Source organism: Colossoma macropomum, unplaced genomic scaffold, assembly GCF_904425465.1.
Source record: "Colossoma macropomum unplaced genomic scaffold, Colossoma_macropomum, whole genome shotgun sequence".
NCBI classification, from domain to species: domain Eukaryota; kingdom Metazoa; phylum Chordata; class Actinopteri; order Characiformes; family Serrasalmidae; genus Colossoma; species Colossoma macropomum.
The window spans coordinates 11,702,162-11,846,340 of record NW_023494803.1 but is presented as its reverse complement, the minus strand read 5'-3'; the positions used below and the strand labels follow the sequence as shown (position 1 = coordinate 11,846,340).

Here is a 144,179-nt window from a genome sequence, read left to right as displayed (position 1 = left end):
ATGTCTTCTGAGTTTTATATGGAATGATGATGAAGGGAAAATAGTGGAAAATCTGAAATAATACATTTTCTTTTGGGACTATTTTGCCTCACAGCACCATGCATATTGTGTATCCCTCCACCATGCATGGAGTATATATCCAAAATCTTCTCAAAACTATCATAAAATAACATCTCAGATATCAGGTAGTGAATTCATAACTATTTCATGTAGTAACTTTCTGTGAGGGAGCTTTTAGAGGTGGACGTCTGGTTCCTATCACCACCACTGTGAACAGTTCTGACTCTGTCAGTTTCTCTAGAACAGAGCATTTCACACCAAACCACTCTGAACCACTCTGCTTACATCTTAACCACTTAATTATGCAGAAACTTTGAAAAATCAACAAAACTCCACTTTAAATGAAACTGTTTTGAGTGTAATTCTTTGCAGTGTTGATGTCTGAGACTTGTTTGCATTGTTCTTGGTGTTTGCGGTGTGATCGGATCGTTGTTTTGCATTTGCGTTGTTCGCTGCGTGTGTGTGCTGTGCACGTGTTTTTGTTGTTCTGTGAGGACTCTCTGCAGTGTAACGTTCACTCTCCGCACCTTTTACCCCTTTTTTTAAGCAATGGCATCAAAGTGCAGCGTCCTGCCCAATATCAGCACAATGAGGTGTTGTTTTGATGTGTGGTTAGACAGGATTGAGTGAAAAAATCTCACAAAAACACACAGAGTTTTGCAGCGGGCTGCATGGTGCAGTGTGCAGAGGTGCGTGGGCGAACCTCTCCGAAACTGCACTGCGTGGGACGTGAGTAAGTCTGTTTGTGGGACGGGGTTTGGGTAAGGGGTGCACAGACTGCACCTTTCCAAAACATCACCGCACCCTGTGAGGAGTGTTCAGGGGGCCTGCTGTGAAGACACACTCATTCTACACTTGTGTCACAAACTACCATTTTATTATCACTTTTTTTATTATTAACCTCTGGTGTTGCACAGATGTTGATACTGGTGCTTAAATGCAGTATCAGCATCCGCAATGGAGGATATCGATACCATAAAGCTATTTCGGACGCTACTGAGTGACATTATAAAGGAGGAGGAGCCTGTCGCTGGTTGAAATATGAATGGGGAAGCTCATAACACTCAACATGGTGTCTGTTTGTGGAGAAGGTCCCACCCTTCAATAAAAAGAGCCGATCAGTTTGCTAGTTACGCCATGAGCAGAGAAAGGCCCCCGACCCCCCCGCACATGATCTACGCAAGCACAGTAGCCAGAATAGCCTGAAAAATCAGGTTTTTGTGCACTTCCCTGTGTTTACATCGACAACAATGCAACAAAACGCAACAAGTGTGCCCGGAGGTCATTGATTTTCAAGGAAAACTGGCAATTTTCGGTGTCAGAAGGCAGAGCGAGCACTGGCGACGCGAAGTCAGCAGAGTCAAGGGCATGATAAAGTTAAGCAAAATTTAACTTTATGCAAATAAGGAGCGCAGCGATGTGACGATTACCAATAGGAAATGAGCATTGAGCAGCGTAGTATGTGCTTTATCTCCGAAGGTCAGTTGGAGTTCAGAGACGCCCACAGACGATGAACGATCAGCAATTTGGGCACAAGAGGAGAAAAGTCGCAGCTGGTGTAAATGCAGGGTTACTGAGTCAAGCGCTACGAAGTATTTATGAGATTTTTGTCAGATTTCATCAGCAATTAACCTTCAGTTTCGAGTGTTTTGGTCTCTCAAAATTCAGAGAGAGAGAAAACTGGTCTTGTATGGCCGGAAATGATTGCCCAGTAGCATTAGAGATGCCCGCCAAGTGAACAGACTCTCCTATAAGGACATTGGTGATGTGTACATGAATGGCAGTAGATGCAGCTTAACTGAAGCCATTGGCGGTGTGGGGTTATTTCACCTTGGTTCAAATTTATCCTAATCCTCAAATAAACGGATAATGCAGCATACAAACAATACAAAACACTGTAACGCTAACCCCACTAGGTGAACGTGTGAGTCAGGGGTCTTTCAGTGATCACTCATCTCCCTCTGTTACAGTCTGAGTTAATGTTAGAGCAGGTTGTTATTGAGGGAGCGAACATTAGAGAGACATAGGGAAGGAACTGCCGGTTCACTTGAGGTAACAGTAGCCTTTAGCCTGGGGTTAGCTGTTAGCATAGCATCCCACTAGCTGCACTTCTGATCCATTAACGCCACATGCATTGGTCAACGGCCTTAGAAATGCCCCCATTTCAATGGCCGTATGCCACCGTCGATGGCGTGGCACGGAACAACGTTTCCTTCAATGCCAGCATGTAAGGATTTTGAATTGCAGCTCATTGTAGTTCTCTGTATGAACTCTATACTAACTCTAGAACTATTATTCCAGTGAAATAGACTCAGATGTCTGCAGTGCATATTGTGTAGCTTAGAATTGCACTAGTGATTTCGGTTTCATAGGTTGATTCAAGTTTGTTTGGGATGTGAGTTTTAAAACAAAGCCTTAGGATGTCATTACCAAAATGAACAGCAGGCAGCCATGAAGCTGACAGTGTGATGGACTGTAATATTTACAAATTTAAGAGGCCAATTTATCTATATACTGCTCAGTTGTGTTTTGCTTGTTCTTTCTTGTAATAAATGTGAAAAATAAGGCACTGTTTTCTTAGGCATGTAAATTGGTTTTGTTGTATGTATGTGTATACACACACACACACATATATATGTGTGTGTGTGCGTGTGTGTGTGTGTGTCTAGATATAGATATATCGCTGCTCTCGGAACAAAACCTTGTATCTTCACTTTTACATACTTTACTTTTAATGTAAATCATTGGAACCAGATTTTTTTCCAAGTAATTTTATGCCGTTTCTTTTGGTCCATTCATCATGAAATTTTAATACAATATAAAGGACTACAGGCATTTTCAAATTATGTAAAAACCTGAAAAACAGCAAAAATGGAGATACAAGGTTTTGTTCCGACAGCAGCGATATATAAAAACAACTTCTACCACTTTGTTTCTACACTCACTGTCCATTTTATCAGCTCCACTGACCATCTCTGCATACTCTGTTACCCTGTTCTTCAGGGGTCAGAACCCCCACAGAGCAGGTATTATTTGGGTGGTGGGTCATTCTCAGCACTGCAGTAACACTGATGATGTGGTGGTGTGTTAGTGTTACGCTAGTAGCGAGTAGATCAGACTGCTGGAGATCTAAGTTCAGACACCCTTGTCAAATTACATCTTTTCTTTATTTTCTAAGTGAAAGTATATTGAGTGTTTTAGTTTACATTTTCTGTTTATTTGCTGAGTTCAACATATTGGAAAAAGTATACTGCATAAATGTGCTGTAAGATTTGCACAGGCCACCTTTTATGTATTCTTTTTTTCCAATATGTTAAACTCAGTAAATAAATAGTAAATGAATTTGAGCAGGGGTGCCCAAACGTTTGCATTCTGCCAGTCGCACTATACAACGCTGTGCCTGGGCATTACTGTATACTGAGCCACTAACAGGACAGGCTCACTGGGCACCAGCTGGACATTACAGCTCTCCACTCATATTACTATGCTCTGCCATTATAATTATACATTTATACATATTTCATATTGCACTGTCACTCATATTGCACAACTGTTAACATAGGTTATCGTTTACAGTACACAGTCACTAGTTCATACATAGGAGGAGACATGCACCACTGCATTGTCAACTGCATAGCGTTTATGCAATGTACTTCTTATTTTTGTTCTGCACATTATTTTTATTGTTTTTAGTATATTTTATTGTATTTTATTTTATTATTTATCTTTACTTTCTATTTATGTATCTGTAAATAGCGCATGTCAATACTTTGCTCCTGTTCATTTTGCTCTTGTTTTGCTCTTTACTGTGCTTTGTATTGCTGCAATAGAAGAATTTTCCCTCTGGGATTAATAAAGTGATCTATCTATCTGTCTGTCTGTCTGTTTGTTTGTCTGTCTGTCTGTCATTTGTGACACAGAACACTGCTTTCACCAAAATAAAGCATTTAAGAAGGGTAATTATATAAAGATCATGATCTATAGGCACCTATCAGGTGTTTAGGTTAGAGTTAATGTTGGTATCGGACTGTATGCGCAGATAACTCAGGTATCAGTATCAGAAGTGAAAAAGTGGTTTCGGTGCGTCTCTGTTAAACACCAAAGTTACTTGTTTTTACAGGCGCTTTCACTGACTTTATTCTACGGTTTGAGCCTCTCTCTGCTGACTGCAGCATGATTAGAGCATGATTAGAGATGGAGATACGTATGTGTGTGTGTTTGTGTGTGTGCGTGTGTGCGCGTGTGTGTGTGTGTGTGCGTGTGTGTGTGCGCGTGTGCGTGTGTGTGTGTGTGTGTGCGTGTGTGTGTGTGTGTGTGTGTGTGTGTGTGTGTTGATCAGGAGGAAACCGTGTTCGAGGTCTCTCCAGCACAGCTGCTCCCAAACACCCACTCTCTTCCTGCTGGAGTGTGAGTGAGTATATGAATATGAGTATATATGAACATGTGAGCATCTTCCTGTTTGTTTATACTCTAACCTGTATTTGCATTTACTTTTACAGCATTTGGCTTTCATCCAGAGTGCCAGTTTATTAGAAACACCAAAGTGCAGAGCAGATTTGGGACTTTAGACTACAATCCTTTAGCTTTGAGTGACCCTATACCTTAATTATGTTTATTTTATTAAAACTAATGACTGAACATTCCATTTTATCCCTACCAAAACAATCATAACTCTACCCAAACTTTACCACATGTTTCAGCAGTTTCGGTAGTGACCGTTTTAGCTCATTTTGAGCTCAAAAATGCAGCCAGTACATGACCAGCAAACGCAGCTTTGAACAGCTGTTCACACATAAAATCACCATATTTTTCATTAAAACACTAAAAAGTTCTTAAGTGCAGAAAATATGATGATTCTTAATGTTCCATACTGATTTTCACACTTTGGGATACATTTACTTCAAAACAATGGGATCTAACTGCTCACCATGTGGCCGTGAGGGACAGGGATGCAGCCTCACGTCCTGCTCTAAAATGCAGAAAGGCTCCGCCCACAGAATAAAAGTGTTTCGGTAGTGACGTGAAAACATGGGACAGCATTTTTTATTTAAAAATTAAACTAATGATAAATCTGAATCTTTCAACTTAATAAATAAATAAATACCTTAAAAAAAACAATTTTTATTACTATTTCTATTAATGTTTTGGGTTTAAATAGATCAGAACATAATTATTCAATAATAATAATTATAAATATCTAAGGCCTGAATACCTAACAAATTTTTTTTCATTTATTTTTTTATTGTGTTTTGTTTGTTTGAACTTGGTATTCGGTATGTATGTAAATGCATTGGTTTTTGTGACATCACAAAAACAGTGAGTGCAAAACGGTCTGTTTTTGCAGTTAATTTGTCGTGAACTGTACATTTCAAACTTTAATGATGTTTACACATCTTTAATTTTACAACAAAAAGTCCTACAATTTGTTTTTCCATGATACGGGCGCTTTAAGGAGAATGAATGAAGGACTGTTCGAGTGGACAGAATTGCCCTTCATTCATTTATTCATTCATTCATCATGTGTTCATATGAGTAAGTGGTGGTGAATGAAAAAGTGCCGCAGCTGAAACCGCATTGCTAACTACCAATAAGCCTAAAAACTCCCGACGACTGGCTTTCTGTCTCTCTCTCTCTGATCTACAGATCTGCTTTCTCTGAACTGACTCCTGCAGAACCCCAGCACAGCAGTGCCCTCACACGAAGAGAGAGAGAGAGAGAAAGAGAGAGAGAGGCAGATAGAGAATCTTCAATCTATTTTTTCCCCCGACCTCAAAAAACATCCGGTGAGATGTGCTGGCCTGACAAGTTGCGAATGGAAAAGTTCGAGGTGAGTGTGTGACCGCACGCGGTGAGGTTTGAACAGCGCATCACACACACACACACACACACACCTAGGCGTCCTCTGTTGTGGTCGGCTTTGCTTAAGTTTCCATTACGACAAAACGGCATTCGGCCAAGAGAGTTCTCTTTCCGCTCCAGCCGGGCACACGCTATACGACTTTATCACGCTTTTCTGACCGATTTCGAGATGCAAATTTGACTGATAACCTGCTGCCGATTATCGATAATCGTTAAAATCGAGGGTGCACCCAGTGAAAATATCAGTAGAGTTCTCCAGTACAGTTCCAGTTCTGGAATCTGATTGGTTGAGCTGTTGTTGAACATGTACACTACATGGACAAAAGTATTGGGACACTTACACATTACACCTACAGGAGCTTTTACGACATCTCATTCTAAATCCATAGGCATAAATATGGAATTGGTCCACGCTTTGCAGCTATAACAGCTTCCACTCTTCTGAGAAGCTTTCTACAATATGTTGGGAATTTCTGCCTGTTCATGCAGAAGAGCATTTGTGAGGTCAGACTCTGATGTTGGACGAGAGGGTCTGGCTCACAATCTCCATTCTAGTTCATCCCAAAGGTGTTTGATGGGGTTGAGGTCAGGGCTCTGTGAGGGCCAGTCAAGTTCTTCCACACCAAACTCACCCAGCCATGTCTTTATGGACCTTGCTTTGTGCACTGGGGCTCAGTCATGCTGGTTCTTCCCCAAACTGTTCCCACAAAGTTGGAAGCATAGAATTGTCCAAAATGTCTTGGTCTGGTTAGGGTTTCCCTTCACTGGAACTAAGGGTTCTAGGCCGACCCCTGAGAAACAGCCCCATAGCATTATCCCTCCTCCACCAAAAGCCAGGCAGGTACCGTTCTCCTGGCATTCGCCAAACCCAGACCCATCCATCAGACTGTCGGATTGAGACGCATGATTCGTTACTCCGCATAATGCATTCCCACTGCTCCAGAGCCAGTGGCGGCTTTACAACACTCCATCCGATGCTTGGCATTGTGCATTTTGATCTTAGGCTTGTGTGTAGCTGCTTGGCCTTGGAAACCCATTTCGTGAAGCTCCTAATGGGCAGTTCTTGTGCTGATGTTGCTTCCAGAGGCAAATGGAACTCTTTAGTGAGTGGTTGAACCGAGGATAGACACTGTGCGCTTCAGCACTTGGCGGCCCAACTCTGTAAGTTTGCATGGTCTGCCACTTTGTGGCTGAGCTGTTGTTGCTCCTAGATGCTTCCAATTCACAATAACAGCACTTACAGTTGGCTGGGGCAGCTCTAGCAGGACGGAAATTTCACAAGCCGACTTGTGGCAGAGGTGGCATCCAATGACAGTGCCATGTTTAAAGGCTGAGCTCTTCAGTGTGACCCATTCTACTGCTAGTGTTTGTCTATTGAGACTGCAAGGCTATGTGCTTAATTTGATCCACCTGTTAGCAAAGGGTGTGGTTGAAACACCTGAACTCAATAATTAGGAAGGGTGTCTCAATACTTTTGTCCATAAAGTATATTATAAAAAAACACATTTTTATTGCTCTAATAAGGATGATATTAATCATATATTAGCCATAATACATCATTGATTTTTATTATATGTAATAATCCTACCAAAAACGCCACGAAAAATAAGAAAATTCTTAAAGATGGTCTACGCTGTGTCTCACACACTGATGAGCGCACACACCAACTGTCTCAGATATTATAAAGTATCCTGTGTGTGTTGTTGAACACCTCTGGGCAATTAGTTACACACTTTAACTGGTCAGCTCTTATAGCTCATACATTTCAAAGCTGTTGAAACAATTTTCAGATTTTGACATAATGTGAAAATGGCTGTTGCCCTTTATATTGTATGTGAATTCCATGAAGAATGGACCAAAAGAAACGGCCCAACATCACTCTGAAAAAAAGTCTGGTTTCATTGACTTACATTAAAAGTAATATATGTTTTTTCCTTCTCCTGTAAAGTTAACATTTTGGAGTTACGAGGTTTTATTCCAACAGCAGAGATATATTATATGAATATATTATTCATTTATACACTTACTCAACTTATTTAATCATTTTTATCTGTACTGCTCAATGAGTGCGTTTGCATGCACTTAATCCGATCATAATCGGATTTCTGCAGTTTTCTGAGTATTCATGGTCATGTAAACAGCACACTCTGATTTCTCAGATCGGAATAAGAAGCAGAAATCAGATTAAGAAATCAGATAAAAAGGCTGGATTTTAGCTCAGTAATCCGATTTCTTAGTGCATGTGAACTCTTACTCTGATTTCTTTCGGATTTCTCAGTCTGAGCATGTGTGAAATAAGCAAGCAGTGTTGCCACGAGACGCAGCAAAACACTCTTGGAGTGACGCTGAAACCAAATACATTTCTGACGAAATGAAGGATTTATTTTTCATCTTCTAGATGATATATATTCATATTTTCAGGTAAAGTGACGCGATGTTTACAAAAAAGCCACAGCATGAAGTTTGAGTTTTACGCTACGTTTACATCACGTCTTCATCTGCGAGTTTATTGGCTGGTTGTAAAGCAGAAATCTGATTACTTTGTCTGACATATGTAGATGTGGAGTTTCCCCATGATCTGATTACTCAAGTGCATGTAAAAACATTTGTTTGGATTACTGACAAAATCTGATCTGCTGCAGTTATCAGATTATTAAGTGCATGTAAACGCACTCAATGTCTACTACGTACTTATTCAATATTTGTCTAATACCACTTAATTACTACCTGCATGATGTCTACTACATATTTTTTGATTCATATTTATGTAATATTTACTACATATTTTATCATTTGTGTAAAATCTACTGCACACGTACTTTGTTTGTGTATATTTATTATACATTATATAATAATTGTACATTATTAAATGAATAAGTATAATTATGTAAGTATGTAAGTCTGGTTCTTACATACTAATAAAGTCTGGTTCACTTTATGCAATTACATTGTACACTTTATACAACTACACTCTTGAAGCAGACGGTTATTCAGTAAAGGGAATGGTTCTATTTAGAACGTTGAGTTCTATACAGAACCAACTGCGGACTCAAATGTTAACTTTACGGGAGAAGGAAAAAACCTTTCAGACTCTACTGCTGTGTATCTGCTGATGGTTTTGTGCCCTTTTACTCCTCATCTCGTGACGGTGAACACCTACAGGCTGAGGGGACTGAAGAGCCGGTTTGCAGGGTATTTCTGAGTGAGTGTGTGTCTGTGTGTGTGTGTGTGTGTGCGTGTGCGTGTGCGTGTGTGTGTGTGTGTGTGTGTGTCTGTGTGTGTGTGTGTGTGCGTGTGTGTGTGTGTGTGTGTGTGTCCTCTCTGTGAGAAATGAGCGAGTGTGTGATGCTGTGGTAAGCCACGGACAGAAATAACTGATGTACATTTTTACACCCCCCCCACCCCCTGGCCCAGCTCTGCTGTGGTGTGAGGGTCTTCTAGAGAGACGAGTGGGTGGTGATTCGGTCGTGTTCGCAGTAAATGCTAAAAGTGAGAACTTTCCTTCCATGATGAATGGACGTTCCACATTCTGCTCAGCTGTAGTGACCGATAACCCATTAACCCCGTTACCCAATTAACACTAATGGTGTTTATTCCATAAAATAACCACTTTTGGTTCTTTAAAGAACCTTTCACATGATGGTTCTTTAGAGAACATTTTTGTAAATGAGTGGTGTGACTGTAAGGAACCTTTTTTAAAGTTTAAAGAACCTCAGTTTAAAATCTGTGTTCCAGGAAGAACCCATAAATATAAAAGAACGTTTACATTACCCTCTTAAAAAAGATGGTTCTTCAGGGGTTCTTTAATAAAGACAGTGGTTCTATATAGAACCAATTATGGTGTTTTTATTGCATAAAGAACCACTTTTGGTTCCTTAAAGAACTTTGAAGCATTTTTGTGAATCAGTGGTGTGAGTATAAGGAACCTCTTTGAAGTTTAAAAAACCTCAGTTTAAAATTTGTATTCCAGAAAGAACCCATAAATTAGTAAAGAACGTTTAAATTGCACTCTTAAAAAAGGTGGTTCTTCAGGGGTTCTTTAGCAAAGACAATGGTTCCACATAGAACCAATAACTATGTTTTTATTGCATAAAAGAACCACTTTTGGTTCCTTAAATACCCTTCCACACGATGGTTCTTTAGAGAACATTTTTCTAAATGAGATGTGGGAGTGTAAGGAACCTTTTTAAAGTTTAAGGAACCTCAGTTCAACTTCTGTGTTCCAGGAAGAACCCATAAATTGGTAAAGAACATTTACATTACACTCTTAAAAAAGATGGTTCTTCAAGAATTCTTTAATAAAGACAGTGGTTCTATATAGAGCCAATGTCTGTTTTATTGCATAAAAGAACATTTCACATGATGGTTCTTTAGAGAACATTTTTGTAAATGAGTTGTGGGAGTGTAAGGAACCTTTTTAAAGTTTAAAGAACCTCAGTTTAACTTCTGTGTTCCAAGAAGGACCTGTAAATATGAAAGAACGTTTACATTACACTCTTAAAAAAGATGTTTTTTTTCAGGGGTTCTTCAGTAAAGACAATGGTTCCTATATAGACCCAATAACAGTGTCTTATTGCCTAAAAGAACCACCTTTGGTTCCTTAAAACCCTTTCACACAATGGTTCTTTAGAGAACATTTTTCTAAATGAGTTGTGTGAGTGTAAGGAACCTTTTTAAAATTTAGAGAACTTTGGTTTAAAATCTATATTCCAGGAAGAACCCGTAAATTAGTAAAGAACATTTAGATTACACTATAAAAAAAGATGGTCCTTCAGGGTTTTTTTAATAAAGACAATGGTTCTACATAGAACCAATAATAGTGTATTATTGCATAAAGAACTACTTTTGGTTCCTTGAAGAACCTTTCACACAATGATTCTTTAGAGAACATTTTTCTAAATGAGATGTGAGAGTGTAAGGAACCTCTTTGAAGTTTAAAGAACCTCAGTTTAAAATCTGCATTCCAGAAAGAACCCATAGATTGCCAAAGAACGTTTACATTACACTCTTAAAAAGATGGTTCTTCAAGCATTCTTTAGTAAAGACAGTGGTTCTATATAGAAACAATAACAGTGTTTTTATTGCATAAAAGAACCACTTTAGGTTCCTTAAAGAACCTTTCTCCTGATGGTTCTTCAGACAGCATTTTTGTAAATGAGGTGTGGGAGTGTAAGGAACCTTTTTAAAGTTTAAAAGCCTAAGCAACCTAAACCTAAGCTCATGTTTCTATGTAGAACCCTTGTTATTACTAAAGAGCCCTTGAAGAACCATCTTTTTAAGAGTGTGTATGAATACCTTTAAGCCTTAAATAGGTTCTTCACATGCTTCGTTTTCAAAGGTGGTTCTTTCGAGGAACCAGAAGTGCTTCTTCTGTGGCATCACTCGAAGAGCCCTTTGCGGAACCTTTGTTTATATTTAAGAGTGTAGCTGGTGAGCACAGATGTCCATGTTGGTCAGTCAAATGGATCAGCGCAGTGTTTCCTGCCGTGTTTCCTATCACTGCGTAAAAGAAGCTGCTGCCTTTATTGTTGTTTCACTGTGAAACGCTTATTATTGACCTGTTTCATCAGAGGAACAATGGACGACTGCGGAATTGGGAGGTTTGTTCATGTTCATCTGCCTTTGTGATCAAAAAGGTCTAAAGAACTTCCGAAACTCTCAACATTCACCAGAATCTAACAGCTGGAAAGCCAGGAGCAACGGAAATGGGACGACTAACTTCATGGAGTAAACATTATTAGTATCGGAATATCATTATGCTTATTTGATCTACTACATACATATTTTATTACCTATCTCATACCTATGCAAAGACGTATGCAAAAGTTTAGGCGCCCCTGGTCAAAGTCCATTATATTGTTGATGTTCTAAGTCTAGGTAAGTTACACGTCTTCTACAGAGAACACACTGCTTCACATTTTAATACACAGTTACTGTCTATTTACTGAATTTAACATATTGGGGGTAAAATAAAACAGCGTGGTCTGTGCAAACATTTGACACATTTTATATTTTATGTTCTTCTGTTAAAATCTTGACATTGTTTTCATTTTTTTCGTACAATAAAAATTTAGCATTTGAAAAAAAGCCATATTGTTTCCTGTAAAGGATGTTTTAATTTATTTTCTCATAGAAAATCATGCAAACGGTCCTGAGTGTTCATGGTTCTATATAGAACCACTGTCTTTAATAAAGAATCCTTGAAGAAGCATCTTTTTAAAGAGTGTATATGGTTCTCTATAGCACCAAAAGGGGTTCTTCTATTGTTAAATATCTGTTTTTAGTCTTTATTGACTAAAATGAAAGCAATTATTAATATTAATTAGTAATTATTAATATACCAAGTGATTCCAAACCTTTGAATGGCAACACGCTTAGTTTATACTTGGCTAACTCTGCATACACTTACTTAAACAAGATGTACTACATTTCCACTCTTAAAAAAGATGGTTCTTCCAGGGTTCTTTAGTAAAGACAGTGGTTCTGTATAGAATCATGAACACTCAAAGAACCGTCTGCATGCTTAAGTAGTTTCTGCATGGTGATATGGTTCTTCAGTTTGATGGAGAATTAGCTGTAGATGGTTCTTTCCTCTTTTGAAAAGGGTTCTACATAGCACCAAAAAGTGTTCTTCTATTGTTACGATATCAAGCTTGCTACAATAGAAGAACCCTTTTTGGTGCTACATATAACTCTTTTCAAAAAGGTTCCATATAGAACAAGCTTCTCCATCAGTCTGAAGAACCATTTCATGATGCAAAGTGTTTTTTGAATGTTCATGGTTCTATATAGAACCATTTTCTTTATTAAAGAACCCTCGAAGAACCTTATTTTTTAACAGTGGATGTGGTTTTATGTAGCACCAAAAAGTGTTCTTTAATTTTTAAAAGCCTGACATTGTAACAATTGCAGAACCCTTCTTGGTGGTACATAGAACCAAGAACCACTTAACCATGAACAGAATCATTTAATCATGCAAATGGTTCCTTGAGTGTTGGTTCTATATAGAACCACTGTCTTTAATAAAGAACCCTTGAACAACCATCTTTTTTAAGAGTGTATAATATTGTTATAATCTTGACAGCGTAACACTTGCAGAACCCTTTTTGGTGCTATATAGAACCATATACAGCACATTTTCCATCATTCTGTAGAACCATTTCACCAGGCCGAGAACCATTTAAGCATGCAAATTGAAAGTGTTCATGGTTCTATATAGAACCACTGTCTTTAATAAAGAACCCTTGAAGAACCATCTTTTTCAAGACGGTAGGGGTGGCCAAAATATTATATGATGATGCTGCAAGACATTTTTAGGACACATAATATGCATCACAATGTTGAAACAGACAACATAAAACCTGTAGTGTGCAAAATAATAATAATAATAATAATACAAACTGGACTAAATTGAATTAAACAGCCGTAATTATGCTCACTTTGTAATGAAAAATGTAATTGCATAATGTCCACTACATACTTGTAATATGTATTATTGTATTATTGTTAAAATATTCATAAATATAGTGATTTTCTTGCTTTGGTTCGTGTCTTTGTGGGTTTTTTGTACTTTAAGCTGTGAGTGCAGTGTATGAAGTAGTCCTTTCTGTAGTTTCAGTCTCCAGGCGTTGGTCCCCAGTCTCCGTAGCGACAGTCTCCAGGCGCTGGTCTCCGTAGTGACTGTCTCCAGGCGCTGGTCCCCACCAGGGACGGGCACCCTGACACGCTGGCACAGTGGCATCATTCTAAAATGGGTATTAGGCATTTCCTGCTGGGGCCGTTGGTGGGTGGAAGTGTGTGTATGAGAGTGTGTATGAGAATGTGTGTGTGTGTGTGTGTGTGTGTGTGTGTGTGTGTGTGTGTGTGTGTGGTGTGTGTCAGGGTGGAACGCACCTGGCTAGCGCAGCTGTGGGTCTCCTAGCGGGGGGGAAAGGGAGGAGGTGAATGAGGCTCGGCACTGTTACACCCGGAGTGTGTGTGTGTGTGTGTGTGTGTGTGTGTGTGTGTGTGTGTGTGTCTACATCCCTTTCTATGTCTGCTCTTTTTTCCTCTTGCGTTCAAGCTCTAACTAGGCTGCGCTCATCCTCATGTGCTGCGTTATAAATCGCTGACAGATGCGTGTCAGCCCGAGAGCACTTCCGAGAAAATGAAACCCATCAGCCAGCTGAGTTCCTTTAAAGCGACAGTTTGGTGAAAAATCAGATTAACCTATTTTATCCGCCATCACCCCAAATGTAGCCCCTCAGAAGATCTTCAGTGTGTGAAGTTTGCTTCTTTCGTTTTAGCATTATGAGCTACAAGGCTAATGTAATGCTAATAATGGAAGCCTATGGACACCAGTTAGCATGGTGCAGGCCTGTATCTCACACTGGCCTCAAACCATGTGGCTTCCGACACTGTATGACTCACTGTTGTCTATAAACATGGACTAAATTCAGGCTTTAGCACGGCTACAGGTGCACAGGTGTGAAGCTGAAGCCCGCTGGACCCTTACCCACAACCGGACCCGACCAGGCCAGGCGAAATTTGAAACCTGAACCCAACCCAGTGTTATCATGCCAGCACTCTTTATGCTGCTGCAGTTGCAGATGTCCTAAAGTGTGGGTGGACATGATCTGATGCTCTTGTGAAGAACTGGATCATCAGGTTCTGCAGCAGGTTAAAGTTCTTTGGCAGCCTCAGGAAGAACGTTCTCTGTCTGTCATAGAACTTAATGTTTTTGGTTAATTTACTCATTTGTTAAACTAAAGCAAATCTAGTAAAACATGCTGTTTCATCTGTAATGAATTAATTACTTGGACAAATTCTACAGACTGAAAGGCCTTTGGCCCAGAAGCTTCCCAGCATCCTTAGGATTTTGTTGGTTTCTGTTGATATGTTGTTCACAGTCATGTGGTTCCGATGATGTGCAGACAGAGAGCAGGAAGTGTAAAGCAGGATTGACGAGATGGAGCCTGTACTGCGCTAGTTTAAACGATATTATGAGAGAAAAGTATGAACAGAAAATCACAGCGTATGTTAGATGTTATGAAGAGTGATTTTTAGCTGAACTGAAAGACTCGACTGCTGTCGAGGCAGCAGATATGAGCAGCTGCCTCGTCCTCCAGACGTCCTTCTACTCAAGATCACTAATAAAAGGCACAACTTTGCGAATTTGCTGTTTGAATGTTCCCGTTCCACCTTAAATGGTGCAGCAGTTATTATTTTAACTCCTGACATCCGACTGTAACTGCTGCACCATTTGAGGTGGAATGGTGGAGGGAGCTGCATGGCAGGGTGAGTTATTTAGTCTATAGTGTAGCTGTTAAACTGATTTAAGTGTCAAGCTGCTTTTCCACTGTATGATACCAGCTCGATTTGGCTCGACTCACTTTTGTTACCAGCTGCTTCGTTTTCCAATGCAGATACAGCACTTCGAACTTTGACAGAGGTGATTTGACCAGTGGAAAACCAAAAAGGCGAGCAGAGTCGAGGCGAGTTGGTACCATGCAGTGGAAAAGCAGCTTTAGTGGAGCTGCCTGTAGTTACTGTTTTAAATCTATCAGCAGTTCACACACAGATCTGAACTGAGCCAAATACACACTCCGCTGCTCCTGACCGTAGACGAAGCTTCGAACCATTTTTGCTGCCGTTTTTCAGTCAATTTCTTGCATTTATCTCCCTCATGAACATCAGCTTTTTGGTACTTGATAAAAGCTCCTTGTGGTTTCTTGGTTAGATCGATTTGAGCAGCCGTAACAAACCATTTTAAGAGGCTGTGACAGCTTCCTGTGAAGAACATCACTTCCTGCCCTCCGTCAGCAGTTCACACCACAGCAACACAGTAACATGACGTCATATGCAAACAGGCTATTAACTCATTCTTCATTCGTTCTCTTCGCATAACAGCATTAATTTTGTGATAACATTCTCTCATGTTGAAATGTTACATTTGGATGCATTTTACATGTTTTGTTATTCTCACCATGATTTTCTTCTGTGTTCAGTTTAAGGCAAAGGGTTTAACATTATTTGGGGTAATTAAATGAGAGTATTTAATCACCAAATTTATCAAATATATTTTTTCAATGTATGAAAATGGCCAAAAACGTATTTGTTGAATATATTTTTAAAAATGCATTTATTAGTATTAGTTATTATATGTTTTGAGTTGTGTGTAGCTGTAATAAAGGTTACTGATGCAAGTAAACAGTTCTGACTTCTGTGATCTGCATTGTACTTTATAGTAACCATGTATGCAGTAAGACACTCACACACAGTGTATTTCAAATAAACAAGTTATCAAATCATAACTGCATTTTCACAGAGTATCAATACCCACAACACTCGCTTTTGTCATGTTAAAGGATCATTTGATCATATTTAAAATGAAGATACTGGAATACAAATTCATTTCTAAAGGTATCAGACAGTAAAGTGCATTAGACAGGATTTTGGATATTTTCATACATTTTCATATATATATATATATATATATATATGGGCTGCTTGAGTTGATCTTACTCACAGATAGTGTGGATCACTGGAAATTAGAAATTCTATATAGATATATATATAATTCTATATAGAACCATGAACCCTCAAAGAACCATTTGCATGCTTAAAGCGTTTCTCTGCATGGTCAAATTGTTCTTCAGATTGATAGAGAATGTGCTGTAGATGGTTCTTCAATTGTTACAAGCTTGACACAGTAGCAGAACCCTTAACTAACCTTAGCATGCTAATAAGCACACATAAGCTCCCATTACTTGCTAGCTACATTAGCTTCATAGCTCCAGCTAAAGCAGCAAACTTTGGACACCAAACGTCTTGGTTTATCAACTACATTTGTAAATAGAGTCAACTTTTCCTTTTTGGGCAAACCATTGTTTTAATAGCCTAGCGTTCTTGCTAATGTGGTTTGTATAGCATATGCTAATCATGTGTGTTCAGAAAGACATGCAGCGTTCCTGGAAAAATAAATCCGATTCTGATTTTGATTCTAGATTTAAACTATTATACTATAAACGTTGTGCATGTGCTGTGGAAGCCAGTCCTGGAAAATTTTCACTGCTGTGAAGGCCGGGCTGCACTGCTGTATACAGTGGTGTCGTTTCCCTCCGGCTGTCTTTATCACAGCAGATGTTCTTATCTTAATGTTCAGCCTACACTTTCGCACTCATCAGCTCGCACTTTCACTCATCAGCCCACAGCCTCAGAGTCAAAGGCCCGGCTGGAGCTTCAAAAACACCTCCCGAATAATACCCACACGGCTCCTATTCACAACGGATTATTTTATTCAAATGTATTCAGCTGCAGAGCGCACGTGTGCATGCTGCTAAAAGAGTAATCGCTTATCTGCAGTTACTGTGCATAATTACGCAATCTTTTGTTGCACTGTGCGCATGTACAGTTTTGAAATATACTCCTTGGACACTTTATCGGAAACGCCTGTGCCTTGCTAGCGTACAGTTAGACTGTATGGTTGGTGATGCTCAGCTATTCTCTCTAGCGCAGTGCTTCACACTCAGACATATAGGAGGACTAAACATGTACTCATAAAGGCACAATCAGGTGTTTATTCATTATTTTTTTTAAAAATTAACCAATTTTCAGCTTGTAATTTATTGATACTACAAGGAAAGTGTATTCTTTGGCTGCCTAACTGAGCCCAGTGCTTTGCCAAAGGACACAACCAGGCACAGGGTTTAGGATTTGAACCCACAACCTTCTAGTTGCTGGCTCACGGCTTGCTGTTGATGCTGGCCAATGTGGCGGTTAGCATTCTCCTCCAAGCATGTCAAGCTGTCCAATGATGTTGTGTTAACTTGCATTGCGTTATGAGGAGACCTGGTTAATAGGGGGATCCAACATGGTTAAATTGGGGGAAGCTCAGGAAAAATAATTGTAATAATAATAATAATAATAATAATAATAATAATAAATCCGTCTGAATTTGCATACTAGCTAAGTTAGTTGTAGCTGCATTACAATCATGCTGCTTCAGGTTTTTTATTTGCATGCAGCACATTTTAATTTCTAACAACATAAGCTGGATGTCCAGCCACGATGTCTGATGAAATTTAGCTGTCAAAAGTAAATATTCAGCTGCAGATAAAAAAAAAAGATTGTGCATGATGGACCAGATTTAGGGATAAACATGGGACTGTATGACTCTGACGAGGACCTAAACAAGCTAGCATTAGCTCGGAAACTTAGCCTAGTTAGCCGTAGCAGCCTTAAACAATAGCTGATGTGCTAAATAAAAGGAACATGTCCAGTCATAGCCAGTCAGTCTTTGGGATTTGAACTCGCAGCCTTCCAGTTTTTGGCTCACAGTTCACTGTTAATGCTGGCCAACATGGTGGTTAGCATTTTCCTCCAAGCACCTTGAGCTGTCCAATGATGTTGCATTTGCTTGGTAGAATCGTGTCATCAGGAAATCTAGTTAGTGGGTGGAATTCAACATAATTAAAAGGGGGGAAATGGGATAAAAAAAAGAATAAATAAACAAATAAAGGAGAATGATTTGCCATGACAGGCTAACATGCTGCTTTCTATACAATAGTGGTCTCAAACTCTGTCTTCTCCAATTGGGGAAGGGGAGCTGGTTGAAAAAATACAGGGAAAAAATACCCCATATTTTTTCCAAGTATGAATTTTAACTATATATTAATTTAAGTGCATCTTAGTCAATGTTAACTGGCAATTCTTCTGTTAACACGAACATTATTTTTATTATTATTCTGACATGCTGTATCTGCTGCTGTGTAATGATCAAATGAGGCAGAATTTTACCAACTAAATCGGTTTAAATTAGCATACCAGCTAAAGTAGTTGTAGTTACAAGTTACAACCATGCCACATCAGGTTTGTATTTGCATACATTTTTGTTTCAAACTAGTAGGCTGGACCGTGATGTGGTGAAATGTAGCTGTCAAATGTAAACATTTAGCCAAGATAAAATATTAAAAAAAAAAAAAAACGGTTGTGTTTGATGGGCCAAATTTTAGGGATAAACATGGGACTATATGACGCTATCAGTACTGTGAGGCTCAGGCTGAGGACCTTGACGCATTATCATTAGCTCGGAAACTAAATTAGATTAAACTAACAGTTAGTCATTGAAGACAATAAAGCTGATAAAACGCCCTTTAACCATCAGATGAGGCCTAGTCACAAATATTGTGTGGACCACTAGACTGGCCCTTTAACAGTGGTCCGTTTCGGACCCCAGAGCCAATTTTGGCTATCAGGTGTAAAAACCCCAGCAACACCGCTGTGCCTGATAGCAGGTTTGTGTGGGATTGTGGCTGCAGTTCTGTGGTTGTCCTGTAGGATCTGTTTGGATCTTGAAAGTTTGGAGTCTGGAAAAGCTCTTTATACCTCTTTATAGCTCTTTGTGTTTTCCTGACTCGACGATCCGTTCCTCACCTCTTCTTTCCTCCTCCAGGCCCAGCGCTCGTTTCACACACGGCTGAGCACTCAACAGAACGTCCTCGGGGGCCAACGTCGCATGACCGCGCCAGAGGTCAAAGGTCAAACCTGACAGTCTGAGTTCTCACATGTCCCTGCTAGCTTTATTTGCATGTCAGTTCCATACAGAATGCAGTATAGGGGTTAAACAAGAAATACAACTTCTATTGTGGTGTTTCCAGAGCACGTGTCCTACATTTGACCTGTATTTCTCTTGTGTAGGTCCACTTAGGATGTTTAGGTACCAAAACAGTCCAACCTCTCTTTATCACTTAGAATTAACCCTCTGGGGTCTAAAAGCATTCTGCATAACTTAAAAATTAAATTCACCTATAAGTGCACTTGCATATAACATGATACTCATATGTTTCATATCAAAATGCTCCGTTATCTTCATCACTACTTTCCAAAACCGCTGCAGCAACTTCAGCAGCTGTAAACTCTCTGCACGCCATTTCACACGTGTCTCTGATGTGGCCTGAATGAAGAATGAAGGGTTTCCGGCGTGATGAGTCAGTCCTTAGTGATTTCCTGAGTGTCCATTGGTCAGTTTCACACAGACTGTAGACGGACACCCGAATCCACCAGTCCCACACAGTGAGAGGCAGATGATGTGTGTCTCTTCATAGGCTCATAACTCCGGATGTGAGTCACGTATGATCTTGTGATAAGATGGAATGGAAAGGGCGACTCTACAGATTCAGGAAGTGTGTAAAACGTATTTCTGTGCTGGATCATCACACAGATACAGACACAGATATAGAAACATCGGATTTCATGTGTGGGTGAGTTCCTGGACCCCAGAGGGTTAAACAGCCTGTTTTTATGACTGATATATGTAAATGAGCTCTGTTTTGATTGGCTGCCTCTTTCAAAATACATTCCGGGCTTATAACCTCAGCGTGAGTGGGCGGGGCTAAAGTCTGGTAGGCTGAGTAGGTGGACATATGTACGTGTTGGTGTTCATGACATCACAAAAGCATTGAATACAAAACAGGATGTTGTGGAAGGCTTGGTCTCAATCCCATTTCTGATTTATACCTCTACCCCTTGTTTTCCAGTGTCATCTTGCCACTTGGATCTGAGATACAAGGGGTAGTGGTTGAAATCTTCCTCTATGAAATGGGACCCTCAAGTAAAGAACATTACTTCATTAACAGGCTATTAGTGCTGCTCTGTAGGCGACCCTGCTAGTCTGCAGTGATAGCAGAGGAGGGTAAAGTTCAGCAACCTCACTGCTGGGCTTTAGTTACATTAAGAGCATCACATGCCTTCAAAGAGGGGCAATTATTTATTATCGCCCACCCCTAATTCTTCAGTGATATGAAGATGAAGTCAGCTATATGGCAGCTTTTCGAATTTCCCGTTCCACCTTAGACGGAGCAGCAGTTACATTCTGGCACCTCAAGTGTCGGAACTGCTGGAAAATTTAGCTAGCTAGCTACCGAGACGTCGGCACTACTAGCGATTTTTTATGCTTGTTATGAAGAAAAGGACCATAATACCCTGAATCAACATTAAACTAAGATAATACAGTGGTTATGGTATTTTTGGTATTAACAGAGATTGGTATTAATTTATGGTATTAACAGAGATTCTCACATTTGTGGGTTTCTTTGGTCTCTTGTTCAGACATCTTGCTGTGTTTTCTTTTTTTCTCATAACACTGTTTGGAGTATGACTATGAAAAACCTCTGTCTGGAGGGCCATGTAGTCCCTAACATGTCGCCCTACCCCTCTATCTCAACAAAAACTGGGACACCCTACCCCTAGACGGGAACACAAAAAATGAAGGGGGAGGGCTAAGTGGTAGGGACGAGGGGTGAAATGGGATTTGGCCCTAGTTTCTGTATATGGACTACATGCCATGTACATTTTGATGGAACTTTTTAGATTGATGTATGTAAATGAGCTGTGTTCGGACTGGCTGCCCTGTCTTGTGTATCTCTTTCAAAAAGGGGTCCAGGCTGAAACACTCCTTATAACTTAAGAGTGAGTGGACGGAGCTAAACTGCTTTCAGCTGAATAGATTTGAATTGTTTTGGCAGCTTAGCTTCCATACATGGACAGGAATGGTACATTTTAGAATTTAAGCAATGTTTAACAATGTTTACGTATGACATCAAACTCTTTTACTTAAAAACAGAAAGGTGTGAAATTCAGTTTTCCATATTATGGGCCCTTTAAGTGAAGTGCAGCGGTGATGTGGCAATACTTCAGCATCAGAACACTGGAGGTGGTTAACATCATGATTTGGTTGCAGTAGATCCTTACAGATGTGGTTTTATTCTCTGTAATGAGACACTTTTACTTTTATTGCTTTTATACTCAAAGAAAAAATAAAGCAAACATCCATCCATCATCTAAACCGCTTATCCTTCTGGGTCACGGTGGGGTGCTGGAGCCTATCCCAGCTGTCATCGGGCGAAAGGCAGGATACACCCTGGACAGGTCGCGAGTCCATTGCAGGGCAGACAAACAGACATATACATCCACACACACACTCACACCTGGGGGCAATTTAGCATGTCCAATTGGCCTGACTGCATGTTTTTTTGGACTGTGGGAGGAAACCGGAGTACCCGGAGGAAACCCACGCAGACTCGGGGAGAACATGCAAACTCCACACAGAAACGACCCTGGTCACCCGGCCGGGAATCGAACCCAGGCCCTTCTTGCTGTGAGGCGACAGCGCTACCCACTGCGCCACCGTGCTGCCCCTATAAAGCAAACATTGTTTCAAAAATAATTTCTTCCACCAAAAAACTAGTCCCAGTGGAATGATACAGGTGCAGATATAGCAGCATGACTGGAACACTTTTCAACCAATCAGACTGTGTGGGTGGAGCTTGCAGTCCTTTAATATCCACCTGCAGAGCGACAACGCTGTGATGTCATCACAGTTTTAGCGCAACGGTTTGTGCTGCCTCGCCTTTTGATGGCTTCGGTTCTCACACCAGTACTTTGCTTTTCGATTGTTCTCTAGGGTTAGCATTAGCATTAGCTTCTCACTGCCATCTCTGCACATCACTGTCTTCTTCCCTGAGACTGATGGCTGAGCTCAGCTGGCCTAAACCAAAGATGTCCCGGCTGTGACTTTATCTGAGTGGGAGCGAGTGCTTCGTTAAGAGTAATTGCATTACGAGGTGCCCTTTGGCCTGGAGCTCGTTTACTCTGCTCGTTCATTTGTCGTCTAAAAAAGGAAGCATGGCGTGTCAAAACAAACAAGCCAAGCTTTTCCCTGACCTCGAGGGAAGAGCTTTTCACTGAGATATGCTCCTAACAGCAGTCACTGGTTTTCACTGTAACAGCAGCTGATTTTCATAGATCTGTTTTTCACTGTTACTCTGATGGGCCTCTAACAGGCATCGCTTATCATTGGTTAGTCTAAACACTTCTGTCCAATCACAGGCTGGTTTGGGTTCCCATTTTCAGACTTGGGGCCGTATTACAGAAACTTTGAAATCTGATCTGTTTAATCTCCATGACAACTTCAGTACGGACTGAATTGAGGACAGTAGCTATTACAGAATAACTACTAACTTCATAATCTTATCATAAACTCCAGATGAGAAAACAGTATTATACAAACATCCTAACTAGACTAAATCTCCTAAACACTGTCCTAACTTTAGGATAAACCCCAACAGGGTCCTAACTTCTGTTTAAGCGTCCGTTTCTATCGTTTTTAGGCAGCTGTGTCAGACAGCATAGTTCACTACCAGCATAATGACGCTACATTTATTTATACTGTAAAACGCTGCTTTCACTGTGAGATGTTTTTCTTTTCTAACTCTGCGTTTTAAAAATCTCAGACACTGCAGACTCGATCTCCACCGTCCCTCTTATTACCTTCGTGTGTTAATGTTGATGATAAAATATTACAGTGATGGTGGTGAATAATGAGGAGACGGAGCTGAACGCGTGTCTGTTTATTAGGAAGAATAACGTAAGCGTGCTCAGCTAAAGTGTGTGGGAAATGGAGACTGAAACTGGGGAGCGGCAACGCTCTGATAAACAGCAGGGGGCGCTCTCACAGTATTCACAACTTAGTTTATCACACTTTTGTTTTGTTTGACCTTTTTTATCAGTAACAGTGGCTGTCTGGCCAACTAACTTGATTATTTTGATTACGTGTTTACATTTCAGCTGTGCGCGGATTGACACGACAGCTGATTATCGACTTCGATCGGGTAGGTTAAGATTTCCTAACGTAAGATAAGATGCTGTAAGACAAGATAAAGATAAGATTAAGATCAGATTTGCTTCTGTAACACGAATTTGTAAAAAATCTTTTCTTGACCTGTCAGATCTTAAGTTGAGACTAAAAGACAGGACGTTTCTCTAATACGGCTCCTGGTTCCTCTCCAGGTTTCTTCCTCATGTTCTTAGAGAGTTTTTCTTGATGCTGTTGCTCTTGGCAATGCCCGTTTGGGGGCTGTCTCCAGATTTTGTGTAAAGCTGCTTTGTGACAAGGCCCACTGTACAAAGGGCTATATAAATAAACTTTAACTTGACTTGACCTGAGACAGAGAGAGAGAGACAGAGAGAGAGAGACAGAGAGAGAGAGAGATTTTCAAACAGTGATGGTACAGAATCAGATTCAGACTTATAATATTTGAAGGATTTCATTCACATTGCAGAGCACTTTCAAGAATTTTCATTTTTTCATGATGTGCTCTGCTGGAAATGTGCTTTACACATGCTAGAAATATCAATTATTCTTTACAGAAACTTGTTATATCCAAAATTCTTACAGATATACAGTTTTCGCAATATAACTCTTCATTTCGTAATTGAAACCAGATTGGAAAATGGACATGCTGGGACCTTCCACTGTATTTTTGGAGTGTGTCTTTGGGAATTTGTGCCCATTCAGTCTAAAGAGCTTTGCAGCAGTGTGATACAACAGAGGATCGGCGATTTTTATGTGCTAAATGCTACGTCACTCCGTAAGTTTGCATGGTTGATGACTTTGTGGTTGAGTAGTTGTTGTTTTTAGATGCTCCCATTTCAACTAAAAGCACTTACAGTTGTCTAGGTCAGATCTAGCATGTCAGAAATTTCACAAACTGACTTGGTATGCTATGAGAGTGCCATGTTTAAAGTCACTGAGCGTATCAATATGACCCATTATAATGCCAGTGTTTGTCTACCGACACTGCAAGGCTATGGGCTTGATTTTATACACCTGTTAGCAATGGGTGTGGCTGAAACACCTGCACTACACACAGTTTCTCATCACATTGAATGAATAACTGACTCTAAATGTAAGTATTGTGATATAAACTGAGACTGTTCTACAGTTTCTCATTAGGTTGAATGAATAACTGACTCTAAATGTAGGTATTGTGATATAAACTGAGTCTGTTCTACAGTTTCTCATTGGGTTGAATGAATAACTGACTCTAAATGTAGGTATTGTGATATAAACTGAGTCTGTTCTACAGTTTCTCATTAAGCTGAATGAGTAACTGACTTTAAATGTAAGTATTGTGATATAAACTGAGTTGAGTGGGCAGAGCCTGAAGAGGACAGTCGGTCAGTGAGGTCAGTGAAACCATGTAAAGTTGGCCTGCATGATTCACTGAGATGTTCTCAGTCTTTCTCTAAACTACACTTTTGTCTCTTATCAGAAGATCCACTCTGACGCCCCCCGTCGCGCACAGAGAGTGGAGATCGTATCCAGCCGTTCATGCATGCACGCCGTTTCACAGCAGAGCGAGCACAGACCCCCAACCTCCCTCACCCTCACTCCTCTGAGGGACACAGAGGGGGAGAACCTGCTGCCTGACTCTGAGATAAAGTACTGAACTGCTTTAATTGGGGAAAGAAACTGCACTGTAATCTAGTGCAGGTATATTTTTGTTGTATTGACTCCAAACAGTCTGTCTGACTTACTGTTCTGTTTGAAAACATTAGGCGCAAATATGTACCTTTCACCTGGGAACAGCTTATTTAAGTGCACAGTTCCACCTGATAACCTCTGCTGTACCTCAGAGTGAGACTCTGAGAGTTACAACTCTGAGTGTTTGTTTTTGTTGTTTCAATGGCAGTAATGTAGCTAAATATGATGATTTAATAAAGCTCACTGAAATAAACTGATCTGAGAGAGAGAGAGAGAGAGAGAGAGAGAGAGAGAGAGAAAGAAGAGAGAGAGAAAGAAGAGAGGGAGAAAGGAGTAAAAGAGAGAGGGAAGTGAGAGAGAAAGAGAGAAGGAAGAGAGAGAAAGAAGAGGGAGACAGAAAAAGGAAGAGAGAATAAAAGAAAGAGAGAGAGGGAAGATAGAAAGAACAAAGAGAAGGAAGAGAAAGAAAGAAGGGAGAGAAGGAAAAGAGAAAAAGAAGAGGGAGAGAGAAAGAAAGAGAGAAGGGAGAGAGAAAGAAGAGAAAAAGAAGGAAGAGAGAAAGAAAGAAAGAAGGAAGAAAGAAAAAAGGAAGAGAGAGAAAGAAAGAAGGGAGAGAGAGAGTAGGATTACAGTGATGGATGGGCGTTTAGATGGACAAATAGATAATACAAATCACTCTGTGACCTTTGACCTTGAGTAAAGTGAAGGGCAGCCAATGAAGAGAAAGAGAGAGAGAGAGAAAGAAAAGAAGAGAGAAGTGGAGGAGAAAGAAAGAAAGAAGTGAGAAACAGAGACAGAGAAAAGAATGTAAGAAAGAGAGAGGGAAGGAAAGAAAAGAGAAATGGAGAGAAAAAGAAAGGAAAAAGGAGAGAAAAGAAAGAAAAAAGAAAGCTGAGATGAAGAAAGACTCAGAAAGGCATGGAGAAAAGAAAGAAAGAAAGAAAGAAAGAAGACAGGAAAATTGAGAAAGAGAGAAATAGAAATAGAGAAATAGAGAGAAATAGAGAGGGAGGGAGAGAAAAAAGATGCTAACGCTAACAGCTACTATACATGTGCAGCAAGAGCACATCAGCATGCATTGTCTGAGGCTGTGTCCGAAACTGAGGGCAGCTGTCTCGATGCCTTGTTGTCTCATAAGTCAGTGCCTCAGAGGGCAGCGTTGTGATAAATGTACCAGCAACCGCGCCGCGTTTAAGATGCGTTTCGAAGGCAGCGATACATCATGCTGTTGCCAAGATACAACTCCTCACTGCTAGCTGTTAGCGGTTAGCATTACCTTTTGTTATTTTAAAGAAATACTTTCCCCCATTTTCTTCCTTTTGCCTCAGATTAACTTAGCTTCTTTAGTTTTAGCGCCGGTGCTCCGAGGCTAATATAGCTAACAAGTAACAGAAGCTTAAACCCCACCAGTCGGCATCATTCAAACGAATGACCTTCTTTTCCAAAAAAGATGGTTCTTCAATGGTTGTTTAGTAATGATAATGTTTCTATACAGAACCATGAACACTCAAAGAACCATTTGCATGATTAAATGGTTCTTTACATCATGAAATAATTCTTCAGATTGATGGAGATTGTGCTATAGGTTTTATATAGAACCTTTTTGAAAAGGGTTCTGCTCTTGTTACAAGCTTGACATTGTAACTGTAGAAGAACCATTTTGGGTGCTATATAGAACCATTTTCTTAACTAAATAACTCTTGAAGAACAATGTTTTTTAAAAGTGTAAATGCCTCAAACTGGGTGGAGTTCAGTAATCTCTACTAGACTTACAGTTTGAATGACATGCTTTGTTTATGTTCTAGAGTCGTTTTCACGCTTGTCCCAAACGTCCACACCCAGAACCGATTCTGGGCTCGTTTGGGGGAGGGGCTTATTATCATCATCATTGTCTTAAATTAGGAAAAAGAAAAAGAGGACAGTTAGCCTGATGCTAATATAATATGGAAAGGTGCTGGAAGAAATTAGCATAAGCAGCTGCTACTTCAAAGAGACAGACGAGTACAAAAGAAAAAGAAAAGGACAGTAACCCGGAGAACCAATAAACACAGAATAATCAGAATAAAGAGTGAGAGAGTAGATATAAAACATGGAAAGAGATGAAAACAGGAATCTGCAGTTATAAATTACTATTTAAATGTACATTTGTACATAAATATACACACTTAAACAAGATGGCCCTTCAGATAGATGGAGAATGTGTTGTATATGGTTCTATCTAGCAGCAAAAGGGTTCTTCTGTTATTTTTATGAGGTCAAGTTGTAACTGTAGCAGAACCCTTTTTGGTGCTAAATAGAACTCTGTTCAAAAAGGTTCTAAATAGAACTATATACAACACATTCTCCATCAATCCTTCATCTGTCTAGAAATATTTGATTGCTTAAATGGTTCTTTGCTTGGTATAATGGTTCTTCAGATTGAAGGATGATGAATGTGTTGTAAATTATTCTATATAGCATCAAAAACAGTTCTTGTATTGTTCTATTGTTCCAAGGTTGACATCATAACAGTAACAGAACCCTTTTCACAGAACTATTCTTAAAAAGATTCTAAATAGGACCATATGCAACACAGTGTTCATGGTTCTACACTCTTATAAAAGATGGTTCTTCAAGGGTTCTTTAGTAAAGCCAATGGTTCTATACAGAATCTTGAAACACTTAAAGAACGCTTTGCATGATTAAAGGGTTCCTTGCTAGTGAAAGTGTTCTTCAGATTAATGGATGGTTGGTTCTATATGGAACCTTTTTGAAAAGGGGTTCAAAAGGGTTTCAAAAAGGTTCTTCTATTGTTACAAGCTTGACATTGTAACAATAGAAGAATTCTTTTGGGTTCTATTTAGAACCCTTTTTTTTAAAAGGTTCTATATGAAAACCATCTGCAGCACATTTTGAAGAACGCTTTCATAATGCAAAGAACCCTTTAATCATGTGAATGGCTCTTTGAGTGTTTCGAGATTCTGTATAGAGCCATTGGCTTTACTAAAGAACCCTTGAAGAACCATCCTTTTTTAGGTGTGTACAGTGGTTTCTGCATGAAACATCGCTTCATAGTGATACGTGGAGCTGCTGCATGTTAATATTTGTTAATATCAGAGCATGTTTCCCTAAGCTAATCTGCTAACGCAGTGCAGTGTCGCAAAAAGATATGGGGTGCAGATTGTTGTGCGTGCAAGAAATTGTCAAACACTAAAACATCACAAAGATGAATTTTCTCGTTCCACCTTAAATGGGTGCAGCAGTTATATTCTGCGCCTCAGGCACCATTTAAGGTGGAACAGGAAAATTAGAACAAGAAGCTGGCGAATGAGAAACGACTTCAGCCTCGTAAAAAATTGAACGTTGCAAGACATTTTACAAGAAACTGTTCTACTTTTGCAAAAAAGTTTGCTGCTGGAGATGCGAGAAAAGTGGCTATAGCTGAGCTAAAGCTTAACGCAGAGCAAAGCAAATCCGCGTTTTTGTGTGTATTTTATTTTTTAGTCTATACTAGCACATATACACATACTAGAACATATTTACAGCCAAGATGGTAAAATGGACATAAAAAGTTGTGGCTCCCAAGGTGGTTTGATTTTTGCTGAAAGGACAAAATGGCTCTTCTTAACATTTAAGTTGTGACCCCTGATCTAATAGTACTTATGGTTTGGGTAAGTCTCCAGGAAATTAGTAATGTCCCCAGAACTCACAGAATCAAATGTGTGTATGTTTGTGTGAGTAGAATACCTACAAAAAATCTTTGCAGTGTGTTAAAGCACCTTTGCATAAGAAACATCTGCCGTATCCCATCTATAAACAGTTCCTCGACAGTGTTGTGTGTTTATGTGAAGGTGCTGCTGCAGTCAGAAACACTGAGGCTTCGCTGTGAGGATGGAAAAAGTCAGAAAGACCAAAAAGATCTGCAGCTGAGCTGAGTGCATGTGTGCGTGTGTGTGTGCGTGTTATTAATACTCTGAGTAGATGCTGTGGTTGTTGCTCTCACAGCGGCAGGAAGCAACGCAACCTCTATCTTTGCAAACGCTAATGGAAAATTCAAACAGAAAAAAAAAATGTGTGTGTGAGAGAGAGAGAGAGCGAGAGAGAGAGAGAGGCTTTACCCATTATACACTGAAGTGTTTATTGCTGACGTGCTCAGATTCATGTCATTCTCTTGCTATATAGATATATATATTTATATATATATATATATGCTTTAAAAGCTTTCAGTCTGAGTAGTAAGTGTTTATTTGTTCAGAAAAACATAATAAATACAATTAATATTAATGCAGTGAGTAGCAGCAATTAGCAGACCAGTATTCACTATAGTTATAATCCAACACCTGCTTTATCTAATCAATATTCCATTAGGTTTAATCCAGTGCTGCTGATGGAATTTAATAAATCCTTATGATGTCTGGAGGAGAAATCTGGAACCAAACTGTGTTCTTCTAAAACTAGCTCACAGTGTATCAACTGTTTTTTGAAAACAAGTTACTTTTATTACTTTTAACTGTATTTCTGTTATTTGTATTTATTCTAGTGAAATAAGATGCTTTTATAAGCAACAACACACTTATTGCCAAGATAAATGGTTTTAAAGAACAGTACTGTGTATAAAAATGTATATAATACTTTAACACCGGATTAGACCCAACACTGACCTTAAGCTTAGCCTTAACCCCAATTTAGACCTAACACTGACCTAAAGCTTAGCCTTAACCCCAATTTAGACCTAACACTGACCTTAACATTGACCTTAACCCCAAATTAAGACCTAACACTGACCTTAACATTAGACTCAACCCCAATGTAGACCTAATACTGACCTTAACATTAGCCTTAACCCCAATTTAGACCTAACGCTGACCTTAACATTAGCCTTCACCCCAATTTAGACCTAACAGTGACCTTAGCCTTAGCCTTAACCCCAATTTAGACCTAACATTGACCTTAATATTAGCCTTAACCATAATTTAGACCTAACCTAATCTTAACATTAGCCTTAACCCCCAATTTGGGCCTAATGCTGACCTTAACATTAGCCTTAACCCCCAATTTGGGCCTAACACTGACCTTAACATTAGCCTTAACCCCAATTTAGACCTAATGCTGATCTTACCTTAGCCTTCACCCCAGTTTAGACCTAATGCTGACCTTAACATTAGCCTTAACCCCCAATTTGGACCTAACACTGACGTTAACATTAACCTTCAGCCCAATTTAGGCCCAACACTGACCTTAACATTAGCCTTCACCCCAATTTAGGCCTAACAATGACCTTAACATTAGCCTTTACCTCAATTTAGACCTAATGCTGGCCCTAACCTTAGCCTTCACCCCAATTTATACCTAATACTGACCTTAACATTAGCCTTAACCTTAATTTAGACCTAACACTGACCTTAACCTTAGCCTTCACCCCAGTTTAGACCTAATGCTGATCTTAACATTAGTCTTAGTTCCCAATTTAGACCGATACATAAAATAGTCTTGAAGAAAATTACAGACAACAACAAACAAGAACAGAGTTTGTTAGGGGTCTAAATCTCAAGAGACCTCAGAGTGATTTGATTTGATTAGGAAATGATTCATTGAATCATTAAAATGTAAACTTCATCACTGACCAATTCAGTTCAGTTATTTTGCTGTGATTCTGAACAATGTTAAAATAACACAAGTTAAGGAATTGTTTACTGTAGCAGAATATAGATAAACAATACCTTTTTTTAATGGCCCCAGTAATGGTGATGCAAATAAAGCCATTTTATTTACTCTTCAAAACCACCAGTGAACTTATATGTGTCGGCTGAGTTTTATATGGAATGTAGATGATGGGAAAATAGTGGAAACTTTTCTTCTGGGACTAATTTTGCCTCATAGTGCCCTGCATATTATGTATCCCTCCACCATGAATGTGTTTTAGGCCAAAATCTTCTCGAAACTATCATAAAACAGTGTCTCAGTCATCAGGCAGTGAATTCATAACCATTTCATGTAATAACTTTCTGTGAGGGAGCTTTTAGAGGTGGACGTCTGGTTCCTATCACCACCACTGTGAACAATTCTGACTCTGTAAGTTTCTCTAGAACAGAGCATTTCACACCAAACCACTCTGAATGACTCTGTTTACATTTTAACCAGTAAATAATGAAGAAAATTTGAAAAATGGGTGGCGTTCCACTTTAATACTGTATTGTGTTAAGTTGGGTGAGATTGTAGATGTTTTATTTGAACTATTATGTAGGATTTTAAATGATTTATTAATAAATTTGTCTTCACTTCGCACACACTCATCACTTACCACAGCGCTGCAGACGTCTGTAGGCTGATAATTAACTCAACACGTTGACACAGGTGAGCACTGAGGACTGATTACAAGACGAGCTTGAGTTTGTTTGCTGAAGTTGTTCTTCTCTGTCAGTCTTATCTTAACTGCTACATTGTCTCTCTCCACTCTCTCTGTCAGTCTCAGGCATTTCTTCTAGATCTCAGTAACATCACAGTTTTATTACATTATTTTTTTGTTATTTTAAAGAAATACTTTCCCCCATTTTCTCCCTCTTACCTCAAATCAAGTTTGCTTCTTTAGTTTTAGCACAGGAGCTGTGAGGCTAATGTAACAAACAAGTAATAGAAGCTTAAACCTCACGAGTGAGCATCGTTCAAACTGTCTGGCTGAATCAGGGGCTGCAACCCAAATGTTAAGAAAAGCCATTTTGACCTTTCAACGAAAATCAAACGATCTTGGAAGCCACAACATTTTATTTCAACTTATCGAAGTAACATTTTACCATCTTGGCTGTAAACATGTATTAGTGTGTGCTAACATACTAATATAGGTTAAAAAATCTAAATGAAAACACAGACTTACTTTGCTCTGCTTTAAGCTTTAGCTCAGCTGTAGCTGCTTTCCTTGCATCTCTGGCAGGAAACCTTTCCACAAAAGTAGAACAGTTTCTCAAAAAATGTCTCTCAATGTTCGACTTTTTACAAGACTGAAGTCGCTTCTCATTCACCAGCTTCTTGTTCGAATTTTCCCGTTCCACCTTAAATGATGCCTGAGGCATCAGAATGTAACTGCTGCACCATTTAAGGTGGAACAGGAAAATTCGAACAAGAAGCTGGTGAATGAAAAACTGACTTCAGCCTCGTGACTTTTTAGTGTTTTACAAATTTCTCACTGCAGATTAATCATATCAGGAAACCAGCTGGAGTGATTATGAACGCAAATGAGTCCATTCGTCTCCATATTTTCGATGTTCGTCTTAAATCTTTCTCTTTGCTGTTTCATTAGCTACTAGCTAGGCAAGATTGTTGTCTGTGTTGTTATGGTGACCAGCAGTCTGCGCTGATCTTCAGGGTTAAAGGGTGAATTAGCAGTTCTACATTATTCAGCATTTAAGACCATTTACTGTTTATACTGTGTTGAACGATCAGCAGAGCTTTATTTTACTGCAAAGGACGATTATTTTATTTTTACCTTGGCAGGCAGGGCAGTAAAAGAGCTGCAGGTTGCCGACCCCTGGCTTAAATCCTTTAAACTGTGTGGCATGCTTTGTTGATGTTCTTAGGGTTTTTACACACACATTCCAAACACTTCATCCAGGACCGAATCTTATTATCGCTGGTTTGCTTTCACACACAAGCATTCAGTCCGAAATGTGGACCGACTGTGCAATTCCATACATCACTTTTCTGCGTGCAGGTTTGCAAAATGGTCGGCACTGGCTGCATCCATTCACTGCTTTTTAGAATTTTCCTCAGATACAAACACTCAAGTGGTGAAGAGCAGCGCTTTCTGTCCACCGCAGTCCTCTCCGCCATCACGACACTTTAAAAGAGAAGTGATGCGATAAACCGAAGCGGTCACATTCCAAAATGAACCAAACACGCAGCCCCACATGCGACGCTGGGAGCTTCCACATGCGCAACAGACCTCTGGAATAGAACCCCCAAACCACCGATTTCAGGAGGACCAGAGATCCGTTCTCTGGGCCCCTCCAGGGCTCGAAAACAGCTTTCACACTCGACACTCACAGAACAAGCGGCCCTGAATCTGAAAAAAAAACTGTAGTCTGAACACACTGTAAGTAAAAATGGTATTTCTCTGCAATTTCTGCTGATTTGCTTTTTAGATGCATTTAACGTATTGGAAAACATACCATATCAAATGTGCCATAACTTTCGCACATGCCACATTTGAATTGTTTCCCCCAAATGTGTTAAACTCATCAGGTATACAGTAACTGTATACAGTAGCATTAAAACGTGCAGAAGTGTCTTCTCTGATCAGGACCTTATTTTCAAATCCAAAACAACAAACTTCAAAACTTCTGCAGAAGACTGTGGCAGCAGGGCTAACAACAGCAGCGGCCTGAATTTAGTCCATGTGAGTCATACAGAGTCAGAAACCACAGAATTAAAGCTATTAGAGATACTAAACGGCTCCATACGGTTGTAATGCTAATTGGTGGAGAGTAAGTTGTCCATTATTTGTTAGCTTCATTAGTATCAAAGGTTCAGTGCTAAAACTAAAGAAACACCAAACATGACTTGGCTGGACGACTACGTTTGGGGTAAGAAGGGGGAAAATTGGGGAATTTTTGGCTTTTCGCTTTAATATCTTTCAGTCCACTGGGATGCTGTACAGATCTGGAGCTGATCATTCTTGCATTTGTCTTTGTCTCTTTGTTCAAAACACTCTGTTGGTTCACTCCTGAAACAAGCTGACAGTTGCAGCAGTGTGTGTGTGTGTGTGTGTGTGTGTGTGTGTGTGTGTGTATGGCCTAAGGCCTCTCCTCAGTCTCACAGAAACCCCTCACATGCTGCTGTCTCTGAGAGCATCCACTAATGAACTCCCACCTGATTATTTAATCTGTCTGTGTGGTGTGTGTGTGTGTGTGTGTGTGTGGTTGCACACTTGTGTGTGCGTTCACACGTTTGTCCTTTCACACGTGCATATATTTGTGTTATATGTATGTTTATCAGTGGCGATCATGACTTTCAGAGCTTGGACTTCAGTTCAAGCCATAAATATAATGAAAAGATCAAAACGGCAAAAAACGCCTCTACAATGATGCTAGTTTCTGTTAGCGCTCCTATAGGTTTCTGGTAGTATGTTAGCACTAAGCTAACAGCGAACATTATTTGGCCGTTCTGTGGTTGAAGACAGACATTTGAAGATGTGTTCCAGTCCTAACAACTAACCAGAACCTGCTTAGACTAGGATTCATATTCACAGTCAGTAATGTATCTAGAACTTCCAGAAGGACCCTTTCGGAGTGACCACGTAACCTGCTTTACTTTTAATGTAAGTCAATGGAACCAGACTTTTTTCCAAGTCATTTTAGGCCACTTCTTTTGGTCTATTCTTCATAAAACTTACACACAATGTAAAGGACAACACATATTTTCAAATTACGTCAAAAACGTTTTCTTCCAACAGCAACAATATATATATATGTATATATGTATATATACATATATATATATATATATATATATATATATATATATATATATATAGACACCATACAGATTTTCTCATGTTTCAAGAGTGGAGATCAAATCTCGAGGCAGATAACTTGAGGAAAATAAAATAAATAAACAATTTTAGTCTGTTCTGTGTAATTTTATTCCCTTCTTGTTCACAGATTTTCAGTGAACAGACTCTAATATTCAAATCCACTTTATATACTACTATATATTATTGTAAAAACTGTTCATATCCAAACGCTTCAACAGTAATGCATAACATGTTGTTGCTGTCATATTGAAACCCTGTGAGAATAAAAATTAAATGAAAACTCCAGCTGTCATGATGAATGGACCAATGGACGTGGTCTAAAATTCCTTGGAATAAAATATTATTATTAACGCACGTTCAACATTTTTCCCTTCTTTCCTTCCCTCACTACAGTCAGTCATGTTTTAGGGATAATGATAGGGTTGATAGGGATAAAATATTATCTTTATATAGAGGCTTTTTCCAGCTCCAACACATAACAACAAGAAATAAAGAAAACTAAAACAAGAGGAATAAAACAAGACAAAAATGAAAATATCTACTGCCACGCATGCTGAAGGCTGGTGTGCTGGGACAGTAGGCAAATGGTGATAATTTAAATAAGGTTGGGGGGTGTGTGTGTGTGATTAGCCATCAGTCTGTCCGTGGAGTGGTACGTAATCAGGTCAATTGGTGTCTCCGTCTGTGTGTGTCTGGCTATCTCATCTTGAGGTGCGAATGTAAGGGGCAGTGACCTAGATAAGGGGGAGGGGGGCAGTTAGTGTATAGAAATCAGCTGTTGGCTTCTCAATGGCAATTTCACCTCGTTAATGGATTAAGACGACAGAGACTGGAGACAGAAAGAGAAAAGAAACAGGATCTGTGAGTGAAATCAGGCTGGCTTGGTGACTGGGGGGCTCCAGTGACCCTGGAAAGGAACATAAGCGTACCTATATGTGTTCTTACGTTACTGTAGTGTTTAAGACCCTCAGTACTGAAGGGAACGATAGAGGCCACCTCCTTGTTTCTACACTTACTGTGCATTTTATCAGCTCCACTGACCACACAGGAGCACTTTGTAGTTTTACAGTTACAGACTGTAGTCATCTGTTTCTCTGCATACTTTGTTACCCTGTTCTTCAAAGGTCAGGACCCCCACAGAGCAGGTATTATTTGGGTGGTGGGTTCATTCTCAGCACTGCAGTAACACTGATGTGGTGGTAGCGTGTTAGTGTGTGTTGCGCTGGTGCGAGTGGATCAGACACAGCAGTGCTGCTGGATTTTTTAAACACTACCTTGTTGGTCCACGTTGTAGCTGTAGAGACAGAGACGATAGCTCATCTGCTGCTGCACAGTTTGTGTTGGTCATCCTCTAGTCCTTCATCAGTGGTCACAGGTAGCTGCCCACAGGACGCTGTTGGCTGGATGTTTTTGGTTCAGCACACACACCAACACACCGCCACCCTTTCAGCTTTTTTGGCAGACATGTCGTATGAACAGGCGTCTGGGCATGTAGTGTATGTTTGATGTACCATTGCATGAGTGTTAGTTTAGTTCAGTTTAGCCGTATTCATTGCGTTCAATACAACTAATATGTATTATTATTAAAATATGCACATTTTAAAAAAATGCTATTTCATGTTAACTGTGGACGTGGCCTGCCGGTTCTCTGTTGGTTTCACAGACACGCTCTTGAGGTTTCCTTCAGCTTCACATGGCCCGTGATAAGGCCATGTAAATAGAGAGGCTTTGTCCATGAGGAGGGAAAAACGCCTTGAAAGCTTTTCTTTTGGAGGGAAGAGGAGGAGGAGGAGGAGGAGGAGGAGGAGAGCTTTGCTAATTATGCATGCCGATTGTTGACGGCTTGATTGTCGGCGTCCAGCTGCACGGAGGCTCGTGGGGGCGGGATCGGGGCAGACACACTGACGCCTGAGAGGGTCACTGTAGGACGGGTCAGTACGGAGGCCCACAGGGGTCAAACGGCATGAAAGAAACTCATTACACAAACGTGAAGATGAGAGTTCAACAACATTACAGGACCAGTCCAGTGAATTTCCTCTGTTTTCAGAGGTTGGTTAACCTTTAGAGTAATTATTGTCATTTTGCTGTGCTACGTAAATGTAATTACATTAATATTTACATAATTAGTTGCATAATTAATTATATTTACATTCAATTTACCTCCTCTACAACAGTTGTCAGACTTTTTCTGTTTGTTTTGATGTTAAAACGATGACAAACATGGCAAAAATGTAAGGGATGTTTTTCTTTTGTGCAAAACAATCACTTTTCATCAAATTAAAATCATAATAAAATACTTTCTCTTTTAGTTTTAAACACTGATGTGGTGGAGACTGAAAATTCAGAATCTACTATACTTGTGTGAATATCAGAAATTATTCATTAAAAAATTACAAACTATTTTCACTTCTGATAACTGTAACTTCTAATAGTTAAAACCATTTTAGCTTTTATTTTTTTATAATAAGGCTCCCATAGGCTTCCACAGGACACACGTAAACAATTAAACATCAAATCCTCAGGGTATAGCAGAAATGACAAAATTTTAAAAATGGCCTAAAATTACGAGCCTGTGATCTGAATAGCCTGTATTTTTAGCATAAAATCTTTATTAACCTATTAGCTTCACAGCTAGTGTTCTTGCCGTACTAACTCTATATTTCTAGCATTAAACTGTTATTTACCTACTAGTCCGACAGACCATATATTAGCAAAAAAAATCATATTTAACCATTTTGCTTATATTTTGACTGTACTAGCTCCAGTTAAACATCTTGTGTTCTGCCACCTGAGAGGGAGAAAACTAGTCAATTAGGAAGATTTATTGCTCAGCGTTAAATGTAGTTAAGGTAACATTTAGACACTATAGTGATTTACTAGCTGTTATAAAGATGCTTAACTTGTATTTTAAGTAAGTATTTTAGCTTGCTATCATAAACCACTTTAACCTAGATAGCTAGAGTACACTGCCCATAGTGGCCTGGAGCACTTCCACTGTGAACACTGTCAAAAACCGTGTTTTTATAAAAGATTCAAAACAGCGTATTGCTGTTTTTGTCGATTAGCATCAGAGTTTAAGCTTTCAGTGTTGTGCTTGCAGCTTTTTCACTTCTGACAATATCATTTGATTTTCACTTAATGTATTAAAAGGAGCAATTTGTAGAATTTTTTGTTTAAAAAAAATTTTGTTTAAATTAATTAAAATTATCAACAGAATGTGAAGAAATAACAGTTTTGACATTATGACAGAGACGTCCATGTACTGAGCTGCAGAGATATCTACTGAAGTTACTCATAATGCTACGGAGCCCTGCTGGTGACATCACGTATAAAAAAATGCGTGGCCAGTTTGTATTAACGCGTGGGTCCTAATACGTGGCCGCAACTTAGTAAGGCATGAGAATGATATCATACCTTATTAAACTGTGGTCAAGACTTAATTATCTTGTTCCCACACCTTACTAAATCATGGCCATGCGTTAGGATCTCGTTCCCACAGCTTACTAAGCCTTGGCCATGACTTAATTATCTTGTTCCCACGTCTTATTAAGTCGTGGCCACAACTTAATTGTCTGGTTCCCATGCCTTACTAAGTTGTGGCCTTGTCTTAATTATCTCATTCCCATGCCTTACTAAGTGATGGCCATGACTTAATTATCTTGTTCCCCTACTTTACTAATTCATGGCCATGACTTAATTATCTTGTTCCCCTGCCTAAGTCATGGCCATGACTCAATTATCTTGTTCCCACACCTTACTAAAGTCATGGCCATGACTTAATTATCTTGTTCCCATGCCTTACTAAGTCGTGGCCATGACTTAATTGTCTTGTTCCCACACCTTACTAAGTTGTGGCCTTGTCTTAATTATCTCATTCCCATGCCTTACTAAGTGATGGCCATGACTTAATTATCTTGTTCCCCCACGTTACTAATTCATGGCCACGACTTAATTATCTTGTTCCCCTGCCTAAGTCATGGCCATGACTTAATTATCTTGTTCCCACACCTTACTAAGTCATGGCCACGGCTGAATTATCTTGTTCCCACACCTTACTAAAGTCATGGCCATGACTTAATTATCTTGTTCCCATGCCTTACTAAGTCATGGCCACGCATTATCTTTATTCATACAGGACGTCACCAGCAGGGCTCCGTATCATACCACTTTGTACCTAGGAGGCGATAGTGAGTCACTGTAGCATCAAGTCTGCCATCAGTCCAACATGAGAGTATGAAGTAGTCACTCCTGGCAAGAAACCAGATAGAAAAGGAGTGACTTAAACAGGGAGGATGTTTGATTCTGAACTCGCAGCATTTCTTCTGGACTGGTAAGTAAACAGGGGGGAGGAGTAAAGAGGGAGGAGGGACTGTGTGGAGTATGAATTCGACAGGTCGTGTCATCTTACATATCGCTCCTTTAAGGTTCCCTTCAGTTTGCTTTGCTCTTGCTCTTGCTCTTGTCTTATGACTCTGCAGGCCACTGTAGTCCACAACTGAGTGCAAGGGGCACCTGATCCTCACACACTGATATCACACAAGCTTAAGAGTCCTGGACTCCAAGAATAAATAACAACAACAACAAAACCTTGTGCGAGAAACATGTCCTTATCTGATCCCTTCTGCTCGCCTGAGCTCAGATGATTCAGTTTAATGTCTGAGGGTTTTAATTAAGCAAGCAGATTTATCAGGCCCGGGTGAACGGAGGTTAAATGATTCACTAGCAGTGATTTTTTAGGACATTTTATCTTATTGACATATGTAGATAATTAATGTTTCATTTACTGAACTTTTGCTATGACTAGTCAGATACAAGTCTATATTTTATCCTGCAGCCAAATTAGTGAACAGATTTTCCTTCAAGACCATCTTTACTTAAAGTGTGCCTCATTCATTACTGAGGAAAACAGCTCTTCTGTCCTCAGGCCTGGCCTTTGGTCATCTGTGAGCTGTTTCAGGCGCGTGCAGCCAAAAGCCAACCAAGAGACATAAACAGCTCAAAAATGGTGCGAATTTTCAAATATTTTAAGGAGAATCATTTTTGGGTACCAATGAACCAAGAAATGAGGAGAGCGAGTCATCTAATAATAGGAAGAGTGCTTCACATGAGATTGAACACAAAAACAGAAATAGCAAATAAGACAGAAAATAAACATATAAATAAAAATGAGATAAAATAAAGATGAAAATAGAATATATAAAATACATAGAATGCATAAGATCACTGACTCCCAGCCTGTAGAACTCCATCCATCCTTTAAATGAGCAGCATTCGACTCGTGAATGACTCCTTTGAAACGGTTCTCTTTTCAGCAGCCGCGCCCAACTGATTCACACGTTCACTGAATCGATTGGGAATCCAGGTGCTGATGAACAGAGCATGGGCGGGGCCTCGTCTCTTGAGTGACGTTTATGTTAGCCAACGAGGGTGCGGGGGGGGTGCGGTTGGTCGGGGGTGGGGGCGTGAACGGATGACGTCGCGCGCCTGGCGCCACTGTGTCTGGGTCTCGCGCGTTAGATCAACACAGCTGGGCCGCGAGCGCATTCCATCAGAAACACACAGAAACAGCAGTGTGAGAAAAGAGAGAGGGAGAGAGAACAGATAGAGAGATAGAAAGTCAGAGAACAGATACAGAGAGAAAAAGAAAGAGGGAGAGACAACAGACAGAAAGAAAGAGAGAGAGAGAACAGACAGAAAGAAAGAGAGAGAGAACAGAGACAGAACGAAAGGGGGGAGAGAGAGAGAGAGAGAGAGAGAGAGAGAGACAGTCTGAAATAAACCATAAATAAAGAAAGAAAGGAAAAAGAGAGGGATAAAGGGGAGAAAAGGAGGACTCCGGTGACAACTCTCACATTTCTTGCTCTATTTTCACACAAACACAAGTTTAGTTCTGAGCTATTAATAGAACGCACGTAACGGTTCTAGAACGTACCGCCAATTATGAATATTAATGACTGTTTATGAATATTTATGAAGTTTCTGCCACCTCGCATTGATTTTCAGAGTAAAAAAAAAGAGTAAAACTTATTTTCACTTAACCAGATGGTTCTTGTGACCTCACCTTTATCCGATTGAATTATCTGTGTGTGTGTGTGTGTGTGTGTGTGTGTGTGTGTGTGTGTGTGTGTGTGGTGTTCCTGACGCCAGTGTGTCTGCTGGTCATGGGAGTAACAGATTTACGTGTTTAAAGCATGAATCCTCTTTACAATGACACCCAATTAACCCCGCGCTGTGTTTTTATTATAGCTTTTTCTAGTCATATCAGTGAACTCTTAAAGGGCAAGTCCACCGACGTTTCAAAATCTCTGCATAATTACATTGTTACTATGTAAACAGAGTCATTCAGAGTGGTTTGGTGTGAAACGCTCCGTTCTAGAGAAACGTACCAGTTTGAATTGTTCACAGTGGTGGTGATAGGAACCAGACGTCCACCTCTAAAAGCTCCCTCACAGAAAGTTATTACTTGAAATGGTTGCTACTATTTTTAGCCTGTCAAGGTCACATAAAAAACTGACACATGTGGAGGTTTTTGATGGACCCCTGGTCCACCGCCACTCTGAAGAAAGCTGAGTCTGTACACTCTTAAAAAAATGGTTGTTTAAGGGGTTCTTCAGTGAGGGCAATCTATCTTGAACAATTTTTAAAAAACACATTCTCAATCAATCTAAAGAACCTTTCCCTGATGCAGAGAACCCATTATGTGTGTTCATTGCCTTTACTAAAGAACCCTTAAAGAACCATCTTTTTTAATGGTGTACTGACTCAGCTTTCTTCACACTGGTAGTGGAACCAGGGGGCCATCCAATATGCAACCTTGACCGGGTTTCAAAAGGGGTTCTGTTATTGTTCCGATGTCAACCTTGGAACAATAGCGGAACCCTTGTTGGTGCTATACTGAATCATTTACAACACATTCATCATCCATCAATTTGAAGAATCATTTCACCATGCAAAGAATCATTTAAGCATACAAATGGTTCCATATAGAACTCATGGTTGTAAATAGAACCCCAGCCTTTACCAAAGTACCCCTGAAGGACCATCTTTTTTAAGTGTGTGTTTCTATACGATGCATCTGTTCCCACCATACCACTATAAATAACTTGGTTTACATCTCAAAATGTTGAATTATGCAGAATTTTTGAAAAATCGGTGGGATTCTCCTTTGAGTAAACTTGCTAGCCAATTGTTAATGATATTGGCCACTTAAGAACTAAAGAAACCGATCAATCCAGCTTTCCAGCCGTGTTTTTTTCCCCCTAGCTTAATGCTCTTATTGACCCACAGCCGTTTGGGTTCACTGATCTCCAGTGTCCACGGATGTGATATTCGCCCATATACATTTCAGCACAGCTTACTCTCCCCATTCTAACCAGCGGGCGTCTGACTGGCACAGCTGCGCGCCCAATAGCGAGTTAGAACGCCTCTCTAATTAGCATAACTCCCCTCTCGTTGGCTCAACGTTTGTTTGTTTTTGCAGAGGAGGCGGGGCTTCGACAGCCCGAGTATATAAGCAGCCCTCCCGCCTCACTGACAGTTCAAAAGGAGTGAGAAGAGTTGGGTTTACGTGCTACTGGAAAGCGAGCTGGAAGAGTTGTTCTCTGGATATCTGCGGATAAAAAAAAATCAATAAAATGAAGGCTATCAGTCCCGTCCGCTCCGTAAGAAGCTGCTACGAGGCGGTTTGCTGCGTTTCCGAGCAGAGTCTGTCCATCAGCCGCAGCCGGAGCCCCTGCGAGCTGTCGGACATGAACGACTGCTACTCGAAACTGAAGGAGCTGGTGCCCAGCATCCCGCAGGACAAGTCGGTTAGCCAAGTGGAGATCCTCCAGCATGTGATCGACTACATCTTCGACCTCCAGATCGCGCTGGAAAACGAGGAGGATACGGTGAAAAACTCGGCGGACGTGCTGAGGGCTCTGCAGGTGAGCTGCCAGCACCACGGAGCTGGAGTCCGCTTCTTATTCGAGTTTCCCATGACACCTTAAATGGTGCAGCAGTTAGTATAACTCCTCAGGCGCCAATTTAAGAGGGAATAAGATATAGTAGGACACGTGATCGATAACATGCCAGCTGCCTTTTTGTTCGAATTTTCTCGTTCCACCTTAAATGGTGCAGCAGTTACATTCTGACTGCACCATTTAAGGTGGAACGAAAAATTCGAACAAGCTGGCGAAGGGAAAACCAACTTCAGTGGGATCGCTGCGGCTAAATGCGATCACATCTGATGGTCATTAACTTTTATTGTAGAAAATAATCAACATTTAAGGCTAATTTTGTTTTTTCTCTGTTTCTTCCCTGACAGAGCTCCGAGATAACGTTCCCCAAAGAAGACGGAACTCTCTGTCACTAAGGCAACCGAACAGCGCGCTCGCGCCTTCCAACGGTCAGTTTTTATGTTGACTGTTAGCACTTTGTGCTAACGATTCCTCACAGGAAAGTTTTTTTCGCTTATTAAACGGTGAAATTGGATGGATTATTAGTCAAACGACGATTATTCGAGACTTAAAAGAGTCTTTTTGGAGAAAAAAAGTTAAATGTTCACAATGTTCGTAATGTTTTGGACGTGTCGACATAATTAAATCATGCTGTTTTGACGACTTTAAGCATTTAAAACTCACCTTATTCTTAACAGATTTAAAAAAAAAGGAAGTAGTGTTAATAATGTGGTATTTCTTACAGATAAAATACTAGTTAGTCAGCAGTCAGATCGCTTAATCGTGAGGTAAACTCGTCTTCCAGTGAATCGGTTTGTGTTGCGTCACAAAACTCATTCATTCCTGTTAGCATGTTCGATATCACGAAAAGAAACGCATCTCCACATTATTGTCAGATTAGCAAAGTTTTTTTTTTTTTATTTATGAAAGCAAATCTCACCACTGGCATGATATGTAATTGTTTTAAGGCATAATTCCACCAATTTCTCAATTTCTGGCTAATTCAGCCACTCAGATGTCAACAAAGTCTTTCAGAGTGGTTCAGTTTAAAATGGTTCAGAGGTCTTTACAGCGGTGGTGATAGGAACCAGGGGTCTCCATGACTACAACACAAATATAGACATTTTATTTACTATCCAAAACCACCAGTGAACCTACACAAGTCTTCTGAGTTTTATGTAGAATGTTGATGATGGGAAAATAGTGGAAAATCTGAAAAAAAAATTCTTTGGGGACTATTTTGCCTCACATGTATCCCTCCACCATGAGTCTAAATCAGGCAGTGTATTCATAACATATATCATGTATTAACTTTCTGTGAGGGAGCCTTTGGAGGTGGATGTTTGGTTCCTATCACCACCACTGTGAACAATTATGAGTATTACACCAAACCACTCTGAATGACTGTTTACATCTTAACCGCTTAATGACACAGACATTTTGAAAGATGGGTCGAATTCCCCTTGAAAGCTGAATGTAAGCCAAGCCAAAGTCCTGAAGTTTCGCTCCCATCAGCTTTTAATGAAGAGTTTTCCAGCTGGTGCCAGACTGTCTGCAGCCTGAATGGACTGTGTATGTATGTGTGAGATTGAGGGGGCGCTGACTTCACTTCTTCTCTTTCCCATCTATGTTGCAGGTGCAGGATGGCAACTTCTCCACTCATGGACGAGAGAGAGAGACAGAAAGAGATGGAGGAGGGAGGTAGGAAGGGAGTGAAGGGGGTTGGACACGTACGAGGAGTGTCTCCATTCAGACTGTGGGAAAAGAACCTGCACCCCGCTGAAACCATCCAGTCTTTGGTCACTGGACACTTCAACACACCAAAGCTGAAGACTTCTGGAGTTTGGAGGGGAAACGCTCTTCCACAGACTCTCTTTTCTTTTTCTTTTTAAATCATTCCCCTTTTTTGTGATGCTACAATCAAGCATTGTGCATTCCTGGTTACATTCCAAACCATTCAGACTCACTTCGCTCTTTCTTCAGTCCCTACCTACTCATTCAGGCTGTCAGTTTTTTTCTCTTTCTCTTTCTCCCACACACTTTCTCACTGCAGCTCCTATTCCAGACATTGACTCTTGTGTGTGTTTAATGTGTACATATTCGTTTTTCTTCATTTTTGTGGGTGCGTTGGGGAGGGAAAGTTGTACGGATTGTAGAGACTATTACGTGAACTCTATAAATATAGAGTTAATTGTAAATGTTTGTGGAGATTCTACATTTCTGCAGACTGTATGTGTATCTGCTGAGTTTTATAAACTCTTTCTTCTTCTTTTGAATATGTTCACTTTTTCGCATATTGAAATAAACCACTTAAAGGAAAACCGTCTTGTTAAAACACAAATATGCTGCAAAGGAGTTTCGTTTGGGGTACATATCTGTGCATAACATTCAAAAAGCTCTTAATTTTGGCACAGAGGACAACAAGTAGCCTTTAAAATGCTTATTTGGGGTTAATGTGAGTGTGGTCTTCACAAGCTCTTGATTTGTGTAGAACTTCTACAAAGGCTTCAAAAAGCTCCTCACTCGAGGTAAAAACATTCAAAAGCTCTGAATTTGGTGCGAATATATCCATGTAGGCCTAAAAGCTCTTGACATGAAGGTAAATGTCTATAGAGCTCTTAATTCAGGCTAATGGCCTTTTATGGGGTAAATATCTGCAAAATGGCCCTCAAAGGCTGCTCATTCAGGCTAAATGTACATAATTAGCATTTTAAAAAGCCATTTATTTATAATGAATATCTGCAAATGGCCTACAAAAGCTTTTCATGTGAAGTAAATATTGATAAACTATTAAGCAGCTCTAAAGTTGTTGTAAATGTCTATAATTGACTTTAAATAGCTCCTCATTTTGGATACAGATCTATAAAAACATTACCTGATCGTGTGTATATGTTTATATGTATGATGACTAAGATGGAGGTTAACAAGTGAACCCACACACTGAAGTACTTACTCTCAAACTCACTACTAGTGCTCTCCATATTAAGTTTGTTTACTCCTCCATTGAAAACTGCAGGTTAGAGTGACATGGGTTTTTATAATCTGGCGACACCAAGTGGACAAACTATGATAGTGCAATTATTTTAGTGCTGTCTGTCTTTGCAGTGCGGCTATTCTGATAAACACTGTTGCTCTTTTCTTACCGATCTGTTTTCATCATTAAAATCCTTTGCAATGTAAATAAATAAATAAATCGATACTGAGGCAGAAGAAGTGAACTCATGCGCCATCTGGTGGCAGCACATTAGAAAATACATGACAGGTTTGGTTTTCAAATGTTTTTTTTTTTTACTTATTTACACTCTTAAAAAGATGGTTCTTCAAGGGTTCTTTAGTAAAGATATTGGTTCTATATAGAGTATGTGTTGTACAGGGTTGTATATAGCCCCAAAAGGGTTCTTCTACAGTTATGATGTCAAGCTTGTTACAGCAGAAGGACACTTTGTGGTGCTATATAGAATTTTTGAAAATGTTCTATATAGAACTATATACAACACATTATCCATCATTCTGAAGAACTGTTTCAGCATGCAAAGAACTCATGGTTCTAAAGAGAACCATTGCCTTTACTAAAGAACCCTTGAAAAAAAACCATATTTGTTTAAGCGAGTACATATCTTGACCAGATTTAGGATAATCACACTCACCACGATAATATTTTTTTGCAGTGAAATAGAACGACAATACAGAACAAGAAAGAAAATAAAAGATAATCCTTCAGATTTGGAAGTAATATTTTGAGATTGTCAAAAAAAACAAAAAAACAATTGTTTTGATAAAATGTGTGTCAGCAGCGGAAAGTTTGACTGTTTTCCTCCAGCTGTCGTGTCGAATGCAGGTTTACAAAGTAAGTTATCTCTAAAAAAAAATCCCCAAATGACCACAAATGTCTGTTTACTCCTCCTGGAATCGCCCCGAACGAAACTGAGCATCACTTCCTTCGCACAGCTGAACCCTCTGGTCAGCTGCAGTGCCAGGATTCATCATGAGTCACCAACTGACTGATTCACATGACGTAGAGTCAGTGTTGCTTTCTGGTTAACAGGAAACTTCACCATCATTAGGAGTGTTAAAACTCATCATAATGCATTGATGTTTTGGAGGCAATTCAACCTCATTGATTTTAGGAACATCATAATCACAGTACACACTCGTATGTTCCTGTTCTAAATATTCCACTAGTGTTATAATAGTATATTTAAATCATAATTATGAAATAATCACATCAAATCAAGGTGAAATGTGAGATTTCATGTCTTTTCCTAGAGAATCAGGATTAGAGTTGCACTCCTAATTATTTATATACTTTATTGTCAAAATGATTTTTAAACTTTTAGACACAAAAAGTAAATATCCAGGGCAAAGGGTCAAAATGTTGTACCCCATTCCATCATAAAGCACCTTCATTATAATATTTATGCTCTCTATCTTTGATTATTTGGGTCATTCTACAGAAACATCCACTTTTCTGTCTATCCATAGGAGTCATTGGTGTTCCTCATTGGTGTTACACATAAGAAAGGTAACACCAGAGACATTTTTAATATAAAAAAGGTTTTTTACAAAATGGCTGCTACAGAGCATCAAACCACATGTTGTCAATCATGGAATCTCCACTAAAATATGTAACTTAATCCATTTGTATTTTATTTCTTCACGATTACCTATGAATAAAGTCGGTCACGCCAGTGACGTCAACTAAAAGCTTCATATGAAATCATGAGCTAAGTGAGAAAATCTCTGCTAACTGAAAAGACACAGTTGACTCACCATGTGCTTTTTTTCATAGTTCCTCAGAAAATAGATAAAAGGAAGTCAAGTGATGTCATCAGTGTGATTTTTATTTCAAAATAAGAGATTTTTTGTTATGCAGTAACACCAGTGACACAACTTCTGGGGACCACAAATTTCATCTATATTTTATAATATTTATTCTGCATTTGTTTTCTTTATGTCATTTAAATCATACATTTGATGGTCTTTTATAGATTATTGCAGTTAAAATTGCAGAAAAAATGTGTTTTTTACTCCAAAATATGGCCTCAGCCTTTACACATGACTGTAAGGATGAGCACTTCTGTAGAGCTTGGAATTCTATATAATTGATTTAAAAAAACAATATTGCTAAATTAGTGTTTCAAGAAGGTGTAATTGTCAAAATCACTTATTGTTGTATTTTATAATATAAAGAAATTGTAACCCTGACATGTTTTTCAAGTATAATATATCTGTAAACGCTAGGGACACAAAAATGGACGTTTCTGTAGAATGACCCATTTGTATAAACTGTTATAAATCGCTGAGGCATGTAAGTACTGCATGTGTCCAGCAGAGGGGGCAGTGGCGCTGTGTGGCTCAGCCAGTCAGTAATATTCACCCACACTGGATAACTGGTATTTGCTTAGACAGAGAGCCTCCCTGCATACACTTAATTATCTTTATATTAATTAGTTTACATTTAATTACCAAATATTCACTTCCACATCCAACCTCAGCTTACAGCAGACGAGGCTGACGGATGGTTATGCTTTTTTCTGCAGTCTGTTTGCAAACTAATGCCAATTCAGTGACCGTTTACGTTCAACCCAGGCCAGACTGCTGTGAAGAACCACTGGGAGGAACCAGAAGCAAGCAGGAGTAACTCCCTAAGAGCACGAGGAAGAACCACAGAAAGGACCCAAGACTCCAAAGGAGAACCTCTTTGAGAGCATGAGGAAGAACCACAGGAGGAGCCAAGACTCGAAAGGAGATCATGGGGAACTTACTAAGAGAAGAACCAAAGAAGAACCACTGAGAGGAACCAATGCTCAAAAGGAGAACACGAGGAACTCCCAACAAAGGACAAGGAACCAAGACTGAAAAGGCGAAAACTCACTAAGAGCATGGGGAAGAACCACAGAGATGAACCAAGGCACATAGGGAGAGCTTCTCTAAGAACACAAAGAAGAACCACTCAGAGAACCCAAGACTCATAAGGAGAACCTATCTAAGAGCATGAGAAAGAACCTCTGAGAAGTACCAAGACTCAAAAGAAGAACCTCTCTAAGAGCATGAGGAAGAACCACTGAGAGGACTCAAGACTCAAAACGGGAACCTGTCTAAGAGCATGAGGAAGAACCACAGAGAGGAACCGAGACGCAAAAGGGGAACCTGTCTAAGAGCATGAGGAAGAACCACAGAGAGGAAAGCATGACTCAAAAGGAGAACCTGTCTAAGAGCATGAGGAAGGACCACAGAGAGGAGCCAAGACTCAAAAGGAGAACCTATCTAAGAGCATGAGGAAGAACCTCTGGGAGGAACCAAGACTCAAAACAAGAACCTCTCTAAGATCATGAGGAAGAACCGATGAGAAGTACCAAGACTCAAAAGGAGAAACTCTCTAAGAGCTTTAGGAAGAACCACTGAGAGGACCCAAGACTTACAAGGAGAACCTCTCTAAGAGCACGAGGAAGAACCACAGAGAGGAACCGAGACTCTGAATGCCTAATGTACTGATTCATGTAGGTTTCCTCTGTTTAGGGAACTAAACAGTTTCTGTAGAGCAGAACCAGCGAGGGAGCAGGAACCACGTCCTAAGTTCAGGAGAGGATCAGCTCTGCAGTGAGCAGTGCAGGCAGCGCTGACTGACGGCAGGGTGTGAACCGCAGTACTTATCAGGAGGCTTTACGCTCTTTGTGTGTGTGAGTGATAAGATGCTCTGGCTGAATCTTCTCCTCCTTTTCAGAGAACACACACACACACACACGTCTGAGACTGCAGAGTTCAAACTCCATCAGCCAGCTTTAGAGATACAGAGGAAGTTCAGTTAATGTCCACTGAACACTATGTTTCAGTCCAGACCAGACTTAATCTTAGTCTGGATAAACCGTTTAGCAAAGCTTTATGATGCTGAATCCAGTTCAGTTTAATTCAGTTCAGCGCAATGCAGCTCAATTCATTTCTGATCGATTCAGTTCAGTTCAATTCAGTTCAATTTAGTTCTGTTATATTCAATTCAATCTAGTTCAGCTCAATTCAATTCAGTTCTGGATGCCAGAAAGTTACCCAAACCCCACACCTTCACCCAATGAGAGAATTCAGCTCAGTTTAGTGCAATTCATTCAGTTTGATTTGATTCAGCTCATTTTAATTCATTTTGGATCAGTTCAGTTTAGTTCAATTCAGTTTGATTCAGTTCAGTTTAGTTCACACACCCACTACCTAATTTGTTCACTTCAGTTCAAATCAGATGAGTTTTTATTGATTCAGTTCAATTTAGTTCTGTTCTGTTCTGTTCTGTTCTATTCAATTCAGTTTAATTTAGGTAAGTTTAATTCAATTCTGTCAAATTCAGTTAAATTTAATTCAGCTCAATTCAGTTCAGTTAGTTCAATTCTGTGCAGTTCAGTTGAATTTGGCTCTGATCAGTTCAATTCAGTTCAATTCTGGATGCCAGAAAGTTACCCAAACCCCACACTCTCAGCCAATGAGAGAATTCAGTTCTGTTTAGTACAATTCATTCAGTTTGATTTGATTCAGTTCGTTTCATTTTAATTCAGTTTGACTGAGTTCAGTTCAATTTAGTTTCAGTTTAGTTTAGTTCACACACAGACACATTATCTAAATTGTTCAGTTCAATTTAATTCAGTTCAGTTTGATTCAGTTCAGTTCATTTAGTTCAATTTTGTGCAGTTGGCTTAAGGCAGTTCAATTTGGCCCAATTAGTTCAATTCAGTTCAATTCAGCACACCACAACGTTACCCTTTTCAAAAACTATAATATCCTTAAAGCTAATGAAAATGAAATAAAATTACTGACAAAAATCTTTGTATGAATAACACTTTGTAAGTGTGTTTGTGTGTTTGGTCTTTATGGAAAGCTAGAGCTGAGCTCAGTCTGCTGCTGGGTTAGTTTTATTCCTCGCTTATCAAATACCTGCTATGACAGCCTTCATCATATTAATAAAACTAACAGTAAATAAAAACTAAACTAACACCAGTGTGTGAAACACCCCCTGGTATTCATGGGTCCCCTGTTGGCTGCTAACTCAGTCACTCGCCACATCGCTGCTGATGCTTCAATGGCAGTAAAATCTTCCTCATCTCCTCTTCTGTCTTCAGTGTGAGAAATGACGAATGGTGACTCTTTACACCAAACTCTTGGGAAACCGGGTGAGTTTTCAGCTTTACTGCAGCTCATTGTAAAGTTTTTCAGAGGAATCTGGGCAGAGTTACAGTTTCTAGACTGTGAAGGACCAACTGGGTGAACCAGTCTGCTACAGCGCCACCTTGAGGCAGAGCACCACTGCAGCTCTAGTTAGTTAAGAACACCATAGACATAAGCTGACTGTGGGTGAAGCAGATAAACAATGAGCTTCACTGAATTTGTACTTGAGCTTTTATTTTTGAGAATTCAGGGGGGTCCACGAGGTTAATTAGGAGGTCCCGGAGCCCCCAGGACCCCCCATTTCTTGCACCTTAACTAACACTATTATGTTTTCAGAACATAAAAACAAAAATAAAACTATTAACACCCCCTCAAGACTAACTGACACTAAACTGAAATCAAAAAACAGTGAAAAAAATAAACACTAATGAAAATGTCAAAACTATAATATCCCTGATGGGTAGCTTGTGGTTTATTACTCTATTTATCCCATTTTACAGCAAATAGAGTGAACATACAAAGTGAAATGACTGAATTACTGGAGGCCAGAGTGTACGTGTGTGTGTGTGTGTGTGTGTGTATGCGTGTGTGTGTGTGTGTGTGTGTGTGTGTGTGTGTGTGTGTGTATGCGTGTGTGTGTGTGTGTGTGTGTGTGTGTGTGTGTCTGCTGTCTGCAGCCCAACGAGGCTCTTTAAAAGTTTCAGATCCCCGATAGTGAAACCACTTCAAAGCAGCACAAGCTCATCTAAATAAACATTCAGAATTCTGGACTAAACGTGTCTCTGGGCAAATATAAACAAGTAAACAAATAACAGTTCCGCTGGAGAATATTTTACAGTTGCATGTTATTTCAACAACATTACTCAGGTGTGTTGCTTCCCAGTGATATTTACACAGTTATTCCACGTATTTTTCTAATTATTTGCGTATTTCAGTGTTTCAGATGTAAACAGAGTGATTCAGAGTGGTTTGGTGTGAAATGGTTCAGATGTCTTTACAGTGGTGGTGATAGGAACCAGGGGTCGCCATGACTACAACACAAATATAGACATTTTATTTACTATCCAAAACAACCAGTGAACCTACACGTGTCTTCTGAATTTTATATGGAAAGTTGATGATGGAAAATAGTGGAAAATCTGAAATAATGTTTTCTTTGGGGACTATTTTGTCTCACAACACCCTGCATGTATCCTTCCATCATGAACGGAGTTTAAGGTCTCATAACTGCCATAAAACAGTGTCTCAGACATCAGGCAGTGAATTCATAACCATTTCATGTAATAACTTTCTGTGAGGGAGCTTTTAGAGGCGCCACCACCACTGTGAATAATTCTGACTTGCCAGGTTTCTCTAAAACGGTGACTCGGTTTACATCTTAACGATCTAATTATGCAGGAATTTTGAAGGAAAATTGGATATCCCTCTGAATCATATCAGCCATAACGGCAGTTGCAGTTTTAAAAGGAGCCTGAGTCTTGAATGAGACAGAAAACCTCTTAGCGAACAAATAGTAGTCAAGTACAAACATAGAAATGATAATTATGTTGTACTTATGACGCATTTGTTACTATTAAATGAGAAATTGATTACTAATAACAACACTAGTTCATATTTTTCAGTTTATTTATTGTGGTTCCACCTTAGTTTAGTAATAAATCCAAGAATAACAGTGGAAATTGCTTCTCTTGTAGCTTTACTGTGTTTTTACCTTGAACTATTAAAAATTTCAAAATTTCAAATTTGGTCAGGGCTTCCCGGAGTCTGGCCTTCGGACTTAAGCCAAAACTGACCCAAGAGGATGTTTGATTTGGCCTGTTAGAAACTCCACCAACATGTTTTTATACCGTATACTCTTAAAAAGATGGTTCTTCAAGGGTTCTTTAGTGATTTACAGAACCATGAACACTCAAAGAACCATTTGCAGGCTTAAATGGTTCTTTGCATGGTGAAATGGTTCTTCAGATTGATGCAGAATGTGTTGTATATGGTTCTATATAGCACCAAAAGGGGTTCTGATATTTTACTTGACATCTTGAGGATAGCAGAACCCTTTTTGGCACTATATAGAGCCATTCACAACTATTTAAGCATGAAATGCTTCTATATTTAACTGTTGGTTGTAAATAGAACCCTTTACTACAACCCTTGAAGAACCATCTTTTTAAAGAATGTATACTCACTAAGTTATTTTTGTCCTTTAAATTTTTATTTTTGAGTTACTTCAATGACAAAATATTGTCTAATGTTATAAAATGCTTATGTTGTTTTTATTCTTTCGTCGATCTTTATGTTTATTCATGTTTAAACCTTCTTTAAACGCGTTTGTGTTTTATTAAAACCCATATGAAACACTGTTTAAAGAAGCTGCTCTTTGTTCCCGAAGCAGCAACAGCCACAAAAGGCGCGCTGGCCCTTTAAGAAGGCGGGGCAACGGTTCTATGTAAATGTATGCAGGCGAACGGACCAATCAGCGCGCGGCATCGGCGCGGGAGAATCTGAATTTCGCGGGACGTACATTTGGCGCTAAAGCTCCCGGAGACAGCAGGAGGAACGGCGCGAGAGCGAGAAAACGAACTAAAACGAGGAGAAAAAAGAAACGAGCAGGTCAGAAACAAGAAGGAGAGAAAGAAAGAGTAAGGCAAGAAGGAAAGAAAGCCGGTGGCTGGAGCTTTAGACGCGCGCGCAGGAGCAGAGCTGTGATTAAAGAAGCCTGTTTTGGGGCTCGAGCCTGATTTGCGCCCTCTGCCGCAGAACCCAGACAAAGGACTGCGAGCTCGAGACCGGTTTGTTCCGCAGGCACGGGCTTTAACGCTCGCGGGCGGAAATATCGATCTGTATTGCTGGCCTGTAGGCTCGTTCGCGGCGCGCGCCTGCTGCTGGTTTGTGTTTTTCGTTTTTGTTTTTGGACCTCGTCGGCTCGAGCTCGGGCTCGTGCGCTTCTCGCTTTCTGTCCAGGGCACTGGGTCTGGTTCGGGATGCTCGCGGTCGCGTGCGGCGGCAGAACGGACGGAGGGCGCGCGGGGAGCTGCAGCCCATACACGCGACTCCCGGTAAGAGAGAACGAGAGGATATGTTTACTGACTGTGCAGTGAGTGAGTGACCGGACTGAAGCTTCCTATTCGCCAGCTTCTTGTTCGAATTATCCCGTTCCACCTTAAATGGTGCAGCGGGCATTATAACGCCTCAGGCGCGAGAATGGAAGTGCTGCACCATTTAAAGTGGAACGGGATAATTCGAGCAAGAAGCTGGCGAATAGGAGGCTAAATTCAGTCTCGTGAGTGTGTTGTTTATGTATACATTAATGAGCAGATACGGTGTGGGCTTTATGTTTATTCTGTACTGGTCAGTTTTACTGACCCATATGGCACTGTGTGTGTGTGTGTGTATGTGTGTGTGTGTATGTGTGTGTTTACACTCTAAATTCAGTTAAATGTGTATGTATTTAGGTGTGTATGCATGTATGGGTAGATACACACATACATACATTTATACATAAATACATAGACAGTCATATAGATACATAGATAAAAGGGTGTAATGATCATATGGCGGTGTTTTGATATGATAAAATTTTGTTACCCTATAAATCTATAAATAAATGTCCAAATGTGCCTTGTGCTGATATATTAATATTAATTTGTTAACGTGTATATCATGTGCACTTCTTACATGCATGCACACCAGGGGTGTAATAACACACATTCACATTTTCAGTATCAATATTCAGTTCCGGAGTCGAGATTCAATTTGGTTTTCAATGTTTTGTGCTTGATTCCGGAGTTCTAGATATATAGTTATACACTACACACATTAACTAACAGGGCTTTTTCAATGCCCGATGCACAGCACTGTATCAAAACAACCCTCAAAATCACACCCCCTACAACACACACACATATATGTGTATGCATACATGTTGTAGGGGTTATGATTTTTGAGGATTGCTTATATAAAGATTGCCTGTATCACATTTGCTTAAACAATTTCATGTTTAAATGTTTGTGAATGGTTCTGTATAGCACCAAAAATCTTGTAAAAATATCAGAACCCCCTTTGATCCATTTACCACACATTCTCCATCGATTGGAATAGCCATTTCACCATGCAAAGAACCATTTAAGTATGCACATGGTTGCTCGTATCTCCATTTTTGTCATTTTTTTAGTTTTTGAGATAATGTGAAAATGCCTGTTGCTCTTTACCTTGTGTGTAATTTTCATGATGAACGGGCCAAAAGAACCGGCCCAAAACTACTTGGAAAAAAGGTCTGGTTCCATTAACTTAGGAGTTTAGTATGTTTTTATATATAAGGGGTGAGCAATATGGCAAAAAATATTGTGTACCACATATCAATATATAATAATAGTTATTTTTATTCAACGTTTTTCAAACCACGCTAAATCTAATAAAACATTCTGTTCACTTCGTAATGAAACATGCAGTTAGTCAGTGTTCTGTAAGCACTGATATCCAGCGTATGCTCAGAAAAGTGTATTGTGACATCATTTGTCGCGATAATGATCGTCGTTGTTGGGACAGAACCTCGTATTTTCATTTTTATCTCCGTATTTCATTTTTTGATATCACCAGCTGCCCTTTACATTGCTTCAAAATCTTAGTTTGATAGACGGTAGTTCAACAGAAATGGTTTTAAGGATGTTTTTCCTTCCTGTAAAGTTAGCTCTTTTGGAAATACAAGATATAAAGAGATGCCGAAATTTCGTGGTCTATTCAGATCTCATAATTGAGAGGTATTGGGTCTTAATGTATTCAGAACAAAACATACAGGGTTTGAAATGTGGGTGTGGATTTTTAGAGCTCTGTTTGTGTTCATCTCAGGCCTAAGCTGGTTTACTTTACAGCTTTATTGAAGCGTGTCAGCTGTGTTATTTATCACTCTCACACACTCCAACACCTGTTGCAGCAGTCCGACCTGTCTGTGTGAGTGTGGAGGTCGGGCAGGTGGAGGCAGGAGTGTTTATCGGTGTAAAGGGCCAGCAGTGATACTGGACAAGCTGTGTAGAGTGAACTGCAGCTGATTTTGTTACAGAGGATTAAAATGGTGTGTTGAATTTACTTGATTTGAATGTGAACATCGTTCAGTTACACTTTATTCAAAGGCTGCTTACATAATGCATGAATAAGCACTGAATTACATTTAAATAGCGAGTGTTTATAAACAGTTCACATCAGTAATGTTTGCGAGATGACATAAAGATGTTTTATAAAGTAAATGACATTGTATTGATGTAGAGCCATTGGACTGTGATAGACATTTGATCCATTTATAACACTGTTATGAAGGACTTAAAGGAGTCAATGGATTTTAAGGCCAAAATCTTCTCAAAACTGCCATAAAACAGTGTCTCAGACATCAGGCAGTGAATTCATAACCATTTCATGTAATAACTTTCTGTGAGGGAGATTTTAGAGGTGGACGTCTGGTTCCTATCACCACCACTGTGAACATCTCTGCCTGGGTAAGTTTCTCTAGAACGGAGCGTTTCACACCAAACCACTCTGAATGACTCTGTTTACATCTTAACCACTTATTAATGTGTAAATCATAATGTAGAAAAACGTAAATCACTTAAGTTTGCAGCCCATAAACTCTCAGCTCACAAACTTTCATAGAATTGAAATAGTTTGTGGTATTCTTTACTAATATTTGGCTTATAAACTTCCTTACTTGGGAAAAGATGCTTCATAACGCTGTTATAAATGAAAACGAATGTACATCACTTTAGTTTAACCCCTTCAAATCCAGGCTTATTACATACTAAGGCTTATTATTCAGCAACTACTGGGACTCCAGTAAACTGGCTGAGCAATTCTTAGGTTATAGAAGTCAATTGACGGGTTAAGACCCCTTATGTCGGTGCAATGTCATTTCCATATTAAAACAGCTCATGTTATCTGACACAAGCTGTTCATAAATACTAAAGTATTGCTGAAGGCATTGCTTTTTAAGGTTTTAGCTAAATTCATGCATAAGCATCAACTTCCACATGTTTATTTTTTTTTGGAAACAAATTCGAAGCATGTGAGCGTAAGCCTTTAGATCGTAGTGCATTTAACGTACATTTAATCAGGTGCGTCTGTATGTGATAATGTGGAATAGAGAATGTACGTACCAGCACTGTGGCCACAGTGGAGCTCTGTGGCTCCTCGGCTGTACATGTTTCCTCATGTTAGACCCACGTACTGCACTTTTACCCCTCAATGCTGCAGAGCAAAAATGCTGATCTGTCATTCGCCCACTTAGTTTCGCTCTGACTGAGTGATGATCTTAAAGGGGAATTCCACCGGCCATTTAAAATTTCTGTATGATTCAGTCATTGAGATGTAAACAAAGTCATAGTTTCATAGTTTGATGTGAAACAATTCACTGTAGAGAAACTAGTCGACTCAGATGTCACCATGACTACAACACTAATATAGACATTTTATTTACTATCCAAAACCACCAGTGAACCTACATGTGTCGGCTGAGTTTTATATGGGTATGAATTGTTGATGATGGGAAAATAGTGGAAAATCTGAAATAATACGTTTTCTTTGGCTACTATTTTGCCTCACAACACCCTGTATATTATGTATCCCTCCATACATGGAGTTTAAGGCCAAAATCTTCTCAAAACTATTGTAAAACAGGGTCTCAGACATCAGGCAGTGAATTCATAACCATTTCATGTAATGACTTTCTGTGAGGGAGCTTTTAGAGGTGGACGTCTGGTTCCTGTCACCACCACTGTGAACAATTCTCAGTAAGTTTCCCTAGAATGGAGCTTTTCACACCAAATCACTCTAAATGACTCTGTTTACATCTCAACCACTTAAGTATGATTGGTATCAGTATTGCCTCTTCAGACTGGCTGTTTTCGAGCTGAAAAATGCTAGGCTAGTAATGTTAGCTTGGCCATTAGCTTTTGTCTGTTCACCTAAGAGACTGACTGCCTTGTTCTGTAAATTTCAAGCTGCGTGTGATCTACTGTGGCCTTCTGTGCTCTCAGTATGGCTTTAATTTAATGTAGTGATGGTGAAATTCTGAGTGACGCGCTGAGGAACTGAACAGTGTTCAGTCGAAATCTGAAAGTAAAAGTTCTTTTAGTCTGTTTAGAAGAGTGCAGGTCTGTGTAAAGTGCGCCTCACGTGCCCTATTTCTCAACACTTCATGGAGAAAGGTCAGGAGGAGCTCAGCGTGACTCATATAAAGGATTCTCACGTGAAGGTTAGGAGGAGAATGCTCGGAAATATTAACCCCTTACACTGTTACCGAGATAACTACTCTCACATCCACACGAAACAGTATGGGACAATAGAGGTAGGCGATATGGCAAATTTTTAATATCACAATAGTTTTCAAAAAGTTTCCACAATGTACGATATTTCACTGTATTTTTTTTTCTGATATTTGGTCAGTTGGAAAAGACAAAAGCCATATTTTAAAATATAAGATTACAAACTTTTCACACACATCCAGTTAAACAGGACTGATTATGCTGTTTGCTCTGTCTTACTGTAACTTTGATCTAGTAAATCTATACCTGCACATATAGATTGACATTTTGTACATCTTCTATCCATATCTTGTATAATCTGGAATATCTATATATCTATATTCTATCCCGTGTACCCTGCATTTCATTTATCTACCTTAGATTCACATATCGCATATATAGAAATGTGTACAACTGTACATATCACAGCCTTATACAAATATACTTCTATTTCATAACTTGTACGAAACTGTATATTGGAATGGTGCAATACTGGTGTATACAAATGTGTATATTGTGTATATGTGTATATATTTAGAGTCTAATGTGTGTGTGTATATATGTATTTTTTTTTCTTTTATATTTTTGTATATTTAAATATTACAAGGGGTTTCTGAGTTGGGAAGGATTTATTAAATACTTATATTCATGATACACTCAGAAAAGCTTACCTGTCCTGCTGGAAAGCCTGACGATTAGAACCATTAGAGTTACAGATTGACAGAGTGATTTACATTTAGGTTTCAGTCAGGAGAGAATCAGCAGGAGAGCCACACAGACAGCAGATCACCAAATGTCCGCCCGTCTAGAAAACCTGCAGATACAGCACCTCCGCGCAGAGCAGCTGATACAGAGTGTTCATACAAACCTCCTGTGTTTATTACTGAGTGCGTTCACATGCACTTAATAATCTGATAACTACAGAACATCAGATTTTGTCAGTAATCTAATCAACAAGTTTACATGCTCTTGAGCAATCGGCTAATGGGGACACTCCAGGTCGACATGAGTCAGACAGTAATCAGATTTATGCTTTGCAACCAGCCAATAAACTCACAGAAGAAGACGTAACGTAAAACTCAAACTTGATGCAGCCGCTTTTTAAAAAAATATTGCACCATTTACCTGAATATACGAACATACATCATCTAGAGGATGAAGAATATCGCTACTACTAAACCTCGTATCTCCATTTTTGTCCATTTTTGTTTTTTTAGTTTTTGACATAATTTGAAAATACCCAAAATGCGCCAAATTTACTCTCACTCTCATTGCTGATTTCTGCCTGTTGCTGTGTAGGTGTGTGTAAAGTGAGGATGATGATGATGATTGGTTGGTGGGGCGTTCCCCCCCTGAGTGACCCCCTGATGGTGGGCCTGCTGTCACACTTTAATGGTGCTTGCTGAATTTCACAGTTGGATCTGTTGCTCACCTCGACCACCCCCAAACGCATACCTCACCTTCACTGTCATAGCCCCCCTCAGAGGTGTGAGACAGGGCATTTTGTTCTGTTTTACTCCAAAACAGGCCTTTATTGCCCCTTTAACACCCTCTACCCCCAACACACACACACACGCACACAATCACTGCAGTCTTACATCCTCACTCTCCCTCAGCAACACACATATCAAAGACCCAGTCTGTCCCTCTCTCTTTCCTTTTCTTCCCCTCTCTGTCCCCCCTCTCTCTCGCCCTCCTTTTCTTCCTCTTTTTCTTTCTCTCTCCTTCGTTTCTTCCCTTCTCTCTCTCTCCCCTTCTTTTCTTCCTCTTCCTCTTTTTCTTTCTCTCTTCGTTTCTCGCTCTCTCTCTATTTTTCTTCCCTTCTCTCTTTCTCTTGCTCTCTTTCCTCCTCCCTCACTCTCTTTACTTTTCTTCCCCTCTCTCTTTCTCTCCATCTCTCTCTCTCTCTCTGATTCCTTTTCTTCCCTTCTCTCTCTCTTTCTCCCCTCCTTCCTTTTCTGCCTCTTTCTTTTTCTTTTGCTCTTCTTCTCTTTTTCTTCTCTTCTCTCTCTCGTTCTCTCTCCCCCCTCCCTCACTCTCTTTACTTTTCTTCTCCTCCCTCTTTCTCTATCCCTCTTCCCCTCACTCTCTCTCTGGTTCTCAGTAGTGCTGAATGCTCTTTCTCTGTATGAGTGTGTGTTAGTGTGGGGGGTTTTAAGGTGTGGTGGTGCAGGATTTCTGCGGTCAGGAGTGGAGTGTGTATTCTGGTCAATCCATCTGTGTGTGTGAACTGCTGATAGATTTAAAACAGTAACTACAAGCAGCTCCACTAACACTCAAATCAGGATTAACATCTACACAAAAGACTAAATAACTCACCCTGCCAGGCAGCTTCTTGTTCGAATGTTCCACCTTAAATGGTGCAGCAGTTACATTCTGGCGTCAGGCGTTATAATAACTGCTGCACCATTTGAGGTGGAGTAGTAACATTTAAATAGGAAGCTTGTAAAGTTGTGCCTCCATACTTTTGTGTGCTTTCATTAGTGATTTTGAGTAGAAGGACGTCTGGAGGACGAGGCAGCTGCTCATATCTGCTGCCTCGACAGCAGGCGAGTCTTTTAGTTCAGCAAAAAATCACTCTTCATAACATCTAACATATGCTGTGATTTTCTGTTCATAGTTTCCTCGAATAGTGTCATCTAAACTAGCGCAGTACAGGCTCCATCTTGTCCATCCTGCTTTACACTTCCTGCCTTCTGTCTGGATTTCACACCTCATTGGAGTCACATGACTGCAAATAACATATTAACCATTAGGCTAAATGAATAACTGACTCTAAATGTAGGTATTGTGATATAAACTGAGTCTGTTCTACAGTTTCTCATTAGGTTGAATGAATAACTGACTCTAAATGTAGGTATTGTGATATAAACTGAATCTGTTCTACAGTTTCTCATTAGGTTGAATGAATAACTGACTCTAAATGTAGGTATTGTGATATAAACTGAGTCTGTTCTACAGTTTCTCATTAGGTTGAATGAATAACTGGCTCTAAATGTAGGTATTGTGTTCTATAAAACATGTTTATTTTACCTTAAAGTAAGGCGTTAACAGAACAAAAATTGGTTTGTTAAGCTATTATTTGTTTTAATAGAATCTAAATGTTAAGGCAGCCAGGTTAATACCAGATTATCTTTAATAGACTGAAAGTGAAATTAGGGCTGGGCGATTAATCAAATTTTATTTTCAATTACAATTTTGGCTTCCAATGATTATGAAACCAAGATAATTGAGACAAAACAAATATTGTGCCACATTCTGTTTTACAATGATGCTCTCCTTTTGTCTTGAGGTATAAATAGAGATGCACTGATACCACTTTTTTCCTTCCGATCTTTAAGTACTGGCTGATACTCAGTACCGATACCAACTCTATCTAACCTAACTCACCTATAAGTCCTGATATTTATACAATTACATGTTACAATACTTTATTTTGGTAAAATCTATGTTCTGCGTCACAAATAACACACTCAGCTTGGGTAGATGGCATTTACTAGTTGGATTAAATTTATTAGATGCTTAAGAAAACATATTTTTGTTTATTTACTGTATCTATTTAGTATTTACTATTATATAATTAGTATTAAGAACCATGTTTAACAACTTAAGTAAATGTAAAATATCTTTATTGTGCAAAACAGTTAAAAACAGAACTTAAGTGCATAGAGATAAACCTGTGGTGTTTACACATTAGCACACAGCAGCTTCTCTGGCTCAAAAACAGAGCTGAACGTCGTTTGTTTCATACGAGCGTCTTGTTCACTCAAGCTGCATCTCTGAGCGTCAGTTCAGAAAATATCACTGTCATTTACGCTGTCAGTATCAGCGACTTTCAGTATTTTTTCTGGCTTGGTTGAAGCGACAGGCTGTGAGACCCCGCTGCTGAGTGATCCAGCTGACCGACACATGGGCAGACGCAGAGGCCCAGCTAGTGGGCTGCTGTGCTAAAGGCTAAATCAAGGCTAAAGGCTTTATTACACCGAGAGTCCGGCGGTTCCTTCTGCTCATACATTATATATATTTATTTTATTTATTGTCTTTTTTAGTTTTTTAAAGTTTAGTAAAGGGATGATGTTTCCAAATCAGTAATCCTATTAAATATTCATGAATTCAATATTGTCCAAAATAATCGTGATTATGATTTTTCCCATGATCGAGCAGCCCCAAGTAAAACACACTGTTTCTGTTGATCTGAAAGATTTCAGTGAGGTTTGCATGCAGGTCAGAGCTCTGATGTTTGCGGTTTATGGTTTGAATACGTGTTCTCTTCTGCAGCATTATGAAATAAAGTCTTTCCTGCCATTTAGAAACAGGCTGCGGTGCTTCAGCCAGTTTCGCTCCTTTTTTCTCGGCTTTGATGGCAATTTGCTCATAGTTTTGTCACACTGCTTACTCATCGCTCTGCAGTTTAGCTGTGAGGAAACACCACACGTTTCCTCTCAGATACACAGCTCAGGACTGTGTGCCTTTTCAAAAGTCAAAGACTCCCTTCATTTATTTCTTTTCCAGTCAAATCAGCCTTTAAATGCAAGTAATTGATCTTTCCTTTTTATTGCATATTTGTCACAGTGAATGCTTTTAGATATTCAAAAGAATTTAACCCTCCTGTTATCTTTGGGGTCAGTTTGACACCCATTCAGTGTTTAACAACTCTAAATAAATGATTGACATCATTTTTTGCTTCCTATTTAATGACTTTTCCATTTTTAATGGGGACAACTGGGTAAACATGATGATGTTTTCAGTGTCCTATACACCTTTTGTACACATTATCAGTGTTTTTGGGGTCAGTGTGACCCCAGGCTGTTTTAGCTGTAAAAACATAAGGAATATCAACATTTTACACACGTTTGTTTTTGTTATTTTGGATAATATTAAGGTCAATATAACATGCAATTTCATATTCTTCAAAAAACCTGACATCACCACAATTATAACGTACCTAACCTAACATAACCACGCCTGTAACACACCTAACCTAACCCCACCTGTAACACACCTAACCTAACCACACCTGTAATATACATAGCCTAACATAACCACACCTGTAACATACCTAGCCTAACATAAGCCCACCTGTAACATTCCCAACCTAACATAAACACACCTGTAAGATATCTAACCTAACATAAACACATCTAACATAAACACACCTGTAACACACCTAACCTAACATAACCACACCTGTAGCACATCTAACCTAACATAAACACACCTGTAACACATCTAACATAACCACACCTGTAACACACCTAACCTAACATAACCACACCTGTAACACACCTAACATAACCACACCTGTAACACACCTAACATAAACACACCTGTAACACACCTAACATAACCACACCTGTAACACACCTAACATAAACACACCTGTAACACACCTAACATAAACACACCTGTAACACACCTAACCTAACATAACCACACCTGTAACAAACCTAACCCAACATAATCACCCCTTGTAACACACCTAACCTAATATAACTACACCTGTAGCACACTTAACATAACCACACTTGTAACATATCCAATCTAATGTAACCACACCTGTAACACACCTTTAATACCCACATATGTAACATACCTACCTAACCACACCTGTAACACACCTAACCTAACATAACCACACCTGTAATACACCTAACCTAAACCACCTTACACACTACCTAACATAACCACACCTGTAATACACCTAACCTAACATAACCACACCTGTAACATACCTAACCTACTATGACCACTCCTGTAACATACCTAATCTAACAAAACCTCACTTGTAACACACCTAACCTAACATAACCACACTGTAGTAGCGCAAGAACCACTGATGGTTCACACCACATGGGCGGTTTGCCGGAGGTTTAAATTGCTGAGATCAAATTGACCCCAAGTATAAAAGTTGTTAGTAAATTTGAGGATGACAGGTGGTTTAGTATGAGACAAAGAGGACCTTATTAAACACAAAACACATTTTTTAAATTATTACTTCATTTATTTAGCAGCAAAGTTATCTAACATGCGAGTCACCCTTGGGAAAAAGTAATTGCCCCCTTAGTTAGTCAAGCAACAAATTAAGCAAATGAAACTGATAATGAGATTCAGCTGACTGAACACAGCCAGACGTAAAGGCAGCCGGCTGTGACGAACGTAAAGCTCCCACATCCTGACATTTAACTTTCGAATGGTAGCATTTTTACTGGCACACTAGGCCACTATCCAAAAAATCCAGAAGAGATCACAATAGAAATAAATCAGTCTGGCAAAAAAGGTTACAGAGACATTCCTAAGGTTCTACAAACTTAAAAACATGGCACTTCAGTAAAAGCAATGGCTCTGTTATTCTGTGTAGAACCATTTCATGTTTAAATGGTTCTTTGCATGATGAAATGTTCTTCAGATTGATGGAGAAGGTGTTGTATATGGGTCTGCGTTAGAACCTATAGTGGCACATAGAAAACCTATAACTACAATTACATTTATTCAGTGCTTTACAAACTGCACTGCATTAAATCTAATTAAACAGGCCTAATTATGCTCACTTTGTATTGAAACGTGTACTTTGTCAGTGTTCAAGTACTGACGATATCCTCAATATGCTCAAAAAAGTGTATTGTGACATAATTTATCACAATAACAATAAAGTATTGTCCTACTGCCCACCCCTGCCGTTATCTACAGAAGCGTGTTCTCGTTACAAGATCAGGCCCGGCCAAGACGCGGATGGGATGGGCACGGTTGAGTAAAGTTTGATTTGGAAAGTGATGACAGATCTGTGACTCGGCTCTTACCAAACATCTTCACTTCTCGTTTCCCACAGAGGCACCAAACAGTCAGAAAACAGCTTCACTGTGGTAGCATTCCAAGAATCGGGCCAGGCCGAGTTACCACACTCACTACTTCCCTTAAACCCTGTTAAAGCCAAAAGCACAAAATTAAATATACCAATTTCCACCTGACCCCAAATATAGGCTCACATCTGCTTCTTCAGCCTTAACACTGGAGCTACTGTTGCTTATAAGTACCCTACAGATTAGCATTGTGCTGACAGAAAGGCTGTACGCATCAGACGTGCCTCAAACTGCTTGATATATCGATAAAAACTGGAATAGTTCAGGACTCAGGATATTTGCTGCTAGTCTTTAGCTATGCTAATGTACTTTAGTCTATGTTTATGGATAACAGTGAGTCATACAGTGTCAGAAACTACATAATCAAGACTGTTAGAGATACTGAACAGCTCCACACAGTTTGAAGAGAGTGTGGGATGATTTAGCCCTGCAGTTAGCACCATGCTAACTTTTTGGGTACAAGCTTCCATTACTTGTTAGCTACATTAGCCTTCATTAGACTTCAGACACCAAACGTGTCTCAGCTGATTGACTACATTTTGGGCTGAAAGGGGGAAAACCGGCAGAGTTAGTTTTTTTTGCAGAGCTATCGCTTTAAGATGGCCAACTCAAGGTCTTATATGAGGACCAGTTTACATCTGTTCCTTTTGAGTGAAAGAGAGAGAGAGAAAGAGAGAGAGAGAGTAGATTAGAGCTTCAGAAACAGAAACCTCTCTGGGCTCTTCCCTCTCCCACCTGCTCTGAGTGCAGATGTTAGTGACAGGTGGATTAGCTCATTTGCTTTCGGGATAATACCAGCCTTCTTCTACTCATTCACACACACACACACACACACACACACACACACACATACAGTTATATGTAATAATATGTCTATAAGCACTTATTTACCCCTGTATATTTACATATATATGTAAATTTATACATATGTATATATATTTGCATAACTGCTGTCAGAAGAAAAGATCTCTTCTCATCCATAATGAGAACTTTACAGGAGAAGGATGTAAATCAGTGGAACCAGTTTTTTCCCTAAGTACTTTAGGGTTATCTGTTTTTGTTTGTCATGAAATTTTATATATATATATATATATATATATATATATATATATTGTATTTCTTTACTTGCATTTATTTGAGAATATATATGTGGAGAATAGATATGTGGTGATTTTAATATCACTGTGCAGAAGTTTTCAGCACCTAAACACATTTTAGGTTTAAACTCATTTATTCTGGCAATGTTTTTGGTTAAAAATGTTGTTTTAACTTTAGTGTTCAGGCTGCCTTACAAATCAGAGTTCATCGAATTTCGAGTAGCAAGTTAATGAAACAAGAACCTGTGTTTTACGCTCTATCAGCTGTAGTTCAAATAACTCAAAATTAAACCCCCCAACTTTTTCCCCAAAATTACTTGATGTCTTCTGAGCGGCTTAACATAATGAAGTTTAGATTAGATAAAACAGGCACTGGATGATAACTACAGGACTACTGGAACTACTGGACCTATTAACCTAGAGAAGTTTATAAATGGATAAAAACAGTGAAATAGTACATTGAAGGTACAGCAGAATGACAGTAACTCTTTAAAGGTGAGGACATGAGGAATGGGTTCATCTATAATAAAACAAGCCTTGTTTTATAGTATAAAGCTGCTGGTAAGTTTCATTGGACGGCTGTAATCCTGAGTTCACAATGATACTGATACAGCCGTGTACAGTAGTGGTATGTCCCGTTCCATGGTCTAGAGCACGTATTCTTCCTCTAGTTAAACGTGTTTGTGTGTGGGTGAGTTTTTTTTAGCTGATAAAGAGATGCGACTGTTTGCGGGGGATGATCTCAGGTTTAGGCCTGTTAACTCAGCGGTTCTATAACAGGCCTAGAGAACCTTCTTTGGGTTTCCTCCTATGTCAAGTACTAATAATACATATATAGAGCACCTCATTTTGCTATGCTGCTAACATGTAATTATGTAAATTACATTAAAGGAGAACTCCACTAGTTTTTCAAAAGTTCAGCAGAGTTAAATGGTGAAGATGGAAACAGAGTCGTTCAGAGTGGTCTGGTGTGAAATGCTCTGTTCTAGAGAAACTTACCAACTCAGAACTGTTCACAGTGGTGGTGATAGGAACCAGACAATCCTCCTCTAAAAGTTCCCTCACAGAAAGTTATTATATGAAATGGTTATGAATTCACTGCCTGAGGTCTGATGATAGTTTTGAGAAGATTTTGGCCTTAAAATCCATTCATGGTGGAGGGATACATGCAGTGTGTTTTGAGGCAAGTTATTATTTCAGATTTTCCACAAATTTTCCTTCATTAACATTCCATATAAAACTCAGAAGACACATTTGGTTCACTGGTGGTTTTGGATAGTAAATAAAAATGTCTGTAAAGACATCAGAACCATTTCACACCAAACACTTGGAATCACTCTGTTTACATCTTAGTGAGTGAATTATGCAGGATTTTTAAGAATTGGGGGAGTTCCCCTTTAACGTTTGACTTCTGTTCTGTGCGGTCAGTCAAGTCTGCTGTTTGAAAGATTTTGTTTGCTTCAGTGTCAAAATGAGAAAAACAGCTAAACTCTCCTTTAATTTCAAACCGTAACGAATCAGAAATAATTCATAGGAAATTACAGAATTATATTTTGTATTCCTTCCGCCCAGTGATAGCTGGGAAAGGCTCCGGCACCCCACCACGACCTAGAGGGATGAGCGGTTTAGATGTGTGTGTGTGTGTGTATTTTGTATTTTTTTCTCAATGGTCCAGTTCCAATGAATGTGACCTCGCCTGAGTGTCTTCAGCTTTGTTAGCTTTGAGCTGCTGTTGTAAATAAGCAGACGGGCTAATCCAGCCGTCTCCGGGTCTGTTTTAATATGAAAGAGCTGAAGTGTTAGAGATGAGGAGCGAGCGGGCTTAATGGCAGTTTGTAAAGGTTGCTTCGTGAAGGCTCTTGTTGTATTGAAGTGTCGTTGTTGTATTGAGCCCTTTTAGGAAAGGCTGGATGTTCTAAATGAAAGGAGACGACTTAAGAATCCACTTTCATTCGAGTATGCGTTATCCGAACCCACCAACGCCCCCACCCCCGGGCAAAGAATGCTGGAACCAGGCTAGCCGCCACAGCACGTACACTGCAGGCCCAAAATCTGAAAGCAATACAGGCTTTATAAACATAAACTTCATACCTTATATAAGATTTTTGCTCCAGTCATTTTAACTCCTGCAGCCCTTCATTTAGGCCCAATATTTAAATTTGGTTATGCTAAGTCTTGAGCTACACTCTTACAAATGGTTCTCCAAGAGTTCTGTATAGCACCATTTCAAGCTTATATGGTTCTCTGCATGATAAATTCATTCTTCAGATTGATGGAGAATGTGTTGTTTACAAAAAGTGTACAGCTCAGCTCTCCTGCTCTGTGAGAGTGACACCTGATGGCGTCTGCTGGTATTACATGTAATGTTTAATGTTGGTGTAATCGGTTTTGTTAGCTGTAACTTTGTCCCTCTAGCATTAGTTTTGCAGCTATTTGCCGAATGTGATGCTGAAAGCCAACATGAATTTTTAAAATATGAATATTTTTAGTGTTTTCATTTGGTTTTAAGAGCTGGGAGTTCAAGGTTGTTGTATTATTGCTGCATCAGTGCTGTTATTGTTATTAGACCCCCCAGCCTTCCCACCCCGTTAATTTCTTAATTTGGTTCTTATGCAGGCTGTAATACAGACATATGCAAAGACTTTGGCACCCCTGGTGAAATTATGCATTAGGGGGATTTTCTGAGTGTAAATAAGTTACACATCCTCTACAAAGATACACTACTGCACATTTAATGCACAGTTACTGTTTATTTGCTGAATTTGACACATCAGAGAAAAAATAAAACATAAAATGTGGCCTGTGCAAAAGTTATGGCACATTTTGTGTTGTGTTTTCTTTTTTCCAAGATGTTCAATTTAAATAAATATAAATAAATCTAAGTAAATAAATATAAATTGTGCATCAAAATGATAATAATAATAACTTTTTATTTATATAGCACTCAAAGTGCTTCACAGACAGGGGATAAAACAAGAAATTATAAGTATTCGTTTAGAATCGTATAAGAAAATGACACAGATCAAATAAAAGATAAATACCACGAAAATTAGCAGAAAAATGAAAATGCAATATTTATGTCTCCTGTATTGTTCTATAACATTCCCAGACTTTGGTATAGCAATATTTCTGCCAATAAAGCAGCTTCTACTGAGCTGAACTGAATTGGCTGTTCATTAAATTAATCATTGCTGATCTCTCTCTCTCTCTCTCTCTCTCTCTCTCTCTCTCTTTCTCTCTCTGTCTCTCTCTGTCTCTCTCTCTCTCTCTCTCTTTTTCTCTTTCTCTCTTTCTCTGTCTCTCTCTGTCTCTCTCTCTCTCTCTCTCTCTCTCTCTCTCTCTCTCTCTCTCTCAGGCTAAGCGGAGGTTGGATTTGGAGGATCCTCTGTATCTGCAGGGATTCAGAACACCCAAAAGCAAAGCCAACACAGCCAGACTCTCCAGCCCAAACAGTGAGAGAGATTTCTAGAACGTGTTAGAGACATCCTCCAACTGACTTATTATAGAATGTTGAAACAAGTCTGTTAGCAACACCCCGATAGTCATGTGTAACATCATAGCAACCACCTGGGATACCATAGAAACCGCATAGCAACACCCTAGCAGCAACCTGGGATACCATAGAAATTACATAGCAACACCCTAGCAACCACCTGGGATACCATAGAAATCACATAGCAACACCCTAGCAACCATCTGGGACACCATAGAAACCGCATAGCAACACCCTAGCATCAACCTGGGATACCAAAGAAATCACATAGCAACACCCTAGCATCCATCTGTGATACCATAGAAACCACCTAACATCTTAGCAGGCTAAAGCTGCACAGTCACTTTGCATTTTCTTGAGAAAATGCACTTTTCTAGATTATATTGATCTGTATCAGTAAAAACAGAATATCAGTGAAAAAAGCTGAACCCTCATTGTTTTCTTCAACTTCTCTTCTCCATCAGCGCCGAAATCTCCGGGTGAGCGGACGCGGTACGACACCTCCCTCGGCCTGCTGACCAAAAAGTTTGTGGGTTTGCTGAGCGAGTCGGCCGATGGCGTTCTGGACCTGAACTGGGCCACCGAGGTCCTGGAGGTCCAGAAGAGGCGAATCTACGACATCACCAACGTGCTGGAGGGGGTCAAACTCATCCGCAAAAAATCCAAAAACAACATCCAGTGGCTGTAAGCGCGCAGTCTGTTTCTTAAAATGGCTAATAAACAGATGATTTTGATAAAACACATCCCTACAACCATGCGTGTGTCAAGAATTTAACCGTTTTCTTAGATAACTGTGTGCCATACAGTGTTATAAAGCAATCTGTCTTTTCTTCAGTATTTTTATTGTTTTATATTGTGTGTCAGGGTGAGTGGCGTGTTTGAGGGCTCACCGGCCGGTTCGGAGCGGACGAGTGCTCTACGGAGAGAACTGGCCGAGTTGGAGAGGAAAGAGAAAGTTTTGGACGAGCTCATCCAGTCCAGCAACAGTCAGCTCCGAGAACTCACCGAAAACAAGGACAACCAGAGATATCCTTACATCTTTTTATTAGATACTGAAATAGCACCTTGTGAATGAACCACATGCCTCATGAACAGCAAACAAATCAACCAGCAGAACCAGCCTTGAGCACCACTCTGAGCAGCTCTGAGCTTCATTATTGGAGCGAGACGAAGGCGAAAAGATTCTTTCGCACCGTTCACTGGTACTAATGTAAGGTTCACAGTCCATGTGCGGTAAAAGAAAAACATATGAATTTTGATCTGATTATGCCATCTTATTCTGCTCATTAAGGTGGCATTGCTACGAATCTGATCTGTATCAGATCTAGAACCACATATGAAAGTGGCTCAGAACTGATTTGAAAAGATCAGGTTTGTGTGTCCACACTGAAAACATCTGATCTGTTCACATTAAGGTTAAAAAATCAGACTTTTGCCTCTTCAGTCTGGTAATGTGAACAGAGCCTTAGGCTCAAGTGCGGCTGCTCCAGAGCGTCCTGCTCTTTTTGTCAGTGCTTTTCTGTGGAGATATAATCTATGTCAGCAATATGTGACCTTGGAGTTCATTCATTAGAAAAGATAAAATATAATGGAAATCTCACATGAAAATCTCATGCATATTGGCCACTTTAACAGAAACACCATATAGATGTACTATAGGTTTACAGTTACAGACTATAGCTCTCTGAGTATTTTGTACACCCTGTTTATACAGACATTATATACATTATGGCTGAATGTAATTGTTTTTATATCACAATTTGACAGAGTGCAATTTTCTGATCACAAGAGTTTTTATTGTAGCCTACATTGTCAACAGTGCTGTCTTAAAAAGTTTAAAATGGGGAAATTTACCCGATCAACACGCAGTTCACAAACTACCTGACCAATCAGAGTCAACCAAACTCCCATGTGCTGTGACATCACAACCACAGCTCATTGGCAGTCAATTAAATATTTTCCCCAAATTATTCAGCACTAATTAGAAGCTTAACACGAAAAAGCTCATAGAATGTTTCACCGAGGTGGAAATAAATAAAATTCCAGTTTAACTGAGTGGATATATGTGCTGTGATGCTGTTTATCCTTAACTCCTCCCACGTTTGGCTATGTGACATATCAGGACATTCGCTCTATAGCGAGTCTGCAGGACCAGACAGTCATTGCTGTCAAAGCTCCTTCGGGGACCAAACTAGAGCTGCCAGAAGCAACTGAGGTAAGTGACACAATCACAGCCAATCAGACTCTGTCTTTATTCACTGTCCCAGATTCTCCTATTATTACCTGTCCTAACTCAGAGCCAATCACATTCTCCCTTTATTCACTGTCCTAGCTCAGTGCCAATCACATTCTCCCTTTATTCACTGTCCTAGCTCAGTGCCAATCAGATTCTCTCTTTATTCACACTTAAAACTCAGAGCCAATCAAAATCTTTCTTTATACACCATCCTAGCTCAGATCCAATCAGATTCTCTCTTAATTCACTGTCCTAGCTCAGAGCCAATCAGATTCTCTCTTAATTCTCTGTCCTAGCTCAGAGCCAATCAGATTCTCTCTTAATTCACTGTCCTAGCTCAGAGCCAGTCAGATTCTCTCTTAATTCACTGTCCTAGCTCAGAGCCAATCAGATTCTCTCTTTAAACACTGTGCTGGCTCAGAGCCAATCAGATTCTGTCTTCAATCACTGTCCCAGATTCTCTTATTATTCCCCGTCCTAACTCAGAGCCAATGAGAATCTTTCTTTATACAATGTCCTAGCTCAGAGCCCGTGAGATTCTCTCTTAATTCACTGTCCTAGCTCAGTAATCAGATTCTCTCTTTATTGACACTTAAATCTCAGAGCCCATCGGAATCTTTCTTTATACACCAATCAGATTCTCTCTGAATTCATGCTCATAGATCAGGGACAACTAGATCCCTTTTTCTTCAGGTCTTCAGCCAATGACCCAATGAATTCTTTGTGATTTTTAAATAAAAGGAAACATTTCAATGAATTATTATTATTATTATTATTATTATTTTTTTTTTTCTTTAGACAGAAACTTAATCGAGTAGCTTTGGTTTTTTCTTAAAGCATGTGTTTTATTTACAGCAGAGAAATAACTATTGTATGTTTGCTATTTTGTAATGTATGTATGATTTTTCATGCATTTTTATATACAAACTCCTGATTAACCTGATTACCCTTATTTGTCGCCCCGTCAGCATGGCACTATGCAGATTTACCTGAAGAGCAGGAACGGAGCTATTGAGGTGTACCTGTGTCCAGAGGAGGGTCTGGAAGACTTCAGCCCGGTGAAGGCTGCCAGAAAGGACTTTACTAATGGGGTCACACATACGACCCACAGCAACACTCCACATCACACCCCCAACACACCGTACACCCCTAAACAGCAGCACGGCACTGAAGGTGAGACCGACGGCCACTAACTGTAAATAGAGGAGTTTGCAAGATCTAATTAGAATTATTTTATTGGGGCATTCACTAATTTATGATTTTTTGCTGCCAAAATGGGCCAATGCTAGCATACATGCTAACAATGTTAGCATGAACTGTCAACCAAACAAACATTACCCGTGCAAAGTCTTTACATGGTGATAATCACAAAAATAGACCAAACAGACCAACTAAATCAAACCCTAATAAACTTTACAGTAAAATGTTAACCAAGCAGGTCATGAAAGGACAGAACAACATAACAGTGCAAACATGCTAACGTTACAACCAACATCCAGTAATTATAATCATACTTACAAGATGAAAGTTCATTACTTTTTTGTGACTTATCAAATGCAATAACTGACCATCCTACTTTATTACATACACACGTTCATACAGTAGGTCTGCTTAGTTTATTTTAGGTACATACTTTAATACTGTCTCTATTCACTATATTATATTATACAACAGTTAGTTCCGGCCATGCAAGCTGATTGGTTGAGAGGCGTTCTAACCCGGCTGTTATTTCACAAACACCGAATCACTCTGCTGAGACACCGACTTTGCAAGCAACGACTTTGACAGCTGTTGGAGACGCTCAAGCCGTTTGAACATTTTTACTTCTTACTTTGTGCACAAACAGAAAATGGATACCGTTAAGATGACATTTGACCAACAGCCGATTTGGTCAGACTCTGAAGATGAGACGACACTAAATTCCCAAACTGTCATCACCACTGAGCAGCTTTTCAGTCGGCAGCTGTGACAGAAGAACACCTAAACAACCTGGAATCAGCCAGAAATGAACCCAATACCATTCGTCAAACAGAATGGGCTGTGAAATGCTTTACAGACTGGCCGGAACAAAACAACATTAATATTGATCCAGCAAAAAAAGACAACACTGAGCTAAACTTGATATTGTGGCAGATTTATGGCTCAGTCCGTACTTCAAAAGGCAGGGCTTACGGCAGACTGTGCAGCGAGTGAGCGGAGCTCATTACTCTGACGCAGCAACAAGCTGCTTGTTAAGGAACTATAATTTGGCAGAAGGAACTGCTAAAAGTAAAACATTAAATGACACGTTTACAGCCCAATTTATTTATTTCTTACTTTATTTATTTAACCGTTGTATAAAAGCAATAGAACACTCGAGGTTGTGTGTTATCGTGAACAATATCACGGCTGTCACAGCTGTGATGTTATTTAACGATAACACACTTCCTCACTTTTAATCAGTAAACAAATACAATGTTGCTAATCAAACAAATGAATCATCTAATGAAATGAACACTGTGTTGTTTCTCCTCCGTAGCCATTCACGCTAAAGCCCAGCCCTCGACAGACGGCAGCAGCACTGGCGCCACCCTGCTGGATGTGGAGGGAATTTTGGGTCTCCCTCCCAGCCTCCTCCAAATTACTGAAGATCAGCTGCCCGGCACGGCCTTCACCCCTGACCCCTCATTTGTCAGTTTCTCACCCCCCCTCAACCACGACGACTACCTCTGGGGGCTGGATGACGGAGAGGGTGTTTCGGACTTTTTCGACACCTACGATCTGGGAGATCTGTTGAAAAGTTGAGCCAAAGGACCCGATGGAGTTGTCCTTCCCTGAATTTGTGTGAACGGCAGCTGAAAATACCCCACTTGAAAATGTAATATATTCAAAATATATTCAAATGATGGAATACATTGACAGTATGTTGGAACATGTTCCATTTTCCCTATGGAACGAACTGGATGGGCATCTTTTTAATCTTTTTGAATCACTTCTGGATTCTGGACAGCAAGTGAAGACCCAAAATGTCTCACGTTAGCTTTTCAGCTTTTAGATTTCCAGATTCAAACCCTGAAATAGTCCATGAAATACTCTGAACTCAGAATTGATATCAGTTCTGAAGCTCAAACATGATTGGTTTAGCTTATTTTAGTATTTAGCTTTTAGATACAAGGTTAAAATCTTGACACAGCAGATGAAATTCTCTTATCTCAGGGCTGATCTCGATCCTATAGCTGAAACATGATTAGATTGACTGGACAGGAGCCTCAAGATTCAGTTCCAGAATTGTGTCCAAGTTCTTTGTAGCATGTTTTTTCAGGTTTAAACCTTGAAAAAGTGATGAGAATACTCTGAACTCAGGATTGATATCAGTTCTGAAACTCAAACATGATTAGTTCTAAGGGTTCTGAGCAGAAACCTCTAGAATCAGATCCAGAATTGAGCAATATTTTAGCATTTAGCCTGTAGATTCAAGGCTACAATCTTGAAATAGCAGATGAAATTCTCTTATCTCCAGACTAATCTCGATCCTGTAGCTCATACATGATTTTTTTTACGTTTCAGGTTTAAACCCTGAAATAGTCAATGAAATACTCTGAACTCAGGATTGATATCAGTTCTGAAGCTTTGAGGTTTCTGGGCAGGAACCTCCAGAATCAAATCCAGAATTTAGCTTATTTTAAGCTATATTGAAATAGCAGGTGAAATTTTCATATCTTAGGACTGATCCGATCCTGAACCTCAAATATGATATTTGACAGGACGGGAGCCTCTAGATTCAGATCTAGAAGTTTCTTTTAGCATGTTTTTTTAAACCCTGAAATAGTGAGCAAAATACTCCAATCTCAGGCTTTAACTTGATCCTGAAGCTCAAACATGATCAGTTTTGAGGGATTCAGGGAGGTTGGGTTGGAACATCTAGAATCAAACCCAAAATTTAGCTACTTTTAGCTTTTAGATACCAGGTTTAAATCCAGTGAAATGATCTCAGGGTTCAGTCTTAAACTCAAACACATGTAGTTTGAGGGTGTAGTAGGGCTGGGCCTGAAATTCTAGAATCAGTTCCAGAATTATATCCAACTGTGCTGGTGCCGAATATACTGGACTTAAGAGCTCTATAGAAGCTACCCAGTATTGTTCACCAAAAGGGAAGGGGACAGTGTCAGCTCATTAGACTGCTGTCTAAGAGCGCCATCCATAGGCGAGTAAGAAAAAAATAACTTAATTAAATGATGAACTTGAGAGCACCCTCTAGAGGCACTCTAGATAGATTTAATACACTATAAAGCCATTGTTTTTTTGACATAGCCATATCAGTTAGCTAGTTAGTTAGCTAGACATATATAGGGTTGTAATAGGTATTTTGAAGCAAAAATATTTTTGTATTTTGTAATGTATTTTTTTTCAGTCGCAGCCAATACTGACTGAAAATGTTTTGTGAACTGAACTGCCAACGAACGTCGAGATTTAAAGAAAGATTTGAATCAAACTCAGGAATTTTTGACGTCTTCCAAAGCTGAACATTGTATACTGTGATGTTTGTTTCTTGTAATGAATAGTGTTTGCCAGTAGAGGGCAGGAGTAGACCAGTATCGCTTGGTTTGACCTGAAATATTCAGTGCTTATATGAAAAATCCATCAAAGGCAGTTTTTAAATTCTGAAACCTGAACATGGATCTAACACCACTTGCACAATACACGGCATCTGTGGTGCCACTCATACAATATGCACATTTACACGTGGAAAGAAATGATTTCTTGGCAAGTTTATAATTTTTTAGTAAAATTACTATAAAAGTTTGTTTTACTAGATAAAATTACCCATGTAAAAATAAAAAAGTAAAACATACTGTTCAGTTAGATTGTTTAACTAGAAATAAGTGTAATATTATTCCAACACTCAAAAAAAGACAAATATTAGATATATTGACTAGATTTAAGATGGTTTAACTTGTCAAGAGATCATTTTTTGCAGTCTATAATATCAGGTGCTTGAGAATTCCAGATTTAGCCTCAATCTAGAGAGATTAAGTCTGGCTCTGGGACTTCAGCTGTTATTTCTTCTACCTCTCAAGCCTTATCTTCCTCAGTGTAATAAGTTAATGCCTTTTAAATCTGCTCCAAAGCTCTGCATATCAGTTAAGTGGTTCCATCCAAAGAGAACTACATTACCGTTCACATGCACAGCTGCGTATGTAAGGATATAAACAATCTGGCAGCTAAGATTTCAATTTTAAGTGATATTTTCCTAAACCTTTTAGCAAATTGTAAAATTGTATGACTATTTTTGTAGAAGAAATGTAAGTTAATCCAAACTTAATGTTACAAAGTGATTTGTTGGTCATCTTTCATCTTTTAAGTGAACTTAAAAAAGTGAAGAGGTTTGATTTATTGTTTATTTTTATAGCTGATTCAAGGGTGAATGTACGTGATGCGGCTCTGAACATTAATTTAAAGCCACGGTCTGCTTTCCCGCACTCAGATTTGGCTTTGTTGTGTGTTTAAAGCGATAGTTTAGCTTTAAATCAAATTCCCACAGTTTTTCCCATCCTTACCCCAAATGTAGTCGATCAGCAGAGACATGTTTGGTGTCTAAAGTTTGCTTCCTTAGTTTTAGCACTGGAGCTACGAGGCTAATGTAGCTAACAAGTAATGGAAGCATATACCTCACCAGTTAGCATGGTGCTAACTCAGCTGTGCTAACTCAGCTATGCTAAAGTACTTTAGTCCATGTTTATAGATAACAGTGAGTCATACAATGTCAGAAACCACATAATCAAGACTTCATGCTAATTGGTTGCTTGTTAGCTACATTAGCCTCGTAGCTCCAGCGCTAAAACTAAAGAACTTCAGACAACAAACACGTCTCGGCTGATCACCTTGATTTCTCTACACTCAACACTTAAAACTGTACAAAATTCCTTTTCTGTTTTTAAGTATGAAACTGAATAAATCTGTATTATTCATCTGTAGAATTCTGAGGTAAAACATTAGCAGAGAATTCAGTCTAAGTGTGAACAGGCTTGGCTGTGATCTAAAGCTTTATTTAAAGACTGACTTGTTCTCTGTGCAGGTGATGAAAGTTTAGATCAGTTTTTTTTTTGTCCAGGGTTTTTCTCATTTACTGTCCCATGTGTGGACGCACGTCCTGTCCTAACAAACTTGAAAATGGAGTGGGTTTAAGTGTAAAAGTGTGTGTGGTTGGTTTAGGAGGGAATGGGTTTCAGTTTTTTAGCGAATTTCAGTTTCTAGTTGAATTTTAAATGTAGTTTTTTTTGGTAATAAGCATTATATATTTTGTCAATTGTACAGAATGGCTTTGTATTTATAATGATTATTTGACCGAAATAATTGTATTAGTGTAAACATGTAAATGAGCTTCTGTAAAACAGGCAGCACTTAATGTTCTCCAATGTTATGGTGTTTTGTTTTTCTTTCTTTTTTTTTTTTAATGAATAAAACCCGGGTGTGATGATTACTTGTTTTAGCTTTTGCATTCTTGGTTAGAATGGTTCTTGATCTCTTAAACCAGAATTCCTCCACGCCAAACTCCTCAAACCATGTCTTTGTGGAGCTGCTTTGTGCACAGGGTCTCAGTCCTGCTGGAACAGGAAAGGCTCTTCCCCAAACTGCTGACACAAAGCTGGAAGCATATAATGGTGTAAAATGTCCTTGTGTGCTGTAGCATTAACATACACACTGGAACTAAGGGGCCCAAACCCTGAAAAACCCCCCGCCCATTATCCCTCCTCCACCAAATTTTACCGTTGGTAATATGTATTCCAGTAGGTGGCGTTCTCCTGGCATCTACCAAACCCAGATTCATCCATCAGACTGCCAGACAGAGTAGCGTGATTCATCACTCCAGAGAACACTGCTCCAGAGTCCAGTGTTGGTGTGCTTTACACCACTCCAGCCGACGCTTGGCATTGCACATAGTGATGTTAGGCTTGTGCGCAGCTGCTCAGACATGGAAACCCATTTCATGAAGCTCATGACGCAGTTCTTGTGCTGATGTTGCTTCAAGAAGCAGTTTGGAACTCAGTAGTGAGTGATGCAGTAGAGGATATGAGATTTTTATTTGCTGTGCACTTTAGCACTTGGCAGCCCTGTAAGTTTGTGTGGTCTACCGCTTCGTAGATGAGCTGTTGTTGCTCCGAGATGCTTCCATTTCACAAACAACACTTACAGTTGGCTGGGGCAGATCTAGCAAGGCAGAAATTTGACACAACTGACTTGTAGCAGAGGTGGCATCCTGTGACAGTGTCACATTTAAAGTCACTGAGCTCTTCAGTATGACCCATTCTATTGCCAGTGTTCGTCTATGGAGACTGCAAGACTATGTGCTTGATTTTATACACGTGTTAAAAAACCTGGCCAAACACTCGATTAAATACTTTCTCATCGGGTCATGTATAAAAACACAGTAAGCATCAAAAGTGGATATATGTATCTGTATATGTATCACTTCATCTGCAAATGTATTCATAGATAAACATTTTTCAGCTGTCATGTTTTCAGATAAACCTTTTATCTGTTTGCTGTCGGCGCCACCAAGACAGGAATATTGACAGGCTGGGACTCTCGGTGACAGTGATTGTAACAGTCAACTATGTCAAACTATTTTCCACATGAAGGAGGAAACTCGATGCAACAAGTTGTGTAGCAGTTGTGAATCAGTTCTTGCACTTATTGCTTTTAAAGAGGCAACCTTTTCTCCAAAGTCCTCTGGAGCAACTAACAAGTGCAGGATTATTTTGATGCACCAGGATTTAACAGTAGTGTTGAAAGCAGGAAGTTAAACCAGGTAAAAGAATGCTCAGAATTTTTTTTAAAGTAAACCAACAAGGCTTTGCGTAGACAGAGCAGAGTCTGAGGCTTAATTCACAGAGATGTTTGCCGACTTACTGGAGCGAGCTGTGGAGCTGTGGAGGGAAATCCCAGGCTATAGAAAAAAGATCTCTTTGACTCAGAATGCAATTAGATTTAGAAGAGCTGGAATTCTAGTTTACTGCACACAATGGAAAGAAGAGAGGTTTCATCTCAACCTCCTCTACGTTTGTTGTGTTTGTGTACTTTCTACTTTTTATGCACACTGTAATGATGACAAAATAACAAAATCTATCTGCAATCTTGTTTTTTTTCATCCACACTCCACGAAGTCCCTCCCCCCTACACTAAGATTGGCTAATAGTATATAGTCTCAATATTCTGAGTTTCATTTCTAACATTCGTCCTCGAAAAGAGCTGAGCACCAACACTGAGCCAGGTAAGTATTTTTCTAACCTTATCACAAAACTATTAGAAGGAAACAATATTCCCAGATGAGATGAGAATAAAAAAAGATCAACGTGGTCGTGTGCATGACTCAGGATAAAAAATGCTTTAAGGCTGGAAAATGGTTCAAAAGAGAAATTATAGATCGGTAAAAGGATAGAAAAAGATCTGATTTGAGCTTTTAATTTCATTTTGTTAAAGGGGAATTACAATTTTTTCACAATCAAACTGCATAATGAAATAATTAAGACATAGGCAAAGTCGTTCAGAGTGATTTGGTGTGTAATTCTCCATTCTAGAGAAACTGAGTCAGAATTGTTCCCAGTAGTGGTGATAGGAACCAGACGTCCACCTCTAAAATCTCCCTCACAGAAAGTTATTACATGAAATGGTTATAAATGCACTGCCTGATGTTTGAGACACTGTTTTACGATAATTTGAGAAGATTTTGGCCTTATAATCTATTCATAGTGGAGGGATACATAATATACAGGGTGTTGTGGGGCAAAATAGTCCCCAAAGAAAACTTATTATTTCAGATTTATGAGTATTTTCCATCATCAACATTCCATATAAACCTCAGAAGACACGTGTAGGTTCACTGGTGGTTTTGGATAGTAAATAAAATGTCTATATTAGTGTTGTAGTCATGGTGACCCCTGGTTCCTATCACCACCACTGTAAAGAAATCTGAGTCTCTAAATGTTATAAACAGTATCTAAAAAAAATAACTAGTCATCTTTTTACATTTTTCTATAGGATTACCAGCCAACTGAAGCACAACCGTAATGGCCGAACTGTACAACAGGGTAAGCCTTAGCTTTTAATATTAGTTGTCTGATTCAGCTTATGAGTTTCAAAATACATTCCCAGAATGACTTCCCAATCTGTTAATCATCCCATCTTGGCGGTGGCCAAAAGCACACAGATAAAACACTTTATCCGAAAACATGGTAGCTGAAGAATTTACAGCTACTCTTTTGTTAGCAGGTGAGGTGAAGCACAGCGAGATATCCCCTTGTGAAGCTCACCGTGTCTTTATGCATGACCATGAGAAAATATTTAATGGAACGTGTGGACAGGTTTACTGGTTTGTGTATTTATTCTGGGAGTCTTTGATAAACACAAGGCAGAAGTTGACATCTTGTTCGCCAGCTTCTTTTTCGAATTTTCCATCCCACCTGAAACAGTGCAGCAATACCTAAATACGCCAGACTGTAACTGCTGCACCATGAAAGGGGCACTGTAAAAAAAATGTTGTTTAACTTAAAAAAGTTAGTCGTCGGGCTACCTTCAACTTTTGGGTTAATTGAATTTGGAATAGAATGTTAACAGAACAAGAATTTGTGTTTTATGCCCTATCAGCTTACTGTTTGAAGTTCAACTTATTCAAAATTTTAAGGCAGCCCGGACACAAACTTTTTAAAGTAAAACCCCAGATTCACAATGTTGGACAGAAAATTCTATAGTCCACACAGATTCCAGTTGATGTCATTTAGGTCATTTAGGCCAAAAGGCAAATTAAAATCGCAGTTTTGAATTAGATTTTTCATTTTGAGCCCACAGTGCATGCATAAGTGGGAAATTTAAATGTGACCATTCAAATGCACGGCACTTTTACATAATATGATTTCATTTTTCTTTTGATACTAATGTCTTTTCATGACTTTTCCAGAATGCTTCCCACCTTCCATCCAGCGACTGGTGGGAGGGGCACCAGGACCCCTCGCAACACAGCAGGAGAGGTGGCGTAGAAAATGTGTGTGTATATCCTTAATATATACACACACATATATTTCACAGCATCAACTATTTTGACTGCACTGGTCTTTGGTTTAAATGTTTAAACTGTGCAGGAGCTTTTTGTTTGCACTGTACTGCTTAATTTTAAACAGGACCTCTTACTGAATGTTGCGCAAAAGAGGGCACTCAATCAGAACAGTACTCATTTAAATATTATATATATTTAAATTTAATGGGTTTTTTTCTGGCTCACAGCAAGCAACGGATAGTCTAAGAGCTGGCCAGTCTCTGACAGGTACCTCTGTTGAGCAAATATCCCAGAGTATGAAAACATGGAGAAATGTCACCATTCAAATCACCAATTACAGCACAACTTACACCTTATCAAATCCAAGGCAAGTACAAAGAGTATTTGGGGCCTCATTCTGATTATTGATCAATCAGAAATATAAGTCAGTGTAATGAATACATAATGACGCATCATCTTGAAATATTGGCCTTATTCATCAAAGTTGTGTATACAGATAAATCTGATCGCTAAATAAGCGCTTGTAAATTTCACAGAGAGTTTTGTTATTCATCATTTTCATCTTTGCCGTATCTGTTTGATCAAACTCACGTCTGGAGGGAGTGTGTGTAAACTTGAGCATAACAGACAATTTAATCAGTTGGTCTGCTTTGCTGTGGTGAAAACCTGAAGCCACACCGGCCCTTTGCTGATAGGACTGGACATCCCTGGTTTAATGCAACAAATGTGCCTTGTTATCTGTCTTTCTGTGTATTAGGATCCACACCACCCAGGGATACTGTTTCCATCCTCCACAGCCTACGATTGAAAAAAACACCAGTGAAGCCTGCTGCTTCTCCAAAACCGCACATGTAGCTCGTGGAGCTATTGGAGTCATGACGTACCAAATCCTCACAGATGATAGACACTGTGTTGCTGAACTGGCCATCATGTTCTCTGTGCCTTATGACAACAACTTGTTTAGAAACTGGTTTGCTCTGGGCATTTATAAAACGCCCATATCATGTGATTATAATCTGTTCTATCAGATGTATTATACCAACGGTCCTTTCACCAGAGCCAAAGGTACAGGAAATTCCATAGAATATCATGGAAAACGTGTTTATGTGAAAGGAACAATGTCTGCTTTTGGGCAGTCAATAATGAAAGTTGAATTTAGGGATCGTTAGTCTTGCTGCCATTTACGACTCCATTCCTAGAGCGGGGATCTCATGTTTGGGCGGTCTGTCCTTTTCTAGTGGTCTGCAGGGCTGGAGTAATACAGCTAGAGACAAAACAAAACCTGGAAAAAAAGCCTTTATCTTAACATAATCATGACAATCAATATGAAACAAACTAATGCTAGTTAACTAACTTAGTGATTCGTGTGTATTTATGCTGCATTGGTAAACCCAATACGCACAATATGCACATCACTTTAGGAGCGGTCTTCTGATTTAGCCCCTAAATTGCTACAATTATAAGTTTGAGTGTAATATTTACAGTTTGTGTGTATATTCATGTGTTTATGTGTTTGTTTATGTTAGCAAACAGTAGGCTGACCCTAAGAATATGGTGGACCTATGTCTGTAAAGGCAGACACGACATCAGAAATGGAAGGAGAAGAACACAGATAGAAGGCAGAGCAGATGGCTTGTCTCCTCCTGTTTGATTTGTGATTTTGTTTACCTGCGGGTGCTCATGGTTAATATCATAGGGACAAAGGGAATATGTAGGTTTTTGGCTTGTCTTCTATTAGTCTAGTGAAATACTATGATTGGGAAGAGTATTTGGTTTTACTTTGTATTTTTTCTTTGGCATCATCACTACAGGCTTCTCCATCACTGGCGTAGATAACCTTATTCTACTTGTATGTGAACGTCTTTATGTATTAATAAAGAAGCATATGATAACACTAATTGTCATTGTTTGCCTGGTGGTCTTTGATTCCTGCATGTTGCATTAAGAAGTTACTGCAGTCAAGATGAAGATATGCTTGCAGGACATGCACTTGCTGAATTAGGACGTGCTCACTGCAGAACTTCATGCACGTGCATTATGAAGACTGGCTCATTCAAAGTGAAAACTCTGAACCCTAGACACTCCCACACCCACAGAGTTACGCAGACTGCTTTTTCATCAGTCCAACAGGACTTTTCATTATCAAGCTAAATGCTAACTATTCACCATTAGCAAGCAAACGAGCAAGATATAGTGTCTGGATTTAAAAGGTTTACCAACATAGTGTTTCCAAATGACCAATGAGCCACTTTTAACCACTGAAAAAAAGCATTTTAGTCAGCATGAAATCCATGCTTGTCCAAGCTACAGGGAGATTCACTCGAAAGAGGCCCCGAATATTCACTTGTAACCCCCGTTAAGATGAAGCAATCTGAACCAAAAATACACTACATATCTTGACGTATGTGTAATCAATTGCATTGCATGCGATGCCGGAAGTGTTCTCCATTTTCTGCCAGACACATAAAGGGGTACAGGGGTATGCACCCGGAAGCTGCAAACAGAGGTTAAACATCGCAACGGCTGTCCAGCGCCTATCTCATCACTCCGATGCAGGGGCATCCTGGCTTGTTTGAAGCTCCATATACTGAGGAGCACATTGCATGTTGTTTCGTTCAGATTGCTTTGAGAGAGAGAGTTATTACAGAATATTTGGGGCCTCTTTCAAGTAAATCTCCCTGTAGTTTATCCAGGTTAGTGCTGACCTAGAGCTGGATTATCTGGCTTGAGGCGCCAGAATGTATCTGCTGCACTATTTACTGCGGAACGGAAAATTCGAGTGAGAAGCTGCCGAATAGGCCAGTTTCGGCCTCATCTGTCTTGATAACCCAGCGGCACACGGACCACAGAGTATGAAGGCAGCCGTGATAAATTAGTTAAGGTTAGCTAACTTTAGCTGAAGCTCAATGCTTACCTGTTCAGGAGAAAATTAGCCAACTCGGCATCCATCCTAAAATCTTTCTGGGCTCTAAACTTTCTCATTCCTTCAAATGCATCACGAATATTTACTCTCCTGTTACTGCGTCTCTGGTCATAGAGCTTTTTAGAAGTATGCAGAGGTTTTATTTAGTGCAGGTCGAGTTCATTCGATTGCTTCCAAGGCTGCAGCATTAGATTAGATTAGATACACATCTGGAAAACCAGGGCGTCAAAATGGTGTTGGGAAATGGGCAGTGGGTGGGGTCGCAGGCCAAAACACAAACAGACTGTCCACTCTGGAACAGAAATAGCGCTGTTGTTGGAGAAGCCAGTATTTCAACTTAGCATGTTTCCTTAAGCTCTGACGACACATCTTGGTCATTTTATGATTTAGTACGGTAAATATATTACATATTGCTCCTTTAATACACACGGAATTAACACTAGCTGTTATTTATGTCTATTCATCGAGTTTACAACAATCTCATCAAAATGATGGCTTATATTTGTTACTAAGAGAGTTACTAAGAGATGTGCCTGATAACATCAAAGGTTTCAGCCCACAGACGCTGAAGAGTTTTCAACAAAAGTTCAACTTGCTACTCTTTTGAAAAATGGTTCTTCAAGGGTTCTTTAGAAAAGAAAATGGTTCTATATAGAACCATGAACACTCGTTGAAATGGTTCTTCAGATAGATGGAGAATGGGCTGTAGGTGGTTCTGTATAGCATCAAAAAGGGTTTTTCTATTCTAACAGGCTTGATAATGTAACACTAGAGGAAACCTTTTGGTGCTATATAGAACCCTTTTTAAAATGGTTCTATATAGAACCGTATACAGCACATTCTCCATCAATCTGAAGAACCCTTTTGCTATGCAAAGAACCCTTGAATCATGCAGAGGATTCTTTGAGTGTTCACGGTTCTATATAAAACCATTTACTTTACTAAAGAAACCTTGAAGAACCATCATTTTTCGAGTGTAAGGTAGTCTTTGCTTTGAATGTCAAAAAGGACTTTCATAGAAATGTATATCTTTAAATACTGGACTTTAAAATGGTTAAGCTAACATCCCCCACATGAAATCACAATGTATTGTTTATTCATTTGTTTTATTGTAAAGCTAATGTTTCTTTGAACAAACAAATGCTTACTGCTCAGATAAATAGCTTTACATATAATTTCCCCACATGCTTAAAATGTCTCTACAGCACTATATATGTTCCTCTTCCCCGTGAATTGGGCTGGAACCCTTTAAAATTGGGCTAAAGAAATCAGTAACAATGAAATAGGGACAGCCTGAAGGGCAGTGGAACAGATTCTCTGACATATAGCATATAATACAGATACAACCAACAGTTATAAAACAAATAAACAGTACAATCCTTTGTAAACCCTTATTTTGGTTAGATTTTAATGTGCTCTCCACACTTTCCATTCTAACAAAATTTGTTGCCTATGTTCCTCAAGATATACATTGAATCCACTTACAAACAAATATGGTTTGGCCAAAAATATGACAAAGAATATCATCACTCTTGTACTTTTTTCCCCCAGGTTTCTCTAAAACAAGTTACTGTTTAAGTGTTTATTCTGTACAAGCCTACACGTCAAATTATCTCTATATATCTGTGTCTGTATCTTTGTGATAATCCAGCACAGAAATCCAGTTCAAACACTTCCTAAATCTGTAGAGTCACCCTTTACATTCCATCTTATCACGAGATCATACGTGACTCACATCCGGAGTTATGAGCCTATGAAGAGGGGCTGAGATACACATCTGCCTCTCACCGTGTGGAACTGGTGGATTCGTGTGTCTGTCTACATTCTGTGTGAAACTGACCGATGGACACTCAGGAAATCACTAAGGCCTGACTCATCATGCCGGAAACCCTTCATTCTTCATTCAGTCCACATTGGAGACTCATGTGAAATGGCGTGCAGAGAGTTTACAGCTGCTGAAGCTGCTGCAGCAGTTTTCGAAGGTAGTGATGAAGATAACGGAGCATTTAGATATGAAACATACGAGTATCATGTTATATGAAAAGCCCATAAAGGAGAATTTAAGAAGAAGACAACACCAGACGCCAGAGGGTTAATATTTGCTGGCACCAACTGTTCAAATGAACTGCAGTCCAGTGCGTCCCACAGTATTTTGTGCTGGTGATTTGGTCATAAACTGTTATAGTTCTCCAAGATTTAAAGGTCCCAACTGCTGTTTGCTCGACACAGGTTTTTAATGGGATTTCAGAACAGCGTAGCTTAGCTCTGAACCACTCCTCTGTTCATGTACATGTGTTGTTGGGAATTGTTTTGTTTTATTTTCTTGTTTTACTGATCTTTTTCTTTCTGTTTTAGTTGTTGTTCATTGTTAAACAGTATTAATGCTGAAGGGTTTAAGAATCCACTTCCATTCTGTTCTCATGGTTTAAGCAGTTACAGCAAATGGCCTTACAACACCCTTAGGGAGGATTTCCTAGGACAGAACACTCAGTTTATGACACGAATGTATTTACAACAGGATCTAAGCCTCTGAGAACTCTGTCTTTGGCCTTTTACAACGGTACCAAGGGTACTGAAGGGGGGGGGTTGATGGCCAGGTATAAGAGTGGTGTGTCTCAGTTTCTTTTTAGACTGGTTTTGGGAGCAGAACTGGACAGAGCGCTGATTTATTCTTTGAATTAACCATGATTAATTCTACGAACCCCAGCCTCCTGAATCTCTTCCATGGCAAGAACAAAGATTTCCTCAGTGTGTGTACACGTAGGGTGTTTTTTATTTGTTTGTTTTTTTAATATATTTAGAGTCAGTTGGACAGTTTTGTGCTTGAAGGACCCAGATTCTGACATTTTTTAAACATTTGACATTGGTTTTATGATGCCATGTACACATTCAGTGCACCTAATATCAGAGGTAGCAAAGTAGCCCCAAGATATTACAAATCTTCTCTGTTTAAGTTCATCCTGTCTGGCCCTGTCTTTGTTTTTCTCTGTTTCAGCCTTTGTTTTCTCGTTCCATTTGCTATTGTTTAAGTCAGCCATGTGCTTTTGTTGTTGTTTTGGTCTTGTGTCTCCTCTCTGGACCTGCCCTCTGTCATCTGTCTCACCTGTCTGTTGTCTGTAGACCCACCCCCTCATTAGTCGCAGGTGTTTCTGGTCTGTTGCATGTATATTTATACCCCTGCCTGTGTGCTTTGTGTTTGCTTGGTGTTTTGTGCTCTCAGCCCCAGTTTTGCTTCAGTAGTGTTCTGTCTTTGTTTTGTCACCTTTGTGGATACCTTTGTGTCATGTTTTTTTTTTTAATAAAACCAAGGACTTGCATTTGCATCCCGCCTCTTCATCTCTCCCAATGTTACAGTTTAACTTTAGGGAAGGTGTATAAAGTTCTCATTTGATGTCATCTGTCTGCAGAATATACCATAATCCTTTCTACTACTGCCCACAACATGTTGGTCTTGCTGGTGACCAGCATTTGTTGTGTTTCAAAAATGTTCTTGCTAGTGACCAGCATCACCAACACAAACCAAAAGTTCACAACACAACAAATGCTGGTCTGTGTTGTTTTTCTCAGCAGGGTTTGTTTAACCAGTGTGTCTTCATTCCACATGTACGATAAGCGTATATCTTCATTCGCAGCTGGCATTGTGCAGATTCTGCAACTGTGTGACCTGCACGTGTAGGGAAGATTCTAGAAATGGACTGTTCAGTGTTTTTGCGGCTGATACCGATACTGCTTTAAAACATTTATTGCCAAACTCTGCAATCAGAACACTGACTGTGCGAGAGCCCCCGAGTTCTCGTGCATGCAGAACTGCACTGTGAGGCTCAAAGTTGGGATCGATTCACTGAAATGTTAGGCTTAACACAGATGTGGGACTGACGCCGTGAATCCTTTAGCTTTCTGACTGTTGCTGCTGTATGTTTGGTATTGGTCAAATTGGTTTTCTGGCTTTTTTTTGTTGTGTTAGTTGTCTTCGCTACACTCTTAGAAATAAAGGTACTAAACTGTCACTGGGGCAGTACCCCTCTTGTCACTAGGGTCGAACCCTGAAGGGTACATCTCAGTACCTTTAGTCAGGGAACATAACTGTACCTTAATCCACTGAAATTATATTGTCTAAGCTGTATTGACTCCACACACCCCGTCTCGTCTCCAGGCTTTTTATTTTACTGTTCTGTTTTAAAACGTCAGGTTATAAAAAAAGGTACAAATACGAACTTTTCACCTGGAAAAACGTATTTAAGGTTCACAACTGGACCTTAAAACCTCTGTTTGTACCTTGATGAACGAAAAACGTACCTGCAAAGTACCTTTATTTCTAACAGTGTAGCTCTGCTGTCTTCTGATATTGTACTAGGCTGAGAGATGTCCTCTCAAGCGTCGTATCAGGTCAGTGGGGTTAAAAGACTTTACTTTGAGTCTGAGTCACATAGGGTAAAATCTGTCAGACCAACGACATGTTTTCTATCAGCACACCCAGCGAAATCCAATACAGGGTTTCTGCAGCTCTGCACGAGGCCCACTGGAGAACTTCATCTTAAAGGATTCGCTGAATTGTGGTTAGCTACAGCTGTGAGTGCTAGTGAACACAGAAGGTCTTTGATGGGGTCAGTACTGTTCATAACAGTTCTACCTGCTTTAGATAGCTGGAAGACAGGAAAAAAAAAACGAGTTAAATCAATTACGTACTTGGTTACGTTTGACATCATAGACTAAAACACAACAAGAACTTACTCCGTTTGGTTGTTGTGTTAGTATTTATTGCAAATTAAGTCATGAAAACTTCAGAAATGTTTACAAACATTCTGATTTTGTCTATAAAGATATACACTTGGAAGTGGAGTAGAATAGAAGAGACTAAGCCAGTGATGGAAAAAACAAAGTAAAACCAAACCCTATTGCAGTGATTTAATAGACTAAAAGAAAATAAAAGCAAACAGAAACCTACTTTGTTCTTGCTGATAAGAAACCAAAGTACACCATGCCTGCTGACTTAGTGTGTCTAGACAAGGAAGCACCCTACTTGTGCAGCGGAGGAGTCTTACCTGTTTAACTAGCCTAATTAAAGACAATTACAAAACATGAATCTGAGTTCAGACTATTGAAATTGTGTATCAAGAAAATGTGCTCCAATATATCGATGTTATTTTTGCCTTATTATCCATCCCTAATTGTGTTGAAAGGCTTCATTTGGATCACAGTGGAAGGTGACAGAGCGATATTCCGTTTTTCTTTTGCTTTATTGTGTTGCCATTCCCCTCCCCCATTTCCCTCCCACAGTCATCTGAAACTATGGGGACATCATTACTCTTTAAGTTTCGACCAAAAGCAGCAAAACTACACGTCCTGAAATTCAACCTTCATGACCGATTGACCAGCAGCAGCCATCGTTCCCCTCACAAGAGCAGCTTTTCCAGAATACCTGATGGCATTCCCAGTACCTCTGCTTCTGATGAACGGACCAGTGTCATAGTACATCTGCTTGAAAAGGTTATCATCACATGAGATGGATTCTTCATGAATGCCGAGAGCAAACCAGTTTTCGTACCAGTTGTAGTCAAAAGGCACAGAGAACATGACGGCCAGTTCGCCGACAGAGTGCTTCTCATTTGTGAGGATTTGGTACGTCAGGACCCACAACGGCACCACAAGCAGCGAATGCGGTTTTGGAAAAGGAGCACACTGCTTTGGTGTTTATTGCAATCGTAGGCTGTGGAGGATGGAAACAGTATCCACTGCGGGTGTACGTCCTAAGATAAAGAAAAAGATAATTCATAATTGTTATATGCGTAATATGCTAAAATTAGGGCCTGACAAAGATAACTGGTGGACAGCTAGTATGAGGCGAGACAATCTTTCTTGCATTTAACACAATGTCACACCTCCCTCCGGCCTGGCTGGAACTACAGCCGACTCAGATGCCTCGGACTGGATTCAAGCCTTCTTTAGCTGATTCAAATATCACATGTTTTTACATTCACTGTTTTTTGGAAGTATGTTTAGGACACAGTAATGGCTTTTCTAATAGTGGTAACAACTGGTAACTTGCCTTGGATTTGCTAAGGTGTACTTTTCACTGCAGTTGAAGATTTCAATGGTCATATTTCTCCCTGTTTTCATTTTCTGGGAAATGTCCTCAGTGGAGGTGCTGGTCAGGGATGCCTCAGAATTACCAGCTGTTGCAGGATCCATTGCCTGTTGTGAGCCATAAAAGAAAAAGAAATCATAAAAACTACTTCATTTTCATATAATTATTTTGAAATAGAAAAAAATTGCAGTGTGTCACAAATAAAACAAATGTCAACACATCTAATTAGCTCACACTAAATGTTGAGCAGAGTCCCTCACAGCTTTTGATAGCTTTTGGCTGCTCTCTCCAAAGTTAGCGCACTCTTTTTTTATTTTTTTCAACTGTCTTAGCTCTCTCCAGCATTGCAAAGCAAATTTTCTAGATTTGCTGCACTTAAAATAAAATATTATTTGATGAAGACTCAATCAGATTATTGTGAGAGTGAAGACTTTACTTGTTTTGCTTACTAATTTTATTTGATTAATGGTAAAGCTGGTCTCTCTCTCTCTCTCTCTCTTTCTCTCTCTCTCTACACGTTCAAAGGTAGTTGTGAGGGTAAACTGATAGATGACAATCACTCAGTCACTACTTTTCTCAAAGAAGACATTTACACTCCTGGATATTCCACAAATTTCCACAAAGGCTCTAAAATATGTAGCTTAAAGAGAAATATTTGTTTATGCCAAATGGTAACAGGCATCATTGCCTCCCCTGAGAGATTAGCCTAACGTCATAGTGTGTTTTAGATGTAAGCAGAGTTTGAGAGCTAAATTAAAAATCATATCAAAGTGTTTGGCGGCCCCTCTGAACTGTCGTCATACCACCCACTTTGGGAAAGTCTACCCTAGAGGGCACGTTGTGGTGGAGATTGTAGGGCACTTCATTCCATTTTCTTCAGTTTGTTTTTTTTGTTTTTTTTGTTTTTTCCTCTACATTTCAAGAGCACTGTTGTGTTTTCTTACTTGGAAGGGCATCTAAAAGGCACTGCGTGAGTTTTTATTCATCGGAAAGGCACCTGTAGGGGACGTCAAGCATATTCCGTTCTGAGGACACCTATACGGCACCACATCACACTTTCTCTACTTTCTAAACATGTCACAGAAATGTTATGTTTGCCAATCTGACCTGGCTTAAATAACCCAAAACCCTGCAGATGGCTGTCTGGCAGATTATTGACACCACGTCTTCCAGAAGAACTAGTTACACCTAAAAAAAAAAAACACATCTTCAATATTGCATAACTGACCTTTGTTGTGAACCTGTTATCAGTCAAGCAAGCTTTTTTCCACATCCCTGCACTTTCCAAAACAGTCACACCTATGTCGGTTGGATGACACCCAGGTTTCCTTTCGATTTGATGCTGTAATGAAGTTATGATGAAGTAAGGTTGTGGCTAATATTCTGATACCAATACAGATACATTTAAAAGTCTTCCTGTGCTTTTAAAAAAGGGAATTTTCATTTTTGTTATTTGCGATTGTAATTTCCCACTAAATGTGGATATCCAAAAATTATATTCGGAAGCCCTCACATTCATATAAACCCTTGTGTGGTGTTGATGTGTTTGTTACTTGGTGGTCTGGTGGACCCACCGCATTATTCTTTTTTTAAATCAGTACAGCCATAACAATTCATATAAAAATACCAAATGTTTAAAATATCACGAGTGGCCAGCGTAGGGTTCTCCTTTAGCAGCTGTAGCCAGTCAGCAGCCTGTCCCTGTTGTCCACCCTCTCACACACACACACATATATACACACACATACACACACACGGACACACACACACTAACAGCAGGCCAGGTAGGAGGAGAACGGAGTGAAAGGAAACAGCACCTCCACACGTTTATTCCCCGTGGGTTCACCTAACACCACATGTGTATAATATAAATGTTTAGGGGGTGAACAGTGTGAAGTCACTGAAAATGTGTTATTTTATATGTTCTTCACAGAAAATGAGCGAAGACCAAGAAATCTGAGGTTGAAATAATAATAAATGATCATTTTTTCTTCTGGTAAACATCGAAAATGGGTCCCACAGACCTGAACACCACACAAGGGTTAAAAAGACTGTGCTTGCATGACTGGCTTTTTATTATAGTCACATCGAGGCATGTTTTGCATTTCACTTGTGCTCCATCTGGATCTTCAAAGTTTTAACATAAATAAAGGTCACTGATGGAAATCCCATCCTCCAGCAAATGTGCTGTTACTGCAGTGAAATAATGACTGCAGTAAAAGTACACATACTTTTTCAAACAGCAGCTTGAGTACAAGAACAAAAGTAGCAGCTCCAAAAGCGACTAGAATATTAACTTCTAGAACTGGAGGGGGGCTTCATAGAACATCCAACACCCATCAGCACAGTAAGTGAGGTTTGTACAGCTCTAATCTATCACAAAGCAGCAAAGATGCTTCCACCAGCACCACAGAATGAAATAAAGCAGGAATGAATTAAAATGTTAATGACCGAAATGGAACAAAATGAAACTTTACTCACTAACAAACCGAGTAGACATGAAAGTAATGTCATCTGAAAATCCAGGACAGTACAAATCCATCTAAATCTTACTTAAGTACACAGAACTGAGTAAATATTATGAACTGCTACACACCTTTGACTGTCAGTGCTGTCTGTATCTGCTGATCAGTGCTGCAGTGTTCTCAGCTCTTCATCCTCTTTGAACCGCTCTGCTCATCACCATGTTGCATAACACACTGTCCAACCTGTTTCGTTTTAGATCAAAGAGAAACACCCCAACATTCAGGTGTTGAATTTCCTGAATTTTTCTTGCAGACCAGAACACAAACAACTTTTCAGGAGGTCATTATCACAGAGGTTTACATAATTAAGAAGAACCACTGAGTCATATGTAAACCAGTTAAATCGTATTACTGCTTATGACTACAAGTTATTTTGTCTTTCTGAAACAAACATTCATTAAAAATGTTTTCACATTTCATGGAAAACTGATTTTTCCTCACTTTTTTTCAGGGAGTCTTATGCAGTATGTAAATGCTAAAGTGTTAAAAAAAATTATGAAGGTTCAAAACGTACCATTCACTGCTCAGTCCATACAGTCCATATATGGAAATTAAGCTGTTTTGTCCACAAACATCTGTTTCACTGCAACAAAACATTTTCTGCTTCTGCAGTCTATGTTAGCTTCTTCATTTGCATAATGGGGTACGAATTTGCTGTACCACGAGAGCATTCCTAGGAATGAGCACAAGGCTGCTGTGGCTTTTGAAGCCAGCGCTTGTGTAAGGCTTGTAAATGTTCAGTATCAGGTTGAATGCCTTGTGCCATCTCTAAATGCCCAAGGAATCATACACTGGGTTGTCGAAGACGACACATCTTTTCATTCAAACGTGAGCCTGCACTGTTCAATGCTGCTCTCGCACCTCTATAGGTGAGGCCAAAGGAGACGCCTCAATGTGATCTATGATTCCAGCAGAAGGCAAATGTTTTTGTTTTTTTTAACACAGCGTCTCTCACTGTGAAGGGAAGATGTCTCAATTTATGTCATATTGTAATCACAGTCAGATACCATCATGTCATGCATGAATCCCTTAATACAACATATCAGTGATTGGTTGTTTTGAGTGGTGGAAAGCTGCAGGACAGGGGCAGAAGAGATGAACAATGAGCTGGCTCTAAAAGGCTCGGGAGGCATGGCCATGTGATCGGCCACATGTGGGGGCTCACAGTAGCCGCACACCCTCCTAAAAAGGAACTTTGATGTTGTTAAAATTTAGTTATTTGTTAGAGTTAAGATGTGTTGTGTATTATTCTGTGTTGGGGTGTGGGTTGTCAGTGTGTTTTGTGCTGGGGGTCAGTGTACCGTCAGCGTGAAGTGTATTGCTAGTGGTGACCTCCCCTGCAAGTTCAGTGCTTTGTATGTGCCTTTCTGCCCTGGTGTTTAATCATCACGTCTCATAATGGAATCCCCTGTGTCTTACTCTATGCTGATCAGGGTTAGGATAGCTACTGAAGAAATAGTAGTTAGCTACTTTGTAGCTACTTTCCCAAAGTTTGTAGCTAACTACAATTTAGCTATTTTTCCAGAAAAAGTAGTGGCTACTTTCTATCTACTGTCAAAGCGTGATTGTCAGAATGTTTGTGAATCTCCACCTGACACACCAAACAAGCCCAACTGACAGTGTGAATAAGACACTGCATTTAATCATGTGCCAGAAAGAAACAATTGAAAAGCTGCAAATATACAAAAAGATCACCAAAAAGTGAGTTTAAGTGTGACCAACAATCAAAGTTACACAACCAAAGGTGTGATATCCAACAAAACTTTACAAAAACACACAAACAACTAAAGGCAAAGTCAATCATTCCAGGTTTTTCCTAACAAAAATCAACAAAAATAAATGAATACATACCAAACAACTTTGTGCAAAGCACTGTCAACTGTTAAAATAAAACTGTTCCAATTAAAAAATTTCAGCATGATATTTACAGACATGACATTCAGAGTCCTTTAAACTTCAGCAACACTTTAGCCCCAAAATCCTCATCAGTGACTCTGGCTCTGTTTGGGTTGAGAATCAGGCCTGAATAATCTCTCCACTGCTGCGGAGCTGCTGCGGCTCCACAGCAGAACTAGATTTTTAGGTAAAATAACATAACATAATCCTCCTTTACTGTACAATCATTATAACACACAGTTCTAACACAGTTTTCACAATAAATGGTCTTAAACGCTGGAGTTAACGCATAACTGCTAATTCACCCTTTAACGCTGAAGACTGACGCGCAGACTGCTGGACACACAGCAACACAGATAACGAAATGGCAGAGAGAGAGATTTAAGACAAGCATCGATAATTTGGAGATGAATGGACTTATTTGCATTTACAAGTACTACAGCTGGTATCTTCATACATTTAATGTGCAACAACTTGCAAAGCTGAAGTCGCTTCTCATTCTCCTGTTTCTTGTTCGAATTGTCCCGTTCCACCTTAAATGACGCAGCAGTACAATCTGGCGCCTCAGAGAAGCAACTTCAGCCTCATAATAAGTTGAATGTTGAGAGACATTTTACAAGAATCTCGCGGAATAGTTTCCTGACTGAGATGCGAGAAAAGCGTCTATAGCTGACCTAAAGCTTAAAGCAGAGCAAAGTAAGTCTGCGTTTTCGTTTATATTTTTAGCCTGTACTAGGACATCAGCACATACTGAGACTTTACAGCCGAGATGGTAAAACGGACATAACATGTTGTGGCTCCCAAGGTGGTCTCATTTTTGTTGAAAGGACAAAATGGCTCTTCTTAACATGTTGGTTGCGACCCCTGAGCTAATCCTACTAGTAAGGGTGATCTGCACGTGACCGTTCACTCGAACTGTGCGCGGCTCAGTCAGGACTGCACAGTCGCCACCAGCCTGGTTAAAGACCGCATTCTATGGTTCGCATTTTGCGCGGATCACCTGAAGCCTGTAGCGAAATTGTAGTGGAAATTTTCGCTATAGCTACACAAAACTTTGTAGGCACTACAGCTATTAGCTACATTTCATACAACTGTAGTGGCTACAGCTATTAGCAACAAAAATTTGTAGTTAACTACAAAAAGTAGCGCGCTACCTCGCTACTCCCCCATCCCTGGTTATAGTGCCCACTCTCTTTATCTCCTATTTCTGATCTTTGTTTTTTTTTTTTTTAAGTTGAACTAAAGTTAACAGATACACTGTAATTACTCTAAGTTTTGGTAAAAAGCAACACAACTATGCATCCCAAAATTCAATTTTCATAACTGATCGGCCTCCAGTAGACATGGTTCCCTTCACAATGACATCTCCCCCAGAGTAAGTTAAGGTACTCCCTGTGCCTCTGCTTTTGGTGAATGGACCAGTGATATAATACATCTGGTAGGACAGAGCATCATCACATGCAGTGCCTGCTTCATAAATGCCGAGAGCAAAGCAGTTTTGAAACCACTTGTAGGCAAAAGGCACAGAGAACATGATGGCCAGTTCAGCAACACAGTCCTTTCTATTTCTGAGGATCTGATATGTCATGACTCCAAAACATCCACGAGGTACGCGTGCCATCTTGGAGAAGGAGCACACCTCTATGGTGTTTTTTTCAATGGTCGGTTGTGGAGGACGGAAACAATATCCATTGTTGGTGTGGACCCTGATACATGGAGAAAGAGAGACATAGATCAACAACATAGATCTCTAGCAGGAAACAGGCAGACAGACAACATGAGACAAGAAGGATTTTAACACATAATAAGAATAGCAAGATGATATCATCTGGTATTTGTTAAACTGATTACATTACTGATTGGCTGAATGACCTGTAATCAAAATGAATTGGTTCTAAAATTAATCTGTACTTGCTTTGGATTTGCTAAGATATATGTTTCACTGCGATTGGAGATTTGAATGGTGACATGTCTCCATGTTCCCATACTCTGGGATATCTGCTCGACAGAGGTGCCAGCCAGAGACGCACCAGCAGTAACAGCTGCAGGATCCATTGTCTGTTGTGAGCAAGAAAAGACAAAAATCACATAAACAAATATTCTTCTTATTATTACTTTCTATCCCTTAATATTCTTCAAGTTATTATAGTTTTCTAGTATTTAATTTAATCTAGCTTAAATATTAGACAGTGATAACCTAGGTAAACAAAAAATGCTGTTTTAAAATGATGATTTATGGAAAGGAAATTTTCAGCCCTATCTGGTCACATGTGAAAAAGTCATTGCCTCCTTAGCTACTAAATCAACCAGTTAAACAAAATTCAATTGACTGTTGGGCTCAGTTTCACCACCACATCCAGGCATGATTACTGCCACACCTGCTAAATCTAAACATCACTTAAACAGAACCTGGCAATATGAAGAAGACCAGAAGGTCTCAAAAAGCAGCATATGATGCCATGTTCAAAGACATTCAAATACAGATGCGAAACAAAGTCATTGAAGTCTACCATTCTGGAAAGGGTTAGAGAGCCATTGCTAAGGCTCTGGGACTCCAGCAAACCAGAGTGAGAGCCATTATTCACAAATGGAGTAAACTTGGAACAGTGGAGAACCTTCCCAGGAGTGGCTGGCCTACCAAAATTTCACCAGGAGCGCATCAACAACTCATTCAGGAGGTCACAAAAGAACCAGACGAACATCTAAAGAACTGCAGGCCTCACTGGCCTCAATTTAGGTCAATGTATGTGATTCCATGATAACAAAGACACTGGGCAAAAATGGCCAACCATGGGAGAGTTGCAAGGCGCAAACCACTGCTGACCAAAAACACAAAGACTCATCTTTCATTTGCCAAAACAACATCTAGATGACCCCCAAGACTTTTGGGATAACATTCTGTGGACTGATGAGTCAAAGGTGGAACATTTTGGAAGCCAAGAGGCCCATTACATCTGGTGTAAAGCTGACACTACATTCCACCATAAGAACATTATACCAGCAGTCAAACATGGTGCTATAGGTTTTGAATCAATCTTTATCTTCAACAAATGAAAGGATAATTTAAAAGCTGCATTATGTGTTTACTCATGTTATATATATCTTATTTAAATGAGTTGGATGATCTGAAACATTTAAGTAGCAAAAATAGAAGAAATCAGGTGAGGGGCAAATACTTTTTCACAGCACTGCATATGTATATTTTTGTGGTGCTTGTTGTTCCATGGACACCATGGTGCATACAGGGTAAATGTTCCTTGGAAAAATTGTTGTGAGATGAGAAGATTTGCCAGACTATCCTACCAGACAACCAGAACAGGGAATTTCCATCAGTGTGAAACTTAACTGTGGAGATTATTAGAGAACCTTTGCTGCATTGAGTCTGAGTAAGAGAGACTGCTGGAGGTGTCATTAGGATGAGCATGATTTTGTTGACTGAACCTTAAGATGCCCCTACCTTGCCCATATCAAAGACCTACTCTCTCTCTCTCTCTCTCTGTATTTGCCATTTATGTTACATTTCAAAATATATTTGTTATTCTAGTTTGTGGTCTTCCATTTTTTATTTTTTTCATTTTTTTGGGGGGTATTATTTCCCAATTTAGTTTTGTACAATTGCTCCCAATAGCTAGGTCATTCCCCAGTAGAAAACACATCCAGTGCTAGGAGGGTGAAGGCTAGTGTAGAAATTAGTTTGTTATTGTGTGAGTCAAAAATCACACTGACTTGGAAAACCCATCGGTTTAATCAGGAACATGAGAAACCTGGTGGGTAAGGCCGACGTTCCATGGCTCTACTAGCATGACTGAACTATACAGAAGAACCTGAGCACTCTGATTGGCCTAGCCACAAAACACATACATTTATGGTGGCCCACAGTGAACAAACAGGATAACCATTTAGCCAAATAATCAGCAGCTAGCATAAGCTTTCTCTAAGTGATGGGACGCTCTGCCACATCTTTTCAACCTGCTGCTAACACAATGTTGTTGAAGCTCAGCACACTTGTAAGAGAATGCTAACTGCTAACAGACACCTGTGTTGGCTAGCACTGTCCTGAGTGATGGGGGAGAAGGAGGACCACTGGACACAAACAGAGAGAGAGAGAGAGGACTGTTTTGATCTCTCAGTCTCCTGGACACAGATGGCTGTTGCATCACTGGTGTTTAAACTCGCATTTGCCTGCTGATAGGGTCAACTCTTAAACAGCTGCGCCCTCAGAAGCCCTGAGGTATGTTACATCATAGAACAGGATCATTATGAACAGGTGTTTTACATGCATTTCTAAATATTTCTCTTAGTCTTGCTTTGGCAAATTACCCAACAATTCAAAACAGGCTGTTTTTGCAGTTAAGTTTCTAAAAATTATTGCTAAAAAAATGACAAATGAATTATAACGCATATATAAAATAATTTAAGCTTGAACCTGTTAAATAACTTTACTTTTTTTTTTTTGAGGCAATAAGTTTGCATGAGCCAATATGTTTTCTGTGTGAACATGCACACACATTCAGAATGCAATTCACATCACTATAGAAACACTTATTATTGGTGTGTTTCATCAGAGCCACAATAAAGGTTTATCAAAATTGCAAGTCTATATCACAACAAAAGCAAATGTAGAAGTATGGAATGGTGCTTCTGAACATACACTACTTAAGAATACAAGTGTCTTTAACAACTAGCTCAGAAGATTGTTAAGAGGCTAACAGACCATAGAATTTAATCTAAAATGAATAAATGTACAGTTTGAACACCCCTGGTCAGATTACATGTTGCTGATTTTGCAGCTGAAAACTGCAAAAAACAATTTACAAAATCTACAGAATCTACAATCTACAACAACAATTTGTGTTTATTTGCTGAATTTAACATATTGGGAAAAAAGCAAAACATAAATTATAAATTTTGTCATGACTTTTGCACAGGCCACATTTTATGCCTTATTTTTTTCCAATATATTAAAATTCAGTAAATAAACAGTAATTGTGTATTAAAGTGTGCAGCAGTGTGTCTCTGCAGAGGACGTGTAACCTGTCTACACTCAAAAAATCAACATCATAGAATTTGATCAGGGCACCTAAACCTTCTTTTACATATGACTGTATTTAAAATTATGGTTAATGTAATGTAATTGTAAATTGTTGTTATGGATAGTTTAATCCATCCATCCATCCATCATCTAAACCGCTTATCCTTCAGGGCCTGGGTTTGATTCCCGGGTGGGTGACCAGGGTCATTTCTGTGTGGAGTTTGCCTGTTCTCCCCGTGTCTGCGTGGGTTTCCTCCGGGTACTCCGGTTTCCTCCCACAGTCCAAAAACATGCAGTCAGGCTGATTGGACATGCTAAATTGCCCCTAGGTGTGAGTGTGTGTGTGAATGTGTATGTCTGTTTGTCTGCCCTGCGATGGACTGGCGACCTGTACAGGGTGTATCCTGCCTTCCGCCCAATGACGGCTGGGATAGGCTCCAGCACCCCACCGCGACCTGGATAGTTTAATGCTAGAGCTAAAAGTGTTATATGAGGTAACTTATGTCTCTTCAGTGATGATTTGCCAAACTGCTCATGGTCAAGTTAAATTCATTTACACTTTAGTTAACCTTAACCTTTGACCAGAACTGGAGCTATAAAAGTCCCTGACTATAAGTCAAATTTGACATGCTGATCTATCAGAGGCACTTCATCACCCACAATCTATACAATTCAATATACAATAAATAATGCGAAAGCATAAACAAAAAAAGCAATAAAGTTAGAAAAGAAAGAACTTGCCTGGTCAGGTATGCAGTGCTTATCTGTGCTTCTGATGACAATCAGTCTTGGAAATGAAACTTCTGACTGACTGATCGTGGCTTTAACCTACTATGCAGCATAGGGGGAGGCACTTACTGGAGTATGCGGGGGGGCGTGAATGATTTTTTTAAATGTGCATTGAGGTTATTTATAGACTAATATCTCCATTTCTAGTGAACTGAATACATTTACGTTTTTTCTCTGAGGTGATGGTCAGTGGAAATAATGTATATACTGTAAATTCGATGCATCAAAGAGAAAACAGTAACATTTAGTAATCTTAATCCGCACCAGGACCACCAGCCTCGCTCAGTCAGTCCCCACCAACCTGTCAGACATACAGCTGTAAATGAAGCTTTAACACATCACCATTTCCTCCATTTCACCATTTCCAGTCAGCCTTGCTTCTTTCTTCCTGGAGGCTGAAGCTGGACATCAGTTGGAAGATGAAGTGCCTCTAATAGATCAGCATGTCAAATTTCACTTATTATCAGGGACTTTTATTGGGGCTGCAGTTCCAACTCTGGTCAAAGGTTAATGAAAGTGTAAATTAATTTAACTCGACCAAACAATAGTACTGTGCACCCAAACTAAATAACTTCAACAGTGGAACTGATTGCTGTTGTGAGCAAGATCAGTACATTTTCAACCGATGTCCAGCTTCAGCCTCCAGGAAGAAAGAAGCAAGGCTGGCAGTCCTTGGAGGAAATGGTGATGTGTTAAAGCTTAATTTACAGCTGTATGTCTGACCGATTGCTGGGACTGCAGAGAGGCTGCTGGTCCTGGTGGGGGTCTATTTGTCATCATAATTTAGATTTAGATTACTAAATGTTTTTTTTTTCTCTTTGATGCATTGAATTTACAGTATATACACTATTTCCACTGACTATCACCTCAGAGAAAAAAAGTAAATGTATTTAGGTTGTAAAATGTCTTTTTTCATGAATTAGACTTTCCGAACAAAGTCTAATGAATGTAGACATTAGGTTTGTAACTAGAGAAGGTTGAACTCAAAGTTCCTAGCTTAGATTGCTTTACTGATTGCTGCTGCATGTTTTGACCATCACCATCTTTCACCATCAACCTCCTTCCACCTGCTACACCCCCACACAGCGATTTGGTTTTTTGATGCATATCTTCATGGAATCCTTACTAGATGAAGATACACTTTCAGGTCATGCAAATGCGGGATGAAGATGTGCTGATTGGGAATGAAGATGTGCTTTCTGTTTATATGGTAAACAAAATGGTTTACAGTGGCTCAGTGGCTGTAAATGTTGGTAACAACAATGAATAACATTTGACATGCCTTGAAGGATCAGGGCCATCATTTCTTTAAACAGAGACGGCAACAAAATTGGAATAATCCCTTATGTGTAATGAAAGCTGTGAGGTCGTGGTTGTCTGGATACCGGGATAGTTTGGTTACCTCTCCAAGCCGACAGTCGAATGAACAGTAGATCCAGCCAACATATTGAGCAATTCCTCTACGTGAGGAAGCAATACGCTGTTGTCGGCAGAAAACCTCTTATCTCCAAAATGGCAACTTTACAGGAGAAGGAAAAAACCTACTTTGCTTTTAATGTAAGTCAATGGAACCAGACTTTTTTCCAAGTCATTTTGAGCCGTTTCATTTGGTCCATTCTTCATGAAATTTACACACAATGTAAAGGGCAACAGGCATTTTCAAATGATGTTAAAAACTAAAAAAACAAAACAAAAAATGGAGATACAAGGTTTTGTTCCACCAGAGGCAAACAGCTGTCTACAACTAGTTAACCAAATTCAAGTGACTGTTGGGTTCAATTTCACTACCACACCCAGGCACAACTACTGCCAGACCTGTTGAATCTAAAATCACTTAAATAGAGCCTGTCTGGCAGTGTGAAGCAGTTAGAAGGTCTCATAACAGCTTCAAATACAGATGTGAAACAAAGCCATTGAAATTTGCCAGCCTGGAAAGGGTTACAGCCATGGTTAAAGCCATTACTGAGGGGATTCTGGGACTACAGAGCAATTGTCCACAAATGGAGAAACGTTGAAACAGTGGTGACCCTTCTGACAGTTTATTATTTGTCATGTTTAATATTATTTGAACACAAGCCTGTTATTTGTAGGGCCACAGTAAACCAATCACACAGTAGATACAACTTGTAAAGGGTCAGCCTGTGCTGCTGGGCTCCAGGACTCCAAGAGACTCAAAATCCCAGAACATCAAGGAAAAATCAGTGCCACCCGGGCACACCTGTTGGTATCACCATTTAAGGCTGTAGCTCACCCTTGTCAGACCTTCGTAGACAGAGAAGAAAAGAGACTCCTCAGCTCTCCTTTGAGAGGTGTTTTCGTTTGGTCGTTTAGTCGGTTTCTTGAATTTATCCGTTGCTTGTGTGACACCATTTTGGGGTCTCCTTTGTTTGTTTTCCTGCCTTTCTTCTCCCACCATTCAGAGGGGTGTAATTCTGCTTGTCACTTGTGCTCCGTGGTGGCACAGTAGTAGTGGTGTAGTGTTGTATTGCCTTTTTTATGACTGTGTAAATTAACCCAAATCAATATTACAGAGTAATTCGCTGGTCTTCTTTGTCCATTAAATGAAGATTCTTGACCTCTTTGATAATACTAAACATTACATTACTCCCTTTGCTCCATGAGAAAAAATGAAATAATGAAAATAATTTTGTTTTTAGCTGAATTCTTGCCCTGTCTCTCTAGTGGGCTCTGTGTAAGAGCCAGTTTGAGGCATAAGCAGAGCCATTAGGCCTGGCATGTTTAAGAGCCTGTTTTTCTATTCAGCAGCGTCGAGCGCAAAGCCTTTTTCTGCAGGCCCCCTAGTGGTCGCCATACTGTGATAAAACTGACAAGTACGGCTTTCTTTATCTCAAACACTCCTGCACAACTGACACAATAGACAACATTCACACACAATTAAACACTTTTAGAAATGTTGACCTACTCGCTCACCTTCAAAGATGACCCACTAGTTCACTTTCAGGTTTTAAATCATTCTCTCTTCCATCCAAATAAAGGCAAAATTAAATGAAACTCAGGAATTTTTCACGTCTTTCAAAGCTGAACATTGTATACTGTGATGTTTGTTTCTTGTAATGAACAGTGTTTGCCAGTAGAGGGCAGGAGTAGACCAGTATGACCTTCTGAAACATGCAGTGCTTATATGATCCAGATCATCAAAGGCAGTATTTAAATCCACCACTTATACATAATCACATTATCTGTGGTGCCACTATACAATTTATATAATATATACATGGGAAGAAACGATTTATTGGCAAATATTATTTATTCTAAGCAAAATGATCACTACATATAATTACCTTATATAAGTAAAAAATATTATTGTTACGATTCTGAAAAATACATTATGTAACTAGAAATAAATACTGCATTAGTCTTAAAAAAAAGAAAAAATAGAATTATTGGGTATACTGACTAGATTTTGATGGTTTAATTTGTCAAGAGATCATTTTTTGCAGTTTATAATATCAGGTCTGGCTGTGGAGCTCCAGCTGTTATTTCTTCTTCCTCTCAAGCTTTCTCTTCCTAAATGTAATAATAATAAAAAGTTAATGCCTTTTAAATCTGCTTCAAAGTTCTGCATATCAGTTAAGTGGTTCCATCCAAAGAAAATCGTTCACATGCACAGCTGCGTATATAAGGATATAAACAATCTGGCAGCTGAGATTTTGATTTTAAGTGATATTTTTCTTAATCCTTCTTGACTGCATTGTTAATATTTACACTCTGAACTGCTCATTTCACTCTGGGAGAAACAGAGAGTTTTGTTTTTTATTCTTTCCCTACCTGTCTGGTGGGCTCCTCTGCCTAATAGTTGATTCGAGGCATATATCTTACATTTACATTACGTGATGCAGCTCTGAGCGTTAATGTAAAGCCACAGTCTGCTTTCCCACCCCTAGATTTAGCGTTGTTGTGTGTTTAAAGCGATAGTTTAGCTTATTCCCACAGTTTTTTCCATGCTTACCCCAAATGTAGTCAGTCAGCCTAGACGTGTTTAGTGTCTAAAGTTCAGTTCTTTAGTTTCAGCACTGGAGCTACGAGGCTAATGTAGCTAACAAGTCATGAAAGCTTATACCCCATTAAAGCATGGTGCTAACTTAGCATACGCTGACATACTTTAGTCCATGTTTAAATAGTCATACAGTGTCAAACTACAAATATTGGAAATTACCTACCAGCTTCATGCTAACTGGTTGCTTGTTAGCTACATTAGCCTCATAGCTCCAGTGCTGAAACTAAAGAACTTCAGACAACAAACACGTCTCAGCTGACCGACTTGATTTTTGGTGCAACATTTAAAACTATACAAAATTTTTTTCCTGTTTTTAAGTGATTAACTGAATAAATCTGTATTATTAATTTATATCTGTAGATATTTAAAACAAATTACACCTACAAGATGTTCAGTGCAGACATACATGTTTGAGAACTGATAAAATATGCATACAGGACAATTTAAAGCAAACAAAAAAAGAAATTCTGGGAACCGTGTTCACATTAATCAGACCAAAGATTTAGATGTTAGGTGCTGAGGTGGACTAGTCATCTTTCACACATGATCTTTTAGCAAACTTTAATGAAACAGTTAATATTTATCTTTAGATAAAACATTTTAAACATTTATCACATTGATCACTGTAAAGTCCCAACGCTAGTGAGTAAATATGACTGATTTTTAATGACTGTTGTGTTTAATTTGACTGATACATCAAGATAACTGTCAGCAGCTTAGCTAAGAAAAGCTGTATGATCTTATTATTGTTTTTAAGCTTCATTTATCTTTGGAGAACATATTAAAATGATACAGCAAAATGTAATAATCCATATATCCTAGTAACCCAGATTACTGCCACAGCAAATCACCTGACTGATGTGGAAAAGAGTATACGATATAAAACCGGCCAATGTTAGCATTTTGCTAAGCCAACAAAGATGCTAGTGGAAACTAGCATTATCGTAGTTTCAACTAGCATCTTTGTTGGCTTAGCAAAATGCTAACATTGGCCGCTCTGGCACAGATGTGTTTGGATAGCCATATATTCTAATTACCTCATAGCAGGATTGATGTAATTAGGGGTGGGCAATATGACGATATATCATCATCACGATAAATTATGTCACATTAAGGTCTTCCAAGTATATTGTGGGTATCATCAGTACTTACACTGACCCTTACATGTTAAAAAGAGGGTAAGAAAGGCTCTTAACTGGCGTAGCTGTCTAAATATCCAACCGTACAGTTGGGAGATTGTGAGTTTGAATCCTGGCTAAGTTTGGAGTTCAAGAGAGCAGAATTAGCCCTGGATGTAGTTATGAAACAATGTCTTAAGAAAAAATATTATATTGATATGATGTTATATTTCTGCCTTATCGCCCACCCCGATCTTGTTTGTGTTGAAAGGCTACATTTGGGTCACAGTAAAAAGTGTCCCCCTTATTTTTGAGCATTTTTGAAAGTTGAACTAGGATTGGAGTTATCTGAAAACAGAGATGGCATTATTCATCCCAGAATTCTATTTTCATAACTGATCGGCCTCCAGCAGACATTGTTGCCTTCACAAGAACACCTCTTCCAGAATATGTTAAGGTGCTTCCTGTACTTTTGCATCTGGTGAAAGGACCAGTGTCATAATACATCTTAGAGAAAAGAGCTTCATCACATGGAATCTCTTGTTTATAAATGCCCAGAGCAAACCAGTTTTCGTACCAGTTGTAGTCAAAAGGCACAGAGAACATGATGGCCAGTTCAGCAACAAAGCACTTTTCATCTCTGAGCATTTGGTACGTCAGGACCCCGACAGCACCACGAGCTACACGTGCAGTTTTGGAGAAGGCGCACACTGCTGTGGTGTTTTTTGCGATCGTAGGCTGTGGAGGATGGAAACAGTATCCACTGGTGGTGTGAGCCCTGATATACAAAAAGAGAATTCATATTATTCATATACAGTAAATGCAGTATTTACATTTAAAAATATACTGACTTTTATGAATGACCATCAGAATGAATTGGTCTGTACCTACTTTGGATTTGCTAAGATGTACTTTTGACTGTGATTGGTGATTTCAATGGTGACATTTCTCCCAGTCTTCATACTCTGGGATATCTGATCAATAGAGGTGCCAGTCGGGGACGTGCCAGCGGTAGCAGCTATAGTACTCATTGTCTGTTATGAGCCAGAAAAGATATAAATAAACACACACACACATATATATATATATTGGGATGCTGTGCAGAATGTAAATAAAAATAGAATGCAATAATATGCAAATCAAGTAAACCACATTTTCAAAGGAAAATACTACAAAGACAACATATCAAATGTTGAAACGGAGAAATTTGATTGTTTTTTAAAAATACATGCCCACTAGGAATTTGATACAAATAATTGTGATTTCCACTACAGAATCAATAGCCAGCAAATACTGTTTTTTGGCCTTGTCCCTTGCATACAGAGATTTCTCCAGATTCTCTGAATCTTTTAATGATATTGTGTACTGTAGATGAAGAAAAGCAAAAGTTTTAAAAGCTATTTTATGTTGAGAAACGTTATTCTGGAATTGATGCACTATTTGCCTGCACAGTCTTTCACAGAGTGGTGAACCCCTCCTCATCTTTACTTCTGAAAGACTCAGCCTCTCTGGGATGCTTTTTTACACACAATCATGTTACTGACCTGTTGCCAATAAACCACCAGGTGCTTTTTGGCATTATACAACTTTACCAGCCTTTTGTTGACACTGTCACAACTTTTTTGGAACATGTTATTGGCATCAAATTCAAAATGGGCAAATAGTTTTCAAAAAACAATACAATTTCTCAACATTTGATCTGTTGTTATTGTACTATTTTAAATTAAACATAGGGTGTAAATGATTTGCACATCATTGCATCTTGTTTTTATTTACATTTTGCACAGAGGTAGGGAAATAGGATTATATATATGCTATATACATACATATATATATATATTATTATATGATTCTTCTTTTATATAATGATTCCTTCACAGAGACAATGCACACTGCTTGTATTTACTTTTTCCCTCAAAGTCTGTTTATGACATGTAAAGGAGTTGTAATTTATATTTATATTTACATGCCTATTTTTCAACCTCTCTTTATCCCTATGTCAAAAAGACAGTTTTGTTCTGGTGCCTTTAAGACTGATATACAGCAATGAGCTCTGTTCTGACTGGCTGCCCTGTATTGTGTCACATACAAGAAGCACTCAAGCTTAAAACTGATCACATTGATTTATCAATCTACTCAGGCTTTAGCATACCTAGATGTGACTAGATGTGCCTAGCCTTATATAAAATGTTCATGACTTACTATATGGAGTGGTTTGACCCAAAAGGATGATTGGCTGGAGAAGACGGTGGAAAGAATTCATAAAGTACCACTTGATTGATAATGTTAATACTATTCAGAATGACCACTGATCATTCTTTGGTATTGTTGTGGGACTTATCTCCCCAGTATATATTCAGAACCAACAGCCAATATCCTATTACAGACTTAATTCATGCCTGTGGCAGCACTCTTATGTCAAAGCATTTGTGTTTTGTCATAGTACAAAACTAAAATAACACACAGTAGTAAGACACTAAGTAAGATGCTTGCCAGTATACATATTTAACGTTCAACATTGAGAGATACACATGTGAAAAGCTGATCCTCCCAGCCAGAGAATCTCCCAGCAAATTTTGACAGTGTTAGCTCATTAAACTGGGTACTATCAGAGCCAGTTTAAGGGGAGTCTGGCCATTTCCTGTTTCTCCCATTATGTCAAAAACATAACTGTAGAATGTTACAGGATATCCACAAACAAGTCCTCATATGAATGGAAGAGGATGGAGCTAAGTGGCTAAAAAAGAAGAAATTAAACATTCTAGCAGTAAATCTGGGAACTTTAGTTTTGGAAAGGTGCTAAAGTGTTAACATATAACTGATGTGTTTTAATATTTTATTTTAATTAATATTTTATTTTAGATTTTTAATACGTCATGCTGTTCAGAAAAGCAGAGCATTTTGTATGTTGTAATAAAAAATAGTCCCCAAAGAAAACTTATTATTCCAGATTTATCACTATTTTCCCATCATCAACATTCCCTATAAAACTCTGAAGACTCGTGTAGGTTCACTGGTGGATTTGGATAGTAAATAAAATGACTATATTTGTGTTGTAGTCATGGCGACCCCTGGTTCCTATCACCACCACTGTAAAGACCTCTGAACCATTTCACACCAAACCACTCTGAATCACTCTGTTTACATTTCACACATTGAATTATACAGATAATTTTGAAAAGTGAAATAATGAAAAGATTCCACTTTGTGGCTGCTGTCAGCTTTCAAAGCTTTGTGTATATGTCACATATAAAATTATCTCTTACATATTACATATGGCTAGTATTTCTGTGATAATGCATACAGTTAGAAAATGACATACCTATAAATGGCTCAGCTGTCCTTTGGGCAACAGTGAATCATGGAAATGAAACTCTTGACTGACTGGCTGCAGCTATTAACATCTACCCAGTCCTTATGCAGGAGGAGTAGATGGAAAACCCAAACCAACAGTTCTGCTAGTTTTGAAACTGAAGTTGCGGTTTTTCTTATTCTGGCGTTACGAGTACCCCCCACAGACACTGGAGAAGCAACATATATGATGCAACAGGAAAGCGGACAGCAAGAAGGTTGCACTGAATTTATTTTAATATGTAAATATTCACATTTTGTGTCTAATACATAACATCCTAATGCAGTCATCCCCAACCCTGGTCCTGGAAATCTACCTTCTACTCATTTTTTATTCATCAAGGTACAGTGTAAACGTGCCTCAAAGGTACAACAGTGGTTTTAAGGCACAGTTGTGCTCCTTAAATTGGTTTTTCACAGGTGAAAAGTACATATTTGTATCTTTTCATAACCTACTGTTTTAAAACAGAGCAATGAAATAAAAAGCCTGTAGACGAGACGGGGTGTGTGAACATATACAACTTAGAACATATAATTTCAATGGATTACAATAAAATTATGTTCCCTGACTAAAGGTACTAGGATGTACTTTTCAGGGTTCTACCCCAGTGACAAGAGGGGCACTGGATCAGATGCATTAGAATTAGCTAAGAGTGTAGCAGTATGTTAGATGCAGGTTGGAACCAAGGCTGGACTGGGAACTAAAGTCAGCCCTGGACTATTTTCTAGACCAGCCCACTACAACCACAGAGCCCCCCTAACTCTCTGTGATGAAGCTCGCTATCATAGTTACAGTGAGCATACGTAACATATAACAGTAAACACAGTTTATCTCTTTAAAATACATGAGCATGAACACATCAAAGTTTCTGTACCTTAGTGTACAAGAAGACTGAATGCAGCGGCTAACTTACTCCTTCTGCACTTCAGCCCTGCGGTTCGTCACTCTGATATCCAAAGAAATCACATAGACTAGCCGATGACCACACATTAAGAATGCAGTGGATCACTAACATATATGTGCAGATATGTGCACTCCAGTGCTCGCCTGGTAGAGACAGTTTGTCCAAAGGTCTGCATTAATTTTATATAGGACTACATTAGAAACCACTATGCATTTCCCTCTTTCTCACTCTCTCAGTGGCCCACGCACATAGCAGTCCACTGAGAATTCTACTGGTCCAACCAATGGTTAATCCATCCCTGGTTGGAAGTAAACTCTGCAGGAGCGCAGATCTGGAGGAACAGGGCTGGTGACCACTGCACTCATGCATAATGTGTTGGGGTGTTTCTAAAAAATGCAATGTCAGCAGAAAGACAGGACATGTACAGTATACATGGTTATAATTTATGCTGGGGTTTCCACACCACTTCCTGAAAGCATCATTTCTCAAAAGTCACTGATAAAATTGCTTACTGATCCAAAAACATCACTAAACCATACAGAAAAGTCTTCAGTCATTCTTCACCATTAATCTAATAATTTTGCAGGTAAATTCACTGTATTTATTTGCATACTGCTCTTTCTCATATGGAACAAAAATATTTGCCAAATGTATTTATCAAATATATTTTTGCAATATTTAAAATTTAAAATGTGTTCAGTTGTGTGTAGCTGTAATAAAGGTCACTGATGTAACTAAACGGTTCTGACTTCTGTGATCTGCATTGTACTTTATATTAACCATGTATGCAGTAAGACACTCGCACAATGTATTTCAAATGAACAAGTTATCAAATCATAACTGCATTTTCACAGAGTATCAATACCCACAACACTCGCTTTTGTCATGTTAAAGGTTCATTTGATCATATTTAAAATATACAAATTCATTTCTAAAGGTATCAGACAGTAAAGTGCATTAGACAGGATTTTGGATATTTTCATACATTTTCAAGTGTGTTTGTTAAATACATTAACATACATTTATTTTTATCATTTTATTTTATAATATATTTATAAATTTAAAAAGATATTTGGTTTATATGACAATATGTTCTGAAATATATTTGTGTTTGGAATGTATTTCAGCATTGACTGCAGTGTATTTGAAATATATTTCAAATATACAAAAATCTGGGAACTTTAGTTTTGGAAAGGTGCTAAAGTGTTAACATATAACTGATGTGTTTTAATATTATATTTTAATTAATATTTTATTTTAGATTTTTAATACGTCATGCTGTTCAGAAAAGCAGAGCATTTTGTATGTTGTAATAAAAAATAGTCCCCAAAGAAAACTTATTATTCCAGATTTATCACTATTTTCCCATCATCAACATTCCATATAAAACTCTGAAGACTCGTGTAGGTTCACTGGTGGATTTGGATAGTAAATAAAATGACTATATTTGTGTTGTAGTCATGGCGACCCCTGGTTCCTATCACCACCACTGTAAAGACCTCTGAACCATTTCACACCAAACCACTCTGAATCACTCTGTTTACATTTCACACATTGAATTATACAGATAATTTTGAAAAGTGAAATAATGAAAAGATTCCACTTTGTGGCTGCTGTCAGCTTTCAAAGCTTTGTGTATATGTCACATATAAAATTATCTCTTACATATTACATATGGCTAGTATTTCTGTGATAATGCATACAGTTAGAAAATGATATACCTATAAATGGCTCAGCTGTCCTTTGGGCAACAGTGAATCATGGAAATGAAACTCTTGACTGACTGGCTGCAGCTATTAACATCTGCCCAGTCCTTATGCAGGAGGAGTAGATGGAAAACCCAAACCAACAGTTCTGCTAGTTTTGAAACTGAAGTTGCGGTTTTTCTTATTCTGGCGTTACGAGTACCCCCCACAGACACTGGAGAAGCAACATATATGATGCAACAGGAAAGCGGACAGCAAGAAGGTTGCACTGAATTTATTTTAATATGTAAATATTCACATTTTGTGTCTAATACATAACATCCTAATGCAGTCATCCCCAACCCTGGTCCTGGAAATCTACCTTCTACTCATTTTTTATTCATCAAGGTACAAATAATGTAAATGTGCCTCAAAGGTACAACAGTGGTTTTAAGGCACAGTTGTGCTCCTTAAATTGGTTTTTCACAGGTGAAAAGTACATATTTGTATCTTTTCATAACCTACTGTTTTAAAACAGAGCAATGAAATAAAAAGCCTGTAGACGAGACGGGGTGTGTGAACATATACAACTTAGAACATATAATTTCAATGGATTACAATAAAATTATGTTCCCTGACTAAAGGTACTAGGATGTACTTTTCAGGGTTCTACCCCAGTGACAAGAGGGGCACTGGATCAGATGCATTAGAATTAGCTAAGAGTGTAGCAGTATGTTAGATGCAGGTTGGAACCAAGGCTGGACTGGGAACTAAAGTCAGCCCTGGACTATTTTCTAGACCAGCCCACTACAACCACAGAGCCCCACTAACTCTCTGTGATGAAGCTCGCTATCATAGTTACAGTGAGCATACGTAACATATAACAGTAAACACAGTTTATCTCTTTAAAATACATGAGCATGAACACATCAAAGTTTCTGTACCTTAGTGTACAAGAAGACTGAATGCAGCGGCTAACTTACTCCTTCTGCACTTCAGCCCTGCGGTTCGTCACTCTGATATCCAAAGAAATCACATAGACTAGCCGATGACCACACATTAAGAATGCAGTGGATCACTAACATATATGTGCAGATATGTGCACTCCAGTGCTCGCCTGGTAGAGACAGTTTGTCCAAAGGTCTGCATTAATTTTATATAGGACTACATTAGAAACCACTATGCATTTCCCTCTTTCTCACTCTCTCAGTGGCCCACACACATAGCAATCCACTGAGAATTCTACTGGTACAACCAATGGTTAATCCATCCCTGGTTGGAAGTAAACTCTGCAGGAGCGCAGATCTGGAGGAACAGGGCTGGTGACCACTGCACTCATGCATAATGTGTTGGGGTGTTTCTAAAAAATGCAATGTCAGCAGAAAGACAGGACATGTACAGTATACATGGTTATAATTTATGCTGGGGTTTCCACACCACTTCCTGAAAGCATCATTTCTCAAAAGTCACTGATAAAATTGCTTACTGATCCAAAAACATCACTAAACCATACAGAAAAGTCTTCAGTCATTCTTTACCATTAATCTAATAATTTTGCAGGTAAATTCACTTTATTTATTTGCATACTGCTCTTTCTCATATGGAACAAAAATATTTGCCAAATGTATTTATCAAATATATTTTTGCAATATTTAAAATTTAAAATGTGTTCAGTTGTATGTAGCTGTAATAAAGGTCACTGATGTAACTAAACGGTTCTGACTTCTGTGATCTGCATTGTACTTTATATTAACCATGTATGCAGTAAGACACTCGCACAATGTATTTCAAATGAACAAGTTATCAAATCATAACTGCATTTTCACAGAGTATCAATACCCACAACACTCGCTTTTGTCATGTTAAAGGTTCATTTGATCATATTTAAAATATACAAATTCATTTCTAAAGGTATCAGACAGTAAAGTGCATTAGACAGGATTTTAGATATTTTCATACATTTTCAAGTGTGTTTGTTAAATACATTTACATACATTTATTTTAATCTTTTTATTTTATAATATATTTATAAATTTAAAAAGATATTTGGTTTATATGACAATTTGTTCTGAAATATATTTGTGTTTGGAATGTATTTCAGCATTGACTGCAGTGTATTTGAAATGTATTTGAAATGTATAAAAATCTGGGAACTTTAGTTTTGGAAAGGTGCTAAAGTGTTAACATATAACTGATGTGTTTTAATATTATATTTTAATTAATATTTTATTTTAGATTTTTAATACTTCATGCTGTTCAGAAAAGCAGAGCATTTTGTATGTTGTAATAAAAAATAGTCCCCAAAGAAAACTTATTATTCCAGATTTATCACTATTTTCCCATCATCAACATTCCATTTAAAACTCTGAAGACTCGTGTAGGTTCACTGGTAGATTTGGATAGTAAATAAAATGACTATATTTGTGTTGTAGTCATGGCGACCCCTGGTTCCTATCACCACCACTGTAAAGACCTCTGAACCATTTCACACCAAACCACTCTGAATCACTCTGTTTACATTTCACACATTGAATTATACAGATAATTTTGAAAAGTGAAATAATGAAAAGATTCCACGTTGTGGCTGCTGTCAGCTTTCAAAGCTTTGTGTATATGTCACATATAAAATTATCTCTTACATATTACATATGGCTAGTATTTCTGTGATAATGCATACAGTTAGAAAATGACATACCTATAAATGGCTCAGCTGTCCTTTGGGCAACAGTGAATCATGGAAATGAAACTCTTGACTGACCGGCTGCAGCTATTAACATCTACCCAGTCCTTATGCAGGAGGAATAGATGGAAAACCCAAACCAACAGTTCTACTAGTTTTGAAACTGAAGTTGCAGTTTTTCTTATTCTGGCGTTACGAGTACCCCCCACAGACACTGGAGAAGCAACATATATGATGCAACAGGAAAGCGGACAGCAAGAAGGTTGCACTGAATTTATTTTAATTTGTAAATATTCACATTTTGTGTCTAATACATAACATCCTAATGCAGTCATCCCCAACCCTGGTCCTGGAAATCTACCTTCTACTCATTTTTTATTCATCAAGGTACAAACAATGTAAATGTGCCTCAAAGGTACAACAGTAGTTTTAAGGCACAGTTGTGCTCCTTAAATTGGTTTTTCACAGGTGAAAAGTACATATTTGTATCTTTTCATAACCTACTGTTTTAAAACAGAGCAATGAAATAAAAAGCCTGTAGACGAGACGGGGTGTGTGAACATATACAACTTAGAACATATAATTTCAATGGATTACAATAAAATTATGTTCCCTGACTAAAGGTACTAGGATGTACTTTTCAGGGTTCTACCCCAGTGACAAGAGGGGCACTCTTAATTTTTCTCATATGGAACAAAAATATTTGCCAAATGTATTTATCAAATATATTTTTGCAATATTTAAAATTTAAAATGTGTTCAGTTGTATGTAGCTGTAATAAAGGTCACTGATGTAACTAAACGGTTCTGACTTCTGTGATCTGCATTGTACTTTATATTAACCATGTATGCAGTAAGACACTCGCACAATGTATTTCAAATGAACAAGTTATCAAATCATAACTGCATTTTCACAGAGTATCAATACCCACAACACTCGCTTTTGTCATGTTAAAGGTTCATTTGATCATATTTAAAATATACAAATTCATTTCTAAAGGTATCAGACAGTAAAGTGCATTACACAGGATTTTGGATATTTTCATACATTTTCAAGTGTGTTTGTTAAATACATTTACATACATTTATTTTTATCATTTTATTTTATAATATATTTATACATTTAAAAAGATATTTGGTTTATATGACAATTTGTTCTGAAATATATTTGTGTTTGGAATGTATTTCAGCATTGACTGCAGTGTATTTGAAATATATTTCAAATATATAAAAATCTGGGAACTTTAGTTTTGGAAAGGTGCTAAAGTGTTAACATATAACTGATGTGTTTTAATATTATATTTTAATTAATATTTTATTTTAGATTTTTAATACTTCATGCTGTTCAGAAAAGCAGAGCATTTTGTATGTTGTAATAAAAAATAGTCCCCAAAGAAAACTTATTATTCCAGATTTATCACTATTTTCCCATCATCAACATTCCATATAAAACTCTGAAGACTCGTGTAGGTTCACTGGTGGATTTGGATAGTAAATAAAATGACTATATTTGTGTTGTAGTCATGGCGACCCCTGGTTCCTATCACCACCACTGTAAAGACCTCTGAACCATTTCACACCAAACCACTCTGAATCACTCTGTTTACATTTCACACATTGAATTATACAGATAATTTTGAAAAGTGAAATAATGAAAAGATTCCACTTTGTGGCTGCTGTCAGCTTTCAAAGCTTTGTGTATATGTCACATATAAAATTATCTCTTACATATTACATATGGCTAGTATTTCTGTGATAATGCATACAGTTAGAAAATGACATACCTACAAATGGCTCAGCTGTCCTTTGGGCAACAGTGAATCATGGAAATGAAACTCTTGACTGACCGGCTGCAGCTATTAACATCTGCCCAGTCCTTATGCAGGAGGAATAGATGGAAAACCCAAACCAACAGTTCTACTAGTTTTGAAACTGAAGTTGCAGTTTTTCTTATTCTGGCGTTACGAGTACCCCCCACAGACACTGGAGAAGCAACATATATGATGCAACAGGAAAGCGGACAGCAAGAAGGTTGCACTGAATTTATTTTAATTTGTAAATATTCACATTTTGTGTCTAATACATAACATCCTAATGCAGTCATCCCCAACCCTGGTCCTGGAAATCTACCTTCTACTCATTTTTTATTCATCAAGGTACAAACAATGTAAATGTGCCTCAAAGGTACAACAGTAGTTTTAAGGCACAGTTGTGCTCCTTAAATTGGTTTTTCACAGGTGAAAAGTACATATTTGTATCTTTTCATAACCTACTGTTTTAAAACAGAGCAATGAAATAAAAAGCCTGTAGACGAGACGGGGTGTGTGAACATATACAACTTAGAACATATAATTTCAATGGATTACAATAAAATTATGTTCCCTGACTAAAGGTACTAGGATGTACTTTTCAGGGTTCTACCCCAGTGACAAGAGGGGCACTCTTAATTTTTCTCATATGGAACAAAAATATTTGCCAAATGTATTTATCAAATATATTTTTGCAATATTTAAAATTTAAAATGTGTTCAGTTGTGTGTAGCTGTAATAAAGGTCACTGATGTAACTAAACGGTTCTGACTTCTGTGATCTGCATTGTACTTTATATTAACCATGTATGCAGTAAGACACTCGCACAATGTATTTCAAATAAACAAGTCATCAAATCATAACTCCATTTTCACAGAGTATCAATACCCACAACACTCGCTTTTGTCATGTTAAAGGTTCATTTGATCATATTTAAAATATACAAATTCATTTCTTATCTTATTCGTTCATTTGATCATATTTAAAATATACAAATTCATAGGGGGAAAGGACTTGCCCCAGGTGGAGGAGTTTAAGTATCTCGGGGTCTTGTTCACGAGTGATGGGAAGAAGGATCGTGAGATCGACCGCAGGCTGGGACAAGCGGCAGAAGTAATGCGGTCGCTGTACCGGACTGTAGTGGTCTCTGTTTACCGATCGGTCTACATCCCGACCCTCACCTATGGTCATGAGCTGTGGGTAATGACTGAAAGAATGAGATCGCGAATACAAGCGGCAGAAATGAGCTTTCTTCGCAGGGTGGTGGGCTACACTCTATTTGATAGGGTGAGGAGCTCGGCCATCCGGGAGGAGCTCGGAGTACAGCCGCTACTCCTCCGCATTGAGAGGAGCCAGCTGAGGTGGTTCGGGCATCTGATCCGGATGCCCCCGGGACGCCTCCCGGTGGGGGTGTACCAGGCACGGCCTACCGGAATAAGACCCCGGGGTCGTCCTAGGACCCGCTGGAGGGATTATATCTCCAAGTTGGCCTGGGAGCGGCTTGGGGTCCCCGGGAATGAGCTGGAGGAAGTTGCGGGGGACAGGGTCGCCTGGGATTCTCTGCTCTCCCAACTGCTACCGCGACCCTATCTGGACTAAGCGGTTAACGATGATGATGATGATGATGAAATTCATTTCTAAAGGTATCAGACAGTAAAGTGCATTAGACAGGATTTTAGATATTTTCATACATTTTCAAGTGTGTTTGTTAAATACATTTACATACATTTATTTTTATAATTTTATTTTATAATATATTTATAAATTTAAAAAGATATTTGGTTTATATGACAATATGTTCTGAAATATATTTGTGTTTGGAATGTATTTCAGCATTGACTGCAGTGTATTTGAAATGTATTTCAAATATATAAAAATTCATGTCCATAATTTTTTTAATATGGGATATAAAACAAAAATCTGGGTTATTCGCACAAATCCAGGCCCAAGGCCTCTGGAACAAGCCAAGAAGCAAGAAAAATCTCTCACAGTGTAAGGAAGAACAACAGAGAGAAACAGAAACTTAAAAGAAGAACCTTTAAAGAAGAACATGGGGAAGAACCACTGAGAGGAAACGAGACTCAGATTGAGCTGACTCATTAGAAGTGTTCAGATTAACCAATGTAAAAACTGACTAAAGTTACAAGCCTATCAGTGACTATCTAGCATATAGTATAAAGCATATGATGCCCTAAATGTAGCTAAAGCCCAGCAGTGAGGAGCTGAACTTCTCCCTTCTCTGCTATCACTGAAGACGGGCCGGGTCGCCAACAGAGCAGCACTAACAGCCTGATAATGAAACGATGTTGTGTTTTAATTGAGGGCCCCCTTTCATAGGGCAAGATTTCAACCACTACCCCTTGTAAATCAGTTCCAAGGGGTTAGGGTGACACTCGAAAACAAGGGGTAGGGGTAAAAAGAAGAAATGGGATTGGGCCGAAGTCTGCCTTATGCACAGCGGATTGGCAATTCCAGAGCCCACCTGCAACCCTGGTCTGAGATTCTGACGACCGTGGGGGATAGATGAGGTTAGTGGGATTGCAGATCCTGTGACGATGAATGGTTCTACGCGATCTGTGAGATGAGTAGACAGGTATTGTAAAGCACATGATAGACAAACAAAACTAGAGCAATTAGGACATAAAGAGGTATAAAAAATAAAAAGAGGTAAAAAATTATATATCTATAAAAGTTTTTCATGTTTTGAAAAATGTTTTCACATTTGAATGCCACTGTTTTACTTTGGAAACAGCTGCAGTACATAAATAAACTTTATTATTTTATCTGCATAATCATGTTTATGTCAAATTTATATTACGGCATGAGCTTTTAGAAGGTAGCTAAGCTAGCCAGTTGTCATCTAATTTCCTTAATTAAACTATCTATCTATCTATCTATCTATCTATCTATAGGTTCTTCAGATTGATGGAGAATGTGTTGTATATGGTTCTATATAGCACCGAAAAGAAGTCTGCTTATGTTACAAACTTCTAACATTAGCAGAACCCTTTTTGGTGCTATATAGAACCATATACAACACATTCTCCATCAATCTGAAGAACCATTTCACAATGCAAGGAGCCCTTTAATAATGCAAAGGGTTCTTTGAGTGTTCTTAGTTCTATGTAGAACCGTTGTCTTTACTAAAGAACCCTTGAAAAACATCTTTGTTAAGAGCGCAGGGTTGTCAGATGGGGATTTTTTTATGCTGCACGTCCCGAAATTCAACTGACGGAACTGATCGGCCTCCAGCAGACATTGTTCTCTTCACAGCAGCTCCTCATCCAGAATATGACTCCATGTTTGCTGATGACATGGCCAAGTGGCAGCGTTAAACCAGGTTGAACAGAAGTCCCCGTTTTCTGGGGACAGTCCCTGTTTTTCATTTCCTGTCCCCCAGCTGTAGCTGTTCCCAGAAATGTCCCTGTTTTTAACTGTGAATTTAAAACACTCCGGAAAGTCCTAAGAAAGACCTGCGGCAGAGCAGATAGGCAGACGTCTCTCGTTGTGCTTGTTTTGGCCAGCAGAGGGGGCTGCTACTGCTGTTGAACAGTTCTACCACTCGCTCGCCTAGTTTTAGAGAACTCTGCTGTGTAAAACCAAACCAGAAGCTCACAATTGTCAAGTGAGTCCACAACATCACCACAAATGTCTTTTCAAGACACAAGGTGACCCATTGGTCAAAGCAGGGGTGGAGTTACGGGACTTTGAACTCCCAGGTGATCAGTGGGCTCTGATTTGTACAGACATACAGTCTACTTGAATGTAGCTACCATGAAATCTACAAATACTGCATCTTTCTTTTTTCAGACTGTGTCACCTTTTTTAGCCGTCCACATATGATATACGTACAGAGGTCCGAAGAGACCATGAGGTGGCTAAAATTTTCTGGATTCTTGGTATCACAAGATAATTAAGTTGTAATCTCAAGATAACAATCCAGAATGTGATAACTGCCTCATGGCCTCTTCGGACTTCCATACGTATCCTAGGGTTTCAGTCACGTGATTTTTCTGTTGTGGTTGCCATATTTGGGACCAGATTTCTGGCTTTGCTGCTCCACACGAATGTAACTAGAGGTAAAGATGGCTAAAATTACTCACCTTACTTTGGAAGAGAAAAACGTTACCTCAACAAAGTCGATAAAATAGGCTGCGATCCTTATACAGGTTCCCCCCTAAACTCCTGGTCCCACTTAAACTGGTGGAAAGCTACCAAATTTGTTTTCCTGACATATATATTTATCTCATACATACTGGACAGTCTCTTAACGCATTTAAAAGCACAGAAGCCCACTGGCTCTTCATGTCAGGGTGGGCAAAGGATCTCATGATGTTTCATAAAGAGGAGAAAAACTCTTTGTCATCATATTTAGGGTAAGGCGACATCAGCTAACTCAGATGTGACCAGTGCCTTTAGATAACTTTTGCTTCTTCTCTAAAACTCATTCAGATTCACCACCTAAACTCAAATGAAAATAAAGCGAAACAACATATATCCATTATTTATTATCAAATTAAAAGATTCTGATCTGCCCTCAGGGGATTTTTGAATTTTGCAACCTGTGAACATCAACATCAAATTACACGCAGTTAATACATCATGGAAAGATCAATTAGATCCTCAACTAGGAGTGGACAGATTTTATTTAAACATGAAGATAAAGGACTGTTTATTCTCTTTGAAGCAACAAAGTTCAGTTTCCAGTTCCCTCAGGCAGAGACATTGCGCTCAACTGGTCTCAAGAACAAAGTCCACCTGATCCCAGACCAAATGATGTCGAGACAGAGATGAGACCAAGTCCAACTTATGTCAAGACCAAATCCAAATGATATCGAGACAGAGTTGAGACCAAGTCCAAATGATGTTGAGACCAAGGCCAAATGATGTTGAGCCAGAGACAAGACCAAGTCCAAATGATGTCGAGACAGAGACAAGACCAAGTCCAAATGATGTTGAGACCAAGTCCAAATGATGTTGAGACAGAGACGAGACCAAGTCCAAATGATGTTGAGACAAAGATGAGACCAAGTCCAGATTATGTCGAGACCGAGTCCAAATGATGTTGCGACCAAGTCCAAATGATGTTGAGACAGAGACAAGACCAAGTCCAAATGATGTTGAGAACAAGTCCAAATGATGTTGAGACAGAGACGAGACCGAGTCCAAATGATGTTGAGACAAAGTCCAAATGATGTTGAGACAGAGACGAGACCAAGTCCAAATGATGTCGAGACAGAGACGAGACCAAGTCCAAATGTTGTTGGGGCTGAGTCCAAATGATGTCGAGACAGAGGCGAGACCAAGTCCAAATGTTGTTGAGGCTGAGTCCAAATGATGTCGAGACAGAGGCGAGACCAAGTCCAAATGTTGTTGAGGCTGAGTCCAAATGATGTCGAGACAGAAATAAGTTCAAATCCAAATGATGTCGAGACAGAGACGAGACCGAGTCCAAATGATGTTGAGACCGAGACCAAATGATGTTGAGACCGATCTTGAGACAGAGACCAGACTTGAGTACAAACACCAGCTTCAGCATTAGCATTAACTCCTTACTTAGGCCTTCTTTGTTATTTACATTTTCCCCTCAGTCTGGTTTTGAGTTTTTAGCCAGCTGTTAGCATCTGTTAGCCCCTAGCTATTCTTTCCTTCGTTTTCTAGGCCTTGGTGTTTTGTGTCTTGGTATTCTCAGTTCATGTTCTTTTTTTCTTATTGTGCTGCTCATAAATTCTCAGATAAGTGTCTCTATCTATCATAGTTACATCTTGCAACAATGAAGACAATGTATGTTGTTAATTTAAGCTCAAAATTAAGAGAGCATGTATACAGTGTATAATGTGGATGTCTTTCTAATCAACAATCAATATGATATTCTAATCGAATCAGTTGTAGTGGCTTCGTTTAGCTGGACTTGAAGAAAACCACTCCACTGGAATGTGGCTGTTGTTATTTCATAAATTCCATTAACATGTTCGCTTCATCCATACACTACCATGAAGCCATGTAAGCAAATAAATCTTGCTTTATAGTCTTAAAACATTCCAAAACTCTGCAATCTTAAAATAAGTAAAGTTGAATAAACACTCTTTGAAAAGATGTTTTTTAAAAGGGTTCTTTAGCAAAGACAGTGGTTCTGCATAGAACCATGAAAACTTAAAGAACCATTTGCATGATTAAATGGTTCTTTGCAGGGTGACATGGTTCTTCAGATTGATGGAGAATGTGTGGTTAATGGTTCTATGTAGAATGTTTTTGGCAATGTTTCTATATATAGCACCAAAAAAACACCGAAAAGGATTGACAATCTTGACATTGTAACAGTAGCAGAACCTGTTTTGGGCACTTGTGAAGTTGGTATTATGAGGATATTTTTGGTATTATGTAATGTTTTTCAGTCACAGTCAATCACAGTCAATACTAACCTTTTTTTCACATTTCTTTTTTACATCACAGTGTGCGCTCTGAGAGTTGCCAACAACCTTGGAATTCACATTTTGATTCCTAAACTAAACTGCTAATGTTTATGTTTCTTGCAATTAATACTATTTGCCAGTAGAGGGCAGGAGTAGACTGGTTTGCGCTTTGTTTTGGCCACAGAGTTGATGTTGGTGCTTTTTGGCAACATGCAGCACATAAGAATACACGACTCCTCTAAAACATCACTTGTACACAACGGTGTTATTTGTAGTGCCACAATAAACCAATCATTCAGTAGATAAAATTCCATTATATCAGTTTACATCCACATTTGCAACCCCATTTCCAAAAATGTTGGGACGCTGTGCAAAATGTATGTAAAAACAGAATGCATTGATGTGCAAATCATTTAAGCCCTATATTTCATTGAAAATAGCACAAACACAACATATCAAATGTTGAAGCTGAGAAATTTTATTGTTTTTTGAAAAATATATGCCCATTTTGAATTTGACGCCAAAAATACGTTCCAAAAAAGTTGGGACGGGGGAAACAAAAGACTGGGAAAGATTGTGTAATGCTAAAATAAACACCTGGTGGTTGATTGACAACAGGTCAGTAACATGACTGGATATAAAAAGAGCATCTCAGAGAGGCTGAGACTTTCAGAAGTAAAGATGGGGAGGAGTTCACCACTCTGTGAAAGACTGCATTCAATTCACAATTCCAGAATAACGTTTCTCAACATAAAATAGCAAAGAACTTTTGCTTTTCATCATCTGCAGCTTATAATAACATTAAAAGATTCAGAGAATCTGGAGAAATCTCTGTATGCAAGAGACAAGACCAAAAAAACGGTAATTGCTGGCTGTGATCTTTGGGCCCTCCGGCAGCACTGCATTAAAAACAGACATGATTCTGCAGTGGAAATCACTGCATGGGCTCAGAAACACTTCTGAAAACCACTGTCTGTGAAAATAGTTTGTCGCTGCATCCACAAATGCAAGTTAAAACTCTAAACTGCAAAGAAGACATTTACATTCTATACGGCGTCCCAACTTTTTTGGAAATGGGGTTGTAACTTTTTATCTAGATCCGGATCTTTCTGCTACCTCACTAGCTTTACCTTCCTAAATACCTTATTTATCTGCTCCACAGGTCACATCCAGAAAAGACCAGCACTTTACACTTCACACACACGGCTACAGGTAATTGTAACACTGTATTACTGTTTTTGTATGTTGATTAATCCAAACTAATGTTACAAAGTGATTTTGTTGTTCTTCTTTGTCTATTAAATGGTGTTATTTTGATCACAAAGTGTTTGATTAGTACTGCTGTGATAATGCTAATTCAGTTAGCTATGGAATTCAATCTCTATGGGATTTACAGTGTCATATTAGCACCAAGCTAATGGTGGTGCACATTCTCTTTCCCACATTGAGTTTAATTCTATATATAGTATCATATATGTATACCTAAAGCTCAGGCTTAAACACAGCAGTCATATACTGCTGTCAATATGTAGTCTTAGGGAAATGATTAACTGCATTTAAATATACAGTACAGTGTGTACAGTGCTGTAAACAAACATTACTGTATGAATGCTGTAAATATTCATTAATTCTGCTGCCGGTAAGTCACTGTAAATTTACAGAGTAAATGTTACAGTGCAGCTCTAGCTGTGACTCTATGTTGAGCTGCTAGCGAGCAATTAAAACAGTCCTCATCTTTCCAGAAACTCTGTTGTGTCGAGATGAAATGGTCAGCTGCAGCTTCCTTCACATTTAACAATCCTGCACAATTGACGCAATAAACAAACAGCATTTAGACCAATTAAAACGTTTCAGATTTAGTAAATCATGCACATTTTCTGCTTTGTTACTGAAGAACAAAAATACTTCCTTAGATTTGGCACAGGAGGTACATGGAAACATACCCCACCAATTAGCATGGTGCTCATTTCAAGACGGCTACTGGTTGTAGTTATGTTACACATTTGTTCCATTTTTATTAAGTTTATAAAGTTTTCTTCCAACTTTCGCCCAAGTGTGTGATGATACTGGCATGCAGTTAGCATAATGCTAATTGGTGCATATAAGTTTCCATTACTTGTGGGTAAACAGCTGTTTTTTAATGCTTTAGAATTAGACACTCAATTATGCCACACATTTCCATTCAATCAAACTGAGTGGAATCAGTATACAAGAATGAAACAGAAAGTTCAGTTGTTGGAACAAAATTGTAATATTTCAGGGGTTTACATTTGCATGGATTTGTTTTTAGATCAAAATAAACAGTTTTCATTTATTAAAATGTATTTTTTTTATTTTTGCCCATTTCACCTAAACCACTTGCTTAAAGACAACATAATTAATTTATTTAATGTAGATATGCTTTCAGTTCATGAGTCAAATAAACCCACTGGTTCATTTTTTTGAGTGTAAATACTTCATGATAACTCATTGGTTAATATTTGCTGAAACAGCTTATTTTCAATAATTCTGCTAAAAATGTAGTTTAATTGTACATTTCAGCTTGTGCATTGGTTAAATTTTGCCCAATCAGGTGATTCCCAGTGTTTCAATATTTTAAAAACATTCATCTAAAGTGTAAAAAGAGATTTGTAATCATTTGCGCTTGTGAATTCCCTGTAGAAGCCGGTTCTAACTGGAACGCCACTGGGGAAAGTGTCTGCTGAAGTGAGTGTTGTTGTGAGGAACGCTGACTTGTTTGACGGCGGATTTCCCACGCTGACATTTCTCCTTCTTGACACATATGATTCAGCCAGACAGGTAGACAGTCGCACTAATCCTGACTCATCCTTCGTCTTCTCCGCCATCGCCATGGCAACCGACAGCCTGCAGGAACAAAGAGGTCAGAGGAAAGGCCAGAGGTCGTGTTGTTGTTATTACAATTTAAAACAATATAATATAATTAGTGCTGTAACATTGTTACATCCTGTGTGGGAACAAAACCTCTTATCGCCATTTCTGTCATTTTTATACAGTTTGAAAATAGCAGCTGCTGTTTATGCTGTGTCAGAATTGTACAACAAACAAATCAATAAAAATGTTCCAAAATTACTTAATAAAATGAAATAAAAAAACTTGCTACTTTGACTCACATTAAAAGCTAAGAAGCTTCCGTTTTCCTTTGAAGTAAATAATGAGTTTATGTGTATTCAGCTCACAACCAGCTCTATTTATACCTTAAGTAATTGGCTTTAAATTGTTTAGAACATAATCCTTGTAAATGTCTAGAGTCAGAAATCTGCATTGTTTTTTAAATGTACTATACATTTACTCCATACACACTATACAGTCCATACTTACTCCATACACACCATACAGTCCATACTTACTCCATACACACTATACAGTCCATACTTACTCCATACACACTATATACAGTCCATACTTACTCCATACACACTATATACAGTCTATACTTACTCTATAGACACTATATACACTCTATACTTACTATATACACACTGTATACAGTCTATATTTACCCTATAGACACTATAAGCAGTCTATACTTATTCTAAAGACACAGTCTATACTTAGCTTATAGACACAATATACAGTCTACACTTACTCTATACACACTCTATAGTCCACACTTACCCTATAGACACTTTATGCAGTCTATACTTATCCTTTAGACACTGTATACAGTCTATACCTATACACACTATATACAGTCTATACTTTTCCTATAGACACTAAATACAGCCTATACCTACTCTATACACACCATATACAGCCTATACACAACCTATACACACTATATATGTACCCTATAGACATATAAAATCTATAATTACTCCATAGACACTGTATATAGTCTATACCTACTTTATAGACACTTTATACAGTTGATTTTTTTTTACCTTGGGACCAAAGTTTGGTAGAATGGTTCCATATTTAAACTGTAAGTATATTATAGAGTTTAATAGTAATGTGCAGGAATTTACTTCATTTTTCACGTCAGTGCATTTTGCATTTCTGTGCATTAGAAAGGTGATGAGCTTTTACATAGTAGTCATCGGTCTATTTCTTCTGGATGAGTTCAGACCTGTGACCTGATCCATCTGATAGAGAGATAGCATTTCTTAACGGCTTATCTGTCTCACTAACAGCTCCATTAAAGTTCACATCACTGTGCCAAACAGCTCTGTATGATGGCAGTGTTGAAAGAATAATTTGGCAAAAAATCATATTTACCCCACCCAAGATGTGGTTGCGTTGAGTGTGGGCGGAGCTAAGCCTTCATTAAAGTTTCTCACTTTTGGAAAACACAGTTACACAAGAGTGAACGCTGAAATAAACACATTTCTGTGGGAGTTTTAGTATTACATTCTCCAGAAAAGGCCTTTCCCAAACATCTGAATAATGATTAACAGGAGCGAACTCATCATTTCTGCCCGTAGAGTCTTAACCTTAACATGTTTTCCAAGGGCAGAGGGGGACGAGGGGGACCTGTTCCCACCACAGGATGGTTGTCGATGAAAATACATCAATAGTATTAATAATACTTTCCAATAAGTCTCCCATACTAGTCATATTGTGCTGTCATCACAAGCTAAAACAGAGGGCGAGAAAACATACTGCAGGCCAACCGAGCTGCCAAAAAGGGTCTCTGTCAGTGTGCAGCAGTGCTCAGTGAAGCAGCTAGCCCAGGGGTCGGCAACATGTGGCTCCAGAGCTGCATGCAGCTCTTTTACTGCCCTGTTGTGGCTCCACAGCAGAATCAGATTTGTAGGTAAAAATAAAATAATCATCCTTTGCAGTAAAATAAAGCTCTGCTGATCGTTCAACACAGTTTTAACAATAAATGGTCTTAAACACTGGAGTTACTATAGAACTACTAATTCACCCTTTAACCCTAAAAGTTGGTACGCAGACTGCTGGTCACCATAGCAACACAGACAACAGTCTCACCTAGCTAGTAGCTAACGAAAAGGTAAAGAGGAAGATTTAAGACGGCTCTTTAAAATGGCTCTTCTTCACATTTGGGTTGTGACACCTGAGCTAGCCTAACATCACTAGCTTTTATAAGTGTCAGAATTACTTGATTATTGTCTATCTACACTACAAAGAGTCCATACGTGTCATTTCTGTTAATAGTATTGTTTTGCATTAGATGAGAATTTGGTAGTTTGCAGTATTTAATGTACCTAGATTTATGTATTGTAATGTGCTACAGGTTTCAATATTGATATCAGAAAGGAAAAAGTGGTATCATGTTTTGTGTGCTAGCTTTCTATGTATGCTATAGCCTCTTGATGTTGACCTCCCTTGTTGGACCAAATTTGCACCCTTTACCATCTCGACACAGTTTTAGAAGAGCATTTGATGATTTAGGTATGCAGTTAGCACCATGCTAACTGGTGCTTCCATATTCTTCTACTACTTGTTAGCTACTTTAGCCTCGTAGCTCCAGTGCTAAATCTAAAGAAGGAGTCCTCAGACACCAAACATGTCTTGGCTGATCATCTGCCTTTGGGATAAAGTGTGTAAAAGTGAGCAGTTTTGAAACAATGAAACTATTTCTAGAATAATCTACAGTCCTGCTCCCGGTTAGTGAGGGAGTTCTGGTATTTTCCATCCTCTAGTTGGTGGCTCTGTTAGATTTTAAGAATGAGATTTTTTGTTCTTTGTCGGAAAAATGTCAGGAATGAGCTGGTGGCGGTTCCCTGCGGGTAAACACACGTGTTGACTGCATGCTTTTCATGTGTTTAGCACTGATAGACTGCTTAGGCCTGTCTGAACAGATCTAGCTGAAGAATTCCTGCAGGTTCTGCAGCAGGTCAGTCAGGATGGGTTTCAGATTAGATGCATTTTATGCAGTGAAGTTCACATTCACCCTCTGGGGTGGACAAACTCCGCTGCCTCCGCATCAAATTTGACATGTGTCTGTATCTGTGTGATAATCCAGCACAGAAATCCAGTTCAAAGATTTCCTGAATCTGTAGAGTCGCCCTTTCCATTCCATCTTATCACGAGATCATACGTGACTCACATCCGGAGTTATGAGCCTATGAAGAGGGGCTGAGATACACATCATCTGCCTCTCACCGTGTGGAACTGGTGGATTCGTGTGTCCGTCTACATTCTGTGTGAAACTGACCAATGGACACTCAGGAAATCACTGAGGACTGACCCATTTAAGAAGATATGCACAAATCGAGAGAATGACCTCAGAGCCCAGAGGGATAAAGGGCTCGTATCATGGAAAACTTTCTTCACTTATTTGAAATAAGAAGTATGATGTAGAAAGTAAACTTTATTAATGTTTCAAAATGTATTCATTGTTTTTGTGACATCACAAACACATTTACTTAAACGTTGGAGTGTTTTTGTTATGAAATGAAGAAACTACTCTCCTGGGAAGGCTTTTCACTAGATGTTGAACATTGCTGTAAGGATTTGATTGAGCATTAGAGAGGTCAGGTACTGATATTGGTGGATCACTCCAACTCATCATTCCAGTTCCATCATTCCAGAGAACACAGTTCCACTGCCCCCCTTAATGCTGGGGGTTCATACCTCTCTAGCCTACGCACTGAACATGGTGACCTTAGCCTCATGTGTGGCTGCTCCAGAGCGTCTGTAGGGTTGTCTAGACAAGCAAAAAAGTGTATCACTGTCCAAGTACGTAAAAAAGACTGTTCAAAAGAACTGTTACTCATAACTTTCAGTTTCCTCATCCTTACAGTAAGTCCAGTGGAGTAATTAGAAGTGGTTCAGTTGGTCTGGGTTGGGTTTATTAAACATGTTGGAACACAGCCTATAATTTAACACACGCAGGTGAGCGTTTGGTAACTTCAGAAAGGCGCTGATTTCAGTTCCAGCCACATTGTCACACCCCGTATGGGAGCTCATTAACTATGAGTGAACAAAAAAAAAGGTTGTTTCCTTGTTTGGCGGATTATTCCTGTTTATTGTCTCTGCAGATTTGATGGTGACTCGTAATGGAACATAAGAGAAAGTGTGTGTGTGTGTGTGTGTGTGTGCGTGTGTGTGTGTGTGTGTGTGTGTGTAAAAAAGAATGTTTTGGTGGCTCTTCTTGAAGGGCGTGGCTCAGTGACACATGCACTGCTCTTGTCAACATTTTCATTGTTGTAGGAGTTTTATACCAACAACTTATTTACTTGCTCTCTAGACACTATATACAGTCTATACTTACCCTATAGACACAGTCTATGCTTACTCTATACACACTTTAAACAGTCTATACTCACTCTATAGGCACAATATACAGTTTATACTTAGTCTATAGACATGATATTCAGTATATACTTGCCCTCTAGACACTATACACAGTCTATACGTACCCTATAAACACTATATACAGTCTACACTTGTAGATATTATACACAAGTCTATACTTACTCTATAGACACTGTACTGCCGATACTTACTTTAGAGACATTATATACAGTCTATGCTTGCTCTATATACACTATATACAGTCTATACTTACCCAATAGACACTGTATACAATCTATACTTGCTCTATACACACTTTATACAGTCTATACTTACTTTATAGACATTATGTACAATATATACTTACTCTATAGACTCTATATGCAGTTTATACATAGTTTGTAGACACCATATACATTCTAGGTGTATCCTATAGACACCCTACCGTCTATACATACTCTATAAACACTATACTTACACAATATATGCTCAGTACAGTCTATTCATACTACAATGACCACATTTTGGTTTTAAATAAAGAGCATTTTACTGTACAGAAATTTAGAAATTCCACCTGGACGTGTTTTAGCACTCATAAAAAGGACAATGTCCTTAAATATGAGGACATATGGTCACCCTGATTTATACTCTAGACCAGGGCTGCCCTAACTGCAGCGTGCAGTGTAAAACTGGTCTGTGAGGACGTTTGATTTGACCCACCAGAAAGTTATGTTAACCACCTCACCCTGCAGTTTCAAAATAGATGTTTCTTTCAAGGGTTCTTTAGTACATATAGAGCCATGAACACTCAAAGAACACTCTGCATGCTTAAACAGCTCTTTGCATAGTGAAAAGCTTCTTCAGATTGATGGAGAATGTGTTGTATATGTGTATTGAAAATGATTCTTTATAGCACAAAAAGGGTTCTGCTATTTTTACAAGGTTGACGTCATAACATCAGCAGAACCCTTTTTGGTGCTATAAAGAATGTGTGTGTGTGTGTGTGTGTGTGTGTGTGTGTGTGTGTGTGTGTACTAAAGAACCCTTGAAGAGCTGTCTTTTGTAAAAGGGTAATGAGAGAATAAACATATTTAATTTCTTACTGTGTATAATGTTTACACACATAGTTTACATGTAACATAGTTTCATGGCAGTACCCCCCTCCTCCTCCCCCACTCTTGCTCATACGCTCTTTCTATTACAGCCTTAAATCACTCCCTGTCTCTCTCTCTCTCTCTCTCTCTCTCTCTCTCTCTCTCTCTCTCTCTCTCTCTCTCTCTCTCTGCGCTCGGTTTCTCTCTGTTTTTACGGTAAGTGTGGGCCCCTCTCCTGTTCTCCGCAGGATAACTGATAGCCCTTCTGCTGGCTTGAGTCAACAGTTCTTGGCGGTGCGGCTGGGGGTCATTACTGCATGCTGGGAAATGTGACTACACACACTCTACGCACTCTCTACTGTCTCACCTTTTACCGGAAACCTTTAGCGTAGCCAAAACAAGCTGCTTTCAGGAACAGTTTCTCTCTCTCACCTCCAGAACTTCCAGAGAACCCCACACTCAACTCTGAATTAACCTCCTAAAATCCCAGCCTAATTACATACTCAGGCTTATTACTCAGGGACTACAGTCCAAACTGGCTGCGCAATTCTCAGCTTATAGAAGTGTGTAATAAAACTTAAGGCCTGCCGGTGGGCCCTGGCCATTTAAGGGGTTAAACTCTGACCTGACCGAGATTCAGTCCAGCACGATTCTTTAGGAAATGATTTAGCAAATCTCAGATTACACAACTAGATTAATTGTTCTATTTTTGTATGAAGCAGGATTATGTTTAAAAATACACTGAATGCACAAACACAGCTGGAGGAGCTGTTTACACAGTAGAGGAATATAAACAATGAAAACAATACAGCAAGCTTTTTTTTACATTCAGCAAAAACCTGAGAAAAAGTGCATCATTTACTGAGTACTATTATTATTATGACTGTAAAAATAAAAGATTGACTATGATTAAAAACAATGCACCTGTTGTGTTAGTTATAACTTTTCAACACTATTGAAAAAATGGTTCTTCATGGGTTCTTCAGTAAAGACAATGTTCAAAGTTCTATTGAGCACCATTCAAATAATCATTTGCATGCTGAAATGGTTCTTCAGAGTGATGGAGAATGATAGGGTTCTATATAGCACCAAATAGGGTTCTGCTACTGTTCTGATGTCAAGCTTGTATACAATAGCAGAACCCTTTTTGGTGCAATATGGAATCATATACAGCACATTCTCCATCAGTTTGAAGAACCATTTCACCATGCAAAGAACCATTTAAGCATGCAGATGGTTCTGTGAGTTCTATATACAACCACTGTCTTTACTAAAGAACCGTTGTAGAACCATCTTTTTTAAGAGTGTATGTTTTTTCTCTGATTTCTGCCTGTTTTGCACATTTTGTCTCGTCTTGTGATTTATTTTTATCATATATCATATAAATATATATCATTATGATTTCTTGTTTGCTGTGGATAACACACACAGATCCGTGTCATAGAGAGGAAAGATAAAAACACACAAAAAAACAGAGAATGTTGAAGAGAATGAAGGATCGTCAACCTTGAGACAAAGAGAGGAATAAAAAATGTTGAATATAAAATAATCAATTTCAGAGAATAAATAATCCTGAAAATAATAAACAAAAGAATAGAAAATCTTTAAAAAATCTCTCTAATTTGGTTAGAAGAAAATTTGAAAAAGAATAACAGGTCTCATCTCCCCTCCTCCACAGCCGAACAGACTCAGTTCCCAGCCCTGCCCCTTTCCTCAGCTGATTGGTCAGAGTCTGAGCTGTGTGGGGCGGGGGGCGGCGTTTAGGCAGTGAGGTGAGAGAGGGTCTCTGGGTGAGTGATGGAGGGGGAGGGAAGAATGAGAGAGAAAAGGGCAAACAGCGCTGAGTCACTGCAAACACTGACCGCAACCAGAGCTTAACAAGAAACGGCTGTTAGTCTTTTCTAAACGCTCTCTCTTCTCCCAGAGTTCTCCCCCCACTCACTTCCTCTACCCTACACATCCCTCTCTCTCTCCCTCTCTCTCTCCCTCTCTCTCTCTCTCTCTCTCTCTCAGTACACACACACATATTTGAAATACAATATACAAGGTTTTTACACAGGACATGGGCCAATATATAATATGTCCTATGTGTTTTACTTATTATGTATCACTTTAGAGGAAAAAAAACATTCTTAAATTTTAATGGAGTTAATGGAACAAGTCTGTTTGGATTGTTTCTATTGGTGTGTTCATTATGAAGCTTTAACTTGTTTTTGTAAACAAAAAAGCATAACCACAAAAAACTTTATAAATAATATATAAATATAAATAACAATAATCCTGCGATGGTCGATGGCCTGGCGACTTGTCCAGGGTGTATCCTGCCTTCCACTGGAATGGGCTCCAGCAGCCCCCCACGACCCTATTTGGATATATATATATATATCTATATATATATATATATAAGCCATATATAAGACCCATATATATATATATATATATATAGGTAGATAGATCGGTCAGTGACAAATAAGGTTTTCAAAAATGACAATTTTTACAAATCTTATTAAAAAGGATGTGTGCCTTTTTATATCTGCATATATATTTGGATTGTGCTTTTTATGTCTTAAATATAGTGAGTGTTACCAAAGCTTTAATTGCCTGTTTCAGTTATTAAACTGTGCTGGTCTAGTTGCCCTGTCTGACTGTCCGGCTGCGCCGCCTGACTTTTCAGACTAACTAATTTTCTAACTAATTTACTTTTTTGATAGTTTACTTAATCAACATGCATGGTTGGACGGTTGCACCACCTAAAAAAGGCAAAAATGCACGTCATGTCAATGACCCATACACACACACACACACACACGCACACACACACACGCGCACACACACACACATATATATATATATATATATACATATATGTAGTCGTTGTCCAAAACACATGTATCTCCATTTTTGTCCATTTCTGTCCTTTGTACTTTAATTTCAATGAAAATTCTCACTTGGAATAAGATTCCTTTTCATTGACTTATATTGAATTGAACAGTGATGATATAATACACAAAGGACTGATTACAGGTATGTATGTATCTGTATAATGTACATGTGAGTTTTTATATGTAATATTAATTTTCTAATCTAACCCTGATCTCAGTCTCAGGAGCCACGTTCTCTTTTCTTGACTCTTCTCTCTTCTCTGTGTTTGCGTGTCACTTTGTTTTTGTGTTGTTGTTTTTGTGTTGCACTGTGTGTGTGGGGGGGGCAAGAGGGGGTGACCTACAAACCAGGAACCTACCAAATTCCCCCACAGAGCATCTGTTAGCAATGAAACAATGAGCCAATAACCCAGTAAATAACCCAGTGACCCGGAAGACCACTACTGAATGTGAGACCCCCACACCTTCACCACCCAGAGGAACAGAACAGAACAGAGCTCTATTCAGGACAGAGAGAGAGGGGGAGAAAGAAACAGAGAGAAAAATTAAAAGAGGGAGAAAAATGAAAAAGACAGAGAGAGAGAAATGAAAAAGAGAAAGATGAAGGGGTGGAGAGAAAGAGAGAGAAAGAGAGAGAGAAATGAAAGAGAGAAAAGGGAGGGGAGGAGAGGATAGAAGGAAAGAAAGAAAGAAAGAAAGAAAGAAAGAAAGGAGAGGATAGAGGAAGAGAGAGTGAGATAGAGAAAAAGAAAGAAAGAAAGAAAGAAAGAAAGAAAGAAAGAAAGAAAGAAAGAAAAGGAAGGAGATGACAAGGAGAGAGAGAAATAAAAAATGGAAAGAAACAAGGAAAGCAAGAAAAGGAAGGAGAGGATAGAAGGAGAGAGAGTGAGAAAGAAAGAAAGAAAGAAAGAAAGAAAGAAAGAAAGAAAGAAAGAAAGAAAAAAGAAAGAATAGGAAGGGGAGGATAGAGAGAAAGAGAGAGAGAGAGAAAAAAGGAAGGGGAGGATAGATTTGGATTTGGATAGAGACTTTGACTTTTAACCCCCTTTTAATGAAGCATTATTAATTAAAAGATTTTACATCCTACAGTACAGAGCTAATAGTTATATTAATAATAATGAGGATCTCCAAAGAAAAATCACCCATTCACAAAGATTCACCAATGAAATGACATCACACCCAGATCACTGACAGATACAATACTTTCACCAGCTCACCACTTTCTCTCAAAACAGGAAATGTTCTGAGTACTCCGATTAAAAACAAACTCAACTCTAATGCTCTGGCACAAAGCCTTCTTTCCAGCTGTTGAGAAAGGCAACTTCTGTAACCCACTCACAGAGAGAAGTTGCCCCTCAGTAATCCCGGGTTCGGAAACAGAGGGGCTGACAAATAACTCTGGAAATGACATTTCGGCCAATCCACTAGTCCAGAGCACCAGCCACAAAAGCCTTCAGAGGTGGAGGCAAGGAAGCTTTAAAAGTATTGATTAGACACTCTGTCTGATTTAAAACCGATGTGCTGTGTTAGAACCACAGCTGATCGCCACTTTCCCTCCCCCAAATCAATCAGATGTCGAATACGTGTTACTCCGGTCTTCGTAAAGGTGGTAGCGATTGTGCTGAACTGGTGAACTTGCTGAAGCAGAAATGGGTTAGAAAATAAAGGCTCATCCAGACCATAATGTGCATCATTGTCCCTCGTCACTTTAAACAGCCCCCATGCCTTTAAAACTGAACCATAAAACCCACAACCAGCTATTTGCCTTACAATGTTCCACGGCATGAGAAAAAGCTGTTTGTCATAACCCAGTCCACCGAAGTTCCAAAGCAATGCCAAAGCAAAGTGAATCCAAGGGGTGCTGTCCTCCCCAAAAAGCAGTTTCTGTGCTGTCTGGAGTCGCATGGCCTTCACTCTGGCCAAAACCTGTATTAGCCCTTGACCTCCTTCAGCCAGTGATAGAGAGGGAGAGAGAGAGTGAAAGAGAGAGAGACAGAGAGAGAGACAGAGAGAGAGAGTGAAAGAGAGGGAGAGTGAAAGAGAGAGAGACAGAGAGAAAGCGAGAGAGAGAGTGAAAGAGAGAGAGAGACAGAGAGAGAGAGAGAAAGAGAGAGAGAGAGAGAGAGAGAGAGAGGGAGAGCCAGACAGAGAGCACTGATAATTGTTTGCAGAGCTCAGTTGGAGACGGAGCTCAGCTGTTATGTTCTGTGTTTTTTTTAAGAAAAAGTCTCTGTTTTCTGTTCTGACTGCAGCTGATTCTACATCAGATTTATTCATTTAAATTAATGTGGCCCTGCAATGTGTATCATAACGTAATTACAATCTCTAAACTGTACATGATGTGATCAGTGGCATCTCTGCATGAGGGGCCGCTCTACCCAGATGTCGCTGTGGAGCAGTGCACGATATGATCAATAATTCAGTATAACAACTAATATGTTGCGCATTTATTACATCTGACTACGGTAGGGCTGTCCGATACACTCCAAATATCTTGCTGTGTCTGTTGTGTAAATGCCAGTAGGCTACCTATTTCTCCTAGCTTTTCTTTTCAAAACCTGCTCCTTCAGTCCAGAGAGGTTCAAGAGAAAAACATGGCTAACTGTGAGTGTGGCTAAAAACACTCGTCTGCTTTCCTTGTCGCCGTTGCTGTGCTATCATTTGAATTCATTCATGGATTGGTGGACTTTGAGAGAAAAGTCTTTGACAAGTTTGCCAACATGAAAGATCATCGTGCATCTTTTCTTTTCGAGCAGTGAACTTCACTGGTGAGTCATTCTGCATTATTACAAGGCGTGTTATTCCTAATTTCCGGAGAGCATGTTTCCCTGCTCTGGAATTGTTGCTTTGGGTATCTATTTGTAGACCACAATGATTACATACTGCTAGATAACTTTGGATTTGTAATGCTTTCAGTAATGTTTTCAGGTTTTGTGAGATCTTATGTCGTTATCATGTCACTCGTGTTCTCCACTTCCATTCCTGCGTTATGTTCATTTGTGAATTTGTGGTCAGTCCATTGTTCAGCTTCTTTGTTTGATGTGTCTGTCTCCTTTTCTCAGTGAGGCTTCTGATCTGATGGGGGCAGTGTTGGTGTCTACCAGGTCTTCCAGGTGGTTGTTTGGAGCCCCATTTTCTCTGTAGCCTTCAGTCAGTTTTTGAACTCCAGTTTTGGAAATTTTTGATCAGTTTAGGCCCAACCATTAACACTGAAATTGTAAAGAGTGTTTCATCTGCTTTTTGCATGAGGCACAGTGCTGGGCAGCCAATCAGAACATAGCTCATGTGCATATATCAGTCTTAAAGGCACAGTAACAAAAACATCCTGTTTAAAGGATAAAGAGAGGCTGGAAAATGATTTTGGTAGATCAAAACACAAACATCAGGGCTTTAAACCATCATATGTGATCTATTCCACTTAATAAATGCACATATTAATATTGTTTATGTTGTCCGAAAAACAAACAAGTCTTCATTTTTGGACACTATTTTATTAATGGAACACATGGAGACTTCTCGGGGGCTCTGCTCTGTGGGGAACAGCACAGCTGCTTCAGAGTAACTGCACTCAAACATACTGTACTTTCAGTTCGACTCAGCTTTAACATGGTGAGTGAAGCGGTCAGCACTTCAAAGAGACTCACAGACATTAATGCAGTCAGTGATCTTAAAAAAAACACATCCTGTCTGCCTCAGGGATGCTAACTAATGCTAAATTAACCCTGACAGCATGGGAAAATGGCCGGTCTGAAACTTTAAACGTTTCTGCTTCTTAAACTCAGAGGCTCGAGAGCCTTAATACAAAACAGCGAGGCAGTCAAATCTGAGCTGCAGCTGGTTTGTGGGCTTTACATGATGAAACTTCCATGCAACTTAAATTGCTTAAAATCTAAATGAAACTAAGTTGCTCTGGGCTGAAAAAACTAATGTGTCCTGCAACTCGCTCACTCAATAACTAGATAAAAAAATAAAATAGTTGAATTTAAAATAAATAAGTAAATAAACAACTAAATAAAATATAACATAAATCTAAAAATATAAAAATAAACAAAAATAACATACATATACAGTATATGATAAATATACTTCATATATATTTATTATCATTTATTTATTTTGTATAGTAAATAAATACAAAAAACAGCAGGAAAAAAAGCTTAAACATACAGTAAAGAACAGTAGACAGACAGACAGAGAGATAGATAGATAGATAGATAGATAGATAGATAGACTGAAAGACAGACAGACAGATAGGTAGTTCGATAGATAGATAGATAGATAGATAGATAGATAGATAGATAGATAGAGACAGACAGACAGAGAAACAGACAGACAGACAGATAGATAGATAGACAGACAGATAGATAGATAGAGACAGACAGACAGATAGACAGACAGACAGACAGACAGACAGATAGAGATAGATATGTAGATAGTGACAGACGGACAGACAGATAGATATGATGTGGCGTAATAAAAAAATACCAGTTGCTAATTGGCTAATTAGTGAAGTAGCCGTATGTGTTGCAGGCAATTTGTTTCATAATTGCTTTGTATAACTGTCAAGTTGCACAGACATTATGTTGCAAGCAACTTGCACCATGCAACTTATTGCATGAAAGTTTTTCTTTGTAAAGCCAGCCTAACATATCATCAATTTGGAGCCATCTGATTGGTTGTCAAGCTCTGACACACACATGCTTGTTTTAGAGAAGTGGTTTGGCAAATTGTGAAATTCTCAAATTTACACGGTTTCCCCTCTCTTACTGCTAATTTAACCAAACAGCCAAGACATGTTTGCTGTGTGAATTTTTCTTCTAGTTTTAGCACCGAAGCTATGAGACCAATAGTTAACAAGTTAAAGAAGCTTGTTAGCAATAAGCACGGTTCCAACTGCAGGCCTCACACATTCACTTCAAAGCATGTGGAGTTGTTTAGTAATATCTAATAGACTTAATTATGTGGATTCTAACAGTGTAACTCCAGTGGTGTAACTGCTAGGGGGCAGCATTGGGTGGAATGCCTCAAACAAACTTAGACAATGTGACGAGCAGCACAAACCATGCTAACGTTAGCCTGTTCAGCTGAGTGTCTGAGTCAGGATTGTTTCAGTCATGTTTAAAATGAACATTAAAGTGTCTGACAGTCGGGGAGGCGAGTTGTACAGGACGCACTTATGAGACAACACAGCTAACAAAATTACATTCTCAGAACGTTCCCCTAACATTCCATTTTGGTTGTGGGAATGTTGCATTGGAATGTTCCCTCAACGTTATTTTGTCCAGTTTTCTTAACGATTTCAGAACGTTCTTTATAAGTTATGAAAACGTGCCTAGAACGTCACCTCAACCTTCTTTGCAGCAACAATTTAACATTCTAGGAACGTTGTCTTGGAACGTTCTGACAACGTTCAAAATGATGTTCTTTGAACGTTCCTCTAACATTCCATTTAGGTTGTATGAACGTTTTATTGGAACGTTCCCTCAATGTTATTTTGTGCAGTTTTCTTAATGTTCTCAGAACTTTTTTATGTGAACATTCCCACAACGTCACCTCAACCTCATTTGCAACAACAGTGGAACAACAACTGGGAACATTCTGGGAACATTCAAAATTATGTTCTCTGAACGTTCCTCTAACATTTCATTTTGGTTGTATGAATGTTTTATTGGACTGTTCCCCCATGAATCTGTCCAGTTTTCTTGACATTCCCAAAACATTCAGGTTACAAGAATGTTCCCTAAACATCAACCCAACCTCATTGGCAACAATTTAACATTCTAGGAATGTGGTCTTGCAATGTTCTGAGAACGTGAAAACGTTCCTATAACGTTCTATTATGGTGAGATTGTTGCTAAATTTTAAAAAAGGCCATTTTTATGTTTCCATAACATCTTTCTTAAAACCACAGCCCCAGATTATTACTTCAGCTTCATATACACTGACCACTGAACATTCCTGGAATGTTATCTTTATATGTTCTTCAAAGGTTTATAGTTCCAGTTTTCTTCATTTTCTTAGGACATTTGGTGCAAATTAGTAGAATACACCCTACAACATCTTCCCAATATTTTTGTGCAGCCAGCAGTACACAGTGTCAAAAGTTCAGGTTTTTTTATTTTACTTTAACATTTTCTCAGTCTAGGGTGGCACGGTGGCGCAGTGGGTAGCGCTGTTGCCTCACAGCAAGAAGGGTCTGGGTTTGATTCCTGGCCAGGTGACCAGGGTCATTTCTGTGTGGAGTTTGTATGTTCTCCCCGTGTCTGCGTCGGTTTCCTCCAACAGTCCAAAAACATGCAGTCAGGCCAATTGGATGTGCTAAATTGCTCCTAGGTGTGAATGTGTATGTCTGTCTGTCTGCCCTGCGATGGACTGGCGACCCGTCCAGGGTATATCCTGCCTTCCGCCCAATGACAGCTGGGATAGGCTCCAGCACCCCACCGCGACCCGGAAGGATAAGCGGTTTAGATGATGGATGGATGGATGGATTTTCTCAGTCTGTAGTTAATGTTAGTCGCTCCCATCCACATTCCCATTCGTTGCTGATAGTCTAATTCAAACAATCCCAACTACTATGATAATAGTGACATAAACTAAGACAAAATCAATGCAAGCATAATGGATTTAAGAAATGTTTTATTATTATTACTAATATTATTAATCAATTCAAATGAATGAACAAAAAATGAAAAAAGTTGAGAAGTCCATTAAGGCGTCTCTGTATTCTCGACCTGTACTGAGGACCTTCTTAGTTTCAAGGTGTTTAACTGGCATGTATAGTGCCCTTAAAATTGAATATAAAATATGATGATTGTGGAACAGTACAGAACACCTTAGGGGTTATGGTTAAAAAAAATATTTAAAAATAGTACTGACATTGCGTTCACTTGCGAATGTTTTGCATTCTCTTGCAAAAACTTCTAAGCTTGGTTCACTTGCTCTCTACGCTTGGATTTCACGTGTGCACCGTGGATTACAGCAGAACAGTACTGCAATGACCTGGAAGTGTCTTCCTCCTTCTTTCAGTACGCGACTCTCTTTCAACACAGATTTCGAAGATTATTTGTCTTAAGTGTAATTAAACACTGCTTCAAACACAGCGACAATCTGCCTGTTGTTTGGTTTTCATGTTTTTTTCCACAGTGAAAATCAGGAAATATCACTGTTTCATGAGGTATATAGCAGTATTTAATATGCCATAAAAATTAAACAGCCAACTTAAATAAAACTCCAACAATGGAAAAAAATTACACTGCATAAGAGAAACCTCCACATGTTTAAAAACACTTTCTGACATACTCGGGGTATGAGCTCCATTTTATTTTGCTATTTAAATTCCGAACCTCTGCAATGCTTGGGAAAGTTAAATACATATATACCCATGATAAAAAAAATTCTATAACCAGAAGGAATCAAACTGTTAGTACAAGACTACACTGCATTGTTGAAGACTACACTGCATTGTTGAAGACCACACTGCATTGTTGAAGACTACACTGCATTGTTGAAGAACACCTCTGGTACAAAGAGAATGCGATTCATGTAATTTCACAGTCTGAATGTGGTACTGCAGTGGCGTTCCCTGTTAAAAGCTTGATTTGAATATTTTATGAAAACCTAAATAAACTATGTAATAAAACTTGATTTATTGTGACATTTGGGAGAATGTTATTTAAAATTAAAACAGTAAAATTACACAAAACTTATTCCATGTGTATCTGGGGAGGTGTTTTTCGACACTGCAGTGGAGTTCCCTGATAACATCTTGATTTCAATGTTTTATAAAATTTTAAAAGCTGCCTTATTTTTAATGAAACTGGATTTTTTTCAGAATTGTAAGCAAAGATTATTCAAAATGACCTGAATTCTTTGTAAAACCCAGGGGTTAAATGTAACTGGAATCTGTAGTAGGGCTTCATCGATACCAACTACTTGTACTCATACAAATTTACAGATACCAACATCTGGAACCAGCTGATACCATGTGACATAAGCATAGTATATGCTGCCATACTAATGAACAAATGATTCAAGCTGGCAGTGCAGAGCCTCTGCTTACACAGTGAAGTGTTATAGGCTACGTTCACACAGCAGATTAAAGTGGTCCAAATCCGTTCTTTTCCGTCATATATGACACAGATGTGTTATCTGTGTGGCAGTGTAAACGGGGGAAAAAAAACAAAAAACATATTGAATCTGACATTGAAATCCTGTATGTATCTGAATTGCAGTAATGCGACTCCGTCTGAACAACCAGATCAGAATTCATGTGATGCAAACATCAATCTAACTCAACTCTGAATGAGTTGTAGTATTCTGTGATAGTCATTGTATGAGCTGTAAAAATGTGAGTATTGTTTATCTTTCAGAGCTATTTAAAAGTGGAAACCAGACAGATAAGTTCCACTTTCATTTTCTTGTCAAAATAGTAACCTCTCTGGCGGCAGATTTAAACCAGTCATAAAAAGAAAAAAAGCAGGCATGATAAACTGGAGAAAGTGGTTAAGCAAGTGGCCGTTACCGTTGACTCTGGATGAGTGTGTCACGTGAAGTGAGGCATTGTTCTGTTGGGCATGCGCGTCAGTTTAGGAGCCTGAACTGTTCAGAGGAATGTCAGCATTCCTTTAAAAAGATAATGCATTGCATTGCAGATTGCATTAAAAAGATAATGTCAACGACCTAAAACAAAATCAATTTGGATCGGATTTGGGCCACTTTTACCTGCTGTGTGAACACGGCCTAGTGCTGCTGGAGCTTTTAAACACCTCAGTTTCACTGCTGGACTGAGAATAATCCACCAACCAAAAACATCCAGCCAACAGCGTCCTGTGGGCAGCGTCCTGTGACCACTGATGAAGGACTAGAGGTTGACCAACACAAACTGTGCAGCAGCAGATGAGCTATCATCTCTGACTTTACATCTACAAGGAGGACCAACAAGGCTTTGGCAGTTTCAGGCCGCAGTTTGGGTAGCTGGTTTTGGTGTATAACAGAGCGCAGGAGTGTTAGCTTGCTATTAGCATTAATGTAGCAATGTTCATTTGGCTTCTTAAAGACTTCGTAATTCAGAGAATCCAGTGACATTCCACGTAAAAATGTAAGCAGGACAAAACGTATCAGGCTTGGAACCTTTTTGTTAACGACACCGTGAGATAGTGGTGAGTTTTTTAGAAAATCCCATTCATTTTCACCATAGAGAAAAGCAGCTTAGACGTGGAGTCGCTAATATGAGCATCACACCGACTAAAGAATGACAACACGGCTTCAGGTTCAGACGTCTACGGTCACTTTTTATTCACTAAAACTATTTTAGGAAAGGGGGGGTTGTGTGTGACGACTCAGGCATGCAGTTAGCACCATGCTAATAACTAGATATGTTAGCTTCCCAGATAGCAAGAGGATAGCGGTTGGCTAGCTGAAGGCAAAGCTGGTGGCCTACTCAACCCAACACACTGGTGGTGGGTAATTAGAGTGTTAGACTAAATGTCTTTTTGGAAAATTTATCCACTCACAGTCCAGTTAACTTATTTTCATTCATTTCTGTCTTTCATTATCGTTTATCACGTTGTTTAGGAAATATTTTTAAATCAGTGTCAGGAAACATTTTCATCAAAATTATATATTGGGCCTAGTTGTTCATTTTTTTCTCTCAGATGTGTGGAATATTTGTCTGAGTTTATTTTTACAAAATAAAAGTCTGTGTGCATTTGAATCTGTTTGAGGAGATTAAAAACTAGTTAAATCTTGTAAGCAGGACTGTAGACATATATACAGACGCTTTGGCTGCTTCAGCCTGTTGCTGTGACACGTCAATGTGTCCACCATATTGGTCTGAGCCAGACTTGCCTGTAAACAAAAACAAGCAAAGCGTTTTTTTCTGGATAAAAAGCATTCGTTTACATTTCTCAACTGATTTTAATAAGACATTTTTATATTGAAGAGTTTAT

General features: G+C 39.0%; 5 protein-coding genes and 1 pseudogene across 5 annotated transcripts; 3 read left to right on the top strand and 3 right to left on the bottom strand.

Moving 5' to 3' along the window:
• Window positions 1-42,268: 42,268 nt before the first annotated feature.
• Window positions 42,269-44,705, top strand: id3 (inhibitor of DNA binding 3). The gene is made up of 3 exons (XM_036593978.1): window positions 42,269-42,652; window positions 43,033-43,113; window positions 44,301-44,705. Exons 1-2 carry the CDS (start codon window positions 42,362-42,364, stop codon window positions 43,078-43,080), a joined length of 339 nt encoding a protein of 112 aa, XP_036449871.1. The 5' UTR covers window positions 42,269-42,361; the 3' UTR covers window positions 43,081-43,113; window positions 44,301-44,705.
• A 13,344-nt stretch (window positions 44,706-58,049) lies between these two features.
• On the top strand, window positions 58,050-75,742 carry e2f2 (E2F transcription factor 2). The gene is made up of 7 exons (XM_036593384.1): window positions 58,050-58,136; window positions 69,402-69,498; window positions 70,004-70,223; window positions 70,404-70,565; window positions 71,640-71,754; window positions 72,744-72,948; window positions 74,294-75,742. Exons 1-7 carry the CDS (start codon window positions 58,056-58,058, stop codon window positions 74,557-74,559), a joined length of 1,146 nt encoding a protein of 381 aa, XP_036449277.1. The 5' UTR covers window positions 58,050-58,055; the 3' UTR covers window positions 74,560-75,742.
• Window positions 75,743-79,996: 4,254 nt separating this feature from the next.
• Window positions 79,997-82,974, top strand: LOC118824135 (bryoporin-like). Its single transcript, XM_036594102.1, has 5 exons — window positions 79,997-80,026; window positions 80,794-80,843; window positions 81,710-81,793; window positions 82,033-82,172; window positions 82,563-82,974. Exons 2-5 carry the CDS (start codon window positions 80,823-80,825, stop codon window positions 82,972-82,974), a joined length of 657 nt encoding a protein of 218 aa, XP_036449995.1. The 5' UTR covers window positions 79,997-80,026; window positions 80,794-80,822.
• A 7,088-nt stretch (window positions 82,975-90,062) lies between these two features.
• Window positions 90,063-92,090, bottom strand: LOC118823861 (annotated as a pseudogene).
• Window positions 92,091-96,528: 4,438 nt separating this feature from the next.
• LOC118823860 (DELTA-actitoxin-Aeq1c-like) lies at window positions 96,529-98,700 on the bottom strand. The gene is made up of 3 exons (XM_036593701.1): window positions 98,692-98,700; window positions 97,150-97,292; window positions 96,529-96,940 (listed from the first exon to the last, which is right to left on the bottom strand). The coding sequence occupies exons 1-3, from the start codon at window positions 98,698-98,700 to the stop codon at window positions 96,529-96,531; spliced, it is 564 nt and encodes a 187-aa protein (XP_036449594.1).
• Window positions 98,701-106,039: 7,339 nt separating this feature from the next.
• LOC118823800 (DELTA-actitoxin-Ate1a-like) lies at window positions 106,040-109,598 on the bottom strand. The gene is made up of 3 exons (XM_036593617.1): window positions 109,514-109,598; window positions 107,083-107,225; window positions 106,040-106,969 (listed from the first exon to the last, which is right to left on the bottom strand). Exons 2-3 carry the CDS (start codon window positions 107,220-107,222, stop codon window positions 106,558-106,560), a joined length of 552 nt encoding a protein of 183 aa, XP_036449510.1. The 5' UTR covers window positions 107,223-107,225; window positions 109,514-109,598; the 3' UTR covers window positions 106,040-106,557.
• Window positions 109,599-144,179: the final 34,581 nt, after the last annotated feature.

Excerpts from the sequence above, each read along its gene's own strand:
- id3 (XM_036593978.1), top strand. The coding sequence starts at position 42,362 with ATGAAGGCTATCAGTCCCGTCCGCTCCGTAAGAAGCTGCTACGAGGCG. Across the intron at positions 42,653-43,032 it reads ACGTGCTGAGGGCTCTGCAG|AGCTCCGAGATAACGTTCCC; the intron begins GTGAGCTGCCAG and ends CTTCCCTGACAG.
- e2f2 (XM_036593384.1), top strand. The coding sequence starts at position 58,056 with ATGCTCGGAAATATTAACCCCTTACACTGTTACCGAGATAACTACTCT. Across the intron at positions 71,755-72,743 it reads AGCTGCCAGAAGCAACTGAG|CATGGCACTATGCAGATTTA; the intron begins GTAAGTGACACA and ends TCGCCCCGTCAG. Across the intron at positions 72,949-74,293 it reads ACAGCAGCACGGCACTGAAG|CCATTCACGCTAAAGCCCAG; the intron begins GTGAGACCGACG and ends TCTCCTCCGTAG.
- LOC118824135 (XM_036594102.1), top strand. The coding sequence starts at position 80,823 with ATGGCCGAACTGTACAACAGG. Across the intron at positions 81,794-82,032 it reads GGAGAGGTGGCGTAGAAAAT|CAAGCAACGGATAGTCTAAG; the intron begins GTGTGTGTATAT and ends TCTGGCTCACAG. Across the intron at positions 82,173-82,562 it reads TACACCTTATCAAATCCAAG|GATCCACACCACCCAGGGAT; the intron begins GCAAGTACAAAG and ends TCTGTGTATTAG.
- LOC118823860 (XM_036593701.1), bottom strand. Across the intron at positions 96,941-97,149 it reads TATATCTTAGCAAATCCAAA|GGTCCACACCAACAATGGAT; the intron begins GCAAGTACAGAT and ends TCCATGTATCAG.
- LOC118823800 (XM_036593617.1), bottom strand. The coding sequence starts at position 107,222 with ATGAGTACTATAGCTGCTACCGCTGGCACGTCCCCGACTGGCACCTCT. Across the intron at positions 106,970-107,082 it reads TACATCTTAGCAAATCCAAA|GGCTCACACCACCAGTGGAT; the intron begins GTAGGTACAGAC and ends TTTGTATATCAG.